This window comes from Ailuropoda melanoleuca, chromosome 9, assembly GCF_002007445.2.
Source record: "Ailuropoda melanoleuca isolate Jingjing chromosome 9, ASM200744v2, whole genome shotgun sequence".
NCBI classification, from domain to species: Eukaryota; Metazoa; Chordata; class Mammalia; order Carnivora; family Ursidae; genus Ailuropoda; species Ailuropoda melanoleuca.
In genome coordinates this window covers 28,128,125-28,270,327 of record NC_048226.1, presented here as the reverse complement: position 1 = coordinate 28,270,327, position 142,203 = coordinate 28,128,125, and the positions used below count along the sequence as shown (strand labels likewise).

Sequence of the window (142,203 nt, the reverse complement as noted above, 5' to 3'; positions counted from 1 at the left end):
TACAGGCTTATAGTAAGTAGAGGTGGACTGCGGACACCACCATCTTTTATTGCGTTTGACTCCAGAGTCTTTCTTTATCTCATTTGGGTGGATGCTGAGAAAGCAAGGCACTAAATGAAAAAGCATTTACAGGAATAACTGATTGGTAAGAGTTTACAACCAGTTCAGACTATCGACACAGGCAATTAATTACTGGCTTAGTAATAAGGAAAAAACTATAGAGGGGAAACCACTTCCACTTTCATAATTCAGTACAAATATGTTCCAATAATGAAACTTCACAGAAAGCCATTGATCAGCAGCCCACTGCACGTAGTCCTAGCCATCGTAGGTCAGGGTCCGTTTCATTTCAGGGCTAAATGCAGACAGACATTCCTGAGAGTGTCAACTGGGAATTGTTTTAGGAAGGAAGGGTTTTGGGTACTCAGTAAATCTGGAATCAAAATGAATAGTCTAGTGGGAAAAGGAAGCCATGGCTCTCATGAATAAGGTGAGCAACCATAGTTGGGAATTATAAATTGGGATTCAAATTAATTGAACTCCTAATCTGTGCCTGAGATGGTTATTGAACTGTGCCGTACCTCAGTTTCTCTAATGTGAACACCCTGGGCATCATTCTGTCAGCCCAAATTATTAGCTCAGAAACGCAAGTGATTTTCTTTTGTTCCACATGCTGAGTGGGAGCATGAGAAGATTTAATGGGTACAAGCTACAAATAAAATAGTAAAATCTTATACAGTTGCCTTTTTGAATTTCTCTCTAGACTCCAAAATGGGTTTCTTGGGCATGTGAACATTCTTGCAGCAATTCAAGCTATGAATTACCTGGCCTACCTGACAGAGCTCATGGAAGATTCCTGTAGCATGGGGTTCTGAGTACCTGGGGCCCAGATGGCATTTATATATTAAATAGTTAATCCATTTTTAATATATTTATAACAGCACTGAGTGTGTGTGGGTCTTGGCTCTGTAGCAGCAAGCAAAGCAATACCTCTTCTAGGTCGATCAAAGAATTGAGATCTAGGAGTAATCAGCCTGTGTTGTTAGAGCAAGGTTGTACCAAATACTGGCTATCTGTCTGTTTCACACTTGCAGGTTTTCATTCTATGCTCTTTCCCGTTTGCAGATGTGTTTTTGTGTAATGTGATAAAATGGCTCAGATGATATGGTGTATGTGATCTTCAGTGTTTCTCATTTTTGCCCCTCTACAATTCATTCCCTACGATATCCATCTCACTTAAGGTTCACTGAGGCACAGTAAAATGTGTAGTGTGAGATGGAAATGAGATTTCCTGCTGATAAAGTGGAAGTCAGCTGAAGACGTACTAGGCTGACTTGGCCCATCAATGGAGAAATAAAAGCCAATGTGGAATATTTTTGAAGGGTCCTGTGTTTTGTAATTATTGTTTTCTTTGGGGAAAAGTAGAAGAAATTGAATGGAATGTTGAAGAACATTGTCATTTTGTATAGGTTTGTGCAGTGCAAAACCACCAGCCTTTAAGGGCAGCCTGGACTCAGCGAACCCCTTCATTGTTCAGATTTTACTTACTTGCGTCGTCAGGTCATGAGTGTTCATTACTCAGATTAGTCTGCCGTTGCCCCCTCCCCATCACCTTGCCAACTTCCACCTGTTTCATAAAAGCTGTTCCTATATTCTAGCTGCTCAGAGTAAATAACCCTGTGGCTACACCAGATCAGATGTCGCCTTTCTCAGTGTTTTGTACAGACCTGTTGAGAGCATGCTCTGTGGTAGGCCCTGCTGATGCCAATATCTGCTCTTAAGACAGACCCAAAAAATGCACTGTCTGTAATAATAGAGACATATGCAGGAAACACAGGAAGGAGTTTAGGGTATTCAGTGCTTTCTCTCTTTGACAGAACTGACACATGCTAATGGTTTTGAAAGAGTAAGTAGGAATCCCTCAGGCAGATGAGGGGTGAAGAGAGGCCCTGATCAGAGAGAACGCCTGGCGGGTGGAAGCCAGGGGGCTGGCTGCTGGTAGTTCAATATGGCAAAAGTGAAAGAGATGTGAGAAATAAGACTGGAAAGGGAGGCCAGGCCAGGCCTTTCTCCTGTGAAGATAGTGGGAACACTAGGTTTAAATATTAGGCAAGCGGTATCCAATTTTTTTGAAAGGTGGCTCTGGTGTTTGAGGGAAGTCACATGAGAGGCAGGGAGACCAGTTGGAAATCTTTTGTAGTACTCCATGCCGGTGATAATGGTAGCAATAGATGATGGAGACGAGGATAATTTGAAAGTTATTTGGGAACAGAATTGATTAAAATTGGTGATTGATTAGATGTAGGGAGTGAAGATGGAGGAGAAATCCAGAGTGAATTTGATATCTTAGACCGATGTTGGGACAGATAACGGCTCCATTCACCAAGAAGAGGGAGTACTAGAAGACCAGGGGTCTCGGTGGGAAGGAGAGTTTGGGTTTGGTTATGTTTAGTTTAAGGGTCTGTGGGATAGGACATACAAGGGAGGGGAGAATCAAGTAGGCCATTGAGGAGATGAGTCTAAAGCTCTGAGGCAAATCTGGGTTACAAATGTGGAAGTCAATAACATATCAAGATGATCGAAGCCATGAACTTGCTGAAGGGAGTGTGTCCATGAGAAAAGAGGACAGAGAACAGACTTCCCCCCCACAAACACTAGCATTTCAAGGAGCCTTTGGGAGAAAGAGTCAAATAAAGGAGAATGGATAATATCACTCTGTTCGACAGCTGATTTATTCCCCAGCCACTTCCCTACCGTGGTGCCAGATGTCCACCTTTTCCCCCTGCCTCCCTACTGTGTTGCCTTCAACTGAATATCTGTTCCACTCCCCAGTGTCGAAAGGACAGCAAGATGTATGGACATCCTCTTAACGGGTTCCAGGCATTGTGCGCATTCCGAAAGGGTCCACAGTATCAGACTCGTAGTCTTCTTCCCAGCTGCTTTTAATGGGAATTTACAGTCAAAGCTCCCCACACTCTGCTTTTTAAAAGTTCGCTGTCTCGGTTGAGATTATTATTATTATTAACATAAATGCTTTATAATGGCAGATTTGACTCAAAGGTATGCAGAGCAGTTGCCATGAGCAACACAGAAAATGAGCCCCTGTATTGAAGGGAATGTTTGGAATTAAACTTTTAAGGCTGTGTGTGAAGAACAATTACCAGGCTGTTTCCCTACTAAGATCAGGTTGTGTAAGTGTTGTGTGGTTTGACCTGGGTCTGAGAAGGCCTCAGGAGAAGGCCTCTGGCTCTGGAAGCATTTTTTCCCCCCATTTTCCAACAGGTGATTGATCGTGGCTAAGGGGTTCCCCAACCCACTATATTTGGGGCTCTGGCTGGATCACTTCAGTATTTTTCACAGGTGGAAAGTGCTAAGGAGCCATCAGATGCTTGTTTGAATGCTCACGTGCTGCGAATGAATAGTTTCCCTTTTTCTTCTCTGTCCTCACTCATCCTTTGGGATGAGACAACTCCGTTTCCTTGCAGGCCCCTGTTTTTGTGGCAGTGTTTTCTGCATGTTGGTGGGTGTGCAACTACCCCTGGCTGGCTGTCCCTTGAGATGGGCTTCTGGCTTCCTCTGGAGAAGTAGCTCAGAAGGGGTGCCGTCTGAGCGGCCAAGCAGGCCGGGGTCACCGTGCCCACATGCGCATCTCTTCCTGTTTGTGCTCTTCACAGAAAGCGCCCCTGTCGCATGAATTCGGTATTGCCACCTTCACAGAACCAGTAACTTGTCCAGAAAGAGGACCTAGGGCATATTGTAGGACATTAACCTTCCCCAGCCTGGTTTTGTTCTTCCGCCGCAGCTGCCGTGGAAAGGACTCCTGGATGGCGATATTATGGCGCCCTCTAGTGTCACCGTGGTTCATGCTCTTGCCGAGCTTTCCTTCCCATTCCGGAAGTGCAGACAGGACGAATCTGCCAAAATTGGTGGCAGGTTAAATCGGTTATTCCACACGTAGTTAAAACAGTATGAGATTATTTTTCTCCCATTACAAAGGAGAATCTTACACGAAGATATGGGACCATTCCAGCTCCTGTTTTGTTCCTATTTCAAAATTTGGGAAGCTTAGAAGTCCTGTGGAAATCATTCTTAGGGAGTGGCATCTCTTTGGAAATTCCTGCAGTCCACGCCAGCTATCCTTTTTGGGAAAAAATGTAAATTCCTTTCAAGAAAGTTAAATGAAAATGGGAAGCCAAGAAGAAGTCACTTTGCTTCCTGGTAGAGAAAATATCGTGTAAGGGAAGGAGGTCAAAACAACAACCAGCAGGAGGAACCATGTCCATTTGTTCTGGAAAGAGCGGCTTGTTTTCTGAAATAACTTTTGGACTAGAAATTCATCATCTGAAGTCAGGTCATTTTGAGTTTCTTTTTTTAAACTGAAGGAGTCAAGTTATTAATATTTGAAAAATTGCTACCGTGTAGTACATAGAATCATATAATACTCCTACCTAAATTAACATCATCACAAGCTCCATAATAAAGATCCATGAGATACTCATCATACAAGAAATCCTATTTTGGAAATCTCCATAGGTCTGTAATTTGATTATAACTATTTTCATGGTTGTGAACCAATTAGAAGCCCTAGTATTTTGTTTCCCTCTTTCCAGACTTTTCTCTTTTCCCTTTACTCTTTAAACTAGAGTGACCCATTATTCTTCAGTCTGTCTCTATATTGTAAGATGAGGAGATAAGGAAGTACCACCCGCTTGGGCTGGCTAGCCAGGCAGCCCATTTTCCTTCAGAGCATCCAGAATGGCTGAACAATTTATCATTTCTCCTTTGTAAATCACTTTGAACCTTTATCTCAAGTTGATCTGTGAAACTAAACATAAATTCTTGTTGTAGTGTCCATGTTCTTGTCTGCTCACACAGCTCTGGGGAGTCTTATGAAAGTGTGTGTGTCTGTGGGCGGATACCACCCGAATAACACGATGCGAGGAGAAGTCACTATTAGAATACCTTCTCTGCTTCTAATGCCACACCACAGAGTGGCAAGTTTTTTTTCATCACAACTTAGCATAGTAGAAACTACAGAGTGGTCAGACACTTCTCTCTCTCTTTCAGCCTTAGATTGGGCCTGTCAGGGACCAGAACATACTGACAGTCTGACTTGTGGCCTGAGAGGGTGTTGGACTTTAGCTCTTCCTCTCCGGCTACCTCCACCAAACCCATGGTCAGAGAGCCTCGCTGCTGGGGCAGGTGGCTCTCAGGACTCAAAAGAAAGATGCATTTTTCTGTTTTGCTTTCTCTGTTTGAAAAAACATGAAGATTCTATAATATTACATCACTTTTAACATTTGCAGGTTGTTAATTGTCCTAGTCATTGGCAATGTTACGTTTGTGTAGCTTTGAGATCGACTTTATAGAGTTGCTCTCATTTAACCCTCACAAGTGCCCTATGGAGTAGTAGGTTTCAGGATTTTTTTTCTATTGTCTCCCTTTTTAGGGAGACTGAGACCCAGAGAAATTAGCTGAGACACCCAGGGTTATACAGTCATTGGCAGGACTGAATCCCAAACCTGCCAAGTCCTTGGTGAGTGTCCTTTCTATAAACTGACTGCCAGAGTTTAACTACAGTCTCATTCAACTCAACTCAGTGGTATTTGATTGACTTTTCAAAGACTGAGGACTTGGGACCTTTGAACTTTCATTCCAGCCAGTGATGTGATATTGAGCAAATTATCAAAATTGGAAATGGGTTTAATGGTGCCATGTCCTAGATCCAACGCCTGTACCGCTGGAAGATGACTAGTGTAGGAGTTTTAAATACCTGCTGACACATAAATACGAGATGTCAGCAGTACAGTATAGAAAGAAAACGTGTTGGGATTGATGAGCGTATAGGAGTATATATTATACCGCGTGTACAGGGACTTTGAGAGCTTTCCAAAGATAGTATTTTCTGAAAGATATATGTTTGAACGTGAACTCAGCCTGGGGTTATCTCTGTTTCAAGACCAGAAGTTGGTTAAAGAAGAAATGCTTAGCGTGCCCTCAAATTGATGAAGTAGGTCATGTAAGATTTGAAGAGAGAAGGAAAGAGAGCGAGATTTCTCTCGTATTGATTTCTGGTGTCGGGACTCTAAGTGTAATAAATATGTGTAAATACAGTAAATGAGAGAAGATGTTCCTCTCCCCCAGATAGTCCTTTACCTTTGGTCTGGTTTGGGGGGGGAGTTTTTTCTTTTTGTTTTTTTCTTTTCTTTTTTCCTTTTTCATTATGAGAGGTGCACTATTGAGTCCCCATCACCTAGTTCATATTTTTCTTAATATCTATTTGAATGAAAATCAGAGGGTGCTCTTTCTCAGAACTGGGAGACTCATCAGCACCCTCCCAAGAAAATGTACATTTTTTAAAAATAAAAGTAGCTAGAAAATCCTTTTTAAAATTTGTTTCTTTTCTGTATTACTGAAGCAAACAGGCAGTGTGAACACTTCCAGGTGCCTGTTGCTGGGAGGCCTGGATCCCTGTGAAGTCCGGCAGCATATCCCAGCTGAGGGTGGAGAACGTGCTTCTCCGTTACAGGCTCGTGCAGGAGCTGCCTGGCCGGGCTGTTGGAAGTCCTCCACGGTCAGCTTCTCCATGTCCTATCATGAGCATAATCCATTTAGGGGTGATTTTATTTACTTTTTGCTTTTTTACTTTTTCTAACCCTGGACGACTAGAAATACAGTAGTTGTTTTGGTATGTAGAACTCTTGGCTAATGTTTGTGATAAAAAAAAAACTCTTGCATGATCCATAACCACTTAATAAAATTCTTTTTGAAAGGCCTTGCTGCCTAAATATTGGCCTTTACAAGAGGCCTCTTAAGAGAAAGCATGAAACTCAGAGTCCTGCCATTGAAATGTTGGTTGTGCTCTGATGAGGTCAGACCAATGATTCTTTCAAATCTTTGTCTCTACCTTGCCAGTCAACCGTGCATGCCTGAGTAGTGACAGTGATATTCATTGAAAATTAGGAAAACCCACACTTTACCTGGCCAATATTATGTTACTCTCCTGACCAGTGATAAAATAAGGTATCCTGGCCCACTTTCTAGAGCTGCTGTGTAAGTCTGGGCTGTGAGCCTCTACAGAAAGTAGGTAAAAAATTATTCTTGGTTCTGTTTTCTAGATGATGTACAAGGTATGGTAGAAAAAGCAAGTTTCGGTGTTAGGCTTGGGTTTGCAAGCTGGTAGCTCTGGGCTTTTTTTTTTTTTTTTTTTTTAATAAATCTTCAGCCTACTTTGAAGGGCTGATGTAAGGACTAGAGATAATACACATAAAGTGCTCAGCAGGTAGATAGCCTTAAGAAACGGCTCCTGCATTATCACTGTCGCTCGGCACAGGACTACCAACCCTTCCTGAAGACTTCACTACAGCACGGTTTGTCCCCCACCACTCACCTTGCAGTTAATCTTCCTTTACACGCCTAAGCCTGGTTACGGAAGTGTGCATTTTGCATTGTGTTATTTGCGTTCTTGTTTCAGATCTGTAAGAGCAAAGCTGAAGAGTCTCAGCAGTACTATCACAGCCTGGCTGTCCGGCAGAGTCTGGCTGTCCATTTTAACATCCAGCAGGACTGTGGTCACTTCCTTGCTGAAGTCCCGAATCGTCTGCTTCCCTGGGAGGATCCCGATGCCCCGGAAGAGGAAGAGGCTGAAGAAGAGGCAAAAGAAGAAGCCAATGGGAGAAGCCCGGAGCCCTGCTCTGAAGCAGAGTCATCCCAGAAAGAAAGCCAGGGGGCCATGAGCAGGAAGCAGAGAAGCCACGTTGTGGTCATCACCAGAGAGGTTCCCTATCTCACCGTGGCTGATTTTGTGCGGGACTCTCTGGCCCAGCATGGGAAGAGCCCCGACTTGTATGAGAGGCAAGTGTGTCTGCTGCTCTTACAGCTGTGCTCCGGCCTGGAGCACCTCAAACCCTACCATGTCACTCACTGCGATCTGCGTCTGGAGAACCTGCTGCTTGTCCACTACCAGCCGGGGGGAGGCAGCCAGGGCCTGGGGCCTGCAGAGTCCAGCCCCACCTCCTCTTGTTCCACGAGGCTCATAGTAAGCAACTTCTCTCAGGCCAAGCAGAAGAGCCATCTGGTGGACCCCGAGATCCTCCGCGACCAGTCCCGCCTTGCTCCAGAGATCATAACAGCCACCCAGTATAAAAAGTGTGATGAGTTCCAGACAGGCATCCTCATCTATGAGATGCTGCACCTTCCCAACCCCTTCGATGAGAACCCAGAGCTGAAGGAGAAAGAATACACTCGAGCAGACCTGCCCCGCATCCCACTCCGCTCCCCCTATTCCCGGGGCCTGCAGCAGCTGGCCAGCTGCCTCCTCAATCCCAACCCTTCTGAGCGGATCCTCATTTCAGACGCCAAAGGCATCCTCCAGTGTCTGCTCTGGGGCCCCCGGGAAGACCTCTTCCAGACTCTCGCCGTCTCTCCCAGCCCAGCGCAGAGGAGCGCCCTGCTCCAGAACTGGCTAGACATCAGGCGAACACTGCTCATGATCAAGTTTGCCGAGAAGTCCCTGGACAGGGAGGGTGGGGTCAGCCTGGAGGACTGGCTGTGTGCCCAGTATTTGGCTTTTGCCACTCCAGACTCCCTCGGCTGTATTGTGAAAACCCTGCAACACCGCTAGTCTGTCCTGGTTGCTGCTGTTCTTCATTTCCACTTCAAGTCATCTGTGCACGCCCCCTTCCCAGCGCTCCCACAGAATTCAAGGAAAGAAGAGAGACCAACCTTCCATCCCTGTCCGGGAAACATGAGGCCCCTCTGAAGGCTTATCCACGGCTCCACACCGAGCACGAAGCTGGGTCTGTCTTCACTGTACGGTCATGCAGTTGCCTTCCATTGGAACGAACACCTTTCACCCTGATTGTCCCCAGATGCAGGTAGAAAATGAAAATGTCCATCCCGGAAGGGACAGCTCTTTTGGTATGAACTCAGTGAGCTGTGTCCAGCTCCTCCATAATTCTGAATATCACCTGTCTTTTTAACACCAAGTATTTATTCTCACTAGCAATAGACAGATTTGACCTGTCCTTACTATCATCCACTAAGCTCTCACAACAGGTTTTTTTTTTTCTTTGAAGTATCAATCACTGACTCTCTTACCAGGCAGAACTGCCATCCTTAGCATCGGGCCAGTTTTGTGTCTGGGGACTCTATCCTTTGTTCCCGCAGATAGTCAAACGACAAGGAGAGGTTGCATCCCCTGGGTCATGGACGCATTTTCACTTGTCCTCGGTAAGTGGGTGCACTGCATGGGGGGTGGACCTACCGGTCTGCCCTCTGCTGCCACTGCCTGATTCTCCTTCACCTTGACTCTGTCCACTTGCCAATGAAGTTTGGGTTTATCAGCCACTTACGGCGCCTTACAGAACTGACCCAAGGTGGTGTCCCAGTGCCTCCGCAGGGTGATCTGATGAAGAGCTGGCAGGACACCAGGAGATGATTTCCCACACATGCAGTTCCCTAGGGCCCCCCCCCCGGGGGGGATCGTTGAAAGTGCTGTCTTTGATTACTGTCAGAGCTGTCAGTGTGGACGGCCAGGGCTGGCGGAACCCGGATCCCAGTGTTCCCCTGAGCGGTAATCGGCCAGCTTCCTCCTCCCAGTAGCAGTGTTAACTAGCTTCCCAAATGCTATAGACATCAGCCGTGCACGACAGCTGTCAGTGGAGTTCTAAGATCTGCTCGGAGGGCACGGCGCGCTGGCTGTGAGGGCGGCCGGAGGCCAGGGAGGGGAGAAGGCCACCGATGAGGCTGCCAGCCTCCTCCTCAGGACGCTGGCCTCTGCGGGAGAGGCTGCCTGCCGGTGGCACGGGCACATCGCACCGCAGGACTCCCTGCAATGGCTCCGGAGGACGGCTGGCAGGGATTTTGATTGCTGAGGTGGGTGCCTGCGAGCCGTGCACCGCACATGGGGTCCGTGCCCCTCTCCTATGAATACATGTGCAATTTTTGTATGTATTTTTTAGCTGTATATTACAGTGTTTGTGTTGCAATTTCACCTGAAGCAAGTTCTACAGAAATCCTCCCCTTCCTCCCTTGGCACATACGGATTTGCGCTAAGACATGAGTGTTCCTTCCAGGTGGTGGGGGTGGGAGGTGACGTGTGTGTGCTTGTTTTATTCAAAACTGTGAGTATCTGTTTACTTCAACCTTGAAATCCCAAGAGTCACTCAGAAGGTGTGAGTGTGCGTGCACGTGGGTGTGTGCATGCGTGCTGGGAGTGGAGGCCGGGCCTCTGAGGGGACCAGCCTGGGGCAGGGCTGAGAGGCGCATTCTCTGCATCTGGCCTGCGAGGGGGCCCCGGGAACCCTCGTCGGCTGGCACAGAGCTTCTGAAAGCCGAGACTGATTGTGCAGTATTACTTAGCACGGTAGTGGCCTTGTGGACATTTCTAAACTTTTAACATTTTTAACAGCCTTTTTGATATGATTCACCTACATCAAAGAGGATCAAGAAAGGAGAAGAATGTATTTTATTGTGATCTTCTTTGTGTTTTTTCGTTGTTTCGTTGTTGTTGTTTGTGTTTAAGAAAATGGGCCATGGGAGGCTCCAAGTGGAGGCTGTCCCTGTCCTCCTGGCCAGCAGTACTGGACTCCCAAGGAAAAGAGCACATTGGCCCACAAAGAACCTCGCCTCCCCTGGCCAGAGTGCAGGGCTCTGCCCCTGGGAATGGCCGCAGAGTGGGCACGCTGCTGCAGGCCAGCAGTCCGCTCCGTCTCCGTGTCCTGTGGCAGGGCCGCGCCTCGCCTAGCGACCTGGTGTTTAGTTCACCTTAGCATAGCCCATGTGCACATAAGCCCTTGCCTCATTATACACTGAAGTAACAGCACACAGACCACTGACCGTGTGAGCTAGCACATTCCCTTAGCAGTCCCCCCGCCCTCCCCCCCGAGGGTTTGCAGATTGAGACACTCTCTCAATGTCATGCTCGTGGTGCCTTGCCCATGTAAATTTGAATGTTGACTATTTAATGAGGTTTCATATTTAATGAAGAATGTTCCCTGGTCCCTCTGTTTGTTCTCTAGGTATCTTTTTTTCTTTTCTTTTCTTTTCTTTTCTGTTTGACTTGGCTTCAGCCTTCTTTGTGTTAACTCTGTAGTATTCTAGGCATGGACACTCGCCACTACCATTATCTTAGAGCACTGGTAAACGGAGCACCTCCTTCGCACCAGATTTGTTTAGTACTGTTTTTATATTCAGATTTTTTAAAGGCAAAAGACGAGTGCCACTAATCAGAGAAGGGCCTCAGGCTTCCCAGAGACAGGTGGCTAGATTAATTTTTCTCTGAGTGATGGCTGAGGAATGTGAGGCAGAGAGGGTTTAAAAGGGTGTTACAGGTTAGAGCAGAACAGACAAAATAACTGTATCTCTAGACAAGAAGTACTACTACATCAGATGGTCCTCGGAATATTTTTCCAGAATAGTGAAATTCAGTCAAGCTAATATTATTGCAAATATTTTTTTTTACAGTCCCATTTTAATTATAGTAGGAACTTTGAATTCATTCATCAACTGGAAAGAAACCCTACCTTCAGACACAGACGGATATATATATATATATTTTTTTTGAGTTTTGCATTATGACTAGGATAGCACTTTAAGTTTTCTCAAGTGACGTCAAGTTACTATCTTCAATATTATCTGGAAATGTTTTCACTTCTGTTGAAGTCTGTACTACAGATTCTTCCATTTATCGAAAGTTTGAACAATTAAGCCACCTTTGGAACTTTACCTTAAACCACACGCACGAGCAGGAACAATCTCTCTGACACATCTCAGTGCTAGAGAAACAGGGAAATGGGTGGAGTAACCAAGACCAAGCCTGAATGTATATATAGCAGAGTGCCTTGTTAGAGCGACAAGCTAGTCTCGGAAGGAAGAGAACCCGATGTCCACAGAGAGCACTGGGATACGAGTCTTCCACCTGCCAGCCTGAGGGAGAGCCCATTTGGTAAACGGACACTGACGTGATGCTCAGAAGCTAATGCATGAAGCATAAGTGCAGGATGGGAGGAAGAGCCGTCGAACCTTTGGAGTCCACAGCAGAACCTTGAGTGAATCATGAATGGGGCCCACCAAGCCCTAGACTACGAGAGAATTGGAGGCCAAGAGGACGGCAGTGGGTTTCAAGGTGCACCCTCTGGGGATGAACTGGGTGAGGTGTAGAGGGGGCACAAGCTCCCACACCACTGACGTTGGGTGGCTAAAAGTGAAACGTGCTGGTGAGGATTTCAAGAGTCTGGGTAGCCTTTCCTCGTCAGATTAAGTGGGGGCCGGTATTACTTCCAGACTCAGAAGAAGTTTGTTAACATGCAAAACTCATAAGCCAGGAGATCTAAACGGTATTTCTGGGAGGAAAACTGTATTTTAAAGTTTCTAGTACTGCAGATGAGAGACCTTTGGGTCCTACTGAATAGTAAGGCATGGAAGGATTGCACTCAGCTTCCCGAATTTGAATTAAAAACACTTCAGTGCTAGGAAGTAACGTGATTTGGTTTTGCTGGTAACCTGCAAATATAATATTTTTCCCTAGATTATACTGGCAGTCATCTGAAAAACACACAGACTAGTCCCAGAAATCAGGATGTACTCAGGATACTGCACTATAATTCCAGGGGATTCTAGCTGTATGAATGAAGTATAGACATACTTGAAGGTGAGGGAGAGAGGGACTTGGCTTCCCCAGGCCAACTCTGACATGTTTTTTACTTCCCTCACTAGTTGATAAGGATCAGAAATTCTGGTCCAGCCTAATGAGTGAACAGGATGGCTGCCCACGAAACCGGCTTATCAATTTTACCTCACTGAAGCTCATATTCGCAAAGGCCGCAAGTGCCATGCCAAAACCAAGCCAAGCACCGCTCTTGCTCAAGTGTGCACTGAAGGCCAGCCGTCCGTGATTCTGGCAGCGCCGAAAGTAGGGATTCCGTGGACCAAAAAAGATGCCATAAGGGAAGCCAGGGGAGCTACAGTGCAAGATCCTAGATAGGGATGATACCAAAGAAATCCAGCCTTTTTGTCCCGCTGCTTCCCAGGTGAGGAGGCTGAGTTACAGCAGATGCCATAGGAGAGCTCACGTACATTCCTTGTCAAGGGATCTGGCTGATAAAATAATCCATCGTCCAAAAAAAAGCACCCTTTTTTTTTTTTTAATAAGTCCATTTTGTCTATTAGGAAAAGAAAAAGAAGATGATGGTGATGATGAAAGGCGTGGGCCCCAGGATCTAAGGAGAAGGAACCAGTCCCTCTCCCCATGACGTGACCGTGGCTGTTGCCCCGACTTTGGCTTGGGAACATCACAGCTGTGTGATTCTGAAAGCTGGGCAGTTTTTTCTAAGAGATGTGGTAGTTCCAGTAGGTTTGTTTAAAGAACTCCTGGGAGATTTCTTAACAAATTCTAATCGTTTTTATAAAGCTTCCTACAGAGGTGGTTACCACTCGTCACCATCATTTAATATCTCTAAGTGCCCCGAATGCACAAGGTGCTAGACAGCTGTTAACCATCCCCTCTCTGCAGCTGTTTGAAATTAGAGTAGATTTTTGCATCAGCCCCTGCTAGAAGCTTCCCCACCTAAGTGGGCTGCGGGGGACTGCATTCCCACCATCCCATCACATACTTCCCACTCCAGAGAGCCTCTGGGCTTATTCCAGCTTCTCACCTTTACCCACCCTCTCATCCCTATGCTTTTTTTTTTTTTTTAATTAAGAAAGTTTCAGGGAATCAAAAGAGGTCGGAAATTTTTTAACCTAGCAGAAGTATAGAGTCATATATTTTGCTACGACTATTATTGTATTATGGAAAATCCACTTTGCCCGTATAGTGTGTGGAAAGTATGTGTGTGTCTGCACTCATGATAATTTGAATGTTGAACAGCCCTATGGCTTCAGGGTAGCATTTTTGAAGGATAAACCACACTGCTTCAGGAAACTTGCTCCAAGTACCACTTGGTTATCCCTTCCCTTACCAGTTTTTTAAAGAGTTACGTGTGAACACACTGGGTTGGGATTTTCTGTTGATCTGCAGGGCGTTTTGGCATGAGATTAGGGTAGAAGCAAGACGTCATCTTTCTCAGTATTTGAATCATGGCAGTCCTCATTCCAGTCTCTCCTTAGTTCCCCATGGCTCTGCCCACACTCTGTATTTGAAAATCTTGTTTCTCTTGCTCTATCCTGGAGCTTCAACCCTTTACATATTTTAGAGTTGTATAAATCTACCGATGTAAGGTCCCCTCTGTCACCAGGTGGTGCCGCCCTTTGGTTTGCTGTGGTACTTTGCTGTGTTCTCCATGGCATCATGTTACTGTGTAAATAAATTTGTTTTAATATACACTGAAAACGAAACGAGCACTTGTTTCTTCAGCGACTCTCCCATGTTGACGTGCTGGGGAGGGTTTGGTTGCAGACGTGGTTGGTTTTGCCCGCCAGGGTTCATGCCCTCTTAGATCTTCATTCCCGTCTGACCTGCATGGTATTTCCCGTTCATTCCCTCCCTGACCTGAGAAAACAGCCCAGAAGACCAAGCGCAGGCCTTCTGCTTTGCCTAGCTGCTCCGAGGGCTGCCGGTCCGCGGTGTGACATTGCCCCCTGGTGGCCAGTCTCCATACAGCCTTCCTGGGCTGGTACTGCACGGTTGAGGGCTTTGGTTCCCCGGCTCTGGTCACCCTCTCAGCGAAGACCTCAGAGCCAGGCAGACAGTATGAGCAGAGGCAGGGCCTCCTGCGGCACTGAGCTTCATCTGCTACAGAATTCACATACCTTCTGCCTGCTCCTTGAAATACACACTCAGGGTTCTCACGAAGGCAGACAAGCTAATACGCTGACACTTAAGCAGAGAGGCCACCTGGCTTAGGCGGGGAGAGGCCGCAGTTGGCAGTGGTAGCGACAGCTGCCGTGTTATTAAGAGTAGAATGGATGGAAATGCAAACATGTAGATTCTAAATTTAGACCAGATCTTAGAGTTCCAAGCCCTGTACGGAAGACACTGTCTCTAGCCTGGTGTTTCTGCTCCTGTCCACTAGCGATCACTCTGGAATTTGCAGATTTAAGGCATATTGCAATACAGTGGTTGCCAGACTCGAGTTTTGTGTTGTCAAAGAGGCAAACCCACACTGGCATGGGCCTCAGAGGTCTCCCCACGTTGTCTGGGCCCAGAAGGAAGGGTTACAATAAACCCAGGAGACAGCCTGCAGGGACGTAGGGCTTTCTGCGGCAGCTCGCAGCCTGCTTGCTGGGGAGGACCCGGAGGAACTGCCTTCCTAACTGTAAGAACAGCACGCTGCTTCTGGGGGCGGGAGGGGGGGGGCGGAGCTGAAGAAGGAGGCAGTGGCCACGGAGCCGGCAAATGCGAGGCTGTCTCACTGGCATGAGTGGCTGACCCGGGCCTCAAAGGATACGGGCCTAGATGGCGGGGCCAGATCAGGGTTGCTCTAGCCAGACTCCAGGGGAGGCAGAGCAAGGCTTGAGAAAACTGGTGGTTCTGTTCTCCCGGTGGGGTCAGTCTACCCAGCATGGGATCCAGTCCTGGGAATTCCACCTGGGTCCTCAGCAAGACCAGCCTTCTCTTTGATTCTGGGCTGTCCAGACATTTGGATAGAGCCTTTGGTTTCCATTATGCCTGCAGACTGCTTTCAACTCAGACCCAGAGAATCTGGATCTTTCCCACCTGGAATTAACTGGTGTAAGTTACTCTCCGGGTGCCTGGGGCTGTGAGTGTGCACCCTCCGCTCCAGGAGCTCTTCGCCTGCTCTCCAGGGCCCACCAAATTACGCTTCCTTATAAGTAAGCCTGTGCTCTGCAAGGGAGGGAACATCATTAGTGCCTTAGGAGCCAAGAACTGCAGTTGGTGGATCACACGTTGCCATTAAGAGCAGCTCTAAGCAATTATAGCTGGAACTTAAAAATTGGATTTTACACGGTGGGGCCGGGAGACAGTCAGATGCCAAAATCCAGTTCACCCAAATTTGCAGACCTCTGAATGGAATCAGGCTGCCTGGGCACAATCCCTGACTTCCTGGAGATCCCAGGTAAGTGTCTTGAAGGTACCTGGAAGCAACCAGAAGGCCGAGTGGTGCTGGTCACCAGTCTCGGCTGGAGAACCAGAGCGGGGCTTGGGAAGAGTGCGGGGCTGCTGGGGAAGCTGCAGGGGTGGGTGGGGGGGACCAGGGGCCCCGGAGCGGAGGAGCCCTGCGTCTCTGTCCAAAGGGCAGAGCTCGCAGCTCTCTGTGGCTCTGTCACCACCACCCTCCACTCACCAGCCCACGCTGGAGCCAGAGTCCCAGAAACAAGGGACTGAACGTCAAGACGGAGTGAAAACCTCCACGCCCACAGCTCATCTTCCACTCTCCCTCACCCCAAGCACCCTGCCTCCCTGCGCTACACTCTTCCAGAGACCCGGGGGCACGTCTGAAGCCACCCCACTGCCACGGCCTTCCCAGCCCGGGCCCCACCGCTGCCCCCTGATGCTGGGAAGAGAACCCCACCTCGAGCGTCAGCCTTTGTGGGCCTCCCTCCCAGGCACCTGGGCTCTGAGCTGCTCAGCTTTCCCCCTCAGCTCTTCTCTCTCCTGAGTCCCCTGCCCCTGGGCTTGCCCCAGCAGAGCTGGGCAGCCGGCCTTCCCCAAGCTGCCCCGTGCAGCCCGCCTGGGCACCGCTCCAGGGAGCCCCCAGCTCCAGGTGGGTGAGACATTAGCACTAACAGCGGGTCAGAGGAGCTGCGGTCCCTCGTCATCCTCACTTCCACCCCGTGAGATGGCTCCATTCTGCCCATTTTCCACTCAGCTCATCAAAGCCAGTATTTCAAACCAGATCTGTGCAACTTACAGCCAGGTGCTAGTTCCTCCACCCCATTCCTGCCACCGAAGTGTGGCCAGGACGCTGGGCCGGTGGGTCGGGAGTGCTCGGGCCAGAGCTTCCTGGGGTGGGTGGAGAGCCTTCCTTCTTTAAGTACCATGTGCTGGGGCCCCAGTGGCGGGCAAAGCCAGCAGGAGCTCTGCCCCAATCCTGACAGACTGAGAGGACAGAGGGGGTGCCAGCTGGAAGGGGAGCAAGGGGCAAAGGCAACTGCTCGCTACTGTGTGCCTGGGGAACAGTTTGGAGGAATGAGGCCAGGTTCTGGAATGAATCATCTTCCTTAGAAACCAGAGGCCCATCTGCTGGGCCAGGTGTTTATCCTACAGACAACGCAAGGACCTCTAGAGGCCTGCTTTGGGCCCCAGGGGTGCCATACAGCCTTCCAGGTGCTAGAGCCCTGACACCAGTCAGGCCAGACAGGCCACCAGTGTCCCTCTCAGTACCGCCCGGGGCTAGCCACAACCACTGCCTGCCTCCGGGAAGCCAGAAGCCTGGCTTGAAGGGATCTTGAGTACGTTTCCTAACCTCTGTGAACTCCGCTCATTTATAGACTGGGGCCCCATCCGCCATCTCCTCCAGAACAGGTAGCTGGGAGGATGGGTCAGTGGGGTAACATTTGTGCAAATGTTTTAGCCTGACTTGTTAAAAAGCAGGGCACAGCTTAGGCATTCAGAAGGAAGCTGGGGAAGGGAGAAAAGTGTTTTGAGGGTTCAGACAAAAACCGGATCATCTCCTGAGAAGGGCCTTGAAGGGATGCTGTTTGAGGGATGAGGCCCTGTTGGCCCCATCTCCAGCGTCTGCACTCCTGATTTTGCCCAATCTCGACCTCCAGCCAAATTCGGGCCAATTCATCCTACCCTGCAGAATGGGTGAGGGCCCCAGCCTAAGCGCCTGGAAGGGGGCCCCTCCTCAGAATGCCTGTGTCCCCATGGGACAGGCTCATCAGGGATCTCTCTGCTGGAGGGCAAGGTCACCAGGCATCAGGGCAAGAGCGAGGCTGAATTCACTAGAAAACTGCAGCAGTGCCTTCCAGGGTGAAGGAGGCTGGCGTCCCCAGAAAGCTGGCCCACGGTGCTTCCCATGAATTAGCTTAATTTTATATTCACAGCAATCCTGTGAGGTAGGTTCTAGAATTATCCCCATTTTACCAATGAGAAAACAAGACTTTTTGTTTGCCCCAATCCCTAGTGAGGGACTGGGATTGTCCTCAGGGAGTCTGCCTCCTCCTCCCAGCTCCCCGGAGCCCGTGGCCTTCCTCCCTCACCCTCCTGCTGCCGCCCGGCCGCCCAACGACAGATCCCAGGTCCCACCACCCAGTGGCTCTCCGTGCTGTCCAGACCCCACCAGGCCTGTCTCCTTGCCGCCCTGTCAGACACGCTTCGGGGTTTTTCCCTGCCCGCATGGCTCCTGTCCTCCTCCCTGTTCTGCAGGGCCCCATCCAGCCAAGAGGCTTTTGGGATGACTCCAATCCGACACGTTCCCTCAGCCTTCTGAAATCTCCAACTTGCTCCTCGGGTTGGGCTCCTCCCTTCCTGGGAGCACCTGGGAGAGGCCCTGACTTCAGCTGCTCCACCTGCTCCCCTCCTTCGGCTCCTCTGACTCTGACTCAGACTAGGAGGGGGGAGGACAGAACTGCTGCTGGGCTTCTCCTGCGCACAGGCCCTGGGCCGGGCGTTCCCACATTTGTTTGTTTGTTTTTAAAAGATTTTATTTATTTATTCGACAGAGATAGAGACAGCCAGCGAGAGAGGGAACACAAGCAGGGGGAGTGGGAGAGGAAGAAGCAGGCTCATAGCGGAGGAGCCTGACGTGGGGCTCGATCCCAAGACCCGGGGATCACGCTCTGAACCGAAGGCAGACGCTTAACGACTGCGTCACCCAGGCGCCCCGGGGCTTCCCCGCATTTAACCCTCAGGACGGCCGAGGAGCCCACGCGGCAGAAGAGGACACCGAGACTCAGCGTAGGTGAGGAACGCGCCGGCCGCACAGCCGGCAAGCGGCAGGGCTGACGCAAGCCTAGCCTGGCCGACCGGGAAGCCGGTCTTCTCCCCAACACCTCGCCGGTCTGTTCTTGTGTCAGCGGTAGCTTTGGGTCGCGCAGACACACCATCCCACCGACCCAGACTGCGGCAGCCCGAGAAGGCTTCCCGACGCAGACAGGGGTGGGGAAGGGGGCGAAGGGAGAGGGGCCCGCCAGGCCGAGAAGCCAGCCCCCCGCTCCTTCTGCGGCCCAGCGGGCCGGGACCGGGCATCGGCTGAGGAGAGGGAGGCACTGGCCACCTTCCGGAGCCTCCTGCTCAAGAGGCCTCCGAGCCGACTTGCCACCCCCCAGCCCCTGCACAGGCAAGCAGGGGTGAGACTGTCAAGCTAGCAAACCCCGGCTACAACCCCCTCCCCCCGCCCCCACCGACGGGCGCAGTGCGGGGGCCCTGGACTGCTCCCGAAACTGAAAACACAGCTTAGGGACCACCCCCTGAAAGCCACTTTGGGGCCTTTCTTTGCCTTTCTGTCCTTGGGGAGGAGGGAGGGCTTCATACTCTGCCTTCCATTCCTCCACAACCCCCGTTTCGACCCCGTCGCGTAATCAAGATTGTGAAACGCCCAGTCCCTGCCCCGTGCTTGCGCAGACACACACACACGCACACACACACAGACCCCCACAACATGCACCGTCCTCTGTCAGCGGCTTCTCTCGCTTAACCCGAGGGCTGACCCCCACGGACACGATGGTCGGAGCGCTTCTTAAAAGGGAGCCTCTGTCACTAAAGATGCCAGTACTGTATAACATACACATATGCAAATGGATTATTCTTATTACTTCGACTTCTCTGGGCGTCCGGTCATACTGGTAGGGATGGCTAAACAATGAAATATGAGAAACTACAAACTCTCCTGAGAGCCACAGAAGGAGATGATAGCGAAATGAGCCATTAGCTTGGTTAGAAAGACCATGTCGTCTCCCAAAATACTTCAATGAAATTTAAATGAAAAATCTCAGTGGTCTACGGTTGTAGTTGTTGTTTTTTCTTTACCTTTACAATATTTCTCAGAATCACTTGGAAGAATGAATAGGTGAAAGAAATCCAGAAACTGTTAAAATCGAGAGGCTGTTTAAGCATACGAGAAAGCTATGATCAATAAAACAGTGTGATATAGGCATAAGAAAAAATAGGTCCACATAACAAAATGGGTACCTAAAAATGAAACTTAGTATGAATAAAAATGTAACAGAGGAGAAGTAAGACATCACTGCATGGAAAGGAAAGAAGGTCTTATCCAATAAAATGTTTTGGTACAATTGGTTAGCTATTTGGAAAATAATTAGTCTGTACTCTATAAACCAAAATAAATCCAAACAGATCAAACAAAGAGCTCTGTACTACAAAGGAAAGAAGAAAGAAAAGGAAAGCCTAAGAACTAGAAAGAATTCTCCGTCCCTGTTTTATCTCTTTTTGATAAAGGACTTTCTGAGTTAAAAAAGCAATGTTAAGAAGGCATTGGAAACAGGGGGCTCAATAGGCTGACCACGTGCAGACGGTAAACAGTCATCCACTGAAAGCACGAGAAACAAGATTGAAAAGTAGATAACCAGCCAGGAAAATTGTCAATAAGTATAACAGACATCGGGTTAAAGTCCTTAGTTATGAAGAGCTTAACACAAATCATTAGGAACAGAAAATGCCAATAGATAGATGAGAGCAGACAAGTCAAAGAAGAATCCAGATGTTTAAATTTTCTAGAAATAAGAGAAATGAAAACCCAAGATGGCATATCTTTTTTTGTTTTTTTTTTAAGAGGTTTATTTATTCATTTAACAGAGAGAGAGACAGCCAGCCAGAGAGGGAACACAAGCAGGGGGAGTGGGAGAGGAAGAAGCAGGCTCCTAGCAGAGAAGCCCGATGCGGGGATCGATCCCAGAACACCGGGATCACGCCCCGAGCTGAAGGCAGACGCTTAATGACTGCGCCACCCANAATGACTGGCGCCCCCCAAGATGGCATATTTAAATACCATTTTAATAGCTTTTTCTGCTTATAAAAGTAATGCATGTTTATGGTAGGAAACCCAGCAACTAAAACTGACCCACTCGGTCACCATCCAGAAATGACCACCATTAACGTTTGTCGTATGTCCTGCAAGTGGTGTCTCCTCTGCCTTCTCTTTTTCAGTTAGGGTCATATTGTTGGCAGCACATTTTCTGCCTATCATATTAACAAAGTTCTTTTTTAAAGCTCATACTCAGTGCTGGTCATGGTGTATAAGGTTCTGACAGTGTAGATGCCACTGAATTGGAAAGGGACTTCAATCATCCTGTCCTTTGTCTGCGGCCACAGCTGAGCGCAGGTGTCAGGCAAGGGGTGACACCAGGAGACACGGTGGGTGCAGGGATTTCAACTGCCAAGGTCACAGCTCTGGAGTCACCAGGGAAATTTTCGACAGGACAGACTCAGGGGCCCCACCCAAGTCCAGCGATTCACAGGACCCCTCTCCCAGGGTCCCCCAATTATTCTGAGCTTGCCAGTGGCCCCCCTGCCCCGAGTCTGGCTGCCCGGGTTGGGGTCCAGGGTCTATCCCCACCTAGCCACGGGGACTCAGGTGCTCCCTGAGCCTTGGTTTCTGTGGACACTCCCACCTCGCAGGGTCATCATGGGGATGAAGTGACAGAGTCCAGCAAATGCGTCTAGCCCACTGCCGTGCCACAGGCCGTGCTCAGGTATTGTTAGCTCAGAAGGACAGACTCCAAATGAGTGTTTGCTTTCTGTTTTTGTAACAAAGGATTCATCAAGGGATTTTTGCTGAACAAAGGCACTGTGAATTCAAATCTCCGCCTCGTGAGAATCAGAAAACTGTTTGCAGCTTTTAAATGGCAGTTTCCCCCGCTTTCCAAATATCTCTTGGCTACATTTCAGAACACCCTGCTAACAGTCCTTTCCCTGAACACCACCTACCTGGCCAAGGTGACACAGCACGTCAGAGGCAGAAATGGTCCCAGGCCCCTGGATCCAAGCCTGCCCCGTACTTCCTCCCCAGCCTTGATCCTTTAATGCACAGGGACAGAGTTGAGCCGATGGGAGGGAAGGGGGGTTCCGGGAGGCAGGGGGATGAGGACGAAGGCAGCTGTAGGCAGCCCCTCGGTTCCGGGCCTGCTGGCTCCTTAGGGAGTCACCGTGCCCAGAAGCGTGGCCTCCCTCTCTGGACAAGGGTCTCGGGCCAGGCGGCGGCCTCCCCGGCCCCTGCCCTTCCTCGGAGCCCGCTGCCCACATCTGGGCTGCCATTTCAGCTCCCCTCACACACCGTGCCTTGGCATCATAAATGCTCCGGTCGAATGCACTTTCTTTTTGGGAAAGTCATTAAATTACTTTTGTGGAAACATTTTAATTGAATTAGATTGTTTTCTGATTATAATAAATGTTAATTAATTGAGTGGGCTGAGTGTCCTTGGATCTAGCTGGCTTCTCTCGGTTTAATTAGGAGGAGAGTGCGGACTTCTTTCTTTTTGCCATGAATCTGTTGTTCAAATTTATCTATTGTGCTAATAAAGTGATCAGGGAGTGCAGGGAGCAGATTATTTCTTCTATCTGAAATTTACTAGCCTGCTTCACTCAGAGCCAAGTAGCAGCCCCTGCTTGGCATCACCGGGGCGTGACCCTGTTCTCTCATCCGGGCTTAATGAGGTTTCTCCATTTCTCTTGGGAAAAGAAAGAAGTTTTAAGTTCTGCAAACATCCCTTTGTTTCCCAAGACCATGAGCCACCTGGTTCCAGGGGGGTGACGTCGCTGATTCCCAAGGGCACAGCTGACCAGAGAGGCAGGTGGTAGGCCGGGTGGTTGAGCCCCCCAAGCTTTTGTTCACACCTGGAGGAGGCAGGCAGGCCCTGGGCAGTGACAGAAACTCAGAACAGCCAAGAGACCCTGGTAGCTTCTTCATTATAGAGATGCGGAGCCTAGAGCCCAGAGAGGGAGGGAGCCTGTCCAAGGCTACACAGCATGGTTCTGGGACAGTGACACTGATAGCCCAAAGAGTCTTACCTCGTAACAAATTCAGTTTGGTTCAACCAAGACTGACATGAGTGAGGTCCTGCGTTAGGTGTGAGGGCAAAGATAGATCCAAGGTCCTCAAGGAGGTTGCACAACAGTGACTGTGTTGGTTGTGTAAACCAGGACAACAGAGAAGGTAATGCGAGGGACCAGCACATCGCCTCATACAGTCTGGAGAGCCTTCCAGAGGAGGTGTGCCTGCACTGGGTTTTGAAGGATAGACAGGAGTTCGCCAGGTGGACAAAGTGTGGAGAAGGGCCTTCTAGACAGAGGTAATAGCACGTGCAAAGCCAGGTTCATTCTGGTGAACATGGGGGGGCTCTCAGAGGCAGGATGTGTCCGTGCACTGCAGGAAGGATCTCAGGCTGCTGCAGAGGAAGAGGGTCCAAGGGAGGATCTGGGAGCAGGAACAGCCAGGCGAGAGACACTAGGAGCTCCCTAGATCAGCTCACTGCCACAGAGATGGAAGAGCAGGGCCAGATTCTAGAAATATTCAGGAGGTAGAGTCAAGAGTTCCAGGAAGTCAGGTCTCCCGAGGAGTCCCCTGGAGGAAACAGGTGAGGAAGAAGGGAGAATTGACACCCTCCCTTTTGGACAAGCTCCTCTGCAATGGAAGAGTTTGTTCCTCCTGCGAGCGGTGCCTTGTGGGGATAAGATGTGCTGACGGCAACCACAGCTCCTGGGGTTCGCCTGACTCAGCCGGACGCCGGGCCTGTGCTTTACCTGCACGCTGCATGGAAGCTTCAGGACAGCCCTGTGACGGGGCTTCTGTTCTCACCCCATTTCACCAGTGACAAAACCTGGGCACAAAGAGGGCCAATGACCTGCTGACGGTCACTGAGCTTAGGAAGTGAGAGAGTGGCAGCTCCCCAGGCTGAGCCAGGGCTCCTGCGACCTCCCCAGAGAAACGTGTGCTCCACATTCACAGAAGGCTTAATTGGCTCTTTATCCAAAATTATCCATTCTAACAGCCAACAAGAGTCTAAGTTTTCCTTTGAGAAATCAAAAGACCCTTCTAGCACCACACCACCTTCCCCAGGACCAGACCGCAGCATCTGGTTCCCTCCCCCACCCGTGCCCAGGCAGGAGAAGGAGAGGAGTACGGGCTGGATTTCCTTCTCGAAGGCCCCACCGTACAGCAAGGAGGGCTTGGGGTCAAATGCACTTACTCTCTGTGTGCCCCTGGGCCAGCCCCTCTCCTCTCCAAGCGGGCAGCCAACTGTGTCTGCATCGGCCCCTCCCAAGGCTGCAGGGGGCCCCGGAACCGGCCCACCGTAGTTGGTGGCTGCTGTGATTATGACTGTCCCAGCCTTGCTCCTGGTTCTCTCCGGGCTGAGGTGGTCCAAGGACATAGGGCCACCCTCAGAAAAGGATCCTCACAGGGGCAGCTGCTGACCCCAGAAACAGGGTCCCAGGCCTGCCACCCAGGAATCAAGCTCAATGTCAGTGCAGCTTCTTTCTTTAGTAGATGCTCACCCCTCAGAGAACACTGGGGTAGCTTCTTTGCCGGGAGCCCCAGAAGCAAGGCCTTCCCCATCCACATGCCAACCCCAACTCTGCCTGTCAGGCTTCTGTTCATCCTTTAAGGCTTCAGTCTGCCCACTTCCTTTCCAACCCCATGGAGCATCTCCCTGACTGCTCCGTCTGCCACTGGGCATTTGTCTGATGCTGGCGAGCTCCCGGGCCAGGCCTCTGCCTCTGAATTGCACCCAAGGCCTGCCAGAGCCATTCTGAGCGGAGGGTTGTGGATGGATGGAGATGGGATGGAATTTACCAGGATGACATTCTCTCTGCTTTCCCCACCTCACACACACACACACACACACACACACACACACAGAGGCATGCCCATACACATGCATGCACACATGCACACATACACACATACTCACTATCTGGCCCCCCTGCTTATTTTGTGGCAATGCTAACCTTCCCTCTAGCTCTGCCCAGGCCGGCTCTGGGGCCTCTCCCCACTCCGCCCTTCTCTTCATTGGGCCCCTGGTAAGCATCCCCACCCCACCCTTCTTTCTAGAACATATCCTGACTGTGAGGCAGGGGCTGGCACGAGGCAAGGTGCCATTACACAACACAGTAGTCCTGTCCCTGGGAAATTGAGAGGAACATGACTTGGGAGCTGGTCATCTATCGGCCGCAGGAAACGCCCACAAAATCCAGGAATAAGCAAACCTAGATCCTTCCCACTGAGGCCAGGAAAGTGGACCGTGAAAAGCAAGATTAAGAAGGTTTTCCTTCTCTCTCTCCAGCTGCTAGAGAGCAAAGCAACAGGGCCAACTGGTTCCCAATTGATGGGTTTCCTGTCAGCCCCACCCCCTCTCCTGCAGGACAGACCAGCTCTTGGTGCCAGATTAATGGCCACAATTAAAAGCAGAATGCCCTTGCCGTGGCCGACTGTCCTCCCACACCTGTGAGTCTGGAGGCTGCGCTCCAAGCCCTGCGAATGGAAGATTTGTAATGAAATCAGACAGGCCTCTTAACCGCTGACGGTATCGGGGCCCAGGGGAGATGCAGATTTATTTCCTAATCTCCCTCGGAGCATCGTCAGCCCCGCCACGCAGCAATGTCACTCCTGTGTGCAGCAAGGACCTTCCAGGGGGCGGACTGTCACCTGCCTGCCCGGCTGCCCACCCGCCCACCTCCTCCCACCCCTCCTCCAGGCCCTTCCCTTGCCGGAGCTGGGGCTGCAGGGACATTCACAAATATCCACGAGCATGCGCGTGCACACACACACACACACACACACACACACACACACACCAATTCATTCATGAATTGCCTGCTCTGCTCCATTTGCATAGATGGAAGAAAGAGAAAAACAAGAATGGCTCTTCAGCAACATTGGAAAACAGCAAAGAATACCATTGACAGAGTAAACATTCTGAAAGATTTCTAGAAGCTGGGAGGCAAATGAGAACAAAATGAGGAACCCACTGATGTCGGAGTCTGTGACCCACCAGACAAACTCTAGGGACTGGTTTCCCCACCAGAACCCAGGAAGGCCCCCAATTCTGGGCAGAAGGGCTGGGCAAAGGGGCTGGAGTAGGCCTCGGGAGTGACATCCAGCCCACCCTTTGTCTTCAGGTTTTGCTGGATTAGGACTGCGTGCTGAGTCAGTGGGGGGTCCAGCAGGCCTTCAGAGCAGAGGCGATAGGACCATACAACCACAGCACAGGGAAAACATCCATGAGAGGGACTTGGCCCAGCCATGGCAGCTCCTGCTATGCCAGAAACTTCTCTACTGCTACAGGCTATTACAGCCTACTCCCCTTGGGAGACCCTGAGGTCCCATTAGTAGGAGGTATAGGAGTGGATGGGTGGGAACAGGTGGCATGGCCTGGATGCTGCCTCTCCCTGGCCCCAGCCTCTCAGTGGGGAGAGCTCCCCATGAGACCTGGGATATGAGACACAAGGAGTCCTGTCACTCCTGACCCTACATGGGCATTTGCTCTCAGTTCATGCTCTCGGAGGAGTGTTTCCTGTCCACACCCCTCCAGCAAGGTTCAGATCAGGTCAGGAAACCCTGTGCGCTACATCCCCCTCTTGACATTCATACTATGCCTTACCTTATTAAAGGCTCTAAAAAGTCCTGCAGTAACTTTATTGTATAAATTACATTCAGTGCAGTTGCAGGTCTAAAGTGTGCAGTTCGATGAATTTTGACAAAAGAGCACACCCATATAAACCTACAGTCATACCAAGATTTAAAGCATTTTTGTTGCACCAGAAAGTTCCCTCAGGCCTCTTTCCCATCATCCCCATCCCTACCCTAGAGGCAACCACTTTATGACTTCCATAACAATAGATTAATTTTGCCTGTCCTAAAGCTTCATATACATCGGTTCTTATACAATCTGGGTTCTTTCGTGTCTGGTTTTTTTCCCTCAGCATGATAATCGCAAAATTCATCCATGTTGCTGCACCTGCCAGTGGTTCATTTCTTTTACTTGTTGATCACTTGTAGTTGTCCACTGTAAAAACGTATTTATTACAGTTTGCTTATCTATTGTTATTCTGGCAAATATGTAGGGTTTTCCAATTTTTGCTTGAACAAAGCTGGTATGAACACTTCTCTACTAGACATTGTGAATGTGCGTTTTGCATTTTTCTTGGTGGTTATATGTAGGCATGGAATTTGCAGGTATATGCAAACTGCCAAACTGTTCTCCAAAGTATCAATTTACACTTCCACCAGAAATTTGTGAGACTTTCTTTTGGTCCTTATCCTCACCATTACTTGTTTCGACAGTAACTTTTTAATTTTTTTGTAACTCTTCACTTCCCACACTTATTAAACCACTGAACATTTTTTTCTATAAATCTTTCTACTATCCCATGGAACTAGTGTGCTGCAGAATTCAGTGTGGGCAGTGAGGATCTGAATCTTCACTTACAAATAGGAGAAATCAAAACGTTAGCAACAACAATCACCAGAATATGAGGAGCAAGAGAAGCTCAAAAGACAGCATTGAGGCAAGAAGTGAGAAGAAAAGGCCTCCAGGGGAAAAAGGTGAGTTCAACAAGTAACTTAGTAAAAATTCTGAGATCCAAGAGGATGTCACGTTGATAAAACTAGAACAGGCTACTATGAAAGAGAGAATTCAGAAATTACAAACACGACTGCCATCTTGAAGGTCACTTTAGAAGCATCTGAAAGGAAAATGCTGAAAATGCAGAGCGACATGGAGAGAGAACCAAGAGCCCAAGAAGTTAGAGGCAACTCTCCCCAGAGCAAGAGGAAGCTTGAATTCACAGATTGAAAAAGCACACTGCATGTCAGGGAAAGCTTGACAAAGGATAAGACCAATGGCGTTTGGTCCTGGTATGTAAATGGACTCATTAAAGGGGCAAAATTAAGGCCTCAGAAATAGAGAGAAATAATAGGAGAATTTAGTTTAGGATAAAGGCGGTATTTTAGATCAGAAGGGAAAAACTATCATTTACTAAAGGGTTTTGGTACAACCAACCAGGTATCTAGAAAAAATGATGGCCTTTCATGTTATTTTTTTATTCTAAAACAAATTCCAGATGGATTTTAGCTGTAAAAATGAAATTATACAAAGAATAGAATAAAACACGTATGTTAGGTAAGGGGTTATACTAGGTAAATTCCAAAAATACCCGGAGCTTAGCACAAGAGTTTGGTTTTTGCTCATGTGGATCCTGATTGGAGGAAACTGGGCAAGCTGAGGGTCTGGCTGCCCCGTCTTCCAGAGCCCCAAGGTGAAGGAATCCCTGTTGTCTTCAACAAGTGGTCTCCAAGGCGGCCCTGAGCATTGACATTCCTCTGTGAGTCAGAGAATGAGAGAAAGGGTCGTGCATGGGACAGTACACATACCCAAAACAGAAAAGACAAGTGGGAATAACCTTTGCAACTAAGGGTTTTAAAAACTGGTAAGAGGTTTCTGTCCATAATTCTATGTAAATAAATTTGAAAAATCTAGTTGAAATGGTGATTTTCTAGGAATAGATTATTTATCAAAACTGACCCCAGAAGAGAAAGTCTAAAGATAAATCTTAATGAAAGAAATAGAGAAATTTGTTCAAGAGCCAATCCCTAAAAGCAATCTCAGAGGGGAATTCTATAAAGCTGAAGAAACAAGACATTCTCAATGTTCATTAAATTATTCCAGGGAATAGAAAAAAAATGAGGGCATGAAGAGACAAAGTGAAATTACCCAGCAAATGACTATGGAAACTCAGGTTGCCTGGTAGTAAGCTGAATGTTCGCTGAGGGCTACCCTTACCTCAGCAGCCAAAGTTCAATTTCCCACCAGGCGCCAGCAGTTAGTGTTCGTCTTAGACAACTCTCTGAAAAGCTGGTGTCTAGATTTAAATTGGACTTCTGGGCTCCTCTAACGACAGATTTATCTTATGCAGTGGATGAATTATTTTCTATTTCATTCTTAATGTAAATAGGAAATTATATGTTCAAATACATTTGTTAATAATTTAAAGATAAGCACTAATAATATGGATATGGGATCTGGAACCTGACCACCACAAGAGGAGCAAGGAACAAATGATAAAATACTTTGTCAACCCCACAAAATTCAGAAAAAGGAAAAAAGAAAATATTGAGAAAGAATAATGAACCCAAAACATGAAATAAAATGGCAGGAAGGCCAAACATTTCATTGTTACATTATGACTGTGAATGTTAAATTTCTTTAATAAAGATAAAGACCCTAATATTAGGCACACACACACACATATTGTTGTATACACTCAAACACATAAATCTGATGATACACCAGTTACAAAATACTCACTTAAAACAGAAATGATGAACATTAACATCAAAGGTCTAACAAAGATACCTCAGGCAAATGCCAACCAAAAGAAAGCATTGTATGGTATGCCCATATCACACGAGGTAGAATTCAAGACACGTTGCATTAGACAACATAAATTTCTCTCCAGTGAAAAACTCAGTCTACCAAGAAAATGTGAAAAAAAAGGGACTTTAACCAAACCATAGTCATAGTGGGAGAATTTATCATAACCCAGAATCAAATTGAGTGGAGGAAAGAGGTTTGAATATCAGATTGAACAAGCTTCATGTGTAGCCCAAAAGCAAACCATCTGCCTTCTTTTCAAATTCTCATGGAATGATAATTGACCACATACCAGGCCGCAAAGATCTCAGTGACCAAAAAGTAGAAATTATGAGGACCATGTTCCCTGATCACAATGTAATCAATCTAGAAAACAAACAACAAAAAGATAATGCCTCACCGCTAGCCTACCCACCTGGGCATTCTTAAACATTCCTCTAAATAGCACGGGTTAAGTTGAAAAATAAAATTTGAATTGCAAACTGTCTGAAATTATTGGCCACGAGAATATTTCATATCAAAACCTAGATAATCTGACTGGAGAGTTCCTCATAGCAGTGGCCAGAGCCTTAAACTCGTTTGGGTAAAGCCAGTGACTGACTCATCCATTCCACAGAAGTTTTCTGAGTGCCTATCGTAGGCCAACACTGCTCCAGGTGCTGGAGATAGAGCAGTGATCAAAAGAGAGAACGTTTCTCTTGGTGGAGGTTATGTTCAAGTGGATAACTGTAAGAATTATTGAAAAAAAAATCCTGAATATTCAATTCAATATGCCCTCAGAAAAGTAAGGGAGAGGAATAAGGAAAATATAAAACTTAATGACTTAGAAAGGAAAATAAAACACTTGATAAAATTAAGATCTGACTGGCTAACATAAACACAAGAAACAACAAGAGTTGACAAAGATGTGGAGAAAAAGGAACTGTTGGTGGGAAAGCAAACTGGTGCGGCCACTGTGGGAGACAGTATGGAGGTTCCTCAAAAGTTAAAAATAGAGCTACCCAGTAATCGCGCTACTGGGTATTTACCCAAAGAATACGAAAACACTAACTTGAGAGTGTTATATGCACCCCTATGTCTATTACATCATTAATTATAATAGCCAAATTATGGAAGCAGCCCAAGTGTCCATCAATAGATGAATGGATAAAGAAGATGTAGCATGTGTATAACGGAATATTACTCAGCCATAAAAAATAAAATCTTGCCATTTGTAACAACATGGATGGATCTAGAGTATAACGTTAAGCAAAATAAGTCAGTCAGAGAAAGACAAACACCGTATGGCTTCACTCATATGTAGAATTTAAGAAACAAAACAAAGGAACAAAGGGGAAAAAAAAGAGACAAACCAAAAAACAGACTCTGAACTCTAGAGAACAAACAAATGGTTAGCAGAGGGGAGGTGGTGGGGATGGGCGCTAAGAGCACACTCATCCCGATGAGCACGATGGCTAAAATTGATGAATGTATAGAATTGGCAAATCACTATGTTATACACCTGACACTAATATAACACTGTATGTTAGCTATACGAGAATTAAAATTTAAAGCTTAATTAAAAAATTAAGATTTGATCAGACTCTGACACACCTGACTGAGAAAAAAGAGAGAAATCATAAATATGTATCCTTAGAAAGGACAAGGGGGATGAAATGGCTGCAGATACAGAGAAGACTATAAAGCTCATAAGCAAATAATGTGTATAACACAATGTCAAACAATGTAAAAACTTAGATAAAAATAGATGGCTACTGTGGACAAGATGAATAAATTGCTAGAAGTATGTGCGTTACCAACACTGACTCATGTGGTGGAAATTTTGCATGGTCCAATAACTACAGAAGGATTTGAGAAGATTATTCAGGATCTACTCACCGAAACACATAAATACCTACACAAATTCAAAGTAAAATTTGACAGACTATTGAGGCAAAGATAATCTTACTTATAAAGATGGAAAGAGACTTTGCAAGGCTGGCATACCAAAATCTGATACACAACCTAAACACTGGAATTATAATGACAAGAACAGAGGCAGGACGAGCAGGAAGGCCGGAGCGCACTCTGCCCTGAGGGAGAGCTGTCACAGTGGGAGCTACTGTGTGTGTTCACTTGGGCACATGAGTGGCCTGTCACCCAGACACAGCTGTGGGGACATCCTAATCTGTGTTCCTGCCCTCCCTTCACTCCCCGCCACAGTCCACACCTATGACTTCACGGAATGCTCCTTACACTATGTGCTACTGTCCCACTTGGGGGTGGCCCCAAAAGATGGTGAGGAAGAGAAATCCTCTCAAGGACAAAGCGTAGAATGATATATCTTCTTGACCACTTTCCCCAAAGGCAAGATGGCCTGAACTACAGATTTACATTGGTCCATGGACAATGGCTAGTGGTCTAGCTGGCCAATTGGGAGCTTAGAAAGAACAAGGTTGGAGGTTGGTGACAAGGTGGTCTGGGGAGGAGAATGTGAATGGATCTCTCAGAACTGGCCCAGAGGCAGAGACTGCTCTCCGAAATGTCCCCACTGTGAAGGAAGTTCTCAATGATCAGGTGGACAAGATGCCCACCCAGCAGATGAGGGGATATCTATCAGCTTCTTTCCTCAGCTCCCCATGGGTCCGCTCAGAAATGAAGTGGTTTTGGAGGCAGGAACAGAGACCACCTATCCAAGTAAGGACTTGACAGCCTCTCCAAAGCTGAAGCAGCCACTGCCACAGACAAGGCTCTAATTTCCAGCAGTGGAGACCAACTCTGTAAATCTGATATATTGCAGTAGAGATGACCTGTCAGCGTTTGATAGCAAGTAGGTTACTCTGGACTCCTTCCATCATGGAGGGTCAGTGATTTGTCCTCATTGGGTTATCCCAATATTTATCTTGGAGCTGAATATACATTTTCTCTCCATGCTTCCATCAGGACCACCATTAGTGGACTTAGTAAATACCACTGGAACAATCCATACAATACTGTTTCTTTCCAAGGAACTAAAAAAAAAAAAAAAGTGAAGCAATGGGCTGATAGTCATGGGATTCACAGATCTTCTCATACGCCAAGAGAGTTGGACAGATAGAAGAACAGAATGGGCCGTTGAAGGGTCAGTTACAGCACCCTGGTACAACAACTTGTGAGTTTGGGTTACTGTCCTCCGAGACGTGGTATGTGAATTCAACCAGCAACCAATGTAAGGTGATTAATTTTGGTGTTTGTCACTATCAAACCAAAGAACCCCTTTCAAACGCTGTGCTTCTCGTTCCTGTGTCTACTCTACATCTGCTGCTTTAGAGGTTTTGATATCCAAGGGAGGAAAGCTGCAATCTGGGGACATATAATGGTTCCACTGGACAGGAAGTTAATAGTGCTAACCCACCATTATGGGCTCTCCATGACCCTGCATAAACAGGCCCAAAGGGAGGTTATGGTGTTGGCTGGAATGATTGATTAAGATTTGTGCTGTCCAATTCTATAGCTACCTGTGGCTATTATAAATTAATTTAAATTAAGAAAATTAGAAATTCAGTTCCTCGGCCCCACTAGCCACATGTCAGGTGGTCAGTATCTGCATATGACTATTGGCTACCGCATTAGGTGATAACATATGGCTATTGTCTACAAAATTAGGCAGAGTGGAACATTTCCATCACCGCAGAAAGTTGCATTAGACAGCGCTGATTTTAACGATCAAAGGTAATAGGGAGGTCATTCTGTGGGGCATTAAGAAATGAGGTTGCCTCTCTGGGACCCCTCTGCTCTACCTGCTAGCTCTGGTATGAGTGGGGGTCAATATGGAAGGAAGACTACAACAAACATATTTAGGCAGACCACCAGGGCTCAGACCCCTCAAGAATAATGGTCCAGGCCACCTCACCATGTAAAGAACCCCTACCAACTGAGGTGTTGGCTGAAGGCAAAGTCAACATGGAATAAATGGTAGAGGAGGGAGGTCATACACCTTCACCAAGGCACAGGGCCCCATATTCCTTCACCATAGTTTCTTCCTTGCTCAGCCATATTTTAACGAATTTCTCTTAGATTTCCCTTTAATCCACTATTGTATATATTGTTTGGGGAAGACCGAGATAGGATTGGGACAGATTCAGAGAAAGAATGGACCTTGCCCCAGAAATCTTGGACTTGGAGTTGTATAGAGTAACTGATAAAAGATTGAAGACATTTTCAGTTTGTTAGGCTGCAACTTTGTGGGGGGAGGGCACTCTAAACATGGAAAGCAGGCAGAACTGTAAGAGGACTTTATTTGTGATTTTGGCCTTCCAGAATTTGATTCTCCCAATAGCCTTCCAATGTTAGTTTAAGTAGAGCTGATTTCTGTTGTTTGCAAACGGAACTTCTGACTGGCACAGAAGTATAAATATTGGCAAGGAATTGACATAGCTATTTATGGATGATATGCTTGTTTTCCTAGAAGTTCCTGGAGAATCAAGAGGGGAAAGCACTAGAAAACACTAAACAATTAACTGTGATAAGCAGGTATAAAATTGCTTTCCTGTTTATCACCTTTATTCTGCAAGAACAAAATCCCATTTTCGATGTAAAATAAAACCAGACCCAGAAGAGCCCTGAATGCCAGACTATTTTGTCTTGATGGTGCCGAGGAGCCAGAGAAGGTGTGAGAGCATCGAGACCTGTCAGGAAGCTGAACACAGTGGCGGGGGGGCTCCCACGGCCAGGCTCATGCCCCGCCCCCACCCCGTCATCCCCGGCAGGTACCTGTGTCTACATCCACCAGGCCCCGGGGTGGGGGCTGCCAGCTCGAGAGCCCGGACAACTCCAGCGCGTGCTGATGGGACCGAGGGGGGTGGGAGAGGGCAGGAGGGACAGGAGCTCTGGTGTGGTTTCTGGGGTGTGAGTCAGTGCGGCTCCTCTGGTGGCAGCAGACCCATGTTCTGTGGGGCCTTACGCTTGTACACCTTGGAGGACTTTTATAAGGAAAATACTGAAAACTGTAAATACAAAATAAAGTACAAATATGAATAATTACTTGGAATGAGAAAAGAAATCAAAACCACCAACAAATAAGAAAAACGGACATAGCCCAAATATCACATAATCCCCCCAAACAGCATAATACTTTTAAGCGCCACACACGTCTTTGTAATACCTCTTTTTCCTTCACGCTTGGCTACATACCTTTTGGTCACTTCTTCATATAATGATACACTAAAGTACAGTACGTGACCTTTCCTGTAAAGAGAATAGAAAAGATAATTTGGTGTTTCCCAAAAGGGAATAGAAAGTAATTCCTGGTGTGGTTAGCCAATTTGTTATTTTGTTTGTAATAGTTTGGGAGAGGGGCGCCTGGGTGGCACAGCGGTTGGGCGTCTGCCTTCAGCTCAGGGCGTGATCCCGGCGTTATGGGATCGAGCCCCACATCGGGCTCCTCTGCTATGAGCCTGCTTCTTCCTCCCCCACTCCCCCTGCCTGTGTGCCCTCTCTCGCTGGCTGTCTCTACCTCTGTCGAATAAATAAATAAAATCTTAAAAAAAAATAGTTTGGGAGAGTTCAGCTTCCCAATTTGTTGATAAAGTTGGAAATGTTCAGGATTTTTGCCTAATTGGTGGAAACCTCTATCAAATATCTTTTATAAGTGAGCTGTAAGATTGCAGAGAGAGGACCAACCTTAAATATTTGGAACGGACGGCTCATTAACCAGAGCAATTCAGATGCATTCTTAAATTGATGCTACATTACTTTTAGCTGCGTAATTGTGGAATAGAATGAGTCTTTTGCTCTGTACACTGTAGTTACTGATGAGTGTGCGTAGGCGTCTTGTCACTGGAACACTTGTTCCTCCAGGCCATCTTGCTCTTTGGTTGGAAATTTCACATGCCATTGCATCTGGAATGACCAGACCTCATCAGGACAAGATGCATCACTTACACTGAGATGCGATCCCATATAATGAGACGCATAAAACATGCAACTTTACACAGAAGTACCTACTGCTGGGGCACCTGAGTGGCTCAGTCGGTTGAGTGGCTGTCTTTGGCTCAGGTCCTCCCAGAGTCCTGGGATCGAGCCCGGTGTAGGGGAGCTCCCTGCTCAGTGGGAGTCTGCTTCTCCCTCTCCGTCTCCCGGCTTGTGCTCTCACTCTCTCTCTATCTCAAGTAAATAAATAAAATCTTAAAAAAAAAAATAAAGAAGTACCTACTGCCTGTGGATCTTCTACGGTACTCGAGCTCTGGAAATGATGGAATCCTGATACATTTTATCTTGCATGAATCCCATTAAAGAGAAACAAAAATGTGTGATGCACTTATAATTGTATGTGCAGCATTACTGAGTATATTCTTTGAGAGGAGAAAATTTCCATTTTAACTGGGTATCCATGAGAAACAAGTCCAATGTTCTGATGGTGGAAGACTTTTTCACCGACCCACCTTGGCCCTTTTCACTCCAAACCTTGTTTCCCCTCTACAACCTGCCAGTACTGGGTGCTGACACATTTGTATTTCAATATGACATCTCGCCTTCAACCTTCGTGTCACCATAACGGGTGAGTTGGCATGGTGGGTATCGGTGGGTAGGAGTAATATTGCCAGAATGGCTAGCAATAATTTAGCCATACACAGGAGTGACTATAAACTACATACCTATACCCCACTAAGCCAAATAAATGTATCTTTGATTTAGCTTCCCCTTAGCCAGATCCCAAAGATGTCCATGGCCATCCAACACCACCCAACATGGTGGAAATATGACAGGGAGGTTATAGTGAAAGAGACAGTGGTCTTAATGGAAACATTTTACCTCTGTCAGTTTTACAGAAATATGACCATGTACACGCATCGCTCGGATCCCTCCCAGGGCTTTGCAGAAGGCAAAGTTTATCTAACATCATCCACCTTTGGCTTTGCCTCTCAGAGTAGGAGTTGGGGAACCAGGGAATATCCCATTAATCATTCTTCTCACTGAAAATCTCAACGCAGTCCACACAGCACCCCTCATGCCCATCCTCTCATCTATTCTCACTACAGCCTGTGAGGCAGGTATTATCATTCCCAGGCCACAGATGAAAAGCGGAAGCCCAGAAAGGAAGGACTTTTGGCCAGGACCACATAGGCAACAAGCACTACAGCCCAGCTCGTGTGTTCCGTCCAAGGCTCAGTGCCTACACAAGGCCTGCACTGTCTCCTTTACTACACAGTCATTCTGACAGAGTGACGGGGAAGGGGTTATGCTCCCATTTTACAGAAGCAGATTTTATAATCATCTTTCATACCCGCATCCACAGGACAGTCAACAAGGCATTTGTACGCCCATGAGTTTTATTTAACTCTCACGGCAATCTGCAAGGAGGGTTATCCCCTCTTCTGGTAGAGGAGAGACTCACTGGAGGTCATATGGCCTGATTGAGGCCCAAGAGCAAGTCATTCCAAAGAGGCACTCCAAATCAGGACTTCCACTCCTGGTTCAATGCTCTTTGCACTGCACTTTGCTCTCTTCCCCTTTAGAGATCAAAGGGACCCCAGAGCATCGTCTAGTCCCATCCCCTCGTGCCACACAGGAGAAGCTAAAGCCCAGAGAGGGGGAAGGACTCCAAACCCAACGGTCCGTTTTGTCTCTCTGCCTCACTTCGGCAGGAGCCTTCACCTGCTCGCCCACGTCTAGAGGACCCCATTGAAAGTTGGATTTTGCCCTGACCTCTGAGTGACCCATCCAGCAACAGCTTGTACCATGTAAGTCTGTCACTGTCTTCCTGCCCACTCTTCTTAGAAATAGTCCCCAACCTCAGGCCCCACTGAGAGGGAAGAGAGTCTGAGGCAGCCTTAGGTCCCGAGTAGCCCCGCCCCCATGGCCACAGCCGATTGGATGACACCAATGCAGGAGGCCAATCCAGACTGAGCGAGGCTAGACTTGGGCGCCGGAGCAGGAGCCCAGACAGAGGCAAATGCAGAGCCCAGCCACGCAAAGGCAGAAGGGCAGAAAAGAAACCAGGGGACCCCAGACAGAGCCTCTGCCGGTGAGTTTACCAATCCCATGATTCCCGGCGGTACCTGGGCCCAGGTTATTTTTCTGTGTGATGCATTAGCATACTCCCCACATTGAATCCCATGAGTGGGTTTGGGTACCGTGCAACTTAGACATTATAGAATTGTTTTTATTTTTTGGGAGTGCCTGGGTGGCTCAGTCGTTAAGCATCTGCCCTCAGCTCAGGTCATGATCCCAGGGGCATGGGATCGAGCCCCGCATCAGGCTCCCCGCTCAGCGGGAAGCCTGCTTCTCCCTCTCCCTCTGCCCCTGCTTGTGTTCCTTCTCTCGCTGTCTCTCTCTCTCTCTCTCTGTCAAATAAATAAATAAAAATATTTTTTAAAAAAAAGAATTATTTTTATTTGTAAACAAGTTTAATGGGTGATACAGTCATATGGTATTAACTTATATGTAGAATTTAAGAAACAAAACAGATGAGCAAAGGGAAAAAAAGAGAGAAAGGGACACACCAAGAAACAGACTCTGAACTACAGAGAACAAACTGATGGTCACCAGAGGGGAGNCACCAGGGGGGGGGGGGGGGGGGGGGGATGGGTGATATGGGCGATGGGGATGAAGGAGTGCACTTGTGACGTATGATGATGTACAGAGCGTTGGGTCACCTTATTGTACATCTGAAACTAATATTACATTTTATGTTAACTAACTGGAATTTAAATAAAGCTTTTTTAAAAAAAGACTTTTTTTTAAAAAAGCACACTATATATGTTGCTCTGTATCTTGCTTTTTTCACAGAACAGTCCTGGAAATCATTCAATGCCATGACGTGATGCATTGTTCTTACAACCAAAGTCCATGCTTGGAGTTCAACTGACCCAGCCAAGGGGTGAGATGGGCCCCGGAGACCTGTCACTTTGTCTAAGACAAAGGAGAGGCAATGTCAGGAGATATTTCTGGTCTCTTAGCTAGTGGGAGTGAGGTTTTGGCCCGTGTCTGCAGGAGACCCAGGCGCCGACCCATGGCGGGGATAAAAGCCCGTCATCCCTATCTTACCGCAAGGCTTGCAGACCTTCGCCCCTCCTCGGCTTCCTCTGGCTCCTCCTGCTAAGTTCAGAAACAGGTTTCTCAGGGATTTCATCATTCTGCCTCTGCTTCTCCTGCACAGCTACTGCTCCGCCCGCCAAGTCAGGGGCCGCGGAAACGTGAAAGCTGCCAAGGCCTCCCTGGCTCTTCCTCCTTCCCCCTTCTTCCCTCTCCACTCCCTGGAGGGGCCTCCTTCACCCATGGCAGTGAGGGCTGTGTGGGCCCAGAACAGGCGGCCGCCCTCGCCCTCTGCCCCGCATCCCCGGCCCTGCAGGCCTATGTTGGGCTCTCCTGCCTGAGCTCTGGCAGTCTTTACCCTCCGCCTCCCTCAGACTTCCTTGGTCCCGGGCCAGTACCCCCCACACCCGTTATTTCTGCCCTCTGCCCAGCACCCCACCCTGGGGGCTGGGGCTCCCCTGGACCTGCCTCTTGGAATCACACATCCCATTTACTCTTTCTCCTTCTCCCACACTTCTTTACTCTCCTGCAAATTGCTTTTGTAATTCTCTTCCTGCTGTAATAGTCACTGGCAAGGAAAGAGATGCCTTCCGTGAGCTTCCAGCCCTCTCCAACACCCCCCCACAGTTGACTGCTGGTCACCTCCTCTTGTAAGGAACTCCAAAGGGTTTGCCTCTCTCTCTTTCTTCTCTCTCCCTGCCCCGCCTCTCCCCCCCACCCATGTATTCTTTAGGTCATGGAGCCATTAATTAGGGCCAGGACGTCTTTTCCACAGAGGAATTTTTGTGTCTGGCTCAGGTAGGGCCATTCCACTGAGTTGGTGTAGATGCGTGTCTCTACCTGAACGGAGTGACTATTTTATCTGAGTGCACATGCACTGTAGCAGGCGGCCAGGATGAGAGCCCCCACTCCAGTCTCCTTCCCTGCAGCCTCCTGTGTGTGGGCTCTGGGCCAGGCGGCAAGACACGCCGAAGAAGGACATCCATGGGGCGCCGGGGTGGCTCAGTGGGTTGCACATCTGCCTTTGGCTCAGGTCATGGTCCCAGGGTCCTAGGGTGGCTCCCAGTGTTGGGCTCCCTGCTCAGCAGGGAGTCTGCTTCTCCTTTTCCCACTCTCCCTGCTTGTGCTCTGTCAAATAAATAAATAATATCTCAAAAAAAAAAAAAAAGAATAGCTCATTCTTGCTGCCCTCACAGATCCCCCAGTGTGTTGTGGAAGATAAGACATGTGCAAGGATAATCGGGGGCTACGGGTTGTATTTGTGCTGAAACTTGATCCCCTTTAGTAATTGTGAAGCATTTTCTGAGCACCTGTTTTGTGCCAGGCATTGTGCTGCTATTTCACTTACGTGGCCTCATGTCGTTTTGACAACCACGTGCAAGTTGGGTGTTGTTAACTTTACTTTACAGATGAGAAAACTGAACCCAGAGAGGTTGAGTCACTTACACAAGGTGACATTGGAGGTGCAGTGTCAGGATTTGATTCCAGGATGTTTGACCCCAAGGCTAGGTTCCTTCCACTGGCTGGAGCAGCCCTCTCTCCGCTCTGATAGCAAAAGGGAGCAGCTTTCACACTGGTTCCTTACCTTGTCTCTTCTCTACCCTCAGTGCAACAGGTGGGGGATGTGGGACAGAGCTGGCTCAGAGGAAAAGAAGGCAATTGGCCTGCACGGGGTGGGGGTGGGAAGCGATGCTTGTCTGTTTGTCTGCACATGCGCAAGGACGCAGCTAGCAGGGACGGTAGTCTTACGGGAGTAAATGAGACTCTCCTTGCCTTCTCACCAGAGCATCTTCATTTGTGAGGAAGCCTTAATACCATGAGAATCGCACCTGATAGGCGCTCACAACCCAAAAGGAGCTACATTGTTCAATCAACAAACAATGACTGAGGTCTTCCCTAAGCGGGGCATGGGATAAAGAGATGTGTAAGAAACGGTCCCTTCTCCTAAGAGCTCATAGCACAGTCCCTTACAAGCCAATGTGGTAAGGGGCTTGAGGGAAGAATTCCTGGGGGGTGGGGGCTGCCAGAGCTCAGGGAAGAGGATTTCACCCAGTTGGAATCCTTCTCAGAGGCCATGACTGAGCTGAATCTTAAAGGATGAGCAGTCCTTCAAGGTCAAGGCAGATGAGAGAGGACATTAAAGCACATGTGTGTGACATGTCCAAAGGCCAGGAGGGGAGAGGGGGCAGGGCAGTTTTGGAGAACAGTAAATAGTTCAGTATGGCCAGAGCCTCTGCCAGGGGCTTTTTTACAAAAGATCATTTAGCCAAGCTGGGAGTTTGGTCCCTATTCAGTAGATAAAGAGAATGATTAAAATGCTTTAAGTGAGGGTAAGGCATGGTCAGATCTACATTTTAGAAAGATTGTTCCAGGAGATTTCTTATTCTAAATGATGCCTGGAGAACAGCCCCTATTGCAGCCTTCTGCACTTCTCACACGTACACACACACAAAACACAAAAATGTGTAACTATTCCGAAAATCAGAACTGACAGAAAATCAATTACGAGAATCTGAAAGACAAAACAATTGCTTGTCCATGCTCCTAGGAAACAAAGCAATCCACTCATGTAAATAAAGATAGAAATACACTTAATTCTCTTTGCCATCCAGAGACCCCAAATATTTAACTAGATAATTACACAACTGCTCTTTTGTTGTACATGGGCTGCTTTTTTGAGGTAGCCAGGGCAGTATTCTCAAATTCCTGTCCCTTTTTAAAGGATTTATTTTTATTTTTTTATTTGAGAGAGAGAGAGAGAGAGCACGAGTGGGAGGGGCAGAAGGAGAGAGAGAATCCCAAGCAGACTTCACGCCAAGCACGGAGTCCATTGCGGGGCTCAGCCTCACAGCCCTGAGATCAGGTCCTGAGCTGAAACCAAGAGTCAGTTGCTTAAACAACTGCACCACCCAAGCACCCTGTCTTTTTTTTTTCCTTTGGTAAAGATTTTATTTTTAAGTAAGTAATCCACTGTGGGGCTCAAACTCACAAATCCAAGATCAAGAGTCACATGTTCCACTCACTGAGCCAGCCAGGCACTCCATCAAATTCCTGTCCTTGCATCCACCCTTTTGAAGGATCTCAAGGCAAAACACGGAGGTGGTAGGAGAGAAGGAAGGGAGACCTGGTAATGATGCGTGATGCTGCTGCACAGGTTTTCATCATCTCCACTGATCCAAAATGGCAGAGGGACCAGACAACACACACAGAAGATGACCCCCACTTATGGAGGAAGAAGTTAGAAAAATAAAACAGAAAACAAAGCCCAAGTAAAGGAGAAGAAAGGAAATAATAACAAAAATGAGTCAAATAGGAAGACAAACAATGAATTTATTAATTAAATCAGGCAGTGCGGCTGGATCCACTCTCTATAAACAAAACTCAGTAGTATTTCTACTAACCACCTACAATTAGTGAAATTCAAAAACGATATTATTTACAATAACATCAAAAAAGCAACAAATATCTAGGAACACATCTAGTGAAAGGTGTGCAAGACCACATACTACATTACTGAGAGAAATTAAAGAGAACTTAAATCAAGGGAGGAAGGGATATACCATGTTCATAGATGGAAGGACTAAGCATAGTCACACTGACGCTCATACCGACGCTCTTCTAAATAGCCTAAACTGGAAACAACCCAAATGTTCCTGAATAATACAATGCACAAATTCATCTTGATATAATTGTACAATTGAATATATTGAGCAGAGAATGAATAAACTTCTGCTGCATGCAACAACCCTGATGAATTCCATAAACACAGTGTGGAAGGGTATGCACTGTGTGATTTTATTTATTAAAAAATTCAAAAACAGGGGTGCCTGGGTGGCTCAGTTGGTCGAGCATACAACTCTTGGTTTTGGCTCGGTCAAGGTCTTGGGGTCATGGAACCATGCTCAATGAAGAGTCTGCTTGAGATTCTCTCCTTCTGCCCCTCCCCCTGCTCATGCACACACACTGTCTCTCTCCCTCTCTCTCTCTCTCTCTCAGATAAATAAATAAATAAATAAAGTCTTTAAAAAAAGTTCAGAAACAGACAAAACTCATCTATGATGTTAGAAGCCTGGAGAGAGGAAGATAATGACCAACAGGGGCTAGGAGAGATTTCAGACTTCAGTCATCTATTTCTTGACCTGGGTGGTAGCTTCACAAGTGTATTCACTTTGGTACAACCAAATTGTGCATTTATAGTTTGTACAATTTTCTGAATATGCTTTAATTCAGTAAATTTTTTAAAAAGATTTTATTTATTTGACAGAGAGAGAGAGCGCACAAGTAGGGGGAGCAGCAGGCAGAGGGAGAGGGGAGAAGCAGGCTTGTTGCTGAGCAGGTAGCCTGATGTGGGGCTCAATCCCAGAACCCTGGGATCATGACCTGAGCTGAAGGCAGATGCTTAACCAACTGAGCCACCCAGACACCCCCAAATTCAGTAAAAATTTTAATAAAAAAAAGAATAATTTAGGAAATGGAAAATTGTGATATGAAGGACTTACAATCTTCTCAACTTCCATGATCCAGATGAATTCCGTGTCATGCGTGGATACTGCAGCTCACCAGGAGAACTGAGCACTTTGTAATTATTCACTTATTTAGCTCTCTCTGATTAAATAGTGTCCCACGAAATAGGTATTATTCTTATCTTCCACCCTCCCACCCTCATTTTGAAGATAGTTGCAAAAATCTGAAAAAAAAATCAGCAAATGTCATTTCTCATTTTACAGGTGAGAAAACTGGCCGAGAGAATTTAAAGTAACTTCCCCAAAGTCACAAAACAACTAATGGGTAAGGACCAAGAGTCAAACCTCAGCAGTTCTGTCCTGGGACTCACGCTCTATGCCACCCCACCAAGCCGGCTTATCAGCTGTTTCTCTTCTGTTCCACTCCTTCCCCAGTGCCTGGAACAGTGTTTCTCAAACTCCATAGTTCATTCCATAGTTCATGCAGTGTCTTTGTCATGTTTGATGGCACTAAAAACAATAATGATTCCTACTGTGTTTCAGGACTTGCCAGTAATGGACACACTTTTTTTTTTTTTAAAGATTTTATTTATTTATTTGACAGAGATAGAGACAGCCAGCGAGAGAGGGAACACAAGCAGGGGGAGTGGGAGAGGAAGAAGCAGGCTCACAGCAGAGGAGCCCGACGTGGGGCTCGATCCCACAACGCCGGGATCACGCCCTGAGCTGAAGGCAGACGCCCAACCGCTGTGCCACCCAGGCGCCCCTGGACACACTTTTTAAGAGCTCGGAACACTGTGCCAGGAAAATCGCTGAACAAAATGTCTTCTGTGTTTTTGTCACTAGAAGCAGAGCTGTGAAGGGAGCATAATATGCATGTTCACTGCCAAGAAACTTGCATAATGATTTTCTGCATCTTTAAAGCCCTGAATCCATTAAGGTTTTTTAATTGGTATTGAGTAATATACCACACGCATGGCAGATATTATCCATAGCCGTCCCTGAGCTCCTCTTCACACCACCTTTTATGCAGAACTGTTAAAATTGCTCAGTTAACTATGCATAAATGTGTGGAATAATCTGTGTATTCTCAGCTATGTAAAAATGCAGAATTTTTTTTTTAGGAAATACACCAAATTATGAATGGTAGTTATCTCTGGTTGTAGCTTTTTGCATCGGTTTTTATTTTTTTTTATTTCTTGGTATCTTCAGATTTTCTACAACAAATATATGTCACCTTTTAAGTCATATAGTTTGTTTTTGTTTTTGTTTTTTTTTTTTTTAGAGACTGGGGGAGAGGCAGAGGGAGACAGAGTCTCTTAAGCAGGCTCCCTGTCCAGCCCAGAGCTGAACCAGGGCTCGATCTTACAACCCTGAGATCATGACCTAAGCCAAAATCAAGAGTCAGACACTTAACCTACTACTGAGCCACCCCGGAGCCCTAAATCATACAATTTTAAAATCAGCTTAGAGTATATAAAGTTTTATATAACTACGTGATTGTAATTATATCAAATATGTTTATACAGTAGAAGACTGGAAGAGGTTAATAGTAATTTTTTTCTGAGTGTAATGAGTTTTTTCCTTTTTTTTTACTTTTTAGAACTTTACAATTTTTCTGTAGCAGTCATTGTATCAGTCAAGATTCTAGATTACAAGGGCCCCTAGGTGGCTCAGTCGGTTAAGCATCTGCTTCTTGGCTTTGACTATGTCATGATCTCAGGGTTGTGAGATCAGAGCCCCACGCTGGGCTCCATGCTCCACATGGAGTCTGCCTGAGATTCTCTGCCTCTCCCTCTGCCCTTTCCCCCCTGCTCGCACTCTCTCTCTCAATAAATAAATAAATACTTAAAAAAAGATTCTAGATTATAAACAACAGAAGTTGACTCCAGTCACCTTAAACAGTAAAGGATTTATTGTAAGAACATTAGGTGCTTCTCAGCATCTTTTGAAAACTAAGGCAGGCTTAGTAGGAGAGAACACAACCAAGGTCAAACCAAGATCAATGGTTTGGTTAGGAGATGGTTGCTGGGGCTGCCACCAGGCACTTCTAGCCATCACTGCTGCTGGACTCCCGATGCCTGCACTGCTATAACAAATATTCTATCTAACTGTCCCTGTGTCTTTGTGTCACTCTCTCATGGTCCGGATTTCTGGGCAGGATCATCTGATTCACTAACAATAATCATGTGCCCATGTTCTAGCTGCCTGAGTGCAGGGAGGACTGTCTGGCTCTTGCCTGGGCTTCCCACAAGGTTCATATGGTAGGGCTTCTTCGAAATAGATAAGGTCTTCAAATGTGGGATAGCACAAAAAAAGACAGATGCCCACTATACTCAGATATTATTATTACTATTATTATTATTATTATTATTATTTGCAATGTCCCAAATCAGAGGGCAGAGCTGGTCTAACAAAGACACTAATAAGTAGGCATTGCTTTTATAATGGAAATAATATTTTTTTTCTTTTTTGCTAAAAGATAGACACTTTGTGTCACACAATGTGGATCAGAGCGCATTTCACCTCACACAGCATGGATTAAAGAACAGGGTTTATTGGGGGAGTTATAAGCCAAGGATCAGTGAGAAAACGCACATTCCCCCGACAGGTGTGTCACAGTTAGGAGCCACAGGACACACAGTGGCTCTGTGTTTCTGGGGATGACCCTCACCCCTCATTTGCTTTTTTCTAGGTACGACTTTACCAGTAAAATCAGACTGCTTGATCACTGGGCAGTAGGAATTTATACAGTGCCAGGAGTTACCTGGGAAGGCTAATTTTCTAGAAAGGGGGAGTCTCCCAGTGGGTGGAAGGGGTCAGCGAGGGATAGTGTGGGTCATGACACATGGGATAAGATGATGGGTGTGCTGTTCATTGAGCGAAACAACACAGGCAGAAGAGGGGTAGGTTTGGGGGAAGCGATGAGTTTGGTTTGGAACATGCTGAGTCTGGAGAACATATGAGTCACCCCCCAGACAATGTCAGGGTTCCCATTATACACCCCCATAACTGCCTGCAACTCTCCTTTGTATTGCTTATCCCAATTGCGCTTTAATCAATAATCACAGAATTAGTATAGAATTTCCATTGCAGATTGTAAGCTCCCAGAGGTCTTGGCCCAGGTCTGACCACTTCACTGCTGTATCCCCAGCACCTGGCATAGGATCAGGCACAGAGTAAGTCAGCAAAACAAACATGTTGAATGAATTAATGAATCTACACAGAGCCCCGCAGTGGGCAGAGATGCGGATAGGAAACTGAGAGACCTGGGACAAAGCTCTAGATTCAGGAGGGTTCCACCCTTAGACAGTAACTAAATCCAAGGCACTGGCTAAGATGGGTTCCCTACCAAGCCCAGGTAGGTTGAGAAAATCAAAGAGCCTAAGGCAGAAGCCCAGGGAGCATCATCCCAGGAAGGCAAGGTAGGCAAAGGTAGGCAGAGAACAAAGGGAGGGTTGTGTTCTGGATGCTAAGGGAGAAGAGAGTGTTAAGCATGGATGAGTCAGTGGAGTCAGATGCTGTTAGGAGGTCTTGTAAAATGAAAGACACCAACACCTGTGTGCCAGCTCGCAGCTTCTAACAGCTCTCAATGTACTAAATCACTTAGTTCTTGAGACCACCACATGAGGCAGGTGTCACCATCATTCCCTCCCTACGATGAGGATACTGAGGCACAGAGAGGCCGCCCAGCTAGTAAGTGGGACCCAGGCGATCTGGTTCCCAAGTCCGTGCTCTTCACCATGATACATGCTACCTCAGAGAACAGGTAGCAGGTGGCTAACGGGTAACATTGGTCGGAACAAATTTCAGTGGTGCTGTGGGGTGAAGCCACATGGCAATCAGTAAAACGGTGAGTCGGAAGCAAGAGCAGACCAGAAGTCCAGCTCTTCCCTACAAAGAGGGGCACAGCTGCACCGACACCACTGGAAGCCCTTTAGACGTACAGAACCTCAAACCCCAGTCCTAACTTCTGACTCAGACTCTGCCGTTTAACAAGCTCCTCACGTGATTTGTGGGCACAATGAATCTGAGAAGCCTTGGACTAGATGATCTTTCAGGAACTTTGGTTGAGGAGAAAGACAGAAAGACACAGCATTAAGTGAAAGGTTTTTGTTTTGGTTTGTTTTGGTTTTTAGGTTGGAGAGCCCCGAGCATATTTATAGACTGAGACCAGTGGTTTGGAACTCCTGCAGCACATTAGAAGCACCTCGGGTGCTTCTAATTTCCTAAGGCTTACCCCTGGGAAAGCTGTGTGGCATGTGGGATGGGGGTAGAGACCTACCCAAATGGAAGGCACAAGTAAGGAAGGACAGGATGGAGATGCACGCACCAGGGAATGAAAAATAGATGAAAGGCTCCCCAGGTAAATTGACAGTGATGGGATGAGGATGAAGAAATGCAAAGGAGATGTTTTGGAGAAGGAGGAAAAGCAGTAAGAGTAAAGCAGAGAGAGAGAAATTTTTAGAGGCTGGGGGCCAGCAAGGAGATAGACACTGAAAGGGAATCATACCTGAGAGCCATGATTGATTGCTTTCTTAAATGCTAAGACATGCGTAGTGGCAAGAATGGTACTTTAAGTCAGACGTTGTTACTGGCTTGCTCAGAGTCTTGCGATGTCTTCCCATCACACATGGCTTACTAGGCACTTGGTGACTTTATTCTCTTCTCTCCACTGACCTCCAGCACATCAGGCTCTTCAGTGTTCCTTTTCCTACTCATCACGTTCCTGCCTCAGGGCCTTTACACTTGCTATCCCCACCTATGGGCTGTTCTTCCTCCAGTAATTCACATGGTCCACTCCCTTACTTCCGTCAGGTCTCCTCCAGTGTACTCTCCTCAGAGAAGACTTCCCTCATCACTCTCTATCCCCATCTTCTGAATTGTTTTTCATTACTGCTCAACCTCAGTGCATAAAGCTACTTGCCTATTTGTTTAGGTCTGCCTTCTTTCCCGAATGCAAGCTCCATTGTCTTGCTTGCTGTGGAAAACCCACTGCCTGGAACAGTGAGGCCCAGAGGTGTGTTTGTAAGAAGTTTGGTAAGTGAATAAATGGCAGCTGCTACCTGGTGCAAATGAATGGGATGCTGAGATGAAAAGGTATTGCTGAGTGTGCCTGGGAAGGTGATGAGTTAGGTAGATGGAGGAAGACCAAGCTGAGTAAACGGGCATCTTAAGGGCCTGATTGAGGAGGAAGCACAGGGTTGTAACAGCAGGAAAGACTGTCGATTCCACATTAGACCACCCACTCTGTGTTGGTCTGGGCAAGTTTGTTGATCTTTCTAAGCCTCAATTCCCCCAACAGTAAAATAAGACTGACAACCATGGTACCGTCCACCTAAGGTTGTGATGGGGGTTCAATGAGCTAGGAGCGGGAAAGAGTCTGATAGGCGGTAAGCTCTCCCTAAGTGCCAATTCCTATGATCAGTCCAAGATTGTGGGAAGTGAGTGAAATGTTGCAATGTAAAAAAAGACGTCTCTGTAACCATTCCAAGTCTTGACCCAAAATGTCCTACCCTGAGACTGACTTGCTACCATGCCACCACCCAACCACTCACGCAAACGTGTCTCTGCCTTGCCAACGCCATCAGCAGCCTTTTCTCCTTTCTGATGACTCTTCTGAGAGCTGGCCTAGCGCCTGGCACAAGTTCTCCACAAATATTTGTTGGTGTTCACTGCCCTTCTCCCGAGCAGCGCTGCTTAGGCGCTACCTTGTCAGGAAAACCTTGACGTGAAGTGGGAGAGAGTCGTGTCTCCGACCTCTTTAGGGGAGAACGGTTTAGGCAGAAAGACAGCGTTCTGAATCATCTATAAGGCTGGCGTAGTAAACGTAGCTCAAGAGGAAGGCAGCGGGTTTGTTTCTCTGAAACTTCCCGGAGGAGCCTTCTGCATCCAAGGACGGCCAGAGGCCAAGAGCCGGCGCTGAATCTTCGACTCCTTTAAGAGGCGTGGCCTCGCTGTAGCTGCCGTGGGAGTGATTGGCTGAAGCTGTCGGGGGCGGGACTCGGTTGCCTAGGAGCGGCGCGGGGAGCCTGGGGATCTGCGGCGGCTGCGCGAAGAAGCGAGGTGCTTGCTGGGGCCGGGGCTGCGCGACGGCACTGGGGGCTGCGGTGAGCGCCGCGCAGGCAGTGCAGTTCCCAGTGGAGAGGCGCCGCCATTGCCGCCTCGCTCGGTGAGCGCCTCCCGCTCGCCGAGCAAGGCCCCAGCGGGCCGCCGGCACGATGGGTCAGTGCGGCATCACCTCCTCCAAGACCGTGCTGGTGTTTCTCAACCTCATCTTCTGGGTGAGCGGGGCCGACGGGCAGGGAAGGGCGAGGGGCCGGCGGCGCGGCCCAGGAGAGGCCTCTAGTGAGGTGCTCGAGGGGCCCGGCGCTGCGGGGGCAGCGGTGACGAGCTCGGCGGCGACGGGTCCCTGCGCCGGAGGCCTCTTCTCGAGGTCCCTCTCGGGCCGGGATGGAGGCGGGTGAAGGGAAGCCCTCGCGGGCTTCCGGCGGCCTCCGCGCTAGGGCTTGAGTCCCCGGACGGCTGGCTCCGCGCCAGGACCTCCGCGGCGAGAGGCTGGGCCGCGCCCCCCCGGCCCTCCCGCTGGAACAGCCTGCTCGGCCGAGAGCTCTCACTGCAGATTCTTTCAGGACCTCAGGCTCGAAATAGGATACTCCCCAAAGGGTCAGGCTCTGCTTTCTTTGTCAGGGCCCGGAGCCCCGGCAGCTCCAGTGGCAGCCCCGAGGCGTGAGAGCCGGTGCCGCTCCACGGGGACGCTAGCGACTCAGGGCTGAGGGATTTTGACTTACAGCTCTTTGTGTACGGAGAACTGGTCAGCTGGTTACCAGCCCAGAAAACTGAAAGGTTTCAACTTGATAAGCCAAATAATTCTTTGCCCAAGAAAATCGGTGTATTTGTTTTGGTCGCTGGGCGTTAGTAACCTGAGATCATAAACCCTGGTTAAATAGGATTCGGATGTCAAAAGATTTTGAAAGCAATGAGTTCACTTTCAACAAAAGGTGGCTTATGAATTTTTTTGGACACGCCCCCAAAGAAAGGGGTGTTTATAACCATTTCATCGCAGTTCAGGTTCTTATCTCACCAGGGATTTTTATAATCGGTGTTCCTATCACTCTCCACCTTCTAGCCCATCTGGACCTTGCACCCTGATAAATCTTACTAAGCATTTCTTCCCTCACATCATTTTATTTAAAAAACATCCCCCCTCCCAAATCTTCAGCAGTACAATAAGGTTCAACCTCCTCTTGGTATTGCAGCTGAAGTCTTCAGTCACCTTTCCTTCCTCATGACTGGCCATGGTCTTAAACACTTGCTGTCTAGTCCCCAGACACTCCTTGAATGTTCCCACTTCCCATACTTTTGTATGTCCCCATTCAACAGCTTCTTCTCACACACATACGTCATTTGGAAAGAATCCTTGCCTTCTTACATCCCTCCATCTCAACAAAGGATGAAACTTTTCATGTTCAGACTGCTGTAGCATAAAAGGATAATTACATATAATAAGGCACTACACACAAATATTGCCATAGAGTCTTTTACAGTATTTATGGTGTGATGGAAAAGGTCCTGATAGTACCTGTTCAAAATCACTCATGTGACGTTGGGGTTTCTATGATCTCTTTCAATTAGAGCAGTGTTTCTCATACTTTAGTTTTAAAAGGTAAAAGAATTTTTTGGGGATCTTCAAATGAGAGACACTTTATTAGATAATAAGGTACTTAGGCAGAGACTTGGCTTTGTAACCTTTACAGTTTTTTGGGGGATTTTTATGGGCATAGCTATTTGATTTTGAAAAATAAACTGTCAGGTGAATTCTAGACTATTCAGTCTCAAGGACTGGAATTGTTAATGTAACAAAATATTTAAAACACAGGAACCATTGTCTTTAAATAATTAAATTTTGGGGGGCCCTGGGTGGCTCATTTGGCTAAGCATCCGACTCTTGATTTGGCTGAGGTCATGATCTCAGGGTCCCGAGACTGAGCTCTGATATTGAGCCCTGAGCCTCTGCTCTTGCTCAGTGGGGAGTCTGCTTGGGATTCTCTCTCTCCCTCCCTCCCACTCATGTGCATTTTCTCTCTCGAACAAATATTTTTTAAAAATGTAAAAATAGTTAAATTTTCATTTACTCTAAAATATCAGTTAATTCTAAGTGATTGCTCATGAATCTTTAGAAATGGTGTAAGTATATGTACTACTGGTATTTCTGTAAAGAAAGGTTAGATTGAACTTGAGTTGTGCTTTTTGTAGTGGGTTATTGCCAAGACTAAAGTCATACTGTGTAGTAAAAATATCCTTTTTCTAGGTTAGTAGGATAGTAAAGCTTTTATGAGCTGTGATAAGTTAAGCAGACATGCAGGGGGGAGAATGTGGCTTAGAGCAGGATTAGTGGAACATAACTAATGAGGAAACAGTATTAGATGTGTCTCCCACTAAACGATTAGTTTAAGGACAGACCGTTGGAATCTAATGATTCTGGTAATGATAACTAACATTTCAGTGCTTATTACACCCAGGCAGTGTGCTGAGCACTTTACAATGAGTGTCCTCACAGCAATCCCATCTGGCAGTAAATATTCTTACGCATATTTTACAGATGAGGGCATTAAGGTTTACTGAGGTGAAGTTGCACACCCAAGGTGTGGCAGAGTCTGCCTTCGAACCCAGGTTGTCTCATACTCTAGAGCCTGTGATGTTAGACCAAAGTGTAATTTTAAAATATTTGGAAGGGGGAAGGAACTCATTAGCCAAGTTAGAGTCACTTTCTCTAAACCATACTAATTTTAAACTTGGTTAGAGCCTGTACAATAATTTAAACTACACTGACTCGTCAGTTTAAAAAATTAGGTCGTTATGAGGAAGTACATACAACAGATGTTAACTGGTTCTGAGAATTTGTAGTGCGTTCTTCAGTTCGGATAAGTGTATTCAAATACAGCGGCCCCTCCCTCCTTTTAATGCCTTAACACACACACACACACACACACACACGCACACGCACACGCACACGGAAGAATAAACATTCCCTCCATAGAGCATATCAAAAGTTTACCTAGGTTCCCTTGGGCAACTTTGTAAAGACTTTGTAGTTCTGTAGCATTGGCTCTTCACTATCAGATGGTAATGGCTGATTGTGGATAATGGCTGACTGTGGATTAATTGCTTTGGCAAGATCTTTAAACTATACTTTTTAATATCTTGATAATCCTGTTTTAGTTGGCAGTTTGTTCAGTGAGCTGTGGAAATAGATATGTACCTGAAATACTTGGGCTTGGCACTAATGACCTGACAGTCAAAATTGTTAATGTTGACTTGGTCTGTATCCTTTTGGACAGTGCAGTCTAAGAAAGTTAACTCTGGAAAGGCACAAACTAAAAGGGGGAACAATCGTTTCTAAAATCCTGAAGGTTGTCTTCCTAGAACTAGAGTTCCTTACCAAATTCCAGAATGTTAGGGCTTGTAGTTTGAAAGATAATTTTGGACAAGTGAAATCAGGTGTACAACTTGAATCTCTATTTTTTAAATGTAAGTGTATTAGTGCTAGACCATGATAATTTATGCAAGACAGGAGTGTTTGAGGTACATGACTAAATATTGAAGACTAATGGAATAGTCTTCAATTTATAAAGAAATATTTCAAGGAAAACTAATGCTTCTTCTATAAACTGCACCTTTGTACCAAGGTCAGAAAGGATTCTTAATTCATTGGGTCATTTGATCTGACCCAGAGGAGGCCTCATCTAAAACAAGTTTAAATCAGTACTTTTTAATTTTCAGGTTTTATTCTTACACATTTGGGTTGGGGATGTGATACTTTTAAAATGGAACTTTCATCAGATGTGCTGGCATTTGCTTCTCTCTTTCCTCTATGTCGATCATCGTGAATGACTCCTCTGACAAAGCTATGTCATCAGAACACACCTTCAGTTAACAGATTTTTTTTCCCATAATTGTTTTTCAGTTCACCACAAGAAAAGCTAACTTTGTCAGTAAGCAAGTCATGGTATATAATAGGAGACCTATTTCTTACCTTGCCTTTGGCAGTTAAAAAATTGAATGTTTCCAGTCTTACTTCATTTGTAGTCATCTGTCCACTCATCAAGTGCCTTGTGGCTCTGAGTAATTGTTGACTGAAAGAACTCAGCATTGGGAACTTGGAATCAGTCAGTGACCAAATGCAGGAATGCTCTCTTTAATTGGAATTTAAGGAATAGGTTGTTTATTAGCTTTTTAGAATATTTATCATGCATTGAAATATTTTCATGGATTTTATTCCATAAGATCCAGTTCAGGTTAGGATTTTCGCAGAAAACATATTCCATAAAATTTATACTTGCACCAGACAAGTATATCCTAAGAATCATTCACTCATAAATGCTTGTTGAATATCTATGCTTTACTTGTTTCTGAGAAATACAAAAAACAAAAAGAGAGTCTCTGTTCTCTAACAGCCCATGGGGTGAGGGAGCAGATAGGCAAAATCATCTAATACTTTATTGAATTTAATTTCTAGATGCACCTTCCTCCTTCTCTCCCCTTCAGATAAAACTCATGGACAGTCTCAAGTCTTCCTTTATCTCTTCTCCTTTCCCTACCTTAATAGTTTGGTTGAATCAATAGATGAGAAAAATTACTTGTTTATATATTTGTTTTTAATTTACTAAAGGTGGTCTGTAGTAAATGCCAGAATATTGTATCTTACATTGTGACTGCTACTGATTAAATACATAACACCAAGGATGGGGCGCCTGGGTGGCACAGCGGTTAAGCGTCTGCCTTCGGCTCAGGGCGTGATCCCGGCATTCTGGGATCGAGCCCCACATCAGGCTCCTCTGCTGAGAGCCTGCTTCTTCCTCTCCCACTCCCCTGCTTGAGTTCCCTCTCTCGCTGGCTGTCTCTATCTCTGTCGAATAAATAAATAAAATCTTTTAAAAAATAATAATAAATAAATACATAACACCAAGGATGGACAAACTCTAAAGTTTATGCATCTCAGGCTCCTATATTAATAACTGATACTTTTTATTGTCAGAGTAGGTTATGGGGACAGAAGGTCTCAGGAAAAAAATGCATGTTTAAATTCCATGCTTCTCAGATGACCCTTGGAACCCTACAATCTGAAAATAGCCAGTTTCCATGCTGTTAAAATAATCTGGCTCTGGCAGTTGGTTCATCTCCAATTTCATTGCCACCTGAACTTTTGGGTCTTTCAAATGGTAGGTATAAATTGGATTAGGTGAACAAATTTATTAAACTAGATAAACAATGGCCAAAAAAACCTGAATACAGAAAAAAGTGAAAATAGGGCAGAATTGAGGAACATGTCTTCTGGAATATCATCAAAATAATAGAGGTATAAAAGTATTAAGATATTTCTTCTTTAAGAATAATGACAATAATTCAGTGATGTAGATAATGATGGCAGAAGTGGCTTATTGTCAAAACTTTGCGACCCTAAGTGGAAATTTCTTCTTTTTTTACTTTGTCTCCTTGAAAGGTGATGTTTATGGGTGGGGCAGAAGGATAATGTGTACTGAAAGAGAATTGTGTTAGGTAATCAGAAAACATCTGAAGAGGAGTCAAAGGCAGGTAGATGGGAGAAAAGTGATAAATGGGAGATTGGCAGAGGTGCCTAAAATATTTGGGGTGATAGAGGTGCCTATTTTATGTTGGTGGTTAAGGACAGATACAGGAATTCACTCGTGAGAGAACAACAAAGTCTCAATTTCAGATATAATTTTTAAATATTTTGGAACGCCTGGGTGGCTCAGTCGGTTAAGCACCTGCCTTCAACTCAGATCATGATCTCAGGGTCCCAGGATCAAGTCCCGCATCGGGCTCCTTGCTCAGCAGGGAGTCTATTCCTCCCTCTGCCTGCTACTTCCCCTGTTTGTGCTCTCTCTGACAAACAAATAAATACAATCTTAAAAAAATATTTTACTTTTCTGATTATGCAACTATTATATTTGCTTTTTTAAGAAGATACTAAAAAGTATTTTAAGAAAACAAACTAATATCACCGTAATTCCACATGCAGAGACAAACAATATTTCAGTGTGTTTTTTAATGTCTGTGTGTGATATATGTTTTTCCCTTAGCACATCACATTATTATTATTATAAATTATGCTTTAACAAAATATTTAAAAGCTATAATGCCAAGTATACCTCTGGATGCCAGGGCTTTTTCTTTTGTTTTTGCTATAATTTTGTTACAGTATTATAACATTTTGATGAACATACCTTCCATACAAATTCTTCATTTCCATCTGACTTATTTTCTTAAGGATAGATTCCTAGAAGTGGAATTAATAGGTGTGAGAAGATAAATACTGAGGTCTGTATGTGTTGCCAGTTGCTTTCCAAAAAGATTATTCTGTATTAATTTCTACTCCAGTCTGAGGGTTCTTTTCTCTGTACCCTCACACATCTTTGAATACAGCTTAGCTCACTTTCTTTCCTTTTAAGATTTTATTTATTTATTTGAAAGAGTAGGAGAAAACATGAGCAGGGGGTGGGGCAGAGGGAGAAGCAGACACGCCACTGACCAGGGAGCCCCAATGTGGGGCTCTGATCCTAGGACCCTGGGATCATGACCTGAGCTGAAGGCAGATGCTTAACTGACTGAGCCACCCAGGAGCCCTGCTTGGCTTTCTTATTGACCAATTTGTTAGGTAGAAAATGATATAATTATTTTCATAGCTTTAGAAAATCTTGATAAGAATAGATTTAATTTCTGAAAGAAGATTTGAAATCTTTGGAATAGTCCCTCTTTTCTTGAAAGTTGATAAGAAAGTGAATGAAATATTCAGCATTGGGCTTGGTAAAGGAGTAATTGTGTTTAATGATATGAGGTATTTTATCAGAGTAAGAGTTGAAACAAAGCATGTTTGGACTAGAGAATATTATGATGTGTAGAATGCTAAAAGAAATTTTAAGGTGATTTTTAAGACACTCAGAATGGCACAAAGGTGATGTTTGGGGAAGCTTTCAGAAATGCGCTGTGTAGAATTACCAGTGGATTCCTTGCAGCAGAGAAGTGTGGTACATAAAAAACTAGGGTGAGTGTACAGTAAACTGAATTAAATGTTAAAAGATGTACATAAGATGGATTTCTGCTGGTATTTTTACCCTCTGCTTTCTTTTTGAAATCTGCTTTCTTACAAACTCTAGAGTACACAGGTTTCTCACCTTGCCTTTTCTTGACAGTTCTTTCTCCCAGCGTTCCAGTCACTTTTACTTTACCAATTGATTCTTTAAGGCAAAAATTAGTCGGAAGGAGCAAGTTAACACAGGTGGATAAGAACTTGTCAAACATTGTGATTTTAGCTGAATGACCTCTCATGGTCCGTCTTTACACTGTCGTGATTCTTGCCAGTTCTGGACATGAATCGATGACAATACCGGTGTAAGAAAATCACTTATATTCTTCTTTGCTTTATCTTCACCTAAATGTTCTATGGGATGCTTTCACCTTCACATTTCTAAACTTCCATATAGGTACACTTTTCACAACAGAGCTATTTTATTCCCTAGCTTGTAACAAGTCTGTTTAGTTTTTGATAGTGCCACATTCCCTTGTTGAGTTTCACTGTGGATGATGTGCCCCCTTTAGTTTCATATTCCTTCTTCCTTAGGAAATTAAAGAATTTAGTATTTCTTTGGATTTCAGCACTTTATCAGCTGTTTCTTTCACAGAAGTTTTGAAAAATAGAAACAAAACAAAAAAACCCAACTAATTTTCTATAGTTTATAGTTTCTAAACTTAGAAAAAGCAATCTTATGTAAGAATGAAATGTTTTACTTTAAAAGAGACTTCACATTTGTGTGTATGTAGTAGAAGGGTAAAAGGATAAAATGAATATCATACTTCTGGAACTCTGCTTCCAAAATTTGATAGCAAGATAGTTTTAGTTTTTAGAGAACAGCTTGGTATGGAAAAGCACTGGCTCTCCTAAAATTTTAAAATTCTGTGGCTTAATTTAGGGCATGAGTTTTTTAAAAGATAAGGAAGAATAGTTTTTAAAAAATTACTCTTTTGATAGGTTCAGCCCTCAGCCTTTCCTTTAAATTTCCCTTCATGTCTTTGTAAAAAGGATGAATATTTTTAGTATGCTGTCCTGGCACAAATCCTCCTTCTAGGCTCAGATTTTTTTCAGCAGTGACTAAAGCAGTGCAGTACAGTTGCTTCCAAGTTCTCCATTTCGTCTCCTCTTCTGTGGCACCTCCGCCCGCTCTGCAGCTGCTTTGTTGGCAAAGCGCAGATCCTTTGATAGGTTGCAATCCCATCATGACCCTTCAAAAGCAGGATTTAACCCACCTCACCTTTTAGCCTTTCTAATAGTTGTAATTCCCATATTAAACATCTGTGTGATGACTCTGCATGCTAGTTAGGAATTACTTATAACTTCCTCTCTGTTTACCATACAGTTCTACCTGTGTTTTTAATACTGGTGGTTAGATGTCATTGAAGAAGTTGCTTATTGTTTTTAGGCCTTCAGCTGTTGTTAGGACACCTACTCCATATTTTCAAAGAAACTGATGTCATTTCAGAAGTTGTTTATTTTGCAACTTAAGATATAAGCACTGTATGCAGATATCAAAAGAAAATTTTGAAGTCGTCTTCAATTTAGGAAATAAGTCTCTGTTTATGAGTAATTTGATTTACATACTTACCAGCAATCAGCGCAGTTTCTGCTTTGGTGTGTGCAACTAGTAAGTTGTTTCCCACTCTGTGTTCAAAATAGAGCTCTGTTATGTTCTCAGCTCTGCTGTGTGAATTGTATGTTGACTGGTTTGCAGCTCAGGAAAAGATACTGCTCTCAAGTCAATTAGAAAAAAATAGGCAGCCTTACAGACGGCATCTCCTGTTAGCCTTCCATTGCATTTGTTACATGTCTGGTCATATCTGCTGTTGGTTGGTTTTTCTGCTTCCTCAGAGTCTCACTTTCAGTTGAGTGCTCCAGTCTGGGTGAAGGGTGGCAGCACTGGAAGTATTTACCTTGGCCTATTCCCAGGCAGTACCAATTGTGAGTCTCTTTAGTTAGGTGGAAAGCTCATCATTTTGTATTTAAAATGCAAGTACTTCAGTGTCTGTGCTTCAGATTAATTGAATACATATCTCTTCCAGTTTTATCTTGTTTTCATTCAAATTTCTGTAGGCTAAAATTTCATTTATTAGAAGCTCAAAAATGGAGTTTATTTTAATTAAGCCTTTTAAGAAATAAAAATTACCATTTTAGAGTAAGAAAAGCTAAGAATCCAAAGGATAAAAAGATGATTAATGAAGACAAACTGGACAAAATTTGATTGATTCATATGTAGGATTTCTTCTAATTCAGTTGAGGACTGAAGGTATTTACTTTAGCAAAATATGTGTGTGTACATACATAGTATTGGGGTGGCTGGGTGGTTCAGTCATATGAGCATGGATTCCACTTTGATTTTGGCTCACCTCATGATCTTGGGGTGTGAGATAGAGCCCTGAGTCCCCGCTCTGTGGGGAGTCTGCTTGAGATTCTCTCCCTCTGCTCTCCCCACCTCGTAAGTGCATGCTTACGCGTGTGCAGGCACTCTCTCTCTCAATAAATAAATCTTTAAAAAAAAAAAGGTAGTATTTGGTAAGAATGTTAAGTAATCCGTGTATTTCTGTAATTAATGCACCCAAACTATTAAGCTGTTTTTCTTCTTTTCCTTTTCCTATGCCTGCCTTCATCCCATAATAGTATTACCCTCTTAGTATGTCAGTGAACTCTGAGAACTTCTGAACAGGCGTGGTTGCTGTAAGTTCACCATTTATAAACTAAAAATCTATTCCAGATGTGATGACCATCAGGAATTTAGTAAACCAGATTAAGTTGCCAAATCATGTTTTTGAATAGTGAACTAAAAACTATAAACATTAGACCGAAGAGAAAAAAAACAAAAACTAAAGCTTATAATAGAAATGGGGGGTGTGTTATTGATTTCAAGGGAAAGGATGAGATGAATTATACTCAATAAATTTTAATTGATTGTGCCAAACGCCATTCTGTGTGCTGGGTGGTGATACAGGGCTAAAAGACAGATGGGCAAAATTTGTGCCCTGAAGGTATGCTGAGACATGTATAGTTACTACAGTTGTGTGTGTGTCTGCTTGTGTGTGCTGAGACATATATAAGTTGCAACAGTTGTAATAAATGCTCTGTTAGAACCAGGTGATGTGGGAGTGGGTAAAGGGCACCTAATCCAGCCTGAAAAGGTCAAGAATCTGCATCTTTATGGACAACAAGGAGTCCTTAGGCTGGTGTGGAGAGGGCATTCAAAGAGCACAGCAGAGAGGTAAAGAAGTGACAATATGTGGTACATTTGGGTATGACAGTTTTCTCCTAGGGTGTATGTAGGGTAGTGGAATCTGAGGTGAGGAGCAGGGAGCAGCAGCATTGTTCATCAGGGGCCTTATTTTGCCTCATTCTGATTTTAACCAAGCCGTTGTCTTGATCGGGTTTCCCCAAACTAAATGTGTCCCCTAGACTTAAGAAATAAACTGAGCATTTAGGTTGAAAGAGTTCACGATATATCTAATATCATTGTAGAGGCTGTTTTCTGGTTTGGAGATTAATGATTTATGTGTTAAATTTTAAAGGATGGTGAAACCATTCTTTTCCTGTGAAAGTCTCAAAGTGCTCTACAAATGATAACTCATTACACCAAATGTTTTAACACGTAGCCTCACGCTGCATTTGATCATTCATATATAAGCAAGTGGCAGTAGGCTGTCAGCATTGAGCAGGTACACAATGACAGCAAAATGACAGTGATAGAGGAGAGGAGAATGCATGTAAAACTCTGCAGCTGGAGAATGGTGTCTGGAGCAGAGCCGAAATAAGGCAGCTCTCTGTTCCATGACTTTCTGCATTCACTTTCCCTTTCGGTGCTCTAAAACCTTGTTATTCAAAGTGTAGTCCAAGAACCAGCAGCAGCAGCATCACCTGGGAATTTGGAAATGCAGAATCTCAGGCCCCAACCCCAGACCTACTGAATCAGAGTCTGCAGTTTACCAAGATCCTCACATGATTCCTGTTCACCTTAGAGTTTGAGAAGTACCATTCTAAAGAATAAGTCTAAGGGTTTGCAAAGTTCTTTAGTTAACTGAGCCTTCTGGCTTTATTATTGCAGTCTTGACTTAGGATAGGAAGTTTTTTGAAAATGGATATCAAGGTTACTAGCTATTATTATATTTTCTTTTTCCAAGTGGGTGGATAAAGTTTAGAAATGCAGATTTTGGAGTTAGATTGCCTGGGTTCAAATCCTGGCTCTGCCACTTGTACATAACTTGTACATAATTTCTTCATTTGTTGAGGGCAACTACAATGAACAAAGGCGTACCCCACCACCCCACCGATCTATGGTGGACCTGTAGTTGAGTTGCAAATAAGCCTTTGTTGTGTGTTTGGGCCTGGGAGAGTTCGTTTTTGTCATTATTTATTGGATTCATTGTTTCTTGATCTTTACTGAACCATCATTTACTGAAAAGAAGGTAGCATTTGGGAAACTTTTCAACTTTAGTAAAGAAATGTGCTTACTAATGAATAATAGACTTTTCAGCTTCACTGTTAAAAAAAGTATGTAAATAGATTTAAGAGTGATGGCAAATCTCATTAAATTATAACATACTAAGAAGTAGTAGGAACATTTTACTTAACAGAACTTAAAGATTTTTACCAGTGCTCTGATCTTGTTTTCTACAGGGGGCAGCTGGGATTTTATGCTATGTGGGAGCCTATGTCTTTATCACTTATGATGACTATGACCACTTCTTCGAAGATGTGTACACTCTCATCCCTGCAGTAGTGATCATAGCTGTAGGAGCCCTGCTTTTCATTATTGGCCTAATTGGCTGCTGCGCCACAATCCGAGAAAGCCGCTGTGGACTTGCCACGGTAAGTTACCACTTTACTGACTGCATGTGTCATCATAATATGTGGGAATATTTTGTTTGTGTTACTGCCTTGAATCAAGCATGAAGCTCCATAGACTCTTTGGCTCTTATGATTGAAGCAGAATTAGCACTTGTCTTCTAGCAGTTAATCTCAGGTAACTGTTTTTATATCAAGACAATATTTAGAGCAGTTTGTATTTAATTTTTGACACTGTTTTTTTCCTTACAGTTTGTCATCATCCTACTCTTGGTTTTTGTCACAGAAGTTGTTGTAGTGGTTTTGGGATACGTTTACAGAGCAAAGGTATGTTACAGTTATTCATATGTTTTAAAAGGCAGTTTAAATGTTTCAAGTGAAATAGAACAAATTCATTTTATCAGAGTAAACATTTTCTTTTGCCTTACTTCAGTTTAGTCACTGCTTTAAAAATCTAAAGTTAATTAGAAATTGCACAGAGAACAGATTGGTGGTTGCCGTTCGTGGAGGGTTGGGTGAAATGGGTAAAGGGAGTCAAAAGGTACAAACTTCCAGTTATAAGGTGAGTAAGCCATGGGGATATAAGGTACAACATGGCAACTAAAGTTAGTAATACTGTAATGCATGTTTGAAAGTTGCTAAGGGAGTAGATCTTAAAAGTTCTCTCATCACAATAAAAAAATTGTGTAATTATATATGGTGAAGGAATTGATTAGGCTCATGGTGATCATTTTGCCATATAAAAAGTTTGAACCGTGCTGAAACTAATATAATGTTAGATGTCAATTTTACTTCAATTTAAGAAAACAAAATGCATTTAGTAAACGCAAGTCCAGTTTCCTGGCTTAATAAAGAGTACATACCAGAGAACTGAGCTTTTGTTTATGTTTAAGAGTACTGCAGCAGGGGCACTTGGGTGGCTAAGTTGGTTAAGTGTCTGCCTTTGGCTCAGGTCATGATCCCGAGGTCCTGGGATTGAGTCCCACATCTGGCTTCCTGCTCAGCGGGGAGCCTGCTTCTCTATGCCTCTGCCCCCCCACCCCCCGCTTGTGCTTGCTCTCTCTCTCTGCCCTCTTTCAAATAAGTAAATAAAAAATCTGAAAAAAAAAAAGAATATTGCAACATTTCAGGCTCTTTCTGAACACTTCTTTCCACTGGAGCTACCTATGTAGACATCTAAGGTTGTGTTTAATGTGGTTTCTGATCTCCGGAAGTCTCCTGAAAGCTTAACTGATTATTTATTTCAGTTTTATGTATTTTTCTGCTATAGTAATTTTTTTCTCCAGTGTATTATGTGCTGTGTCAGTTGGGGTCCCTGAGAAGCACATGCAAAGATGGAATTCAGTGTACATGGATTCTGTTAGAGGAAAAGTCTGTGAGAGAACATGGGGAAGGAACCAGGACTGGCTGAGAGCTATCAGGGCTGATGCAAGTGTAATCCCAAGTACTTGTTAGTGTAATTATGTAGTTAATTAAATATTGACTAAGTCTGTGAAAAAAATGAGTACACACAAAAAAGAAAATTGAATAATTTGAAGAGATTTGGTAAAAAAAAAAAAAAAGTAGTCACTAAAACATTTTCGATCAAATCAGATACAGGTATGATCACTATATAGGTTTAGGGGAAATTTATTAATATTTAGTAGATGCTACACTTTGATTGTGTTGCAATGTCTCCACAGTTTAAAGAAACCAAAACTGGAAGTCACTGTCAATGTATTAAGGATGTGATTTGTGCAGAACAAATGATAAAGAGCTCTAATGAATGGATTTTATGCAAAGACAAGACAGGCTTGCATCTTTTTTTTTTTTTTTAAAGATTTTATTTATTTATTTGGCAAAGAGAGAGAGACAGCCAGCCAGAGAGAGAGGGAACACAAGCAGGGGGAGTGGGAGAGGAAGAAGCAGGCTCCCAGCGGAGGAGCCAAGACAGGCTTGCATCTTAAGATCAGTGTGAAATACACATTTCTGTGCTTTAAGCTAAATGAAAATGTTTACTCTTTAAAAAGTCTGTGATTTTTATGGACTTCCTCAGTTAACCAACCAACTACTCCTGACCATAGGGGGCTTCTCAGTTTGTTAAATACAGTATAACTGCATTTACCACTGATTTTTACATGTGAGGTAATAATGAAAAACACAAGATGTTCTTTGGATGGAGAGAGTATGTGAAAGTCAATTTAGGTCATAGTTAGGTCCTTTCATTCTACAAATATTTGTTAGGGATGGTTTTAGAACTTTGTCAAAGTCATAGATGGCCTACTTGGATTTCAAACTATATTTGACAAACATATATATGGGTACCCATATATATATCCAGCTCACCCACTTGACCTTTGAACAGCACAGGGGTTTTATATGTTTAAGTTAATTAATATATGACATAAAGCTCTGGAACTCAAAGGGTAGAGATCAGCCAAAGGGTTTTCCTACTGTCCCATATATTCTCTACCCAGGACGCGCTAGAACACATTCAACTCTCACCTACGTTACATTTCAGCTGTCCGCTGTCTGCTGAAGGAGGGGTTCGTTTTAAAATTTGATTCATCCAGGCCCACCTCTAACCTCAGGCTATTTCATGTGGTTGATTTGTTCATGCAGAATTTCCAGCTAACCCTTAACTAAACTTTATAGGCACATCCTAGTGACTGTTCCACATGGGGGAGATGTTATAACCCTTTGTAAAATCCTTCTGGAGCTTAAATTAGAGGCTTTTGCAATATCTGATCACATTTCACTTTCCTCATTTGAGGCAGGATAAGAGAAACCTTAAACCAACAAGCAAGTAATTTCTGAACAAGGTAGTTTTCTCTCTTTTCCTCTTGTTGCTTTCTGCTACAGTGTATCTTCTAAAGATCTAGCCCGGGGACTCCGAACTCCTTAAGGGTGAGGCAGTTATCTTTGTCCAGCGGTGGCAAGGTGCCTGGCATAATAAATGTTATGAATTGGTCGCTCGATTGAATGAAAAAAATTACTTGTCAAGACTTATTTAATATAGCAAAGTGTTCTACTGTTCTAATTTATAAGTATTTAACTGTCTTTACCTCAGAATGAGCTGCAGATAAATAGTTGGTCAGCTGAGAAGTTTGTTCAGTTTTCCTCAGCCTATGAATTCCCTGTATGGGAGGGTGGACATAAAAGTTTTCTGATTTCTGTTTTAGAAGAACTAAATTGAGGACTTCATTTTCCTTTGCCTCTTTAAGAAAAATGCCTTGGTTCTGGACATAGAAAAAGGTGATTGTGTGTTGAGATCCTACCTGTCCTGAGTGCCTGTCCTGAGGAACGAGGGGTCCTGCCAACTTGAACACCAAGGCAGCTGTTGCCAGCCACTCCCTTCTTGTCCCTCTTTCCTCTTAGTCACTTCCTCTTCTTTTCTTTCACCTTTCTTTTTGTTTTGCCTGTTTTTGCTTTCTACCTACAGTACCACTTAAGCCTATAAACAATCTGCCTTAAATTAATTAGTTGGAGTATAACCTCAAAGCTATGATGAAGACATAATACAAGTATTCTTACTGAAATTTATAGTTTTAAATCAAAGGCATAATATGCCAATTTAATATTCAAACCATTGATACATAAGGTACCAGGCAACTATGCCCCAAAAAAGAATGCATTGGATAATGCCACTACTGGTTATCAACTTTATAGTTGTATCACATAACTGGTATAATTACTAAGTAGGTCTAACCATCTTAGAAGGGTAAGGAGAATCTGGTACAAGCAAATTTTACTAAATGACACTTCCTTGCCACTTTAGTGATTGACAGCAATAAGTTATGAGGAGTTTATTTCCTGTCTCCTCGATTCACACAACATCGAACTGCACTTTTTTCATAAATGGCCACTTTTGAGGACTGATTTGTTTTACCTGATGATTACTTTTGCATATTTGGCCAAATCTTAACATTGAATAAATAAAATGGAAAACATGTTGGTATTTGTTCCAAAAGTGAGGGATTTTTAAGTTCTCTTATTTTTACCTCCTTTAGGAAAGGAAAATGAGCACGTCCAACCCACTGAAAGTTTATTTGAAAAGGAAGGCAGTTCATTTGTTATTTACGGTATCTGTCTCAGGGTTCAGCTGCTTTCTCCCTCTTGAATAGATTGTTAATCTGCCATCTTGCACACAGTCTTCTCTTGGAATGCTTTTAATCTGTGTGACATAATATATCTGAATTTTCACCTGAATCTCTGTGGAGACAGGAAGGGAGAAAATTTTTTTTCTAACAAATTTACAGAGATATCTGGCAACTTGCCATACATGTTATTTAGATATTTTAACTGGAGCCTTGACAAATGTTCGTTTTACCAGTATTATTAAGGGACTGAATTCTTTGTTTTGATTCAGGTGGAAAATGAGGTTGATCGCAGCATTCAGAAAGTGTATAAGACCTACAATGGAACCAATCCTGATGCTGCTAGCCGGGCTATTGATTATGTACAGAGACAGGTGAGCTCTCGTGAGGTGAATTTCTTTTTGAGGACCAGTCCCTGTTGGGTCAACCTTAAACAAACTCTATTACTGTGTAAATTAGACATGTATTTTCATAGCCATGATTAGCTTCATGATGTATCTAATATTTTACCTTCACCCTTTTGTGAAGTTTTTTCCACTATCACCTAATCAAAGCCAGATAAGAAGCATTTGACTTTTTACCAAAAAAATAAGTAGTAGGAAGGTGATAATGGAAGAGAGGTATGGTTACAGGAAAGGTGGGAGCCTCAAGAGACTTCACAGGAGGTTAGAGGTCTTTCATATACCTTTAGAAAGTAAGGCCAGAAAAGAGAACATGGGGAAAAAAAAAAAGGACAATTTGAAATACACGAAGGCAGAGAGAATAGTATCGTACCCATAAACGTACCCCCAAATTGCCAGTTTTTTGTTAATCTTATTTCATCTTTACCCCACATATCTTTTGCTAGATTATCTTAAAGCAAATCCCAGACGTTTCAGAGAAAATATTTGAAGCACATTGTCATTGGAAATAATACTTACCTCAGAACCAGGTATTTGACATGTAAGATATGAAGATTTTTCTTAGCTATAAATTACCCCTTGTGGGTAATGTCCTTCTTGTGTGGAGGTTCTAAAATTACTAGTCGTATGTGGCTATTTAAATTAGAATTTAAAATTCAGTTCCTTAGTCATCCTAGCCACATTGTGTAAGTGCTCAGTAGCCTCAGGTTGTTAGTGGCTAACATGTTGAACGTGCAGACACAGAACATTTCAATCATTGCAGAAAGTTTTATGGGACCTCACTGGTCTAGAGTAGCTTAAAGCTCTGCAGTGCAGAGAATTCTAAAGTTCAACACAGATGTATGTGTCTTGTGAGGACTAATATTTCTCTTCTCTTCTCCACTAGCTACATTGTTGTGGAATTCACAACTATTCAGACTGGGAAAATACAGACTGGTTCAAAGAAACAAAAAACCAGAGTGTCCCTCTTAGCTGCTGCAGAGAGACGGCCAGCAGCTGTAATGGCAGTCTGGCCCACCCCTCTGACCTCTATGCCGAGGTAAATTTGGTTTCTTGGCCAACACTTGAATCTAGCTTGGTAACCTGTTTTTCTCTGTGAACTGTCTTTACCTAGAACTTCTTTCCTATACTCTTTTGCTTGTCTTTAATGCTGTTTTATGTTACCGTAAATTCCTTTTAAATGCATTGTCTCTCCCTAATTGGGTTTCAGTTATTTCCATTTCTGCCACTGAGTAGTAATATTTGACCTTGCATCTTTCACTTTTAAAAAAAGACTTCTGGGGCGCCTGGGTGGCACAGCGGTTAAGTGTCTGCCTTCGGCTCAGGGCGTGATCCCAGCGTTATGGGATCAAGCCCCACATCAGGCTCCTCCGCTAGGAGCCTGCTTCTTCCTCTCCCACTCCCCCTGCTTGTGTTCCCTCTCTCGCTGTCTGTCTCTGTCTCTGTCAAATAAATAAATAAAATCTTAAAAAAAAATAAAAATAAAAATAAAAAAAGACTTCTAATGAGGATGACTGTGTGTTTCAGGGCTGCGAGGCTCTAGTTGTGAAGAAGCTACAGGAAATCATGATGCATGTTATCTGGGCAGCGCTGGCATTTGCAGCAATTCAGGTAAGCACAGCTAGCCAAGAAGTTGTTATCAGAGTCTGCTGATTCTTTGATGTCAGCTGCGAATGGTTTTCATCATTAAGTTCAGTTAAAACTTCGTGTATATAGATAACTTGGAAGTGATTGAGGAATAGGCCACCAGTTTCCAGCATCTTCCATTTTCTGTCTCTAAACCTAGTCCCAAAGTGGTTCCAAGAAACCAGAGATCTGGATGTGAGGACTGTGTTTGAGGGGACTCTGCTTTATTTTCTTGACTTGATTAGTGAGTGGCCTGTTCAGAATACATACTGTTCCCAGTCCCAGTGTATTCTTGGGAGGTGTTTTAGTAGAACTTCACAGAATTTTTAAAAGCTGTACTGCTTTATTTCACTTTGGAAATGGAAAGCTTTTTTTCAATCTTTTTGTACTATTCTTCCGGTTCTTATTTTTCTGTCCTCGAGGGTTTTATATATCGATAAACGTAAATCAAGAACTGCTACTACAGCACTAATCTCTTAAACTGATAGAAGCAGTTTCATTGCTTTACAGAAAAGACCAGTGAAAACTGAGGTTCTAACCTCTTCTGTATTTGTGGACTTAGGTTTTTCAGACTGACAGCCATCAGGAGTCCGTGTCATCACTTGGCACCTCTGCAAGTGTACCATGCCATCTTTGGTAGCTGAGGGGACTTGTTTTCCCAGCTCCTACCAGTGAAAACAGTCTTTTTCCCACCTAAAAATGGCATGTGTGAAGTAGCTGGTGATTGTTTAATTATCTCTCACTTTATCTACTCCTTCCGCCCTCCCCCACCCACATCCTTATCCCTCACCTGAAAACAAATAAGAAAGACAGCTATTTTTTTACCTACATTGCTAGTTTCTCAGGTGTATACAGTACATCTTAGGGATTATGTTAGAGGAATCTTAAACTGAGAATAGCCAGTTGTTTGAAATCACTGAGAATCCTTTGTGTCAGATTTCGTCTTCAGAGTGTTCTTTTGATAGTTCTTGAAATGTGCTTCAGGCCTAGAGAATCTATTTTAAGAAAGTGTAGGCATCTTTTAATTGTTAGATAAAACCAATGTAATTGCTAGTTTAAGGGTAAGTTGCTTGGATTGCCTGCTGTCTGTATATTTGAACAGAGGCTAGTGTATTTAATGGGAAATGCCTTTTAAAATGGCAAAAAGGTGATTGTTTACTTTGCTGGTATTCAAACAGCCCTGAAATGATTCATTAAAAAGCCTACCTCTTTATTTGCTATGGTCTCTGCCCTTCTAAGCATTTACTTTGTAGCTCAGCATAGCAGTAGTATGTTGATCAGCAGGCATGTATTTCATGTTTTGATTGTCTGTGCAAACACATTCATTTAGCTAAAAATAATGAAACATAAGGGAGGTCTCTTTTCCCAAGTGAAATCCTGGTCTGTGCATTCTTAATGATTTTATTTGTGTTAATAAATCAGCACATACTAGCATGAAGCAAAAAAGCTTTGAAACTAAGGTGCTTATGATCATGAAATATGCAGCATGCATGAAGAAGACTGATGAAAATCGTTACTTTAGCTATGTCCCTCATCTAGTTACACTTATTAACCAGGCAGATATTGCTTCACTAAATATTTTTCAGTGGGGGCTAATAAATATTTTAACTAGTCTCTTAAATTTAAGTATGCCTTCTGATATGCATTTTATACTTAAATCACCCTGATTTAGGTAATAGCTGATAAAGATTTGATGTGTTCAGTTCAACAAAACTCAAGTCAAGGATTCAGAGCTTTCACGGACTCAAAACCTAGTGGTTCTGAAAATTTAAAAACTTTGGTTTTAAGGAAAAACATGTGTAAAATAATGAAAGAATTTTCCCTAATATGTTTTCTTTTTAAAAGAGTACCTGTAAATGTTCTGAACTTTTGATACTCAAAATCTGATTTAGATTGGTGCCCTTGGTGTGGAAAACCTGAGCAAAGGCAAAAACAACTCAAAGATCAGTGCTCTCATGTGCTTGTATGGCCATCCTGATAGAGAAAGTTAGAGCTAAAAGGATGCTTAGGGAGTGTCTAGTCCCTGTTTCCTTTGTTTTAAAGGCCATGAAAATGAGGAGGCAGGGGGACAAAGATAGTATGACTAATGACCATCAGTGAAGCTTGAACCCTGGCCTATTGTACTCTGCCTCCAATTACAAAGTAAAGAATTAAGGTTCTCAAAAGATTAAATTCCTCAATTCTTTTATGAACCTGACAGTTAATTGGCACTTCAGCTTAAAATACACAATGTAATAGCATTGAAATATTGACACTTTCCTTCAGGTTCTAAAGTAGGGAACCTCTAAGAGCTGTCATAGGAAATATGATTTTAAATCATGTTAGGGGCACCTGGCTGACTCAGTCGGAAGAGATGCGACTTGATCTTGGGGTCGTGAGTTTGAGCCCCATGTTCGGTGTAGAGATTTCTTAAATAAAGTAAACTTAAAAAAAATAATGTTAGAGATTGAAAGATGATTTTTGGTAGTGTTGTATGAAAACTGTTTGAAGCATTTTCTTTTTTGAATTTGAGTGTGATTTATGGCACTGTTAAGCTACATTTTGTTGAAGTTCTAAGGTTATCACTAAGGTGAATTTAAGAAGAAAATTTTTAAAGATTTTATTTATGTATTTGATAGAGAACGGGAGAGCACAAGCAGGGGGAGCATAGGCTAGAGGGAGAGAGAGAAGCAGGCTTCCCACTGAGCAGGGAGCCTGATGCTGGCTTGATCCCAGGACCCTGGGATCATGACCTGAGCCAAAGGCAGACGCTTAACCACTTAATCAGTTGAGCCACCCAAGCGCCGTGAAGAATTTTTCTCATAATCTTAATTGGCCAGTAGAAGGCTCTAGTTCACATGTTAGCCATCTGGAGGCCCTACAGGCCAAATCTAGCCCACTCTTTTTATGTTAGCCACACTCAAGTATATATTATCTGTGACTGCTTTTGTGTTACAGTGGCAGAGTTGCATGGTTGTGACAGAGACTGATTTTGTCTCTTGGTTCACAAAGCCTAAAATATTTACCCTTTAAGAAAACACTTGTTGGCCTTTGTTCTAGTCTAGTTAAGTGATCTAGGTTTGAGTAGGACCAAAATGATCAAGGGAAAAAAAAACCCTGAAAAATACTAGTTAATTGTTACAACAGGATTTTTTAAGCAAGAGAAAGATTTTAAAAAGTTTGCTACATTCCCTTTTGTTAGCTTTCGTTTTTTAATGATTTTATTTTTAAGTTATCTCCACACCCAATGAGGGGCTTGAACATACAACCTCGAGACCAAGAGTCGCATGTTCCACCAAATGAGCCAACCAGGCACCCCTTTATTTTGTTAGCTTTTTAAAATCAGCAAGATATTTGACTTCTTTGAGTGTAGCCAGCCTCTTAAATTAACGAATAATCAATTAGGAATTTTATTTCTAAAAGATCTGGTCATAATAATAGACAAAAATGTAGGTTTTGATTTGGCAGTCTCTTAAGTATCTGCTGTGAGTAAGGCTTTCTGCAAAGACAGGATGGGAAAAATGGGAATTATCTGTCTTTGGAGTCTCATGAAGTTGGCATGTCCTCAAGGTAGAGTGACCAAGCGCATACTTTCACGGAGGACTGTTTCCCAAGGCCATGTTGCTTTCTTCTGGTCTATATGCCAAGTGTGAAGGAGGTTGAGCCTGCTATTGCCTTCCTCCTGCTTCTTGATTGCCAGTTATTCATTAAAATGACTTAAAATACATAAGTGAATAACACTTCAGATTGGGCCCCTGATAGTTAAAATCTAGTAGATTGATTCTGACACACTTTTAAAGAAATATTTTAAGTAATTCTTTAAAAATTTAAACCAAGGCTTGGGAATCTAATTCTTGAATGACTAGATTTTTTTTTAATTTTAGAGGAAATTAAATATTAATTGTTAACTTTTTCTAATTTTACCCATTTGATAGAATTTTTTTCAGATGATGTAAGTTTAGTAAAGTATAAGTCTCCCTCTCAGTCTTATGCTAGTTCTGTTACCAGTTTTCTGTCTATCCTTCCAGAAGTAGTTTTGGTTAGATAGCACATAAATATTTTTCATACAAATGGAAGCTTATGGTATGTAATTTTCTACCTTGCTTTTTTAAAAAATTGAGATAATTGTATATTCACATGCTTTTTTTTATTAAGTAAACTCTGCCCCCAGCATGGGGTGCAAACTCATGACCCCGAGATGAAGAGTCGCATACTCCACCAACTGAGCCAGCCAGGAGCCCCTATTCACATGCAGTTTTAGGAAGTAGTACAGACAGAGTCCTTGTATGCTTTGTCCAGTTTCCCTCAGTGATATTTTGCAAAACTATAGTGTATCACAACCAGGGTATTGGCACTGATGTAATCCACCAATTTAATTCAGATTTTTTATTTCTATTTGTGTCTATTCGGTTCTGTATAGTTTTATGACGCGGTAAGTTCCTGTATCCACCACCATGATCAAGATACTGAACAGTTCTAACACCACAAGGATTCCACCCAGTACCCTTTTGTAACTAACCACACCCACCTCCACCCTGTGACTCCTCCCCCCATACCCTGGCAACCACTAATCTGTTCTCCATTTCTAAAATTTTGTCATTTCAATGTATTATATAAATGGAACCATATGGTATGTAACCTTTGGTTCCTTCTTATGTCTTACTGTGGCTGCATAGTATTCAGTTTGGGGGCATACTTTATAATTTATCTCATCTACATTAATGGGCACTTATATAAGTCTTGCTATTACAGACACGCAAGTAGTGAATGTCCTCTGTATGCATGTGGAACGTCTGTAGCAAAACTTTGTAGCTACGAAGTTGAGGAATCAGTGTATAAGTGGCTTTTTGAGGTATTTCCACATTTTCTCAGAAAAGGGTGTTTCCAGTGTGCAGTTCCAAAGCCTTGTATGACAATACCTATTTTCCCATAATGCCCCCTTCATAATATATTCTAGAACATTTTAATCCTTGGCAGTCATTTTTAAATCACCATTTGCCTCTTTATTCAGCATTTTTTGCATTTGCTTGGTGTTATATTTAGACTGAGTGCAGATTAGTTCTCATGACTTGAATATTGCAGGGGAAGTTTTTATTGCAAGAAATAACTCTGGAGCTAAAATATTTCCAAGTCTCTTGTTGGAAAATTTTAATAATCAGTGAAATTTCAGTGTAGCAGAGCTTTGGAAGTGAGCCTGTGCTACTTAGTGATGAGGTTTGGACCGTAAGAAGTTAATGTGTAGAGCTTAATGTTCGTAAACAGGCTCATTCCCAAGCATGAGTAGGGTTTTATCAAGCTTATTTAATTGTTTTAAAATCAGTACAAGTTGACTTAATTGAAATAAAAGTCAGGAAAAGAAATGATGCTTATTTCAGACCCTATTTGAGAATGCTGACTCCTTCAGTAGAAGTTAACCAACTGAAAGGAATGTGAGGGAACTGGGATGGGGAGAGAGATTTTTTTCCCAGAAAATCAGTAATTTCTGAGCTTTGCATTTTTATTGCTCAATTTAACATTGCCCGTGAACATAATTCTGTTTGATTTTAAAGCTTTTCTAAGAATATTTTGATGATGTACAGTGAATGCAAATTATTTCTTTAGGAATTAGATATCAGACATGCCCAGGACTGGCTAAAGATATGTACTGAATTTTAACAATATCCACTTTTAAAATGTCTTCAAGGTGCTTTGTGCTGTTATTGCACTTAGCAAATATTGGTGTAATGAAACTGATGGATTTAAGCAGCAAGTGTATATCCCAAATGGGTAGAGAGAATGTGGGCTAATTGAGGGCAGAAATTGGAGCGTGTGACTTTTATACCATGGAGAAGTCAGATTGAGGACATCCTTATTCTCTGTGTATTGTGTCTCGTTAGTAATCTTCCACTTCAAACTTTGAGAGCTTGTTTATGGATCCAGTACATTTCGTTGAAACTGACTGACCCCATATGTACAGAAAGCCTTGCCTTTTAAAAAAATCAAATAACTGAGACCTTTCACTGCCACTGAAAAGTTAGAACAGCAAATTAACTTACTCTTATTTGGCTCTTTGGTTACTATTTATATTTTGTAAGAAGCCAGGTCAAAAATTCTAGAATCGTTTTCTCTTAATCCAGTTTAATCCTCTTGCTTATTCAAAATAACGTGGCATGACTTTATTACAATTCCAGTTTGCTGCCACAGAAGGATTAGGGTTTATTAAAATAAAATGATGAGGAAGAGTGACCTTTAAAAGGTAATGTGTGTGTAATACCACAGAGCCAAATCTGGATTTCAAAAATAGTAAATAATTATGAAAGAGACGAAAACCTTCAAACCAATTTTTTGGCATTAAGATTAGTTTTCCACCATAGGGGTTTTGGGCTATTCATGTACTGAATTTTGTGGATTGTTCATAAAGCCTGTGACCCCAAATCCAGATGCCTGGAAAGACCACCAGTAAGTTTCCTTAATACACATAGTCTTGGTCATTCCACTCCCTAGATCTTTGGGGTTCAGTATGGTAGCCACTAGCCAGTCACATGTGTCCCAAGTTTAAATTAATTAAAAAAAATAAAAAACATAATTCCTCAGTTGCACTAGCTACATTTCAGGTGCTCAGTAGCTCCATGTAGCTAGTGGCTGCCAAATTTGACAGGTCAGTTATAGAATGTTTCCGTCATTGCAGAAAGTTCTTCTTTAAAGCACTGTTGTCGATTGAGAGTGGGGATGGCAGGAGGAGAGTCTTGTGTTTCTGCTCTTCACATATTGTCCCTAGGTGTGAGACAAGGAAACTAAAAGTTGGTTCCTAAAAAGCCAGTGTGTTCATTCGAAATTGCTTCTGTTCCTGTTGTTATTGCAGAACTTTGAAACAGTTCTGTTACCACCCAAGAAATACACACTGCTATGAGAGGGTCTTCAGCCTTCTTTTTCCCCTGTTGTTTTCTTCCCACAGCTGCTGGGCATGTTGTGTGCGTGTATCGTGTTGTGCAGAAGGAGTCGAGATCCTGCCTATGAGCTCCTCATCACCGGCGGAACCTATGCATAGTCGAAAACGCAAGCCTGAGCTTTGTTAGTCTTGTTGTTCTGATTTGGAAGGTGAATTGAGCAGGTCTACTGCATTGGCGGCCTGAGTTCATTTAGTTAAAGCACACAGGTGTTGGACAAAGCAGCTTGGCTCTTCATGTGCCCACCTACTTCCCTACCCACCTAGGATTTTTTTTTCCTCTAGCTGACTCTCCATGTCCCTAAGTTTTTAAGTATGGCAGTATATGTTCTAATTTCAGAACCATTTGCAGGTTCATAGTGTGGGAGAATCAAAGGAGGGCCTGGGCCTGCTCTGTTACCTCCATGCAGTAACGGGGCTGCTGCCAGAGTATCACTGGGCCCTTTCAGTCTTCATGATGGAGAACTCTGGGCCCAAGGCTTTTGGGGGGGGGGGGAGGAAACCAGCTGCGGTTAAAAGTTAACACCAGATGGTGCCCCTCGTCAGTGTTCTTTTAAAAAACATATACTGTAGTCCAATAAGATAGCAACTGTATAAAACTGCTAAAGTAGATTTTAGAATCATACAGTGTGTCCTTGGTTCATCTTCAAAATCAGACTGATCTTTGAAACTAGCAGTTTTTAATCAAAGCTGGCTTTATAGGAGGAGTATAATGTATGCACTACTGTTTTAAAACAATTAGTGTGAGTGTGTGTGTGTTTTTGTATGATTGAGTCCATTCATTGTAAGTCTAAACTCGTTAGGATTAATGTATCCATGTAGACTAGCAAAATAGTATGTAGATGTGATCTCAGTTGTAAATAGAAAAATCTAATTCAATAAACTCTGTATCACCCCTCAACATGTACTTTTTAATTATTTGGGGATACTTCAGTTCCCAAGCAGAAGTATAATGTTTTAAATGTTGGTGCTGTCTACAGTTCATCATGATTTCCATGTGTTTTAATTATATCAGTTGCCAAATTCTAAAAGCCTTGGGATCCAGAAAACCACAGATGCTTTCTAGTCCAGTATGTGCTTCAAATAGGGAACGCCTGAGCTTGCGCTTGACACTGGCATACGGTGATAATGCTACCCTTGCCTTTAAGGGTAATGTGGAGTCTGTTATAGGAGACATAGACAGAAGCAGATAATTTCCATACAGGGCGATGACTGTAGTAACAAAAGAGTGGGAGTGCAGAGGAGGTACCCAGAGGGGTCAGAGGCGACTTCCTGGAGAAGAGGCCTGAACTCAACAGTTTGGGTAGGCTTTGTGGGAGACGGTACATAGGCGTGTGAGATGGGTGAGATGGGAGCTACAAGTAGCTCATTGTGCCTGGAGCTTAAAATACAGGGCTGGGAAAAGAAGTTGAAGTGGCAAAGCCCAAGTCCTCTAGGGTGTCCCATGACATTCTGTGGAGGTCCAGTGTCACTGGAAAGAGGAGGCAGCCATGTGTGGTGCCAGTGGACCTGTTGTGGATGTCCCTGTGGCTGCGGTAGGGTGGATGATTGGAGGCACGTGGCTGGGCTTCAGTGAGGTGGTAGTGAGTGGTTCAGTGTCGTGGTTTGGAAGAGAACGGGTTGGGAGAGTGCTTCAGTGTAGTGGTTTGGAAGAGAATGGAAGATCGTGGAGTAGGGCACTGTTGGTGGCCTTGGGGAGGGGGATAGTGGCATCCCATCACTGGTTGCATGTGGGACAGAGAGAAGGGAGAGGAAGGAAGTAGTCTAGTATGAGGCCTATGTTTCTGGCTTAGTCAGCTGAGGAAACAGAATTAGGAACAGAGCTAGGGAGCAAGTAAAGAACACATCTAGGGGTATGGGTTCACATTCCATTTTGGATCTATCAATTTGGGGGAAATTATGCAGGTCTGTCCTGCCTGAAAATGGAGGTGTGGAGAGAGAAGTAAAAACTAACTCCTGTTCACAAAGCGGGAGTTAACTAAAACATTCACGGTCTTTGAGAACTACAGCAGGTTTGATATGTCCCCGACCCTTCCCCTCTCTTGTCCCTCCAGGTTGCACAGCAGGAAGGGATGTTTTGCTTGTCCTCATGACCTTGCACTAGTGCCTTCTCCCCCCAGCCCTGTCTCTTTTCCTCCCCCTTCTGGTTTTCTGTATGTACCATTCCGTGACTGCCCCATCACAGGCTGGAGCTGGGGTGAGCAATATCCGGACTGATGTTGGTTGCCCTCAACAGTTTCTGCACGGCAGAACTCAGCCTCGAGGGGAGGAAATTGCTTTGGGAAAAATGTGCCAATTGCTAGCCTACTCTTTGAACTTGCCCAAGATGCTAATTCCACACACCCCTTTACTCATTCCTCTCTGCTTGCCTGGCGAAAGGGCAGCTTCCTCCCTTTACTGGTGGACAGGAGTTTGTGTTACCCTGAGACTCTGTCCCCCAGTGCTTATTCTTCAGAGGGCAAAAGAGCCACTTTTTAGATCTGAATTTAATGGATGATCCCTCAGGCTGTGCCATTTTCCCACCATTACCTGCACATTGGAATCACCTAGAGAACTTTGGGAACTACAGATGCCTGGGTCCCAGACCCTTGGGAGCTTCCAGAGAGCAGTGAAGGCTGAGAACCACTACCATATCCTATTGCATTTTTTTTAAAAGTTAGTTTTATTTGGAAGTAATTTCAAAGTTACAGAAGAATTACAAGAATAAGAATCATACATACAAGGCCCCAAAACCCTTCATTTAGATTCACCTATTCACATTTTGCCCTGCTTGACCTGTATTCGTGTTCTTGCGTGTGCTGTCTCTCTCTGCACCGGTATCATGGCCTTTGATACTTTGGTGGGTATTTCCTAAGGATAAGGATATTCTGATGGAGTACATCGAACACTGATACAATACTTAAACCTACCATTCGTGCTTCAGTTGACCTCACAATGTTCTTTATACCATTTCCCCTCCAGTTCTGGATCCAGTCAAGGACCAGGTGTTATAGTTAGCTATCCTGTCTCTTTGGTCTCCTTCAGTCTGGAACGTTGCCATAGCTTTGTCACTTACGACATTGACATTTTGGAAGAATACAGTCCCTTCTTTTAAATGCTTCTACTCATTTGGGATTATGGATGATCCCTCTTGATTAGCTTAGGTTTTGCACTCCAGGTGGCTGGAGCACTGTCCACGTCATGTGTCCTCTCAGGGTGTAAGGTCAGGAACACACAATGTCATCTGCCCCACGATGGTGATGTTCATTTTGATCACCTGGTGTACCATTCAGGGTCCAGTGAAGGGAAAATGTAAGCCAGAAACTATAGAAACAGTTGCTAACTGTGGTAAAGATTGGTTAACTCCTAATAGCAGTTTTAAAAAAAAAAAGGCCCTGGGGCGCCTGGGTGGCGCAGTCGTTAAGCGTCTGCCTTAGGCTCAGGGCGTGATCCCGGCGTTGGGGGATCGAGTCCCACATCAGGCTACTGCGCTGGGAGCCTGCTTCTTCCTCTCCCACTCTCCTGCTGTGTACCCTCTCTCGCTGGCTGTCTCTCTGTCACATAAATANTTTTAAAAAAAAAAAAAAAAAAAAAAAAAAAAAAAAAAAGGCCCTAAAACAGCTTAGTAGGAAACAGTTCCCACCCTGAAGATCAAGGAAGAGAGGACAAGGAACTAGGAAACTCAGAGCAGGCCCTGCAAGTCTGAGGGTCAGACCTCTGACAGGAGCAGGCGCCTGCCCTGTGCTGCAGGATAAACTCCGCGGAGGTGCCCAGCACCGAGCCAGGAGAGCAGAGCGCTGGCGCCGTGAGAATGCTGCTGGAGCCCACGCCAGACCAAAGCAGGAAGTCTCTAGCCCGGCCCTCCGCTTCGCAGGCCCCTGTTGGCCTGCTGGCGGAAGAGGAATGTCGCAGTATGGCAAGGAAGGGGGAGACAAAGGGCAAGTTTGGCACACTTGGTTAAGGTGGTTTGTACTCTCAAGGGTATAGTTACTGTTTTATCCCTTCCAACTCAGGTGATTTCTGGAGACATACTACTCTAAGACTTAATGTTTAAATATCCTGCTTCTCACCAAACTTCCCCCAAGGTTTGGCAAATATTGCCGCGTCTGGCCTGCTTCAATCTTTCCTCTGATGATTGTTGTTTTAGATTTCATCTTTGCTGTGATGGTTGTAAAACACTGTTCCATTCTAGCACTCCTTCCTTGTTTACCAGTCTGTCCTCCCTCCCTTCTACCCCAGTTATTTTATATATTTATATTCCTTAGGCACTGATGGATTCCCATTTTTTTCAGTCGCCTAGAATTCATTATTTTCCTTTTATGTTTTGTTTTTGGTTCTCAGTTCCGGATTTGGCCAGTGGGAGCCTCTTCAAGTTGTTTTCTATGTCCTGACATTTTTGTTGAACACTTTTGTAATTTCTGACTTAATAAGATGTTCCAGGCTCTTCTTGTACCCCTGGCGCCCAGTCCTGGAAGCAGTTTCTGAGGAGCCTCGGTCCCTGTTACTACCTGGGTGTCTTTGCCTCTCATCCTATCAGAGCTTGTCTTACTCTTTCAAAATTGTTTCCCTTTTTTTTTTTTAAACAAAAGTAACAGTGCTTTAAAAAATGTAAACCATAACAGACATCTATAAAGAAAAAAGTACCCACAGGTAGACAAGTGTAGCAATGGTGTGTGTCCTTCCAGACTATTTATATATATAAAACCAGATTTGGTGGTGGGGTTTAGTTTTGCTTTTTGCTAATAAATGGATTCTGTTCTACAAGGTCTTTTTTTCTTCTTCACAACATAGTGTGTACGCTGTATCAGAATGTAGAATTCTGACATTTTTGTTAGCGGCATGGATATGTTAGTATCATGCTTAACTAGCCGTTCAGTGGGTGGACATTCAGATTGAATCCGGCCTTGCCGCGGTGAACACTTCCATCACATACTGTGAGGCATTTCAATTTTTTTTTCATTTTTAAAATTTTTTTATTGAGGTGAAATTCATATAGCATAAAATTAACCATTTTAAAGTGCACAGTTCAGTGACATTTAGCACATTCATGGTGTTGTGCAACCACCTCCTCTCTCTGGTTCCAGAACATTTTCATCACCCATGTTGTGCATTTTTATATGGACTCAAGGATAGAGTCTTAGTAGTGGATTTACTCTGGACCAAAAGTCACATTAAAAGTTTTTCACAGCTACATCCACTTGCCCTCCAGAAAGGTTATTCCAATTTACATTCCCACTAGTGAAAGAAAATGTGCATTTCCCTATGCACTTTGGGTATTATCAGCCTTTATTTTTCTTCCAATCTGATAGATAAGAATATGTATTTTCTGACAGGTAGTTAGTAGCTAGGCCCAGGATGTTTTCAAAGATGTTTCAGTCATTTGTGTCTGTTGGATTTCCAGTTTCTATCGTCTGCCTAGTTTGATAGGTTGTTGGTGGTGGGTTTTTTTCCCCTACAGGGCTAAGTTTACTTAGGAAACTTTTCTATGAAATTCAGTGCCTGTTGCTACTGTGTGTGTGTGAGCTAATCTTCCTGATACATTTCCTGACTGGTTATTGTTGGTGTATAGGGACGCCTACACTTTGAATACATTGATCTTGGATCCAGCATCCAAGCAGTTCTTGAAAACAGTTTGTATCTTCTGGGTGGCTCTTCATTGCAGTGTCTCTGAGTTCTCCCGAGGGTGTTAGTTACCTTGTAGGAACACCCTAGGTTTACCTACTGAATACCTTTCTGGACCGTGCTGAGTGCATTGCTCTTGGTGGGGAAATGGACTCACACACTGGTCCTTGTCTCCTGAGTTTATTCACTGAAAGGAAAGTAGATACGGAATTACAATAATAGGACAGAAAAGGAATTTGCCTCCCCCACACCTGGTATATAGTGGGCATCGAATGTCTGAAATAAGTCTCTAGGATGCCAGAAGAATATGGTTTTCGTTTTTTCTTTTTTTAAGCTGAGGAACCCATTAGCCAGAAAGGTTCTCATCCCTGGCTGCATATTAGAATCACTAGGAGAATGTTTACACTATTTGTGCTCAAACTCAGCTGGCAGAGAATTGGTTTCAGTCTGTCCAAGGTGGGACCAAAGCATGAGCATCTTAAAAAGACTTGTTAGTGACTCGCCGAGCAGCCAGGGCTGAGAACCGCTGCTCGTCCGGCACGTAAACTACAAGTACAGCTTGAGGTGGGGCGGGGGCGCCCTCTTCCCTTTGGCCCCTAGCAGGGCTTCTCCGGGCGCAGTTGCAAAGCCACGTCCTCCCTGTGGTCCTGAGAAGCCTGTGAGGATGTCGGGGACGGTGTGCCCACTTGCTGGCGGCTGTTTCGTTCTGGGCTTGTGCTGCTGCCTCACATGCCAGGATGGGAAGTAGGCAGACATCCTGGTTCCGCCGGAGGGGCTGGATCCTCTGCGCGGAGGTTGCAGGGCCTGGGAATAGCTATGGGAAGGTGGGGGGGTTAGGTGCTGGGCCTCAGTGCATCTAGTTTGACCAAACAGTGGATTGCTCCTCCTTTACTCCTTGTCACCTTTGGGGGGACTTACTCCCCAGAGGGCATGCTGAGGGAGGGTGATGATGCCACACCCAAAGTTGGGGCTGATTATCGCCAAGATTCAGAGGTGGGGAGTCTTTTTGTTAAAAATGGTCATCTCTGGCTTTTAATTAGCACTTGTGTCTAATTTGAACTTTATGGGGAGAGCAGTGTACACAAGGGGCTTATTGCACCCATATTACTGATGACGCAAATGAGGTCCGGAGGAGTGGTAACTTGCCCGGGAGCACACAGCGAAGCCTGAGCCTGGCTTCGCCCTGCTGTTCTGACCTCAGAGGCCGTTCTTCCGCCCCCGCGCCATCTGTCTGAGCAGCCCTCCGTCAGGAAGAGGGCTGCAGTTACTTGTACGCCCAGTTACACACGCGCCAGCCCCCTCTTTGTCTGGCCCCATGTCTTCTGCACGGAGGGCTGTCCGTCCACACAATCAGGTCACAGCCGCTGAGGGTCTGACCTGCCTGGTGCGAGTGGAGAATGCTGCAGAGGCAAGGAATCCGACTTAGATTCACTTGTGGGTTTTTTCCCTGGGATGAGTTGTGACCCACGAGTTGCTTCCAGTTCCATTGTCTGGCTCCCTGAATGACTGGAGCGCGGGCTCTGTTGTCTAACACTCCTTGCCCAGCGTGCTCTGGGGCCTGTAGACGCGGCAGCACCCGTCCAGGATGGTGATAAATATCCAGGCCAAAGGTTCTTTAAAATCTCTGCAGCCAAATGGAACACTCCGTCAAGGTGACGAGGTATTTTCAGAGAATAAATGAAGCACTGATGCCTCACTTTGTCTTTTTCCTCCCTCCTGGCTGCCCGTCCATGACCTGATCCTGCTGTCAGTCGGCGTGGCTGCCCTGCCTCTCCTGGGCCCTTGCTCAGGCTTTGTCCCTGCTGCTAACCCCTTCTCTGCCTCCTGCTCTGCCTGGGGGGACCTGCCCATCCTCAAGGCCTGGCTCAGCTCAGAAGTCACTCCTTGGGGCGCCTGGGTGGCTCAGTTGTTAAGCGTCTGCCTTTGGCTCAGGGTGTGATCCCAGGTCCCTGGGATGGAGTCCCGGGAGTCCCGGGTCCCTGGGATCAAGCCCCACATCGGGTTCCCTGCTCTGCTGGGAGCCTGCGTCTTCCTCTCCCACTCCCCCTGCTTGTGTTCCCTCTCTGGCTGGCTGTCTCTCTGTCAAAAAAATAAATAAAATATTTAAAAAAAAAAAAGTCACACCTTACCTCCTTCCTTTGCCCTCTCCCCTCTCCTGTCTTGCAGCCTGTAAGTTACCAAGTCCTGTTGATCTGCTTCCCTTGTCCTTCCAGAATTGCTCTCCAGCCCCATTGCACTTCCCTGATAAGCCACCATCACCTCTGTGTTGGGCAGCCTGGGCCTGGCCTCCCGGACCCATCTCACCCGGCTTGCTGTCTGCCTTGTGTCAGAGGGATTATGGCCTCTGTGTACCCCCTCCGGAATGAGTGAGCTCTTTGAAGGCACCCCTTTATCTTAGCACCCTTCTGCTCCCCCATTATCAAATACAGGGTCAGTCACAGAAGTCATCAAAATACCAGTTGAATTCCTTCTGAGGTGCCTGGCAGTTCTCGCACATGGCTGTCCTAGGCAAGAATTGTCATAGGCTTTTATTCACGGACTTCTCTCTCCTTCGGGGAGTATAAGACCAAGCATGAGATTACATGTTTCTTTCCGAACATCCCTATTTATAAACATCAGATGTGTCTGGGCGTTTGGTCAGTTCTCTTGTAGGATATGCCTTACAAGGGAAAAGAACATTGTCAGAAGTATAGAAGTCTCAGTCTGATTTTTCTCAGAAGCCCAAAGCCTTTCTCCACCCCACCTGCTGCACGCCTTGTGGTCGAAGCACTGGTGGGTGACACCCTGTGGAGGGCCAGCTGGAGCCCTGCTTCCAGGGGCCTGCCCTGCCCTGGGCCGCCTTGTGCCTTTCCACCCCTGCCTGGCCCCAGCATGAGTAATACTTGGGTAGAAACACAACCCTTTCACTGCTTGATAGACTTGTGAGGTGCCCACACCGGAGACAGGGAAGAGGCTGCCCTCCAAAGGCATTTTCCCTCCCAAAGAGCAAAGCCTGTCCCCTCTGTCACCGTTTGTGTAGTCACACACACTTGTTTGTTCAGCTGGGGAAGACGAGGCATGGCTGGAAGTCTGCAGTGGCCACGGGAGCAGCCGCCTTTACAATGCCCTCCTTGCCTTCTGCCTAGTGGAGAGCTTGGTCAGAGGCCTCATTTTTGCTACCGTGGCACCTGACACTTGCCTGGGCAGTGGGCTTTCATGGGTGCCATGAGCTGCCTGTCACCGGAGATGTTGACGCCGACGGCGGTACCCAGTGTCCAGTGCCTAGGCCGGCAGGCAGGGCATCATGCAAGAGGTCAGATTAGATTCTCCCAGAGTCTCTTCTAGTTCTGGATCCTGGGGGATTCCAGTGCGGACCCTCACTCCCTTCTCCATCACACACATGAACCCTCTCCTGGCCCATGGTGGGCTACCAGAGGTGGGCAGGAGCAGAAAGGAACCACCAGTCCTCTCTCAGAATAGCCTCCCTGTTCCCTTGGCTTTTCTTGGGTCACCTATTCTCAGAAGTCTCATGACTGCTCTCAACCTCGGGACATTTCCTGTACTGTCATTAACTTTCTGGGCTGTTGTGTCCCTTGACTGTGTCAAGAGCTCCTTGAGTAAAGCAAGGGACTGAGGCTTCACTCTTCCTACTCTCATATGGGGCAGAACACAGAGGCTGGGGAATGAGTGAGCAAAGTAAGTCTAGAGAAAGGTGCTCTTCAGGGGACAGCACCCCCTTCAGCAGGGTCTCTCGAGGCGTGCCCAGTGGAGGGGAAGGCATGTCCCCCTTTCACCCCTTGTGCTGACAATGCTGGGCTCTCACAGGTGAGTGAGGGGGAGTCCAGGGACTAAGGAGCCACCAGTTTGCACTGGCTCTCTCCCTGACACCCACTCCTAATGCCTTTGGCAAGGATGGAGCCTTCTGTGGCCAGAGCAGGGCTTTGGCAGGCCTTGGCCAGCAGTGGAAGTTGTGTTTCTGGAGGCCTGGGTCCAAAAAGAGGAAGGCCTGAGAGCATCGAGAACAGGAGTCTAGCCCCCTCAGGGCACCTGCGTGGGCGGAGGCCCTGCCTGGGTGGAATTTGCCATGTCTGGTAGGGACTGGCATAGGCCGCAGTGGCTTCCCTGTGCCTCAGTTGGGTCTGGGAGACCCCTTGCACCCACAGGGTGCTAAGCCTGTCTTCCTGGACTCTGCACCATGGCCCCTTCACCTCCAGTGGACCCATCGCCTATTTCCTCCCCAGACTGAGCTTGACTCATCCCCAGAATGTTCTAGGTGTTCCCACCTCCTCCCTGTGCTCACCCATTTACCCAACCCTGATGCTCTTCTCTTCTATGCCCTGTCTGCTGCTGCCCTTCCGAGACCCCTTTTCGGTCCCTCTGCTCCTAGGAAGGCTGGTGGCCCCATCGCAGTTCTCCTGAACCTCTTCTCATCGCCCCACCCCACCCTCCCGACCCCTGTGGCCTTCTTCCATTTGCCCATGTGTGCTTGTGTCTCCCTGGCAGTCTGGGAGTTCCCAGACTGGGGCCAGGGCTCTTCTCCCTCCCCAGCAGACCTGGGACAGACCTGGCCTGGGCCTCAGTGAGGACACTGGAGGTAGGCAAGCTCGCCCCCCCCCCCACAGACTTCTCCCCTCACTCCTTTGCCTCATCTTGGTCGGGGCACTTGGACACAGGAGCAGAAGAGTGAAAGGGACCCCTGCAGACCAAGGAATAAAAATGCACTCCTTTATTCCCTGTGGGAGAGACAGCCCAGGGAGCCACCAACATCCATCCTGGGGGGCAGGCTCCATCTTGGCACACCAGCAAGGCTAGGGCAGTGATTGGGGGCACCTCTGGCCCCCCAGGCAGGGCAGGTCCAGGTGGGGGCTGCTGCCCCTTCCTCAGAGCTTTTCCAGGTAGGAGCCAGGGACGAAGCCACGCTGCCCATTCCGTTCTACTGTCCACCAGCCATCCTCCCCTTCCAGGATGACCTCCACGATGTCTCCCGCGGAGATATTCAACTCATCGGAATTCTGGGCAAGAGAATGAAAGTGCATTGGGCTGGAAGGGCCATTTTGGGGGGCTGGGGGTGGGCTCTGGTCGGCACCCCCACCCCAGGCAATAAATGCGAGCTTGTCTCCCAGGTGGCAGAGTCCTCAGAGCTGCATCTGGCCTCCTGGAGCCACAGGACGAGGCTGCTCTCTGGGCTGGGGTGGCCTTCGGAGACAGGTAGGGTGTGGAGTGTCTGTGGGACTCAGCCTCCTGCCCTCCCTGGTTTGTCGTAGGCCTCCTTCACCCTGGGGCGTCTTCCCGCCACTCTCCCCCTGCTGCCCCCTCCCCCAGCTCTGCCCCAGACACAGGGTCAGGTGTGCTCGCCATGCTCCAACATTTGCAGGCCCACTGCATACAGCCTTCCCACCGCTGGTGAGCTAGCCCCTGTCATGCAAGCACACTCTCATTCTCTGGGCCTGTCCCCCTGCCAACCAAGGACCGGACTTGGGGAGTCTGCACAGCCCACTTAGCCCCGAGGGGCTGCTTGTCTTCAATCCAGGTGGACTGACGGGGCTCTGCAACCCTCACCTCAAAGCAGGGTGCAGACCAGACTCTTGAGGGTCTCGGCACAGCTCTCCTGTGACCCCCTGACCCATCCTCTCCCCGTGGACCGCAGAAAACCAACCCGGGCCCAGCTGAGGGGCTCATTCTGGCTGTGGCTTGTTCTTGGCACCCATGGCCCCTGAGGACAGGGAGTCTGACCTTTGGACCCTTTCTGGCAGGTAACACCAGCATCCCTCAGCGCGCCTGCGCATGCCCTTGTACCCATTCACCAACATTTGCTCAGCGGATAGACACAGAGCCACTCCCAAGTGCTCGGTACTGTTCGAAGGGCACATACCCCGCACACTCCCAGGGCACGTGCCTCTGTGTGACCACACTCGGGCACACCTGTGCCCTCCTGAGGAAAGGAGGGTGAGGGCCTCACCTGGGCCGTGTAGTCATAGAGCACCCTGTAGCCCTGGGCTGGCAGGGTTGGGGGTCCCGGCGCCTCCTTCACTGCAATGGTAGAGTAGACAACCTCATTGTGTTCAGGGGTTGGGGTCAGGGTCTCTGTGGAGGTGGAAAGCAGTGTGAGAGGCCTGGAGCCCACCCCTTTCAAAGGCAAAGATCCCTGGAGACGCCCCCTGGCATGGAGCTTCCCCAGACTTGGCTCAGCCTCCACACAAAAGCATTTGGACAACCCATGCTGTGTAGGAGTCCTCTCCTTTCCCCCAGGGAAAAGGCCCCCACGTCACCCCCAGTCACCTGCAGAAGCTGCCAATGATGTAGTCTTGGGACTTCCATGCAGCAGCCCGGAGAACCTGGGGATGAAAAGGAAAGCGGGTAGGCCCTGGAGGGAGGGGGATGAGGCAGGGCGCCCTCAAAGCTCCAGGGCCAGGGCCACCTGGCCTCCAGGCCCGGAGCAGTATGGAGTGCCCCTTAGGTCTGAGGGCTCCCGCAAGGGTGGACCCCGCGGCCTTCCCCTTCCCTGCCATACCCTCCCAGGCCTCCCCGGCACCTGCTCCTCGCAGGCCCTCCACACTCCGGTCCCAGGGCCCTGTGCCCCAGCCCCCTGCTCCATCCTCCCCCACTGGTGAAGCAGCTGCCCCTCAGAGTTCAGCCCACTCGCGTGCCACTGGGGCCTCCCCCTGCCCGGGCCAGGCCAGTCCTCCTCCCTGCGCTCCACCTTGACCCGGCCAGCCCGGCCACTCCCTGACCGTGTGACATAGGGACTCCAGTGCACACACGACGCAGTGCCAGGGTAATTCAGCCCTTCCCCTTGCCTGGCTCAGGCCTGACTGAGCCAGAGTCATGAGGGTTTGTTGAATAAAAGAACGGAACAAGCAAGAGGCGGACACTGGGGGCACGAGTGGGGAAGCAGACGTGGGTACCCCATGAAGCGGGCAGAGCTGAGGGCGGCGTGAGCAGAGGCTGACACTGTTCCCAGCTTCCGGAGAGGCTTCCGGGGGGGTCAGGCCAAGTCCTGGAAGAGCTTTACCAGGCAGAGATGGCCAAGTCCTAGCCGGTGAGCGGCAGAGGCGCAGGGGGAGCTCCGCACGGGCAGAGGAGCTGCGGAGTGCAGTGGGCCCGGCTGGGGGTGTGGGAGACAAGACTGGGATAGGGACTGGGCCAGACCCCAAGGGGCCCTGAGTGTGGCTCGGAGTGCCAGGTGGGGCGCGAGGGGCCTTTCCCACCGGCGGGGAAATTCTGTGACCCCCCCCCCCCCCGCCCCGCACAACCAAGCCCCGGGTCCGGGGGTGGACACACATGCCCAGGTCGGAGACACAGGGACACGCTTGTGTGGACCTCAGGCCGTGCAGCTACAACAGCAATGGCGCGGCCCTGCGCCTGGGGCAACCGAGTCAGGGTGCGAGCCGGCAGGGCTGTGGCTGGGAAGAGCGGAGCTCGTGGAGGCTGCTGTGCGCCCTCCCCACTGCCCGTCTCTCCAGAGTTGTCTATACCTGTGGCCCCAGTTCCTCACGCCCTTCGCAGCCGCCGCCCCACCCCTCCCCAGCCGTGCCCGGCTTCTCGCTGGCACCTGCAGTGGCCCCTGCCCGTCCTGCCAGTGGCCAGGCCGCCTCCACCTGGTGGGGCTCTCTCTCTCGTCCTCACGAAGGCACCCCTGTCTGTCCTCTCTTGACACCGCCCCAGGTGAGCTCTTCTGTCCAGTTGTTTAAATGACCACCTGTGTTGGGCTCCGGGTCCTCCCCAGGCCTGCAGGGAGGCCTGAGTCCCCCCGATTCCGCGCCGTAAGATGGTGAGGGTGTGCCTGGCCTCCTCCTGGGGTTGTTGCTCCCTCACAGTTCCCGGAGGGGCATGCGTGCTTCCTGCTCTGAGCACGGGTGCTTATACGACTGCCTCCAGAGGCATCTCCAGGGGAGGCTCCCGGGGTTCCTGAGCCCTGTCCTCTGAGGGCTGGCAGATCCATCAACCCGTCCTCATCCTTCCCTACCACCCGAAGGCTGGGCCTTCTCTGCATGAGGTTGGAGGGAGAGAGGGTGTCACAGGGGCCTCGGGATGGGAGTGGGGTGCAGGCACCACAGGAAGCCCACAGATGCTCTCAGATCCCCACTGACAGGGCACACAGCCCCCTCAGGAGCCTGGCTGCTGGAGGGCTCCCTGAGCAGGCTGTGGTGCTCTCAGTGGGCTGTCACCGTTGTCACTCAAGGCCTGACCAAGAGAGTCCTTAGGTTCTGAGTCTGATGTAAACAACTCATGGGCTCCGGACCCAGAGAAGGTGAGTGATTTGTGCAGGTGACATAGTGACGCATGCTACAGGGGCCCTCTGCAGCCAGGCCAGAGAAGGGGCCCTGAGAAGCCTGGGAACTCTCCAAGAGTCCTGTCCCCAGGCAGAGAGTGTCACCACTGCAGCGTGACTGTCCAGGGCACCAACCCAGGCTAGCAGCCGGGCCCGAGGGACACCGAAGCCAGCCTGGCGCCTCCCTGGAGCTCTGAACACAGTCACTGGTGAGTAAGTGGGCTGTGATTCTTTGCTTAATGTCTGGGACCCCTTGGGCTGCGGGGGGTCATGAACCACATTGAGTCTGTGTCATGAACCACATTGAGTCTGTCTCGTCCCCAGAGTGCCCAACCCCTAAACACAGCACCAGGCCCACAGTAGGTGCTCAATAAATACATGTGGAAGAGCTACTTGCAGGTGAGAAGGCTGGACCCACTTCCTGGCCCCTCCCCAGCCCCATCAGGCACCTCACCTCTTTATCATGCCACAGGATGGCTGGACGCCAGGGCTGCCAGATGCCGGGGTGACCTCCCGATCGTAGTAGTTCTGGTAGGGCACAGGAGCTGTGGGCAGCAAGCCGGTGAGGCCCAGGGTGGCCGAGGACAAGGCAGGCAGGACCTATGCCACCTGATACCCCAACTTGTCCCACCCAGAGATCCAGACTGGGGCCCCACCTTCCCATTCTGGCCCTTGGCTTCCTCGGTGCTTGGGGAAGGGGTCTCTCTCACGTCAATGAGACGTGGAACCGAACAGGCTCTAGGAGGGCTCCCCACCTCTCCTCCCCCTTCTGAATGTTGTAGCATTCGTAAGTGTGGCACATGCTCTGCCTCAGAGATGGCGGCAGGCCACGACCCAGCCAGGGGACTGCACCGTCCCCAACCCCAGAGGGGAGCCGTGAGCTGCCCTGCCCCGTCCCAGCAGTGGAGGCTCAGAGAGCTGGGGCCAGACCTCCTCGGGACAGATGGGCCTGGCCCCAGCGGCTGTGCTGCCTGTAGGCCAGGCTTCACCTGGGGGCTCAGTGCCTGTGCTCTTGGCCTGGATGAAACCATCGATGTCGGCTTCCACGCTGCAGCCTTCTAGTGTCACACGCACCTCCTCGTAGAGCTGGGGGTGGGAAGGAGCAGAGGCTGACGGACCAGGCCCCACCATCATGCCCACCCTCGTCAACGTCCTGCTCCTCAGTGGGCCTGAACTCTGGCCAGGGGCCCCCATCCCACCAGGCTCCTCATGGGCCTTCTATGCACAGCTCAGTGACTATATTTGGGGGCCGTGGCGTGAGGGGTCAGAGCCCTGGCTGACAGCTTCTTCTGGTTCCTGAATGCTTGCTGTGCACAAGGCCCTATGCGGGGGGCGTGCCTCGCTCCTGTCCTCTGAAGTAGACACCGCTTTCCCCATTTTATAGACAAGGAAACTCAGAAAGGGAAAGTGACTTGCCCAAGGTCACAGAGCAAGAATTCAGTGCAGCCAGACTTTGGATTTCATTTTAGAGGGTCCGAAGCCCACACTCCTTCCTCTGCCCCAAGGAGGCCACCAGGTGGGCTAAAGTCATGTTGGGGGAAAAAGAAACCCCAAACCCCATAGTCCATGGGCAGAAGGGGTCAGGCAAGGAGGAGCAGTGGGCAGCAGGGGGTCTGAGCTACCTCAAAAGAGAGCTCATGGCTCTCAGGCTGCATTCACAGAGGTCAGAGCCCCCGATGTGGAAGTGGCAGCCCCTCTCTCCTGGGGGCACCCATCCCAACACTCCTGGCATGCAGAGTTCAGTAGGGGTCACCAGGATACCCCAGAGAGACTGGGGGCAGAGGAGGGACTGGGCTCCCTGCGAGCACCAGGTGTAGAGTAGAGCCACCCAGCTTCCTCCAGGGTCTCTGCAAACCTCTGAGAGGCGGTGTCCACCTACCTCCCCGACCCCGACAGAGGAGGGTCAGGGGCTCTGTGGCGCTGAGAGCAGAGCCAAAGACCTTGGAGCAGGGGTGAGCAAAGAGGCAGATGCCAGGGCAGCCACAAAAGCAGTCTTCCAGGCAGGGAAGCGAGGGCCCTATACTGAGCCCCTGTCCTTGGGGGTCCGGGGGCAGAGGCTAAGCCCTAACGTATTCGTTGATGGACTCAGAGGGACCCGTCATGCTGTTGCCTGCAGTTTGCCCTCCCCTCGCACCGCCACCCCGGCTCACTCTATGCCCCTCCCTGTCCTTAGCCCCCCACACCTCATCATCCTTGACACACTGCAGGGAGAGCTGGTTGCAGTGCACCCACATGGCGTTGCGAAGAATGGTCAGTCGGTCAAACTCTTGCAGCTGGAAGGCCTGGGAGGTGGAGGTGGGATGACAGTGAGAAATGAGGAAGGGCTTCGGGGCCAGGCCGGACTGGGCCCCCTGGACTCAGCTGGGGCTGATGAGCTACACACCGCTCCGCTGAAAGCCAAGTCCAGTGGGAGCACCCTTCCTGGGGATCCCCATCCCCACCTCTGTACCAGCCCTTGAGGCTTCTGGTTCCTGCCCTTACCCTCCCTCCAGGCTCCACCACACACTGGAAGAAGTCCTGGGGGATGTTGTAAGAGGAGCTCTGGACCTGGAGTCCTGAAGCCTGTCTCCCAGGCCTTGTGCACCAGCAGGACCCAGAGAAGCTATGGGTTTTGTCTGAGCCTCAGTTTTGACTTCAGGAGAAAGGGGTGAAAGCCCCACAACAAAGGGCCCCAGGTCACAAAGCCAGATGGTAAGCTCCCTGAGACAGGGACCCAGCATGGGGCCTGGGGAGAAAGTGGACAGGTGAATGAATGAAGCAATGAGGCCTTCCTCCCACCGCTGCCTTGCCTTCCCCCACGAAGCAGCTGGAGGGGTGGACATCTTTCCCATTTTGCAACTCGGGAAACAGGCTCCATGCCCAAGGTCACTCACCTCGCAAGTGGTCCGGTGCTCCTGTTCCCACTCGCCCCGCACCTTCTCCAACTGCTCGATGTTCTGCCTGTACACTCGCTCTGGAAGCACAGGTGGTCCTCAAGGAGGCCAAGGCCCAGACACTGTCCCCCAACCCCCACCCCTTTGCTCCCACAGTGCCCCTGTGTAGAGCGCCCTCCAGGTCCTTGGAGTGCCCCCTTCCCCCTCAGAGAGACCTGCCCTGGCTTTTGGTGCCTCATTTGAGTGCCTGTTAGGCCACCTACTCTGGTGTTGGTCTTTTTGGGGTGACTCTTAACTCCCCACTGTGCTCTGAGCTGCCCAGGGCTGCAGTAGAGCCCATACGTCAAGATCAAAGTTCAGGCCTCTTGCTATCCCTGGGTCCCACCCTCTCACAGAATGGGATGGGAAACTGAGGCTTGAAGAAGGCAGCACTGAAGGAGGTAGGGGGAGCATGGGAGCTGTGGAGATGGAACCCAGCAGGCTTGGCCATGGCCTCTATTCCCAGAAATCTGAGGGACACCTTTCTGCCAGCCAAGGGAGCAGCTGGGTTCTGGGAGAGGCAGAACAGAAGGGAGACCATTTCCAGGGAGAGTGGGGGTAAGCTCTCTGGACTAGGAGGTGTGCCAACAGAGACAAAGGGTGTTGCAGAGGGCAGGGTTCTGGCATCAGGTGAAGGATAGAAGAGAAAGAGGCCTACAGAAGGCTGTGTATGTGTATGAGAGAGGTGAGTGGGTCTGTCTCCCATGATGGCAAGGCTGTGAAAGTCCTGGGCTCTGGAGCCAGATAGCCTGGGTTGAAATGCAGTCACCACCACTTCTTGGCTGTGTGACTTTAGGTAAATTACTTAACCTCTCTGTGTCTCAATTTCCTCATTTGCTAAAAAGGGGGATACAACAGTGTGGCTGAGCAACTGGGGGCTAACCTCACCCACTAGCACAGCTGCAGCAGCTGCAGCCAACCCTCTCAGCTAGCCATGCTGGTTGGTGGCCAGCCCTCCCCACCAGCAAGCCTGCAGCAGTCATGGCCAGGTCACAACAGGAGGGTATACGTAGCCCACGCAGGTGATACCTCTGGAGTCCTGGTTCTGGTGAACAGGAAAGATTGTGCTACTGGGCCCCACAGGACACCTTCTACATAAGACCACTACTTTCAAGTCCAGGATACATAGCTGACCTACCTAATACATAGAAACAAACACAGACAAAATGGGGAGAAGAGGAATATATTCCAAATGAAAGAACAAGACGAAACCTCAATAAAAGAACAAAACAAAGATAAACAATCTACCTGATAAAGAGCTCAAAGTAGTAGTCATAAAAATGCTCACCAGACTTGAGAGAAGAGTGGATGAACTCAGAACTTCAAAAATAGAAAATATAAAAAAGAACCAAGCAGAGCTGAAGAATTTAATAACTGAGATGAAAAATACACTAGAGGGAATCTACAGCAGATTAGAGGCTGCAGAAGAACAGATCAGTGATCTGGAAGATAGGGTAGTAGAAAATACCCAAGGTAAATAGCAAGAAGAAAAAAGAATTTTAAAAATGAGGATATGTTAAGAGGCATCAGGGGTACTAAAATTTGCATTTTAGGGGTCCCAGAAGTTAAAGAGAGAAGGGGGCAGAAAACTTATTTGAAGAAATAATAGCTGAAAACGTCCCGAACCTGGGGAAGGAAACAGACATGCGAGTCCAGACATCCAGGGTCCAGAAATCACAGAGAGCCCCAAATAAGACAAGACAAACCCAAAGAAGTCCACACCAAAACAAATAATCATTAAGGGTTAAAAATTAAAGCTAGGAAATCTTAAAAGCTACAAGGGAGAAGCAACTAGTTATATATAAGGGACACCATAAAGCTACCAGCTGATTTTCCAGCAGAAACTTTGCAGGCCGGAAGAGAGTGGTGTGATATGAATAAAATGCTGACAGGAAAAAAAAAAAACACCCAAAACCTAAGGGTTGTCTAGCTGGCTCAGTTGGTCGAAGTGTGACTCTTGGTCTTGGGGTTGTGAGTTTGAGCGCCATATTGGGTGTAGAGATTACTTAAAAAAAAAAGTTTAAAAAACCCCTAAAATCAAGAATACTCAGCAAGATTATCATTCAAAGAAAAGTTAAAGGAGTTCATCGTCACTAGACTGACCTTACAAGAAATGTTAAAGGGATATCTAAATAGAAAAGAAAAGGCCATAACTAGAAGCAAGAAAATTGTGAAAGGGAAGAAATGTCACTAGTAAAAGCAAACATATGTAAAAATAGTAGATTAATGACTTATCAAGCTAGTATGAAGGTTTAAAGAAAAAAGTAGTAAAATCAATTATATCTACAAAAAGTAATCAAGGAATAAGTAAAATAAAAAGATGTAAAATATGACATACATAAAATGTAGAGCAGGGAGTAAAAATGCAGTGTTTTTAGAACATGTTGGAACTTAAGTGACCATCAACATAAAATTAACAGCTATATACACAGAACGTTACATATGAACCTCATTATAACCACAAACCCAAAACCTATAATAGATACACAAAAAATAAAGAGAAAGGGACCCAGGCATGACACTAAAGAAAGTTATCAAGTCACAAGGGAAGAGAGCAAAAGAAGAATTACAAAAAAACCAGAAAACAGTTAACAAAAATGCCAATAAATACATACCTATCAATAATAACTTCAAATATAGACGGATCAAATGCCCCAATCAAAAGACATTGGGTGACTGAATGGATAAAGAATAAGACTTATCTAGGGGCGCCTGGTGGCTCAGTCGGTTGAGCATCTGATCCTTGATTTTGACTCAAGTCATGATTCAGGCTCATGGGTTCAAGTCCTGTGTCAGGCTCCACACTCATCATGGAGTCTTCTTGTCCCTCTCCCTCTATTTCTCCCCCTGCTCTTCATCTGTCTCTCTCTCTCAAATAAATAAAATCTTTTTAAAAAAAATAAGACCCTTGGGGCGCCTGGGTGGCACAGCGGTTAAGTGTCTGCCTTCGGCTCAGGGCGTGATCCCAGCGTTCCGGGATCAAGCCCCACATCAGGCTCCTCTGCTAGAAGCCTGCTTCTTCCTCTCCCACTCCCCCTGCTTGTGTTCCCTCTCTCGCTGGCTGTCCCTCTCTGTCTAGTAAATAAAATAAATAAATCTTTAAAAAAAATTAAAATTAAAAATAAAAAAATAAGACCCATCCAAATGCTATGTACAAGAGAGTCACTTCAGACCTAAAAACACATACAGATTGAAAGTGAAGGGATGGAAAAAGACATTCCACACAAATGGAAACAACGACAACAACACAACAAAAAAGCTGGAGTGGAAATACTTGTATCAGACAAAATAGACTTTTCAAAAAGACTGTAACAAGAGACAAAGATGGGCATTACACAATGATAAAGGGATCAGTCCAACAAGTGAATATAACAACTGTAAAAATCCATGCACCCAACATAGGGGCACCTAAATATATAAAGCCAACAATGACAAAAGCAAAGGGAGAAGTTGACAGTAATACAATAGTATTAGGAGACCAACACTCCACTTACATCAATGGATAGATCATCCAGACAGAAAACCAGTAAGGAAATGGTGTCTTTGAATGACACTTTAGACCGCGTGAACTTAGACATGTACAGAAGATTCCATCCCCAAACAGTAGAATACATATTCTTTTCAAGGGCACGTGGAACATTCTCCAGGATAGATCACGTTAGGCCACAAAACAAGTCTCAGTAAATTAAAGAATATTAAAATACTATCAAGTATCTTTTCTGATCACAACATTATGAAACTAGAAATCAATTACAAGGAAAAAACTGAAAGAAAAAAAAAAAAACCCACAAACACATGGAAGCTAAACAACATGCAACTAAACACCCAGGGGGTAAATGAGGAGTTCAAAAGGGAAACCAAACAATGGGAGATTAATAAAAACGGAAACATAACATTGCAGCATCTCTGAGAGGCGGCCAAAGCAAGTCTAAGAAGGAAGTTTATACCAATACAGGCCTACCTCAAGAAACAAGAAAAACCTCAAATGAAAAATCTAATCTGACATCTAAAGGAACTAAAACAAGAACAAAGCCCAAAGTTAGTAGAAGGAAGGAAATAATAAAGATTAGAGTGGAAATAAATGAAAGAGACAGACAGGAAAGAAACAAGCAGAAAAGATCAATAAAACTAAGAGATGGTTCTTTGAAAAGATAAACAAAATTGATAAATCTTTAGCCAGACTCATCAAGAAAAAGAGAAAGAGGACTCAAATAAAATCAGAAATGAAAGAGAAGTCACAACTGACACCACAAAAATATAAAGGATTATAAGAGACTACCAGAAAAAACAGACACAGGAAAACCATTTGACAAAACTCAACATCCATTCATGATAAAAACTCTCAACAAGTGGGTTTAGAGGGAACATACTTCAACATAATGAAGCCCATATATGACAAATCCACAGCTAACACCATATTCAATAGTGAAAAGTTGAAAGCTTTTCCTCTAAATCAGGAACAAGATAAGGATGTCCATTCTCACCATTTTTATTCAGCAATCAGAAAAGAAAAAGAAATATCCAAATTGGTAAAGAAAAAGTAAAACTGTCACTGTTTACAGATTACATGACACTACATACAGAAAACCCAAAAGACTCCATCAAAAAATTATTAGAACTAATAAATGAACTTAGTAAAGTTGCAGGATGCAAAATCAATATACAGAAATCTGTTGTGTTTCTGTACACCAATAATGAACTAGTGGGAAGAGAAACCAAGAAAACAATCTCATTTATAATTGCACCAAAAAGAATAAAATACCTAGGAATAAATTTAATCAAGGAAATGAGAGACCTGTACTCTGAAAACAAAGGCCTTGATGAACGAAATTGAAGACAACACAAATAAATGAAAAGATGTACCATGCTCATGGATTAGAAGAATTAATATTGTTACCATGTCCACACTACTCAAAGAAATTTACAGATTCAATAGAATCCCTATCAAAACACCAACAACATTTTTCACAGAACTTGAATAAATCCTAAAATTTGCATGGAACCACGAAAGACCCTGAACAGCCAAAACAATCTTGAGAAAGAAGAACAAAGCTGGAGGTATCACAATCCCAGATTTCAAACTATACTACAAAGGAATAGTAATCAAAACACACATTGGCACATTAACAGATCCATAGGTCAATGGAACAGAACAGAGAGCTCAGAAATAAATCCATGCTTATATGGTCAATTAATCTATGACAAAAGAGGCAAGAATATACAATGGGGAAAAGACAATCTCTTCAATAAATGGCACTGGGAAAACTGGAGAGCTGCATATGAAAGAATGAAACTGGACCACCTCCTTGCACAATACACAAGAATAAGCTAAAATGGATTAAAGACCTAAAAGTGAGACCGAAACCATAAAAGTCCTAAAAGAAAACCTGGGCGGTAAACTCTTGGATGTCAGCCTAGTGATATTTTTCTGCATCTGTTTCTTCAGTGAAGGGAAACAAAAGCAAAAATAAACAATTGGAACTACATCAAGCTAAAAAGCTTTTGCATAGCAAAGGAAACCACCCACAAAATGAAAAGACAACCAACTGAATGGGAGAAGACAAGGGGGTAATATTCAAAATACATAAAGAACTTGCACAACTCAACATTAAAAAAAAATCTGGGGGCACCTGGGTGGTGCAGTTGGTTAAGTGTCTTACTCTTGTTTTCAGCTCAGGTCATGATCTCAGGGTCATGGGATCAAGCCCCATGTTAGGCTCTGCACTTGGCCTGGAGTCTGCTTGAGTTTCTCTCTCCATCTCCCTCTGCCCCCCGCCATGCATTCTCTCCGTCTCTCTCTAAAACAAATAAATAAATCTTTTTAAAAAGCAATCTGATTAAAAAATGGGCAGAAGACCTGAGTAGGCATTTTTCCAAAAATTATATACAGGTGACCAGAAGACATGTGAAAAGACACGCAACATCACTCATCATCAGGGAAAGGCAAATCAAAACCAGTGGACTATCACCTTATACCAGTCAAAACGGCTAGGATCAAAAAGACGAGAAACAGTGCTGGTGAGGATGTGCAGAAAACAGAACCTCTTGCACTGTGGCTGGGAACGCGAACTGCCACGACTACTATGGAAAACAGTGTGGAGCTTCCTCAGAAAGATTACAAACACAACGATCACACCATCCAGTAAGTCCACTTCTGGCTATTTACCCAAAGAAAATGAAAACACTGAGTGGAAAAGATACGCGCGCCTCTGTGTCTATTGCAGCGTTATGTACAGCAGACGCAGCCGGAGTGCCCACCGACAGGTGCGCGGACAGGGGAGGTGGTGCACAGACACAATGGAACGGTACTCAGCCATCAAAAGGAATGAGATCTTGCCGTTCACGACAACACGGACGGACCTGGAGGGTGTGAGGTCAAGTGAAATAAATCAGACAGAGAAAGAGAAATGCCACATGATTCCACCTTCTATGTGAAATCTAAAAAATAAAACAACAAAAAACAGAAGCAGAATGATAAAGACAGAGAACTGGTGGTTGCCAGAAGGCAAGGGGGAACTTCCATTATGAACTACACGAGTCGCAGGGATGGAAAGTACAGCAGAGGAAACAGAGTCAACCATACGCAGTGGCACCGTATGGTGACAGGTGGCCACACACAGCATGGCAAGCACGGCACAGGGCTTGTAACTGTCGATCACTGTGTCGTACACCTGAAATTAATGTAATATCACCTGTCGACTATACTTCGATTAAACGGGGGATCGTAATAGCAGCCGCCTCATAGGACCGTCACGCAGAGCAGCCGGACGTGCCAAGCACCAGGAACACGTACGCTTGTATTTCCCTCGGATGATTATGTGAGTGGTGAGCATGTGCCCCGGCCCAGTCAGGCGTCCGTGTGTGTCCCCAGGGTGAGGAAGGTGTGCGGGGGGCGGGGGTGGACAGGCCTGTGTGGCCGCCGTCCCAGGTCAGAGGGAGCGGGCGGGGCCGCATACCTGCCTCCACGGCTGAGTCCTTGCACTGCCTGGCCTTGTTCTGGCTCTGAGGAGACAGAGGGAGAGCAGTGCTGAGCTGGCCCTGCCCTTGGGGTCCCAGCCTCCCCGGGGGGCTCTGAAGTGCTCCTGTCCCACCCTTCCTGAGCCACTCAGGAGCCAACTGTGGGCAAGTTCCACCATTTACTCCAGCCTCACCCCACAGAGGGCCACGATCAAAAAGGGTGCAGTAAAAAAATAATAATAAAAACAGAAGCGTGGAGCACATGCCCACACGTGTGACAGCTAGATGTGAAGACCTGAGGGGGAAATGTGGATGGGGCCAGGTCCCGCCGCTCCACCTGGCCACCGCTGACCCCGCTGGCTGGGACTTGGGCTCTGCCCTCGACTTGCTGCCCCTAACTCACCCTCCAGCCCCTGCTCACCCTCACCCCAGAGGCCAGAGCTGTCAAGATCTTGGGGTCTGGATGACCTGGCCATACACCCTTTCTACATTGCTTCTTGGCTCCGGGACCTTGGACAAGTCACTCACCGTCTCTGGGCCTGTTTCCTCTCTGTGACATGGGTCTAGGGAGCCCCTCTCCAAGGCTTATGTGAGAGTTAGCTGGCCCCATCTGTCCATGCCCTGAGATTCTAGGAAACCCATTTCACAGATGGGGAGATGGTGGTTCAGAGAGGAGTGAGCAGACGTCCCAGATGCATAACTTTCTTGGGTGTCTGTGGCACCCCCTCCTCCCCTCCCTGCCCTGTTCCAGCTCTGGGTGACCCCACATGGCCTCAGCAGCCCCACGCACCTTCTCCACCTGCTTCTGGGGGCCATTGGTGCTAATGCGCTCGAAGGCCTGCTCAGCGTCATCGGCGTCCCGGCACTTCTGCTCATACGACTTCTTGGACTGGGGGTGTGGAAAAGCGTGACTGGGGGGCTCCCAGAGTGAGGCTCCCTGAACCCAGCCTCCCTTCTCCCTGTCGGGGGGCTGTGGGTGGCATGGGGGCTCCTCACCAGGGACAGGGCTCTAGGGGTCCAGAAGGGAGATGGAGAAGGCAGTTTTATTCCCTGGCCCTGTCCCTGTGGGGACCATGTGCCCCTGCCCATGGCCGCATCGTCTTTAGAGACACGGTCACAGCAAACCACCAGAAGGTCCCTGAAAATGCCATGCATCCTCATGATGCTGGCCTCCGCAGGTGCTGTCCCTCTTGCAGAACCCCTTTTCTCCTTCTCACCTAGAGTCCCAGGGGACACAGCTCAGGGGTCCCCTCTCCCTCTACCTCCAGTCCCCAGCTGCCACACGGGTCACCCTGTGGGCCAGTGTCTGGGACTGACCGCCTGCTTATCAGTCAGGAGCCCCCTAAGGGCAGGGAGGGCCTATCCATATGGGCTCTTGATTCCCCGGGCAGCCCCGAGCACCCAACTGGCCATGGTGTGTGCTGTTGGACAGGTGGTTCCAGGCTGGCCCTGTCCCGGGGGCCCAGCCCAGGGCCCTGGGGTCCACACCATGAGTCCTCCATGCCTCCACACCTCCACGCCCGAGACCCTCACACTCACATCCATGGCCTTCTTGTAGAGAGACAGCTTGCTCTTCTGAACACGGTCCATGACGGCCTCGTACTGTAGGGGACACGAGGCTCTGAGCGGGGGCGCTGTGGCCTCAGGATGCTCCCCGAGGCCAAGAGGACAGGGTGCCCCGGGACGAGGCACAGCATCCCCTCCTGGCTCTGAAGGGGGCAGTGACAAGATGTCTTCCCTCTCTCACGCCCTGCTCTTCCACAGTCTCTGCTCAGGACAGGAGACCAGAGCCCAGGACAGGACTGGCCCATCATATCTTTTTGCTACAGACTCCAGCCAGGACTTGGTCTCTATCCCTGGACTACCCACCCTGCACACACACACACACTCACATGCATGAACACACACGTGCACGCACACGCACGCACACAGAGCCCCTCACTCATAGCCTCTGTACCCTCTCACACCTGCCACACACACCCTGGCACACACATGCATGCCAGGTTCCACACGACACACACACACAAGTACACACTAACAGGCCCCCATTGTTCCCCCCGCTCAACACTTGCACACTCAGGCCTTTGTGTACACACTCACAGAGCGCCCGCAGACACCATTCCCAAGTAGCCACAAGCGCACGCTCCCACGTCCCCATGCACAGCCACGGGCCTGTTCACACAGGGGAACACACACACACACCTTTCACCACTTGTGGGCACACAGGGCCACTGCACCCCTACCTCACCTCCCAGGCTTCTTGTTCAGGCAGAGAGAACGAAATGCGGCTTGGACAGAGACTGGGGTGTAAGGAGGACCAGAGCTGGCTGTGCTTGGGGTCTCAGTGGGGCCCGTGCCGGCGGGGAGACCTCGGGCAAGCCAGCCGGTCACAGAGGGGCAGGCACACACACTGAGACACACACACCTGCTCACAGGCAGGCACACACGTGTGCCAGGTTCCCCCGCTCCCCCTTGCTCCCTCTCTCTCTCTCGCACACGTGTCCATATGCACACATGCATACACACACAAGGCCAGGCCATGTCCCTGCAAACGACACCACAGTGAGGGCCCTGGCCGCTCTGGGGAGGGCGTCTCTGGCTGAAACAGCTCTTGCAGACATGACAGGCCCTCTGGCTGCAGGAGAACTCAAAATAGCCAGTCTGGGGCCTCGCTGTGTCGGCGGGCGCACTGCACCCTGCAGGCAAGTCCCAGCTCAGAGAGGTCACCTGCTCCAGCACCTCGAGGCGGAGCTGACCTCTGGGGCTGGTTTGGAGACCAGCTGTTGGCTCAGGGACCCAAAATTAGAACCCTGAAAGCCCGCGTCCCCTGGGGTGGCTGGCTGGGCAGACAGGGCGGGTGGCCATGCTAGATTTCTGTGGTCAGAGCCGCTCATCGGAGCCGGAGCCCTGTCTGAGAAGACTGAGGGGGGCCTGGTCCACGGCTAGGTCCCCGAAGCTCGGGAAGTGGCCTGCAAGAGGGAAACTGAGGCACAAGGAGACGAGCTTGCCCAGGTCACCCAGGCCCAGCCTGGCCCCAGCCGTGAGCCAGCAAGCCTTTCCCTCCACAGCTCAGTTGTATGGACTTTTCCACTTTTCACTTCTTTGGGGAGAGTCTGCAATGATCCTTCATCTCCAAGCAAGAAGGGTTTCTGTGTGCTGGCCTCTCCCAACCTGTCTGGGGTGACACCCTCATCACGAAAGCCTTGAGAGGCTGAGCACATGTCCCCAGCAGCCACGTGCTCAGCGAGTTAAAGAGTCTCAGGCCTGGGAGGGGGCCCTGCGACATTGAGGTCACCAAGCCCACCCCTACCCCACCCCTGAAGCTTCCTCGACAAAGAGCCTCCAGACTCTGCTTGCATACCTCCCATGATGGGGACCTTACTTCCTTTCCATGGAGTCCCTCCATCTAGGGACAGCCACGTCCTACCCATGGCTGAGAAGTACCTTTGGATGCCAAGGGAAGCCCAACAGACCCCCACCACGCACAGGCCCTGTGTGTCCCTCTCAGCCTGGGCAGCCCTGCAGAGCAGCTACAATGGCTGGCCACCAAGTGTGCCTTTCTCAGGACAAACAGCCCTGACCCTTGGGCTGAGGACCAGTTTCTGGTGACTCCCCAAATCAGGTTGCCGCCTTTGGATACCCCCAAACTGTCAGTGACCCTCCACAGTTGCTGTAGTAGGATGACCATGAGTGTCCCTCTTGCTAGCATGAGACGGCTCGGGAGAAGACCCCCAGTGGGGCTCTCAGGCCTGCATGCCGGGCCCTGGTTCCAGTGGCCCATCTCTGCCATCAAGTCACTCTCATCCCCAAGCCTGGAGTGCTGTCCCCCACCCTCCACGGGCTCCATCTGAGGGGTCACCCCCCCCACCTTCACAGTGATCGTGGCCACCCCCGCACCCGTCTCACCTTCTTCCTTTGCTCCTTCTGTCTCTCACGGAACTCCTCGAGGCTTCGTAGCTCCTCGCGCAGGGCCAGGGCCAGCTGGATGTGGGAGCTGCCCACACTCTCCATTTCTGGGGGCAGAGCACGGAGGCGGGGAGCCTCAACCACCCACACACCCACCTCTGCCCGGACCAGCCTCACACCTCCCAGATCTTCCACCAGCCTCATAGCCCTATGTGCAGCCTGAGCAACCCCCCACCACCCACCAGAACTTATCTACCTCCATCTGTGGGGACATGACTGTTCCCAGAAGGTCCTGTCACCCTGCAGCCTGGGGTTGGGGACAGTCGGGACTTACGCTGCTTTAAGGAGTCAAAGGAGGCCCTCAGGGAGCTGCAACAGAAAGGCCAGGGTCAGTGGGAGGAGGGCATCGGAAGTCCCCCCACCCCCACTCCAGGAACTTTTCATTTGGTGGGAAAGCTCTAGGTCACTCACACACACTGATCCAGACCCAGACAGTGACCACCTGCTCAGTACCAAGCTGGAATTTCTGGAAGGCAGAGCTCCTCTTCGGAAATGATAAAGCCATCACACCTCCCAGCTGTGACAGAACGCTCCTGCCTTCCGCATGTTTTCAGGGCTCTCCCCTGCTCATTGCGGTCCCTCTCCCACCCAGTCCTCTCCCATCAGGACAGAGCAGAAGCAGGAGAGTGCAAGGTTCAGACCCAGCTTTAGGCAAGTGGCCTGGAGGGTGTTTGGAAGAAGCTGGATGGGAGAGGCAAGCAGGGCAGGGGTACAAGAGCAGAGAAATGTGGGGCCTTAGGGCAGGAAGAACAGGATGTATGAGTGAGGACAGAGGGAGGCTGTTCCTGTCCCTGGCTGGGGTGGCTGGGCAGACCGTGGTGACATTTCCGAGGGGACCCAGGAGAGAGTACATGGTACACTGAGTTTGGGGTGCCTGAGAGAACCTCTAAGGAGGAGTCAGGAGGCAGCAGCATGGCCGTTCTGGGGTAGAGAGGTGGGCGCCACGGCGAGCAAGAAGTGAAGAGGCTGGCACTGGGGGAGGGTGCCAGACAGGGAATAAGAACACAGGGCACCCAGTTACATTTGAATTTCGGATAAACAACAAATACTTTTTGAATGTAATGTAATACACGGAACATACTTACATTTAAAAGTATTTGTTGTTTATCGAAAATTTGAATTACCTGGGCCCCCTATATTTTATCCAGCAGCCCTACTGTGGGGACTGCCCCCCAGAACAACAAACGGATCTGGTGCCTGAGCAAAGGTGTCAGAGCCCACCCAGAACCCAGTCCCATCTCCTGATAGGTAACGGGGCCCCATGAGGCAAACATCTCNGGTTGTGGGAAGTGGGGGGTTGGGGGGTGCTCGGTGGGGTGAGTTCCGTATACTTCAGAAGCAGACCCTGGAGCCAGACAGCCTGTGTGACCTTGGGCAAGTGACTTACTCTCTGTGCCTTTGTTTCCCCTTCTGTAAAATGAGGACAGGATGGTTGTGAGGAATAAATTAATTAATACGCCCAAAGTATCTCTGTCAGGACCTGGTTGTTGTCATGTGACCCTCCCCTGAGTCCACTTCAGCACTGTCCTAGGGCGTCACCCAGGTCCCTGAACCTGACCTGAGCTGTACCTCCAAAGTGCCCCGCCTAAGAGCTTACTGGGTGCCCCCACTGATCAGAAACCCCCCAGGTTTTGCTTTCAGGTAGGGGTTCCCTTGGGGTTCTCTGCGGGGCTCCATGTCCTATGCGGGCATGCGGAGGACAGACTCGTGTCACCAGCAGCTGTGTGAGGGATGCCGGGGCCTGTCGTGGTCCAGCGTGGGCGCGTGCGTGCCAAGTCTCCAAGTGCGCCCAGAGACGGTGCGCAGAGGTTGCAGACTGGCCCTAAGGTGGTATTTGGGGTAAAATTCTCCGCCCACGTTGGTAGCCCCTTAACCAAGGAGGCAAAATCAGCTGTGGCTCCCTCTGCACCAGGATGCCGGAGGAGGCGCAGTCAGTCGAGGCAGAAAGAGAAACTGAGGCCAGAGCGCGGCCAGGCTTGCTGGGATCACACAGAGGCAGCAGGCAGGCACTCCGTCGCTGGCGCGCTCGGCGGCGGCGGCCCTCGGCTGGGGTCCGCGCTCCCCTCGGTTCCCCTCCGCTCCCTCCCTGCCTCTCCAGCGCGCCCGCCCCCTGGTGGCCATATGTCATGACGCCCGCCTGGGACAGCCCTGCCCTCCCGCCGCCGTCTCCCCGCAAGCCTTGCAAACAGGCTTTCCAGCGGCCTCCCTCTTCTCGTTGGACAGTTAGGGAAACTGAGGTCCACCAGGATCAGCAACCTGGTAGGACCCACAGGGATCCAGGCCTATAAGAGAACTGCAGGGATTTGGTCAGCGGCAGACCGCGGCCCTAAACTAAGTAGATGTGGAAGTGTGGTGGGGACACCAGCAGCATGACTGCACCTGGGAGCCTGTTGGAAAGGCAGATGCCGAGGCTCCAGCCCAGGGCTCCGGAGGCCAAAACTCCAGGTTGGGGCCCAGCACCCTGCGTTTTAACAAGCCTCCGGGGGCCACTGATGTCCATAGGAATGTGAGAATGGCTGGCCTACATTATTTAATCCTCGCAGCTCTGCCAGGGAGGGTCCCACCATGATCCCCATTTTACAGATGAGAAAAACAAGCATCAAAGAAGGGAAGAAACTGACCGCAGCCACAGAGCAGGTGAGATGGCAAGGCCAGCCCCCTGCTTCTCACCAGGGGAAGAAGAGGGCTGATTGCCAGGGTGACCCCACCTGCCCTGGGGATGAGAGGTCAGGAGTCTTCTCTGACAGAATTGATGTCTTGCCAGTGGCTATCCCCCCAATCCCTCTGCTTACCCACACTCACGTCCTGCCTCAGTCTCTCTGTGTGGCCCCCTCCCCTGCCGCCAGCCTCACCCACACCCCCTGTCAGGCCCCAAGTTCTTCATGACCACATCCCGCCCCAGAGCTCAGGGCCTGCACATCCACGGCCTGGTCGTCACCTCTTTTTAGATCTCACAGCTCACAAATACCTCAAACACAGTGTCCAAAACTGGACTCAGCTCCCCCGCAAACCCCCCTTCTCAGCCCATTTCCCTTCTCAGCAAAGGCATCAGCCTGCACCTGGCCGTATGCACCAGAAACCCAGAGTTGTCCTTGTCTCAGCCCTCTCCCTCTCCCTGCACTGCCTTCTTTGTCACCTCCTCAGTCTCCTCTCTGTCTGCCTCTCACTGCCACCACCCTAGCCCCTGCCCCACCAACTTCAGCCCCCCAGCGTCACTTCGTACTCGGTAGCCCCGCTTTCTGGGCTACCTAGTCACCTGGTCACCCACCAGTTCCTTCTATCTGCCAAGTTCCCTCTTGCCTCAGGGCATTTGCACATGCTAATTCCCTCTGTGCAACATCTTTGCAGGGCTTCCACTTCTGTCCCTCTGAGCACTTGTTCCTCTTGTCACCTTGGGCTGGTGCCTTGAGTGTCCCCTCACTGAACTGTGAACCCACTGAGCAGGGGCAATGCCTGGTTCTCTTCCCCTTGTCCCCAGGCTTGTAGTCCAGAGTGACAAATTCAACACTTGATAAATACCAAGGCCTTTCTCAATTCCAACCTACCCTGTCTCACCCTCCTTGGCCCATGGACTCAGGCCCTTCCTCCCAGGCCTGGGGTGTCTGTGAGGAACCACAGCCTCCTGGGACAGCTGGTTCTCCTCCCTACCTCACCTCTGGATGCTGGGAGCCCCTGCCTGAGTCCACAGCACTGCCGTGTGACACGCAGTCTCTGTTCCCACCCTGTTCAGTCCTGATGTCAACCAAGCCCACGCTCATCTTGGGCTCCCATTTGTCCCCTGGCTTGCTGCCCGTTGGGGCTGCAGGGATGAAGGTTCTCATTCTGCCTGGGATGGGGGTGGGGGGCAGGATGGCAAGCTGTGACCACTCCAGCTCCCCCACCCACTGCTCACCTCTTGGCTGCAGTCCTTCTTGCCCAGCCCTCCTGTACCCGATGCTGGGGACCTTCAGGCCCCCAGAGCTCCACTCACACAACAGGGCCCAGGACTCCACCTCTCGTTCTTGAACCCAGGCTTTCAAAAAGGCAGCCTGGGTTCTGGGGTGGGGGGGGGGGTCTTTACTTTTCCTGGATCCAGAGGGAGCCCACTGTGGATTAGCCAAGACTCTCCCCTGGAGAATGGCCTTAAACTCTGATCCTGTGGCGGGTTTGCAGAGCATTTGAAGTCTTTCTCTGCTCCAACTGACCCAGAAAAGATGGCGTCTCACAGCTTTTCTCTCTCCCAGTTCCTCCCTCTTGCTGCCTGGACCTGCCCAAGCTTCTCTTCTATTGTGTCTGTGTCGCATGGCAAGGACGGGGCCTCACACAAGCCTCTGTCCTCTGTTTTCTGCCACCAACGTCCTTATGTGTGACTCGTCCCATTGCCCTTTCCAACTTGGGTCTCAGGACACGCAGCCTGAAATGCCCTGCTCAAACACAGTTGAAATTTCGAGTGTAAACACCTCCTTCCATTTACTCCCCACCATCTCATGTTCCTGCCTGGGCCTCACTACCCCTGCCCTCCTGCTGGCCAGGAGGCTCCGGCCTCCCAGCTGACGGGAGCAGGCTCTTCTTGCCTCCGTGCTGGAGGCTAGGCCTGATTGAGCTGCTGTCAGAGGACCCCTGATGGGAGTAGGGCCTGCCTCGCTCCCTCTAACGCCCTTGATAGGTCTTCATTCTCTGAGCTCAGAAGACAGAACATGAAAAAAAAAAATCCCTCTTGACAGGAAAACCACAGCATTTTAGGCTGTGACAAATGCAGGTGAGGCGGGGATTCAAACCCACGCGCCTCGAGGACGTGTCCTGGCTTGCGGTAACCACCCAGGGGCCACGGGAAGTTGGCCCCAGCCCTGCCAGCCTTGGTTTCCTTTCATTTCCAGAACCCCTGCCCTGTGGCACCCCAGCACCGTACCTGAGACAACATGAGCAAGACAGGACGGGTAGGCCTGGGCAGGGGAGAAATGGGAGCACCAACCAGAGCGAAGGCCCAGAGGCTGGAGGCAGAGTCGGGGGGACTCTCGGCAGAGCTGGGTGTGCAGTTTAAACCATATCGATAAGCCCTTCACCCATGTAGTGAGGTCTTTAAAGTGCATTGAAAGGGCTGGTGAGGCTCCCCTAGTTCGGGGACCAGGTCTAATGTCTGCATCAGCCCTGTGGGCATTCGCGGAAGCAGCGTGTGGAGAAGGCGAATGTTAGAAATGATTTGAAGATGGGGGTAACCTCCCTTCAACACATATGGCTGAGCCTCCGGGCCGGAGCGAGGTTTCTGGGCCCCCTGAGGTCAGAGGATCGTGCAGAAACGCTGCATCTTCGGGCAGCAGAGGCCGGGGAGGCCAGCACACTCTGCCCACTCTGCCCTCTCTGCTCTCACTGGGCTTCTTCGGAGGCCACTCAACTCCCAGCTTTTGTCCTCCCCCATTTGCTCCTGTCCCGCCTGTGCACCCCCCAGCCCTCCGCTTGCCCTCAGAGGAGCTAAGAATAAGCATCCCTTGGGACCTAGGAGGGGGTTGGGCATGGGGAGGCTGAGGGCTTCCCACCAGGTGACGGGCCCCGGGGGGATGAGTGGCCGGCCCCACGCTGAATAGCCAGGCCATTTCCAGTGGCCAACCCCACACACCTCCAAGTCTCCATGACAATGAAGAAGTGATCCGTGTTGTCATGGCCACCCTTCACTCTTCCCACAGGGCGCCTTCCAGGTTGGTACTGGGCCAGGGTACCCTGGTCCAATCCAAGACCCTAACAGTCACACAAGGCTGAGTGTTTGAGAGGACTTCCTGGAGGAGATGGGGCATGAGAAGGCCCTAGAGGGAGGGGTTCTGAGGCAAAGGATTGGGGAGGTTCCCCATGGTGTGCTAGAGTCTAGCTTTGGGACGGTGGGGCCATTCAGTTTATGTTATTTTTAAATTTTTGAATCCTCCTGACTCAGCCTAGACATGGCACATAACAGGTGCTCCATAAATGCTTGCTGAATAAATGAATGGATGAGGCTGCTTGCCCACCGTTAAAGAAAGGAGTGACTGCATGGTCTCACGAATCTTAGCCCATGCTCCATGGCTCCACAGCAGCACTGACTGAGCGCCTAGTCTGCCCTCCCTCTCCATCTCCCCCAGGAGGTGCCTCCCCAGGCCACCCTGCCTGACCACTCCAGCCTGATGGTGGGCGCGGGGCCATGCTGGTTCTCACCCACCATTCCCTCTCTGTTCTGGCAACCTACATGCTGGGCTGTGGGGCCCCGTGCTGGGTAGGCTGAGCCATAGGGCCTGGCAGTCCTGGGCTCCAGATCCTCCTTGGTAGGCAGAAAGGCAGACCCTGCCTCCTTGCTCTGGCCCGGGGCTCTGCCACTGATGCTCCCACCTTGTATGAAGCCTGCCCTCCCAGTGACACTGGCCTCCGGCCTTCTGCACCAGGGAGGAGCTGGGCCTTAAAGGAAATGGTCTAGCTTGCCAGGTCACGCTTCTCAGCCCTAAACTAAGTAGGGCTTACACAGGTGCCTGTAAGACCAGCAAGAACCCCACTGTGTATTGAGCATTGTTGCCCTGGCCTGGTGCTCTCTGCTTGACACGGTGATTCCAGAGTACCTCCCGGGGGTGACTTCCCTTTCACAGCCCAGCCCAGGACTCAGAGAGGGGCAGGGACCACCCCATGGTCACACAGCATAGAAGGCAAGGCACACCTTGCCCCACTTGGCCTCTTATAGCCATGCGGGGGATTGGGACTGCCCAGAGCATTGCCCGGCCTCTTCCTAGTCCTGCAGTGGGGCAAGATACTGTGTCCTTCCCCACCTTTCCCGCCACCCACCAGGATCCCCTTCCATGTTGTTCTCTCTGTCAGTGGCTTCTCCTTCCCTATTTAAGTGCCCAGTGACTCACGGGCTTCTGAGTGTGAATGTACTTCACACAGCTTGCCTCCAGCCCGGGCTTCTGTCATGGCCCAGCCTGGAGCACACTCTCCCCCCACTCCCAGGAGGCCACCTCTCTTTCTGGGAAGGTTCTCCTTTTCCATCTGGCTTGGGTGGCCAGGAGGCAGAGAGGGATGCCTCCTGGGTCATACTCCCTCAGTCCCTCTTCCCCAAGGAAGACAGAGAAGGTTTCCATCAGACTTTCGTTCATTCCTTACCACGTCCTGAGCCCTCCTCTGCACCCAGTCAGCATCCACCCCCAGCCCTGCCCTGTTTATCTGCACAACCGCCGGCTGGAGTGGGCAGACGAGAACCCAACTCAACTTGCCCCGAGTCACACAGTTCATAAAGGCCAAGTGGGGACTGGAGCTCATGCATTCTTACTACTGGGGCTGGGTTCATGCTTTCTGGGCCCAGGCACAGACCTTCGGGTATTGAGCATTAATCTTCCCTGGCCCTCACCACTTCTAGACCTTCCTCTAGCTCTTCCCATGTCTTCTCTGGCTCCAGTTTGGAAGCAGGAACCAGCCAGGATCCCCTTTGTCTTTAGAAGACTCAGAGACTGTTGTATATTCAGGGAGCTCAAATGAAGGAACTTGGTGCCAGGGTCCGGAGCTCAGAGGCTTTGGGGCCACTTTCCTTGTGCAGAGCCGGACGCTGACAGGCTTGACCTTCCAGGGGAGCAGGGGTGAGGCTCAGCGGTTGCTATGGCAGCTGCCAGCTCCACAGGTAGCGGCTCCTGGGTAGGAGTTCCTGACCCCAGGGGGAGAGTCCACACCTTCCCAAGGCAGCCCCCCTACTCCACTGTTAGAAAGTTTTTCAGCTGCCCTCAAATCGTCACACTGCCCCTATCTGCTTCCCCACCCCCCCCACCCCCCAGTCTGCACACAAGGGCCCAGGCCTCAGGGCTGGAGAAGACCCTGGCTTCACAGCAGCAATGACCCCCATTGCCTCCCCTCCAAGCCAGGCCTGAGCCGAGACTTTGGACTCGATTAATCCTTTGAGGAAGGTTGTGTTATTGTTCTGCTCACGGTCGAGGAAATGGAGGCAGGGAGAGTGCAGGGAGCAGTTTGACCCAACTGATGACCACACAACTGACGGGTAAGGACCTGGCACTGGACCCTGGACTTGGCCCCTCCCGCCGCTGCTCCTGGTCACACCTCTCTCCCCGAAGCCCAGGCTAAGCCAAGGCTGCACGGGCGCGACCAATCAGGGGAGAGCCTGTCTCCTGGCTCTCAGGTGAGTAGAGGCGGCCCAGGGGCTGCTGGCAGTGCTACAGACCCCTGAGGACACATGGCCTCTGTCCCCAAGACAGTGGTGCTCCAGGCGTCTTCCAGACCTTTCCTGGCCCTCCCCGCTCCACCCCATGCCAGGAAGTCCTAAAGACTGTTGAAAGGCCCAGAAAGCACCTGGCAAAGGAGGAGGGAGCCCAGGGCACGGGACCTCTTACTTGATCTCTGTCTGGCCGCCTGCCTTCCGGGCGATCTGCATCAGCTCCTTGCCATAGCGCTCCTCCGCCTGGGCCCTGCGGGAACAAAGCAGGGGCTCTGCGTCCTCGACTTCTGCCCCCACGTCTGCGTGGGAAACTGAGGGTCCACGCATTCAGCCTCTGGGGCCCGGCTGGCCCTGCAGGCTCCTCCTTGAGAAGGTCAAGCCCCCAGCCCTCCTTTGAAATAAATGTTGGCCAAATACGTGTACATTGGCAGGGACATCAGATTCTTGGCCCCCTGCGGGGAGGCCCAGGCTGGGGAGAGCAGGAGAGTCACACTCCCAACTCTTCAGAGCAGGGGGTGTCCTGACAGCAGCCTGGCTGCGTGGGGGGCCCCGGCTGCTCCCACAGCCCACTCCCCCTCCAGGCCCTCACCCCGTGTCTGGCTCACCTCTGCCTCAGCAGCTCCTCCACGTCCTTGCACATCTTCCTGCCGTCCAGCAGCCTCTGCAGCAGCGCCTCATAGCCGGTGTGGGCCGTGAAGTCCCTGCACTGGAACACGGGACAGACGGGCGTGTGAGGGTGGGGGCGAGGACTGACTGGCGCCTCGGGGAAAGGTCTCTCCAGCGCTGGGGCCTGACCCGCCTGTCTGCCTCCAGGCCCCACTCACAGACAGGCGCTGGGCTTCAGGAGCGGGCGTCGCGCAGACACACGGTGGGGCCCCCGTCTGCGGACGTGCAGGTGTGTGAGCCCCACACGTCATTCGAGCTCCCAGGCCGGGGCGCAGCAGGCCCAACACGAGACCCAGTGACGACAGCCTTGCAGGGTGCCCAGTGCGGCTTGCTCCCGTCGCCTTCCCGATAACCTATCATCTCCACCGTCAAGGGAGCAGACCGAGGCACAGATGGGGGAGGCGCGCCCACGGTGACACGGCTTGACAGCGCAGGCCTGGCCTTGAACTAGGCCGATTGGCTCAAGCGCGTGCTCTCCACCTCAACACCGCGGGGCCTCTGCCACAACGGCACCAAATGCTTCGTGCTCGACGACCGTGTGCCAGCTGCCACCCCAGGCTCTCTGTGCGCTCAGGTAACCTCTTGCACCCAGCGGGAAAGGTGGGCATTGAGAGTGACTTCTGTCCGAAGACGCGCGCATCCTAACACACGCCTAGGATCCCTGGCACGTGCCTAGCACCCCAAGGCCAGCCCTTAAGCATGCCTAGCAGCCCGCAACGGGGGAGGGGGAGCTTTGGAGAATTCTCCTGGACACAGCTGCCGCCCTGCTGCCTGGCGCTTGCTCGGCCCATCCTGGTGCTCCTGACCGACCGGCTTCTCCTTCCTCAGCCCTGGAACGGATCCTGAGCTGCCGGCGCTGGACGCTGGGGGACGGAGGTAGAACTTGAAGGGTCTCCTAGGACATCCCCCAGGTCTACGGAGGGGGTCTTAGGGCCAGGCTGCACACAGGGCTGACGGGTAGGGGAGGGAGATCGAGAAAGTGGTGAAACATTATGCAGAGAGCAGTTGCTTCCTGAGTCTGACCTGAGCCTGGCTCCTGCATCCACGCTTGAGGAAGGACCCCCACCTTCCAACCCCTAGGATGCTGGGCCAGGCAACTGTAAATTGAGGCAAGTCCTGAGATTCAGCACCTAGTCGGTCTTCTCTTCTATCCCCGTGGACTCCCAAAGCCCTGGAGACTGGTGAAAGGGTCCCTGCTTCCCTGAGCACACATATCATAACCCCATCTCAGACCTCAGCCAATCCGTGAGGCCACAGCTTGGGGGAGGGAAGTCTAGCCCATCTTGGAGTCAAGAGCTGGCGGTGCACCTTTCCCTGCCCCATGCCTCCCCTCCAATGCTGTGTGTGGGTATGTAGGGAGAGGCAGGAGAGGAGGCTAAATCTAGGAGAGCTTCCCACAGGAAGAGGCATTTGAGGCAGGTTCTGGGAGAGAAGGTGTTATTCTTCAAGGTCTAGGTGGAATCAAACGTGGCAGGAGGGCAGAGATTCTACGAATTGCCTCAACTGGCTGGGTGCCAGGCCCAGCCCTCCCTCAGCACACTCAAAATAGTGAAATCTCCAGGCCTGTAGGATACCTAGGACTCCAAGCTTATTCCCTCCTCCATAAGCTTCCCTAGAAATTCCTAGAGCCAAGCAGTGTGTGTGGGCCCCAGCAGAAGGAGGTCGTCCCCAGAGCCCCTGCCAGCCTGTCCTGGGGCAGGTGTCAGCGCCCACGTCCAGGCTGGTGCGGTTGGGCCAGGCTCTCACTTCTCTGGCCGTTGGCACACTAACTAGCCAGCGGAGCAGGGCTTTCTGCTTCTCAGCCCCTGCCCTCCCTCCATATGCCCCTGGCAGAAGGCTGTGACTGCTGGGGAGGGAGAGGAATCTGGAGCCTTAGCCTCCTGCCCTCTCCCCACCAGGGAGGCACCCTGACCTGCACACCAGCATTCAGGGCCCAGTTCCACAGACCGCCAAGCTAGGAAGCATCTTGTCCAATGCCCCTCAGTCTTCAGGGAAGCGGAGGCCCAGAGAAGGGAAGGACCTACTTCAGGAAACACAGGCAGAGGCAGGACAAGCATGTGGACTTCAGGGGACCTATCCTGCTCCACGAAGCCTCTGGGAGAGCTGGCAGAGCTGGCAAGATCACAGCAGCCCACCCCTGCGGCAGGATGCTCTGCTCTCCCCTCCTAGCCCCCCGCCCCACCCCAGCTCTCCAGGGGGGCCCTTCCGTCCTTACTGAGATGCCCAGAGCGGAAAGACAAGCAAAACAAAACCTACGTTGGCCATTCTGTAGGAGGCAGAAGGCAGCAAGGGGCCCTGCAGGCTGGGTCCCCAGGAGCTCGAGTCCCCACAGTGCCGCAGGCTCACGAATGGTGTTCAGCCTTTGCTCAGAGCCACCGTGGTGTCAGCAGCCGCTGTGGCCAAGTGAGCCACGGTCACAAGTGATGAGACTGTTCTGAGGAAGTGCCTGGCTCCCTGGGGCTGCTCCCTCCCAGCACTGCACCCCTCCCCCAGCCTGCACCCTCCTCCTTCACCCCTACCCCACCACCTCCTCCAGGGAATGGGTTCTGACTCATTACCCAGAGTTGGGCAGAGTCTGCTCAGGCTGCTGTTGAGGAAATGAATGAACCAATCACTCAATTAAATAATCAGTCGGTTCTGCAAGTTCACAGTCCAAGGCCCAGCTGCACATCGTCCCTGCGGGCCCCCTGGCCTTCCTTCCCAGCACCCACCCAGCTCCACCCTCTAAGTGCCAAGGGCTCACTGCCAGTCCCCCTCCTTTCCTGGCTCACATTTCCACAATGCAGAAGCTACCAGGCAGGGCCTCGCCCCTCCTCTGTCTACCCACAGCCTCTGTTGCCTGAAACCCACCCATGGCCTTGATCTTAGTGAAATTATGGGGTCTACCGGTCACGCACTAGGAACATCACATCGGTTTTTATTTTTTATGGTTTTATTTATTTATTTGAGAGAGAGAGTGAGCTAGTGAACAAGAGAGAGCACAACTGGGGAGTAGGGCAGAGGGAGAGGGAGAAGCAAACTCCCCACCATCTGGGGATCCTGACGCAGAGCTCGATCCCAGGACCCTGAGATCATGACCTGTGCAGAAGGCAGCTGCTTAACCAACTGAGCCACCCAGGCGCCCCTCACAGTGGTTTTCCTATTGAAAATGCCACACACCCACCGAGGTAAGGACAGTGACCGGGAGACCCAAAGAGGGGAGGTGACTACTCAAGATCTCTCAAGTGGTAAAGGTCAGAATCTGGGCTATGAGCTCAGACCCGCCTGTCCCCCAGCCCACATACCTACATCAGTCATTCAAGAGATAACCAGCACTGTTTTTCATTTTGAAACATCGAAAAATAATTTTAAAAAATTACTTTTGAAAATGATTACTCAAATTCTTTCCAGCTTAAATCAAAGCTGTATTTTGGGCTATCGCTCAGTTATCATGGATTCACGGAGACCCGGTCTGTGCCCAGGCGGGGTCAGAGGAACTCTTCCCTGGAGAAGGGCCACGCTGGCTCTGCAGACGTGCACACGAGAAGCAGCAAGCAGCCAGAAGCCAGGCCCCTGCCCCGCGGCTCCCAGGGCAATCCACCCCAGGGCAATCCACCCCAGGGGACGGTGCCAGGTGCTCAGAAGCTACGGTCCCCTTCTTTGGGAGTCCTGCTCAAGCCAGATGTGGGAGCCGGGGCCTTGCCATCACACTGTGCGGCCACTCTGGTGCTCCCTTTCCCCAGAGAGGCCGGATAAGGACAGCAGGATGCGCTCTAGAAGGGACTGCTCAGGAATCTGAGCAGGTGGGAGCATATTCCTGCCTTGGCCTTCAGGCCGTGTGGGGAAGGCCTGGCTGCCCCAGGCGCCCAGGGGCAACCCAGCTGCTTCCTTCTCTAGGCAGGTCTACGTGTCAGCCATTGCCCAGGCCTGTGCGCTGGCCCTGGCCCTGCCATGCCCCCACTGGGCGGAGAGAAGAACAGCCTTTGTACCCACCACTACTTCCCCCTTTTCCTACCCATATCACTGTTGGTGGCTGCAGGGGCTAGACCACAGACACCAGGGCCTGAGCATACCATTTCTCTTCGTGGGACTTGGTCTCCTCATCAAGGAAGTGGGGGCAGAGGCCAACCTGTCCCTGACAACCTGCTCCTCGAGGGCACAGCCCCCTCAGGGCAGACTGTGGCTGCCGAGTCAGGGAAGGTGCCCAGGCCGTGTCTGAGAGACGGTACAGAGTCCGGAAGACTAGCTGTGGGTTCACACCCCTGGTCATTCTCCCTCTTCCAGTAAAATGGGCCCAACAGTTCCCACCACCTGAGGCTGATCTGAGAAGCAATGAAATGACGTGCACCGCTGAGAATGGTGAAAAGAGATCACAGCATGTCTAGAGTGGGGTACGAGGCTAAGGATTATTACCCCGTTTTATAGGTGAGGAAAATGGAATGCAGGAAGGTCACCTAAGGAGCCCAGGGCACAGCCAGCACTTGAACACAGCTCTCCCAGGCCAAGATCTGAGCTCTTCACCTCCCAATCTCTTGCCTTTCTGCAGCTGCTCTGCTAGCAGCATCCCCCCGCCCTGCCCTGTCCCGGCCTGCTCCTGCCCCCACCAGGCAGAGGCGTGAGAGGGGTCGGCATGCCCAGGAATCAGCTGATATTCTTCCTGGGGACCAAGTGAAGGGCTGTGGAAGGTAGCTGGGAAGAACTGCCTTGTGACCTTCTGCTCATGAGAACCACCTGACAGGGAGGGAGGAGCCCCCACAAGGGTCTGCGTGACGTGGATTGCTGGGTGCACGTAGGAGGGGTCAGAAGTGGACAGCTGCAGGGAGCAGACTAGGGGGATCCTGGGGGTGGGCGCAGGGTCACCAGAGAACCTGCCGAAGTACCCAGGAGAGAAAGGGCTACCCCGTGGACCTCTGCCACCTGCTATGCCATCACCAGCTCCCGGAGCTCCAGGGTAAGAAGACCTTTCACCCCTTTAGAGTCACTGACCCCGCACCCACCCCATCTGAGGAGACACCATAAGCAGTGGTTATAGGTAGAACATGGCAAGTGAAGAAGTGGACCCTGTCTTTTCCCCCATCGTCCCCATCATAGGCTTCCCATATGCTGTCAGGAGACCAGGAGCGTTCAACTGAATAAGAGAGTGAAATTCTGATATGACATTGAACCAGAGTGAGTTATACCGAGACTAGAAAAGGACTAGAAAAGCTCTAACACATGCCCAGGTGTGGGGAAGGGAGACCTAACAGTGGCTTTAGAAGGTGAAAGAGAAATTAAGTTGCCAGCTTGCACCCTACCAGGCTCAAAAAACATTTTGTAAAATGTTAACCATTCTTGTTGAAAACCTTTCTAATGACTGACATGCTCTTGGGTTGATGGGCTCTTCATTCTTTTTTAGCCTTAAAAAAAAAAATCACCTCTTATCGGTGGGAGAGGAGACAGAGCAGGAGACTCCTCACCCCAGACGCCCCAGAAGCCTGGGACAGCAGGCTGAGCAGGCATTAGGGGCGGCACGGTCCCAGTTTCACAGAAGGGACCTCTGCAGCCAGCGTGCCTCCTGTGGCCAGCTTCCTGCCAACAGTTTACTGTTGCTTGTCTTTTCTGTGGATTGAGAAACCAAAGGGTGAAGATGGTCAGGAAACCAGAGGTAGTGAGCCCTGAACTCTCCAGAAGGCAGCTCCCTGAAGGCGGGAAGCGGGTCTGTCTCCCTGCTGGGTCCCAGAGCCCAGCATCTGCAATGCAAACACATTGGACAAGCGCCAAATAAATGTCTCAGGGAGGCCCTCGAGAGGATGTGGCTTTACGACTGCTGGCTCCGGAGATGTCCCATGGAGGGGACCAGATCATTGGCTTGCATTGCAATGACTCATGACCCAGCACCTTTACATAAGCCAGACAGATTCATCCCCTCTACTTCTTAAAGTGGTATTATTCTCCCCATTGTACAGATAAGGAAACTGAGGCTCAGGGTAGATCAGTCCCTGAGTAGCAGCCAGGCTCTTTCCACTGCCCTACAGCTACTACCTCACAGTGGGGCTCATCTCCACCATTCTTAGTCGGCAAATTGAGGAAGGCAAAGGACCAGAAACCCAGGTATGGCTTAGAAGGGTGGATGGATAGATGGACGACCAGAGACTTCAGTAAGCAAGCTAGTTGCCTCCCTAGAGTATCCAGGGGCAGGTGGGTGAAGAGAGGGTCCCAAGCCCAGGCCCTTGAGAAATCACTGAGGCCTGCAGGCCTTTGTGGGGCCATCAGGAGCAGAGGGAGTGCCTGTGGCTGGTGTCCCCAGAGACCCATGCCAGGATTGCGGGGGTAGAGAGAAGGAGGCCAACTCCAGATCAGCACAAGGAAGGCCGTCCCAAGAGCCATGTGGTCCCAGAAATGGTTGCACAAGGCCAGCTGCCTCAGCAGGGGGGGGAGTGCCCCTCACAGGTTAGGGATTCCGCAGGGAGGGTGAGATGGGTCGAAGTGTCCCTGACCCAAGGATCAGAGGGATCCATGCATACGCAGATAACTGTGGGGTGATTTACAGCTTTTCTAAGATGGCCCAAGGTAGGTGCCAGAGGGAGAGAGCCAAGAAGGCAGAGACAGACTTTTATTTTTAAAGAAAAAAAGCACATTGAATGCACTTGTTCAGCAACCCTGGGTTCAGCTGGGCTGACAGGAGCTTGAGATTAGAAATGAGTTTCCAGAGGATTCCAGCTCTCCACTGAGCCCCAGCCTCCCCAGGGTCTTCAGGGACCCCCGCCCAAGCAGCTGAGCAGCAGAGCAGTCCAACTGGCTGGGCCCCTGAGATGTCTGCGCCCCTCAGCCGTCAGCCTGCCGTCACCCTGAGCCTGCCAGGGGCCTGTCAAAGCTCTGTGAACTTTCAGAACCTCCCAGGAATCCCACATCACCAGGTGTGGGGGCAACACTGGCACCAGAAGAGGACCTACTGTGTGGGGGGGTGTATGGGGGGGCGCTTATCTCAGTGATACTGACCACGGGGTGCTATAGTTGGAGGAAAGCTAGGATGAGAGAGGTTACGTAACTTGTCCAGGCCCTATCAGCAATTGTGTGGGCAGGCCTGACTTTCAACCAGAATCAGTCCAGTCTGAAAGTTTTGTTCTTTTAAATAAGCATCCTCGGATTAGCAGGAAGGAAAGGTCTCCGCCACCGCTCTCCCCTCCCCCCAGTCTGCGAAGCCCGGCCCACTTCCCCTGCGCTCTCTCAAGTCTTAAAGGCCCAGCTCAACCCTCCACTTCTTCCTCCTGCTTTATGAAACCAAAACATGTAGAAAAAGTAGAACAGGGGAGGGACAGGGATTGAACAGCAGTCTAGGCAGAGGCCTGAAGGTGGGAATGAGCCCCGGTGGTTCAGGACGCACAGAGCTCTGAGGGGTGCTGGAGCAGGTGTCTGAAGAGGTAGCCTGAGGCCAGCTGGAGGTGAGGCTCAGGAGCAGGTGTGGAGCCTTCCCAGGAGGTAAAGGGATCCAGGGTTCCCTTTCAGGTTCCAAGTTCAGGGGAAGGGAGCTGGGTGCGATGCAGTATTTAGAGGCTAGTGCTCTAATCCTCAGAAACCCCTGGAATGTCAGGACTGTGCCGTAATTATTGCCCTATGTTACAGATGAGCACCTGAGACCCAGCAAGGTGAATGACCTGCTAGGGTCACACGGTTCCTCTGTACTGCCCCCACAAGCTGATTTGGCAGCAGGGGCTCCCTCGATCTAGCACTGGGTGGAGTAAGAAGGAGATGCCAGTGGGCAAGGGTGGGTAAGGGAAGAAGTGGGACACAGAGGATGGTTGACGGAAGAAAGGAGGGACCTGAGCCACCCCAGACCCTGAGCCCTGGAGGAGACTACCCCTTTAGCAAGGACAGGCACCGTCCAGCCCCTGCCCATGGCCAGCCACACAGGGCTCCTTGCCACACAGGCTTCAGCTTGTAGGTGGCCAGCCAGAGACTAGAGGCTGGCACCAAAGGTCCACCTACTGTCCCTGCGCATCCCATTCCCCAAGTGTCACCCCTCTCATACTGCCTACACCTGCCAGGGGAGACCCCACGGACCCCCCCCCCCCCAGGAGGAAGTCCAGGCAGTGGGAGGTGGCAAGAACTCAGGCATCGGCTTCTAGTTCTGGCCAGTTCCATGGGCACAATCAGTGCGACCTTGGGCAAGTCACTTAACCTCCCAAGCCCAGAGTCCCTCCTCTGTAAAATGAACGTGAACCTGTGGCCCACCTCTGGGCTCTGAGGACGAAATGAAATAGTACATGGAGGAGCCCAACAATGGGCACTCGACACTGAATGAGTTCCTGGAAAATGGTGCCCACGGGGATGGGTACGTCTCAAGTCAAAGAAAGGAAATAAAAGAAGAGAGCGAGGTTTGAATCTGGGCTGTAATGCTTATTTGGGCTGGTTGCTTCCAACCTCTCAGACTCAAATTTTTTTTCATTTGTAAAATGGGATGAACAATTGGACCACACAGGGCTGACGCGGGATGTCTTTCTTTGTGGCTGTGAATTGCTCTTCCCTTGGGTTTGAGACTTGCTCAAGAGGCAGAGATGGAGCCCTGGAGCAGCACAGATGTTCCATTCCCATCCCCACACCCTTTCCTGAAGGGAGGGACAGACCCCTGCAGCCTCTGGAGAAGGCCCTGTGGCCTCCTCTGCTGGCCTTGGCAGGTTCTGGGTCTCAGAGCTGACCCTGGGCTCTGGCTGCAAAGCTCTCAAGCCTGGGTGCAAGCTGGACTCCTGCACATGCGGGGGGTCTGCATGTGGGGCTCCTTGTCCCTACGAGGCCATTAATGTGCATGTTGCCATGTCTCTGTCTTCTAACCACAAACATCAATTTAATACAGACAAGGGGCCAGAGACTCAGAAAATGGAGGGACTCACCAGGGCCACACTGTGAATGTAATAGAATCGAAGCAGGGCACTGGGTTCTAAAGGCAGAGTGAGAGACAAAGATGGCACCCTCCGAGGAAGGGTTCTGTGTTGAAGACTGGGAAATTGCTTTACCCTGCCCAGCACAGCTGTGTGCATCTGGCATAGAGCCACACTACAGGAAAATACATCCCTAAATAGAGCAAGATGCCTCCCCCTAGACCGTGGAGCACTGGGGCTACCTGAGGGACCCCTGGGTGATCTGTGGCCATGCACTGTTTAACTTTCCCTCTAAGCCAGCTGGGAAGTCTGGGGCCAGAAGTCCCGATTTTCAAAGGCCCCTCAGGTCTTGGCAGGCCAAGGCCAGGGCAGACATCAGTTCCTTGCAGGACCTTCCCATGATCCACTGAGGAAGTCGGCGACCTGGCTTTTGGGCCAATGCTCCTAAAGGGTGAGAGCCCGTGGGACCTCGAGGAAGCCCGGAAAGCCAGAAGTAGGGCAGCTACAGAGAGGGTCCCGCCATCTGTGCGTTGGTGTCTGTGATGACTGTCATTCCAACATGGAAGGGGATAGAAATTGACCCTGGAATCGAAGGAACAAATGTGGCTGATTCCAGAACCCAGGAAGACAAGACTCTCTAAGGAGGGTGTTTCTCCAGTGTGCCCAGGCTGGGAGAATTATGGAAGGTTTGTCAGAGACTTGTGGCCAGTCCAGGCTGGGCAGCCATAGGAAGGCTCAAACCTCAGTTTCCTCACATAAAAAATGGGAACAATAAACACACTTCCATTCAGGACCTTGAATAGCCAATGATGTTGAAAAAAAAACAAAGTTGGAAGACTCACACTTCCCGATTTCAAAACTTACTACAAAGCTACAGTACTTTGAATAGTGTGTACTACCATAAGGTTAGACATAGAAACCAATGGAAGAGAATAGAGAGCCCAGAAATAAACACATATATGACATTCAACAAAGATGTCAAGATCATTCAATGGGGGGAAGGACAGTCTTTTCAGCAAATAGTGCTGGGAACTGGGTATCCACATGCAAGGGAATGAAGATGGACCCTTCCTTACACTAGATACAAAAATTAACTCAAAATGGATCAATGATCTAAATGTAAGAGCTAAAACCATCAAACTCTGAAAAGAAAACATAGGGGAAAAGCCTCAAGATTGACTTTGGTAATGATTTCTTGGATTTGACACCAAAAAGCACAGTTAACAAAAGAAAAATAAATAAATTAGATTTTGTCAAAATGAAAAACTTTCATGCACCAAAAGACATTATCAAAAGAATAACAAGAAAACCCACAGATCGAGAGAAAATATTTGCCAATCATACATATGATAAGGGATTCATATCCAGAATCTATAAAGAAACACAGCACACACAAATAATTTAAAAGTAAACAAAGGACCTGAATAGATGTTTCTCTAAAGAAGATACACAAATGGCTAATACACATACAAAAGATGCCCAACATCGTTAGCCATTAGGGCAAGACAAATCAAAACCACAGTGAAACACCACTTCATGCCTAGTAGGCTGGCTGTAATTAAAATACACATGGGGGGCGCCTGGGTGGCACAGCAGTTAAGCGTTTGCCTTCGGCTCAGGGCGTGATCCCGGCGTTATGGGATGGAGCCCCACCTCAGGCTCCTCCGCTATGAGCCTGCTTCTTCCTCTCCCACTCCCCCTGCTTGTGTTCCCTCTCTCTCTGGCTGTCTCTATCTCTGTCGAATAAATAAATAAAATCTTTAAAAAAAATAAATAAAATAAAATACACATGGGCACGTGCGCGCGCGCACACACACACACACACACACACACACACACACGGGATTGGTGAAGATGTGGAGAAATCAGAACTCTCATGCATTGTTGATGGAATGGGAATGGAGCAGCTGCTGGGGACCACAGGTTAGCATTACTGAACCAGTTAAACGTAGGATTACCGTATGATTCAGCAATTCCACTTCTAGGCAAATACCCTGAAGACCTCAAAGTAGGGATTCAAACAGATATTTGTACACTCATGTTCATAGCAGCATTATTCACAATATTCAAAAGGAGGAAACAACCCAAGAGTCCATCGACAGAGGAAGGGATAAACAAAGTGGGATATATACAGAGAACGGAATACTGTTTAGCCACAAAAAGAAATGAAATTCTGATGTCTGTTGAAACATGGATGAACCATTTCTTTTCAAGGATTTTATTAATTTATTTGAGAGAGAAAGAGAGAGAAAACAAGTGGGGGGGGGCGGGGAAAGAGGGAGAAGCAGGCTCCCCACGGAGCAGGGAGCCTGGTGTGGGGCTTGATCGATCCCAGGACTCTGGGATCATGACCTGAGCTGAAGGCAGATGCTTAACCTACTGAGCCACCCAGATGCCCCGAAATATGGATGAACCTTAAAGACATGCTGAGTGAAAGAAGCCAGACACAAAAGAACAAATTCTGTATGATTCCACTTCTGTGAGGTTCCTAGCATGGGCAGGTTCACGGAAAGTAGAATAGAACTAGGAGGTGAGGGGAGGGAGGTGAAGAGCTATTGTTTAATGGATACAGAGTTTCTGCTTGGGATGATGAACAGCTCTGGAAATAGCGATGGTTGTGCAACATCGTGAACGCACTTAATGCTGCTGAATTGCACTTTTACAAATGGTTAGAGTGGTAAGTTCTAGGTTACGTTAATTTACCACAATAAAAAAAGTAATCATAGAAGATTGTAAGGTTAAAAAAACAAAAACAAACCTCTACCCTCTGCTCATTCACAAGTGAGTCAAATGAGGTCGCCTCGATGGTACAAACCAGGTGTGCTCTCGTTGTCAGCAATGGCAACGCATCTTGCATCACCGCAATGGTCCGCACTAATGCTTCTCAAACCTGGCTGCACTTTGGAAACACTCAAGAGCTTCAGAAAAGACTGATGCCCAGCCTCCCACCCTGAAATTCGGATTTACTTGGTATTTGGCCTTGGGTGTGGCCTGGGCATTGGGACCTTGGAGAAAAACAGTTCTACAAGATTTGGCTTCCTGATACATTTCTGATCTTATCTCCAAGTAGTACCCCCCTCGGTCACTTGGTCCCAGCCACACAAGTCTCCTGTCCCTTGAACATATCAGGCACTCTCCTGCCTCGTCCCATCACCCCCTCTTCTCCCCAGTAGGGCTCAGCTTCCGTTTTCCCATTTCCGATGCTGGGAAGACCTGAGCCCATCTGGCCACCCCATCCTTGCCCCGGCTGTAATCTCGGGAGTGCCAGCTGGTACTTCCTATTGCCCAATAATGGGTGCTGTCGACACCAGCGGAAGGGGCTGTCATTCGCCTACCTTCTCACCCGTGGCTCAGGGCACCAGGTCTCCGCAAACCACACACCTCCCACTAAACCCTAAGGGCTCTCTGACCCAGGCCTGGGAAGGTAGCAGCGAGGCCTAGCCCCGTAACCTCAAAGTCCACCTCGGTGGCATTCCCAGACCCACACCTTCTCTATCAGTTTTCTCTCTGCAAAACGGGAATAAGAATACCATGTTCACAGGGCTACTGTTGGAGTTAAATGCATCTTGTCACTTGAAGCCATGGGAATGACTCTCTAATGGCAGAACATAATATGCAGCGGTGAACAGAGTTGAGGAGGCATTCTGGGAATCGGAGGGTGCATACTTGCGGCTCGCCCTGGAGGTGTGCACACCATCATAAGTCTTAGGTCCCTCAGAACCTGTTTCTGCTCTGCTGACTCCCTATGTTGAGCAGCGGAAGGCGGTCCCCTTGGCGCTGCCCTTAGCCTCCCCATCTTCAAGGCCTTAGTCTTAGGTGAGCCTCACTCTGACGTCCCGCAGATGAGGACACTGAAGTTCAGAGGGGAAACGATTTTCCAAGGCCCAGCGAGGGAAGGCGGAGGCTGGGTGAAGCGTCAAAGCAGCATCTGGCTCCTGAGCCTGGAGAGAGACCCTGCTGGAGCTGGTCCAGGGCAGAGCCCCGGCAGGGGCAGCCTCTGGGCACAGGGGGCCACTCTCTCTTGCTGGAAGCCCAGGCAGTTTCGGTTTCCACACCACGTTTCCCTTCATTCTGTGGTTTGTGGCATCAGCTAGACTCTGGGTGAGGAAGAAGGACATTCCGCCCAGCCTGCAGCCTCCAGGCTCCTTTGCATGAGAGGAACATCCACCGCGGAGAGCAGAAGAAAGCGTCTCTGCCACCACTTCAGGCCAGTCAGGACCTTTCACAATCCAGCTGGGGCCTTACCTCCCTACCGGGTGCCCTGCATACTCCTTTTGGGCCAGAAAACTGCCTTCCAAACCCATTGTGCCACTTCCCACTTGGCACGCCTTGGTCCTTTGCCCTTTCCCTGTGCCCTGCACCACCTGTCCTGCCATCTCCCAAATCCTTGCCTACCCTTTCAAGCCCAGGCAGGGCCCTCTGTCTCCATTCCAGGGGCTCCCTTCACTGTGTGTAGGTGCCAGGAACAGCCAGGAACAGTACACAAGTCCCCGGGGATTGGAGTGCAAAGAGGGCCATTGAGAAGCAGATCTTGTTCTCCACTAAGAATAAAATCGCAGGTGTGGGTGACTTTCTTGGCCGAGGCTGCTGCTGCTGGTAAACCCTCCAGGTCCCCCTCTGCAGGTGTCACAAATGCAGAGCGAGCATAACCAGAAACCCTGCAGTCCCCTCGCTCCAGCACGCAGCTGACTGTGTCCAGCGGAAAGGGCACTAGTGAGCCAGCTTTGCAGCCCCCCGGGGGACCATGTGCCACAAAGTGTGCACAGAGTATGTGGAGGAGGGAAGCCTATCAAACCACAAATTGCACCTAAAAACACCATCTTAGGCTCGAAAACAAGAATTGCTTAGTTTTGTTTTTAAATATTTTCCTTTTAACTGACATAAATAGGGGGCGCTTGGGTGGCTCAGTTGGTTAAACGTCTGACTCTTGATTTCAGCTCAGGTCATGATCTCAGGGTTGTGAGATTGAGCTCCATGTAGGCTCCACACTGGGCAGGGAGCCTGCTTAAGGTTCTCTCTCTCCCTCTGCCCCTGCCCCTGCCCCTACTCCCCCATGCACATGAGCATGCGCTCGTCCACAATTTCTCTCTCTCAAAAAATTAAAAAGAAATGACATACATAATCTGTGTTCACTTACGGAAAATTAAGGGGGAAATAGAAAAATAACCTACTTCCAGAGCCACAGAAATTAATGCTAACATGGAGGGGGGCCCCCCATTTTTCCTACACAAATTATAACTCAAACAAGAAGAGCCTATCTCTGATTTCAGGGACAGAAGTGGAACTCCCCACTCTGCCCTAGACGTATGACCCTGGAGTAGGCCTGCCCATGCCTCCATTCAGGAGATAGGAGGACACTGACAGAGAAGTCTGTCCTCATTCCTGCACACAGCCACGGCCAGGGAGGCACCGAGAAGGCCATTGGTAGCCACAAAGGCAGGACAGTTAGGGCCTCCCTCTCCCACCTCCTGCACTGTCTGCGAGCCCCTGTTGCTCGGGAGGACCCACTCTTCAGCCACTGGCCTCCTTGACCTTCAAGGCCATAGGGGCCTGCCCTGCTGCAAGTTCTCCCCCAGAGTCTGAGCAGCTTCAGTTCCCAGCAGAGCCCCTCCAGGCCTGGCCCTCCCAGCGCCATCCAGGCCACTCTGGTCCCTCCTTCCTGCATCAAAACGCTCCTGCCCAGCTAGAAACACAGCCCCATTCTCTCACCCAGGAATGTCTCCTCTTCCGGGAATCCACCCAAGGAAATAATCATCAAGTGAAAAATTTTGATACACCGAGATCTACCCATTGCATCTCTGTCCAGAATAATGAATAACTGGCAGCAGCAACCTGAATGTCCAACAATGGGGGATTGGATAAATGAATCATATGTCTACCAAACCCACAAGCTGGACTGTTAGCCATTAACAATGGTGTTTTGAAACGAGGAAATCACACCCACACCCACACATGTTCAAAATGGAATTATGTTGAGAAGCGGAGGGGAGGGGTGTCCACAACAACGTGAGTACACTTACCCTACTGACCTGTGCACTTAAACGTTAAGATGGTGAAATTCGTGTTAGGTATACTTTACCACAATTAAAAATCAATTTTAAAATGCAAGAAAAAAGAAAACCGGGGAGACTACAACATGGTGTACACGACACGCTTGCACCCACGTAACATAATCTTAGGGAAGCACAGCAAACTATTACCAGTTGTCTTTGTGTGATGAGACTCAGGGTGCTTTTCCCAGGTTTTCTCTATTTTCCTTCTAGGATCTTACACTTTTGTTTCCTTAGGAGGTATATACATAGTCTCAAGTGCTCAGAACAGAATCGGTACCCAGGGAACATCATCCTCTCCTGATTTTCTGTGAGGCCCCAAGGGCATGGTTGGCAGGTCCTGGGGTGGGGGACAGGCCAAAGTGGGGCCTCTCTCCTAAATGGGGAACCTCAGAGTCTCAGAACCGGGAAGGGGAAGAGGCAACAACAGCTGAGCCGGCACATGAGGGAGAGGTGGGCCCATCCTAAGCCCCCTGTGTGTCCCTGGTGAGTCATCCCCCCACCCGGAACGTGGTGTCTTCCTCTGTCCTCTGTGCCTTGGGGAGCTCAGCTCCTCCCAGTTTCCTGGTTTCTAGATGAGGCTGAAGCTTAGCCTCAAAGAGGGGCGATGTGGCCACAAGTCAGAGGGAAAAGTTCAGGCTTACTCCCTCCATCCCCTTGGTAGCCTCTGCCCAAAGCAGGGGGAGATGTCACTGTAGTATAGGTGGCCCAGCCTCCTCGAGCCCTTACTCTGCCTTTTGACAACCCCAGAAGGGATAGGATGTGGATCTCAATAAAACCTGGTCCAGAACTAGATTTTCCCTCTTAAAACATTACCCAGTGGCTTCTTTGCTCAGGTCTGGGAGGGAGTGGGAGGGTGGGGTGAGAAGGCACAGCTCAGAGCCCTGCCCCTCCCTGTGCCTTGCTCAGTTTTTAGGGAACCTCAGTCTCCAGTGCTGGACAGTGACGTCCTTGAGGGCAAGACAATCTCTTTCACCTGATTGGATGGGGGATGTGCGGGTGAGGCTAGGGGTCCAGCTTAGACCACCTGGCAGAGACTACCACTCAACAAATATTTGTAGAATATAACTAAAGTGAAACAAAGGAGAAAATGGGTTCAGGAAGGCAGTGGGACCGTGGAGACATTCGTTGTTCATACATTTATCCTGCAAACACTGACCACTACTTGCTTGACAGCCCTGTGCTGAGGATGCAGACAGATGTTTTCTGCAATAGAGTTTGGCTGCCTGCTGGGAGCAGACCCGCTGGCAAGGAGAGATCAGGAGGTGGGGGAAGGACCCTGCCTTCTCTGGGCTTCTGTGCCCCTCTGATTCACTGCCGAGGCAGGTTTTAGGAGACCTAAAGCTCTCTCCGCTCAGGTAACCGGTATTCTCACCCTCAACTTTGTCTCGTGGACAGGTCCTGCTCTGAGGTGCAGCCACTAGCTTCCTGCAAAGCTGCGATGTTCTTTATTGTCTGTATGACAGAAATCGAATTATCCGTCCCCCCGTGGCTAGTCCACCCCTGCCTCACTCCACAGTGGCCTGCATCTCAATGTTTTGCCACAGGAAAAAGCAGGCTATAAATAAATACCGGGTGGCCACATTGATGAAATGACAGATACAGGCCTACTGAGGGACAGAACTGGCCTGCTCCCACGCTGCGTGTTCCCACCACCTCTGAGCCATTCTGTCCGCTTTTTAGAGTTTTTTGGTCCCCTCCCTTGCTATCAGGCTTCCCTGTGAAACTGTCTCTATCAGTTAGGCCCGCCGACATTTATCAGTCGCCAACTATGGGTCAGGGTCCATGTAGACCCCTACTAGCTGCTGCATCTCTAGATTAAAGGACCAAATGACCAAGCTTGTTAAAATTGCAAAATTGTAAAATTAGAGTTCATAGGCTTCAGCCAAAAAATGATGGGCCATCTCCTATGAGTAAAGTATATGAGCTCTACTATGTGCTTTTAGCTCCTCAGAAACCACTTCTGTTTGCCTCTCTTACTCTGAACCAGTGCCAGGAACAGGGCTAGCGCTCACCTGTGCTCAGATGGTTGAGGGTATCACGTTACTGCAGGGTGACGCTATTAGACATGACCCTTCTAGCTCACAGGCTCCCGTCCATGACGTAAGACCACTCATTTTCGAACTGTGAGGCCATGGGGTTTGATGCCTTGGGCTGGGGTGGGGGGCAGGATGGGGGAGGGGCAGGATGGGCTCTGTCCCTAGCACCCCCACAGCAGTTAGATTACGATATCTTTTTGTCTGTAAACTGAGCTTCCAAATACTTCTGTCAGCATCATCTGGTCTTCTTACTTCTCTGAGAGGTAGGAAGGACAGAAATTTCCCCTCCATTTTGCTGATGTGGCCCAAAGATCCAGTGTTCTGCCATGTTGATAGAGGGTGTTAAAGCACCCTGGGTGAGAGCCCAGACACTGGAGCTAGCCTGGCAGGGTTTATTTCCTGCTGTGTGACCTTGGGCAAGCTACTCAAGTTCTCTGTGCGTCGACTACCCCTCTGAATAGTAGGGATGAGATCTACCTCACCAGTTGAAATGAATGAATAGCTAAACAGTCCTGAGAACAGTGCCTGACTCATCTTTAGTACTCAGTGTTAGCTGTCCCCACGGGCTAGGCTGGGCTAAGCGTCAGAGAAAGGGGTTTGAATTCAGAGCCCTGGGGGCAGTGATGCTGACAGTGACCTTCTAGGTCATTTGCCAAGGCTCAGGGTGAGAGGCTCCCATCTGTCTCTGGCTTCCCTAAGTTAGATCCTCATGCCAGCCCAGGGAGCCAGCAGGGGAGGGGAGGAGGCGCCTGGAGCTCGTGAGTTCTGCAGTGGCTCAGAGGTGGGACAAGCCCAGAGCGTGGCTGCGCGTCCCTTAGAACACTGCCACAGGTGGGCTCCTTTCCTCCTGCTGCTGCTGTCCCTGTCACACCCTGCCCCCCACATACCATCCCCCGCTGCCCAGATCCTGCCATGGGGGCTGCTCCTTGCCAGAGCTCTACCTTCGAAAAGTGGGGCCAGGGGCCCTGGCCTAACACAGTTGTCCTAGAGGTAGAACGGTCAGGGTCTCCTCGTCTTCCCTGGGCTACAGAGCACCCTGGATTTCCAGTCCCTACCTCTTTCCCCCACTTTGCACTCTCAGTCAGAGCAGAGGTGATGACTCACTGCCCCACCCCCCACTGCAACTACCGCCCCTTTGTGAGGGCCCAGCTGCCAGCCTGGTGCTTGGGTTGGGCTGAGCCAGGTCTGCCTCCACTGGCATGTCTGACCTGAGCCCACCTCTTCTTTGTAGAGATGGGGAAATGGAGGCCCAGAGAGGAACAGGGTACCCTCCCCAGATGGCCCTCTGCCCACTGTGTGGTCACGGCAGGCGGGAAGCAGGCCATTCGCACGCTGGCCACAGGCCCCAAGCAGAGCACGGCCCGGAAGGGAAGGAAGGCTTGGCTCGTTAGCTCTCATCCTCCTGGCCGCAGGCCCCAGGAAAGGGCCCGGGGAGGGCCAGGCTGTTGGCTGAGGCTGAGCTGGCTGAGTGAAGGGCCAGGGAGTCCTCCGTGGGGCTGGAGGGGGGCGCCCTCAGGACAGCCTCATTCCCAGCTCTAACCAGAGAGGTCTCAGTTTTTTCCCACAAGCCACCGGGGACAGCCAGAGCTGGAGAAGCAGAAAAGGTGGAGGCACAGCTGCAAGAAAAGCTGAGGGGATCCAGGGTCCAAAGTGGGCTTGCAGGCTGTGTGTGGCCCACGCCAAGCCATTTCACCTCCCGAGCCTGTCAGGAGCTGTTATTTCACGGGGGAGAAGGACTTGAAGTACGCCTGCACTGACTTGAAGAGAGTAAGCAAGGACTTGCCCAGCCCTGCTGCCTCCTCACAGGACCCCGAGAGTCTGCAAGGAAGAGAGGTTATGTGAGGGGAACAGAATGATCATTTGGCGTGCCGGCAAGGTGCTGGGGACTTGATTATGTTAGATTGCCTCTTTAAATTCTCCCATTCAGTTGAGATGCTTATTAATATTGATCAGGACTGGATAGCTGGGGAAAAGGCTCGGAGAGGTCCAACAGCTTGCCCAGTCTCTAAGTAGCGGAGCCAAGACCCAAATTCAAATTTGTCTGGTCCCCAAACCCTTGACCCCCTCCCTCCTTCACCTCACATGGCCTTCTCAAGTTCTCACCCATATATTAGATTCTCCTACAAAGATCCTGCAGTGGGGGGAGGGTCTCTCGGAGAAGTCAGGCCTGGGAGTAGAGAGGATAGCCCTCACCCACTGTGGTCAAGTTTGCAGAGAAATCAGTACCCCAGACCAAGGACCCCCTTCATCTCCCAGCTCAGAAGGGACAGAAGCACAGGTTATGCCCCATGATAATTAAGACCATTTTTATGAGAAAACCTCCCTCCGGGAGCCTCATCCCCGTGACCAGCGCAGGGAAGTTTCAGCCCAGCTGACCTCCCCAGAGCCCACTCCACTGGTTCATTCCCCCTGCCGTCTTCACTTACCCAAAAGGCATCTTTGAACTGAAGCTGGGGCATCATCCTCAGGCAACTGCCACGGCAAAGCTTGCTCTCCTGCCACAGACAGGGCTGCACGAGGGCCAGAAGCCAGGCGCACCGTCCCAGTCCCGACAGGGCTGGCCCAGGCCCCCCCTCCCCGGCCGGCGCCGTCTGCAGCGCCTCAGAAGGCAGCCGCAAGCCAGAGAGGAGCTGCCGGCGGGAGGAAAAGGGCTCAACCTGTTTTGTTTGGGGCTAGAATCAGCAGCAAAATGAGGAAGGAACAGTGGCCTTCCAGTGATGGGAGGGCGGGCCCTGGTGTCCGGCCGGCCCCTCGCCAGCCCTGTGGTGATGGAGACACAGTCCAGGCTGCAGGACTGAGAGCACGGATGCCAGCCCCGGGTGGGAGGCAGTAGCCAGCGGGAGAGGCAGGCTGGTGCACAAGCCAGGCGGGAAGGCAGCCTGGGGCCTGCGCAGGAAGGTTTGTACAACCTTCCCCGGGGGCAGGCACCAGGGCCCTCGCCCACAGGAAGTGGAGCCGCAGGGCTCCCTTGTACAGCCCCGCCTGCCACCTGCCGCCCTGCTGCCCGTCTCCACTCGCCCCCTTCCAAAGCTCTCGCTGGGCCATGCTCAGAAGCCATGAACTTTGGGAGCCTGAAGCCCACAGATGGTGTGGGCAAGGACAGGGCAGGTGGCAGGTGTTGCCCACCATCCCAGCCCCATGGCGAGCCAGGCGCAGAGCTGCTAGACTCTCCACCCCCCACCAGCAAACCGCACCTGAAGGCCTCACCCAGGCCCAGGACATTACCGTCCCTCACCAAACCCTGGCTGCCTGGTGCCCCAATCCACAGCCCGCCTTCAAGGAGCTCACAGTCTGGGGGCAGACAGCTGTGTGTTGGGGTGCGTGGGAGACAGAGATGGGGTGAGCAGGTAACTGGCCAAGAGAGAAGAGCCTGAGGTCTCATGGGCACTGCCCCCTAAGTCTCCAGATTACATACTCTCTGGGGCAGGAAGCCCCCCCTGGGGAGGAGGAGTCTTCAGGCTGAAGAACTATGGTTGAACTGAGAAACAGGATTATAAAGGCAATGTGGGAGTCTGAAAACCCGGGTTGAGGACTCCGTTTTTGTTTTGTCTGGCCCCTGCCCTTTAGTGGTTGAGGGACCTTAATCCACTCTCCAACTCTCTGAGCTTCAGTTTCCCTATCGGCCACCACCACCCCTCACCCTCCCCCATCTTTAGAAAGCAGACAATGTTGAGAACGTTAGCGGGGATTTCTGGTTTGGTTGGGCAGGTGCTGGGGACACTGTCTGGTACTACCTTGGAAAGAGCCCTGGGATACCGCCCGAAACACAGCCCCAAGGAACCAGGGCCTGACCACTCAGCAGAATATGCCTTCAGGGGGGCCTGCGCCCAGGCTGCGTAGGTAAGAAGGGATGAGTCAGCCTTGTCTACAAATCACCACCCTTACCGATGCCTCCTTTACCACTGACTGGGGGTGATAAGACAGATGAAAGCTTGTGTAGAAGAGAGCTAAGTTCCCAAGTGCCAGTTATGTGTGCCCAGGGTTAGTGATGGGGCACACCCATACTTCTGAAAGAGCCGCCCAAGCGAGAGTACTTCAGGGAGAACTGCAGAGCAGTAGGGCTGCCCCTGGTAGACCCCTACCTCCAGAACCCTTAGCTTTGAGCCAATAAACGTCTTCACCCTTGAATTCACCCAGGTTTTCTGTTGCTTGCAGCTGACGACGTAGCTAATGGCGTACATATCACCTTGAATTCTGAAGGCCAAATGTTGAGGCTGCACCCTATCCTACTGGCTTCTGATAGCACTGACTTGCTCTCCCTGGCCTCAGTTTTTCCATCTATCAGTTGGGGTGATTCTTCTAGTTCTGGAGGCAGACTAGAAACCCTCGGGTAATAGAAACCCTCTCATTGGCAGAAAACTTCGCTGCCAGTCTCCTTCCCCTGCCTCTCCAGGGGTTCCTCCCATCACCCTCCAAAAATTTCTCCTCCAAGCAGAACCTTCCCCTTTCCCCGAAGGTAGCTTTCTCACTGCTACACTTTTCCCCATCTGCTCTCCAGCCTCCCTCCTGGCATGCCTTCCTTGACCTTCCTTACTTGGGCATATCCCTCCAGGGTCTACCTCAAGGACCCCACACAGGAGGCCTTCCTTTCCCAATTGCTCTGGTCTAGCCAGGACAGCCCCAGAAAGGTTTCTGTGCTGGTCACAGGCCAGAGCAATTGTGGAAGGAAGTGATGGGAGGCATCCAAAGAGGCTCCCAAGTTCTCCACTGCAGAGGTCTTCCTCCTCCCCTCACACTGCCCCACCTTTAGCCGCTCCCGAGGCTGGGCTGCCCAAACAGCCAACTCTGCTTTGGAGCCCTTGCTGAGAGCCAGGGGCACCATGAAGCTTTTTTTTTTTTTTCAATTTTATTTATTTGACAGAGAGAGAGAGACAGGCAGCGAGAGAGGGAACACAAGCAGGGGGAGTGGGAGAGGAAGAAGCAGGCTCCCAGCAGAGCAGGGAGCTCAATGTGGGGCTCGATCCCAGAACTCCGGGATCACACCCTGAGCCGAAGGCAGATGCTTAATGACTGAGCCACCCAGGCGCCCCGTCCATGAAGCTTTTTACATGGCCCACCTCACTTAGTCCTCACCCCACCATTGCCTCCGCTTCCCAGGGGAGCAAACTAGGGAGTAGAGTTTACTCTACTGTGAACAGAATACTGGGCTTCAGACTCAGCTCTGCCTGATGCCAAAGCCCGTGCTCTTGACCTCCATGGGTGTCTTACCAACAGCCGTCTCTTAGCAATGGGCTTCAGCCTTCCTTTCTCCAGTTCGGCCTCTAGAACCTCTCACGCCAATCCAAAGTTGGAGAAACTGAGCCTCGGGAGGTTGTCGGGGCTGGTGGTGCTGTTGGGTGAGAGTCCAGCGTTGGCACATGGTCGTCCAAGTTCACTGTGTTATTTGCATCCATTGAGGATGTCTTGGCTGCAAAACACATAAAACCAAACGGTCTGATGTGGAGAAGTGTGTTAACTCCCACATGTGGGGCTGGAGGCGGTGCGGCCTCCAGATGGGGTACATTAGGGCTTCAGCTCAGTGTCTCTGTGGTTCTCCATTTCCATCTGCCCCTCCCCCATCTCCTCTGCTGGGCTGCAGCAGCTCTGCTCTAAGGCTCCAGACAAAGCCTCATCTACAGGAAGAAAAAGGCCACCTCTCCTTGCATCTCATTTTCTTCGAAGTCCTCTGCACCCTCCTCCTCCCAGGAGACCACCCCTGGTGTCTTGTGACCAGAAGCGAGCCACATGTTCGTACTTCACCACTGGGAAGGAGATCCCTTGGGGTGTCATGGATGTTGCGAGCCAACCACCGTGACTACCACAGCCTTCTCTCGAGGCCAAGGCCACAAACACTGCTGGGCACCAAGTCCTGCCAGGCCTTGCTGGAACTGGGACCCAGAGCCCAGGCGACCTGGTTTCTGCCTGGAGGGGCCCCCAGACAGGTTCTAGAAAGATGTCTCCTGATGAGAAGTAGCTTAGGGTGGCGGCTAAGGGGTGCAGTCAGAAGAGAGAATTATAATATCCCTGAAAGAAAGTGAGATGAGGCCTAGACAGGGCACCTGGGTGGGGGGAGATGGATGGCAAGCCATCCAGGAGGGGGAGAAGCAGAACAGAGCCATCTGTGTGCCCTCAGAAAAGGGAACTCTTTTCGGGCCTCCCTCAGTCACCAGCCCCCCAGGGAGGTGAATCCAGTCCTGAAAAATCACAGCTTTTTCAAGACTGTTCCAGTTGCTTCAAAACTCAATTTGCCTTGAGGTGTGGGTGGCTATGTCTCAGGCCAAGCTCTGGCTCCTCTTTTAAGGGGGAGTCCCCTGCGCAGGCAGAGCCCCAACCTGTTTTGCATGGTATTTGAACACATCTGCTTGAAGGAGTTTCCTTCAATCTCCTGCTTGAAGGAGAATAAAATGCAAAATCAGTTGTTACCTCGATCACCACTGCCAGCCCCTGGGTGGAGCTCCGCTCTGGAAGCCACTTCTTTTATTCTTTTGAGCAAATAAACAACAAAATCAGTATTACCAGCCACCAGTGAGGGGATATCAGTACCTGCAGGACCTGAATGCCCTTTACATGCTTTAGCTTGTTGACTGCTTTCTACCAGCACAAGCGCTACCATTTGTGGGGTCAAGGCAAACTGAAAACCTAAGACCTCTTACTAAAACGGCAAGGACAAGAATTGCCATTAAAGGCAGTAAAATGTAAAGTTTTTTCCTTTGCCTTGTTCTCTCACTCTGCCATGGTGCTTTACTTGCTTTTGAATGCGCTTCTGCCCAAACCCCGTTGGCTGCTGGGTTTCCTCTCCGGCCCACCACTGGACTGAGTTCCCTGGCTAGGGATAGGGAAGCCAGCCAGTCCTCTCCCCTTCTCCAGTGGATAGCAATCCCCAAGGGTTTTGCACACTCAAGCCAAGATGCACTTTTCTTTCTTTCTTTCTTTCTTTCTTTCTTTCTTTCTTTCTTTCTTTCTTTCTTTCTTGTTTTAAGGTTTTATTTATTTATTTGACAGAGAGAGAGAACAAGCACGGGGAACAGCAGGCAGAGAGAGAGGGAAAAGCAGGCTCACCACCGAGCAGGGAGCCGGATGTGGGGCTTGATCCCAGGACCCCAGGATCATGACCTGAAGGCAGATGCTTAACTGATGGAGCCACCCAGGCGCCCCAAAAGTACACTTTTCACTTGCATCAAGAATGGGAGAAAGACTCACCACCGCCCCGAGTCACCTGCTGAATGTACCATGGTGCTGTCAGCCTAAGGCAGTGATAGCCACGACATGCCCCATCCGGAGGGGTCACCAGGCAACACTGAGCCTCTCCACACCTGCAGCCAGGTCCCTGCTGGGGGCAGAGAGTGGCAGTGGCAGGCAGAAGTAGGGAGGAGGAAGCTGAGAACCGATGCAGGGAAGGTAGTAGGAGCCAGGACCACGTAGGAGCCAAGGCTCCAAGCCCTTCACTGTCTCATCACACTTCACTTAAAAAACACAGATTCAAAGACAATATTATTAAGAATTTCAAGGGGCTTCCAGGTGGTACAGTTGGTTAAGCATCCAACTCATGGTTTTGGCTCAGGTCATGATCTCAAGGGTCCTGAGATTGAGCCCCACGTCGGGCTCCGCACTCAACACCAAGTCTGCTTGAGACTCTCCCTCTCTCCCTCTGCCCCTCCTCACCCACTCACATGCACTCTCTTTCTCAAATAAATAAATAAATAAACTTAAAAAAAAAAAAAAGAATTTCAAGCCGGCAACGGCAGAGCATTAAGCCCCAAGTGCAGGGTTCTTCTGAGCAACAGTACCCGGTGCAACTGTACCAGCTGCTTGCCCCTGAAACCGAATCTCCTCACTCCCGTGTGCCCCCACACAGCAGAGTCACATTTGCAGACCCAAATTTGATCATGTATCCCCCCATCGTCATCTTGCTATGACTTCCCATTGTTCTTAGGACCATGCTCATTGTTCTCTTTTTTTTTTTTTAAGATTTATTTATTTGTTTATTTATTTATTTTGGCAAGGGGAGCTTGCTGGGGAGGGGCAGAGGGGAGAGAGAGAGAATCCTCAAGCAGACTCCCTGCTGAGCACAGAGCCCAACACAGGGCTCGATCCCAGGACCCTGAGATCATGACCTGAGCTGAAATCAGGAGTCAGCCACTCAACCGACTGAGCCACCCAATGACCCCAGTGGCCATTGTTCTTACACAGCTTACAGACCCTGTGTGATCTGGCCCCCAGCCTACATTTCAACCTCTTCTCATACAGGAAGAATCTGAAGGAAGAGCTTGGAGTGTTCTGGAGAGAGGAAGAGGCTCTAAAGAAGGAGTGTCTCAAAGCTGTTTGGTGACATTAGGAAGCCAGAAGGCCTTTACCATAAATTTCACTTGGAAATGGCATTGCCTGTGGTCCAAAGGGCATTTGTTTTGTTCCTTTCATTGCTAACATGCTGTCTTAACAATATCCATCATTCTCCAGGCAGGCCAGGCAACACATGCATCTCCTTCCTTCCTGGGGGAGCAGAGTGCACGCCCATGACATTGGCCATGGCTGTCAGGTGCCCAGTGGCTGAACTGGAATGTTCCTGTACCTGACCACTGTGGTCCGTTGCTCCTGGGGGATGCTGCAGAGTCCCTCCAGGTGGTCAGAGGCACATGTCCCCCGGGCTGAGGCTCACCTCTCCACCCTGCCCACCTTGCCCTGGAACGGAAGAAACCCCACTGCAGTGCACCCATCAGCATCTACTAAGCCTTCCTTCTGGGGACATGAAAACAAGGCATGGCTCCTGCTAGTGTGGTGGGGGAGGCAGCCCAGGTGGGCAAATGTGCTGAGCGGCAGGACAGCAGTGTACGCAAGGAGGGAGAGGCTCTGCTGGGAATCCTCCCACAGGAGGGGATCTGGGCCTGGGAAACGAGAAGGAACTCACTGGTGAGACCAGGCAGGAAGGGAATTCCAGAAAAACTGCCATAGCCTGTTGGGGTCTCACTGTATCAGGACATGTGCTGAGCACTTCACGTACCATAGGTCTCACTTAATCCAGCAGATAAAGAAACTGAGGCTCAGAGAGGTCGGCTAATTGTCAGACTCCCATCCTAAGTGAAATCTTTCCTTCGTAGAGTGTGGGGCCAGAGGTGAGAGGCTGGGCCAGGGTCTAGGGCAAAAAGCATGATGGGAGGGTAAAGAAGGAAAGTCCCCAGCTGAGAAGTGTGGAGGCCAGGGGCCAGGCTGGCAGGGCTTAGGGCTTCCGGATCATATCTCTGACACTAGGAGATAGCCTTCCCCCAGACTCTTGATGGCTCCCGAGAGGGTGGCCCTCAGCCCCAAGGATGTGATCTAGATTGTTTTTCAGTTTGCACCGGGAAAGCAGCTGCAAATAGTAAGGCTCCTTCTCACTCCAACAGCTCTTCTGAGGTGACAAGAAGCTTTCAGGTTTACTAATTTGCAGCCACAGAGTATGACTCTGAGTTTCCAAGCTCTGTGAGTCTTCAGAAGCTGGGGTGCTGCTCAGGAGCCTTGAAAGACATTAAAGAGGTGCACTGTGGCCAGTGAGCAGCGGGCAGGGTACCTGAATGGAGAACCAGCAGAAGGAGCCAAGAGCCCCTTCAGGGAGGGCCAAGAATCACCACCCCCAGCTCACTGGTCAGAGGACAGAGGCCTGTTGTGATGGAAGAGGTTCTCAAACGACAGGAGGAGCGCCTACAAGAAGTCCTGTGGGATTTTGTGAAAAAGTACAAGGCCAGGCTTCAGCTTAGACCCCCTGACTGGGAGGGCGCTGGGAATCTGCACAGTGTGTAAATGTCACAAGTGAGGAAGACATGCATCCTTGAATCAGAATGCCTGCTATCATCCTACTGCTTCATCATACGGGGAAACTGAGGCCCAGCAGGAGAGAGGGACTCACCTGAGTCTAGCAGGGAAGGCCTGCTGTAACTACCTCCCAGTCACCCTGGCTCCTGGCCCCGCCCTCACCCCCCAGCCCCTTTGTGGTCTCTATTTCACAGTGGTCACCTAAGAGCTTCAGAACAGTTTCTCGGCATCCTCTCTCCAGTTGGGTTGGATTCAATTTTGTCAGAAAATGACTTGTTCACGGTAAGGCCAAGCTTGATTCTAGCCTAGTTGAAGTTGACTTATCGCTGAGATACTGGGATTCAGAGGCAGGAGACCTTGAATTCAGTTGGCAGCAGGAAATTCATGAAGCTGAGACAGGAGGAGGAGACCCCGGATGTAGGCAAAGGGAAGGGCGCGTGCCAAGCCCTGGAGGCAAGAAGGTTGTGCCTGTCCAGGCAGGGGGCGTCCAGCACTAGACTTGGGGTAGAAACTGTGGGGTTTGAAACCTGTCCCAGCCCCACCTCGCCAAGACTCGGCTTCCTTATCTGAAAAAACAGGGATAATGAGCTTCTGTATTTAACAGGGTTGCTCTAAATTAGAGCTTAAATAAGGTGTTTCTAATGTGCCTAGCCCAGAGGTTGAAAGCATGAAAAGGCGCCCAGTCCAAATCACACACGCAGCAGGCTTCCAACCAGGGTGCTGACATGTCCTGAGATGGCGGGGGGGGCTGCCCACAGCCCTGTGCTCTCAGGCTCAGTGGGAAAAGCCTCACTCTCAGCACTTCTAATAGCAGAACCAGGCCGAGGAGTGACCGGCAGTCTGCGCAGCAAGGGGAGCTCATTAGATCATGAGACCCCCTGTTCTGGGGGTGCTGTTGTCCAGCTCCCTGGTTCCCTCCCAAGCCTGGTCCTCAGCAGCACCCTCCTCCGGGTTATCTGCAAGAAGCATGTTTTCCAGTATGGCGTTTCCTCAAAAAGTTGAAAACAGAGCTACCCTATGACCCAGGATTGCACTACTGGGTATTTACCCCCAAAGATGCAAATGTAATGATCTGCACCTGTACCCCAATGCTTACAGCAGCAATGTCCACAATAGCCCAACTATGGAAAGAGCACAGATGTCCATCGAGAGATGAATGGATAAAGAAGATGTGGTATATATACACGATGGAATATCGCTCAGCATTCAGAAAAATGAAATCATGCCATGTGCAAAGACGTGGTTGGAACTAGAGGGTATTATGCTAAGCAAAATAAGTCAATCAGAGAAAGACAATTATCATATGATCTCACTGTTATGTGGAATTTAAGAAACAAGGCAGAGGATTATAGGGGAAAAGAAGGAAAAATTAAACAAGATGAAACCAGAGAGGGAGATAAACCCTAAGAGACTCTTATCTCAGGAAACTGGGTTTCTGGAGGGGAGGGGGGGATGGGGCAACTGGGTGATGGACATTGGGGAGGGAATGTGTTGTAATGAGCACTGGGTATTATATAAGACTGATGAATCACAGACCTGTACCCCTTAAACAAATAATATGTTATATGTTAATTAACTGAATTTAAATTAAAAAATAGTATTGGGGGAAAAGCATGTTTTTCATTTTTAAAAAAACATGTACATTTTTATTTGGGTATGATTTTAAATTTAGAGAAAAGTGTACCAAGAACTCTTGTCTCCTTTACCCAGATTTACCAGATTGTTCGACTTTTAATCCAAGTGCTTTATTATTGTTTCTCTATTTTTATACATGCATATTAATTTCTGATATTATGTTGACACGGTATCCCTTCACTCCTAATTTCTTCAGTGTATATTTCCTAAAAATAAAACATTCTTTTACATAATCACAGTACAATTTTTAAAATCAAGATTTACACTGATACAACTCTATTGTGGGGGTTGCACTCCTCACTCAAATTAGAGTCCAGCAATTGTAACGTACTTTCAGTCTATTTTCTTCTCTCCTGCCCTCCTTCAATCCGTGACAGTTCTTCTGTCTTGCCTTGACTTCCATGACTCTGACACTGTAGAATGTCCTTCCATTTGGGTTTCGGTCTAGTCCTTTCCTCAGGATGAGATTCAGATCGTGCATTTTTGGCTGAAAGACCCCAGAAGTGGTTCTGCGTCCCTCTCAGCGCGCCCTATCAGGAGGCGTGCCATGTCAGCTGGTCCCATCACAGTAATAGTTGACTTTGGCCACTTGACTGAGGGGGTGTCCACCAGTTTTTTTTTCAACATAAAGTTATTGTTTTCCCCTTTGTGATTAATAAGTAGCTCATAGGAAAATTTTTTGAGACTATGTAAATATGTGTATCCTGTCCCTCATTGCAACTTCACCCACTAGTTTCGGCCTCCATTGATGATTTCCTAACTCCATCATTCCAGATGTGTCCGTTAGTTGGCATCCTACTGAAAGGGAGAGAGTCCCCTTACCCTCGTTCGTGTATTTATCCATTTGCTTATATTAATGTGGACTCAGTAACTTCTATTTCATCCAATGTGTTATAATCTGTTAACACTATTTATTTTGATGCTCAATCTGTCCCAGATTTGGCGGGGGGGAGCCCCTCTAGGGTGCTTTCTGTTTCCTTCTGATACAGCTCTATTGCTTTCTGAGCACTTCCTTAATTTCTTGCACAAGATGCACAGGCTTATCTCATAGGTTTCCTCCACCCAGCTCTGCCATCAACCTTTCTCCAAGGATCCCTGGTTCCTTACAGTTGTGAGCCCAAAGCTTCTGCTCTTAACTAATTGCTCTTTCTTTCTTACTCCCCAGAAATGGTTGGAGTAGACTTAGAGGAGAGGGTCCAGGCTTTGTATGAGCGGGTGAGCCAAGGGGTTTTAAGTCATTGCTTAAACCGAACCTGTAGGAGTGCCTGCTCTTTGGTGGAGCCTAGAGAAGCATGAGTTCTTTCATTATTATTATCACCATTAGTAACAATAAACATTTCCATCCATTCAGTGACTCTCACTGAGTCCCCACTCTGTGCCGGCGTAGAAAGAGGCAGGGCCGGCGCATAAAGGTATTACATGGCAGGCTGAGGGTTGGGACTTCAAGCTAAGGACATTAAGGGGCTCCTGAAGGCCTTGAAGGCAGAGGGTCCCATCTCTCCCTTTCCCTTGAAGACTCAAGGCTCAGGTCTTGCCTCTTTCTAGGATTGCCTCCTCTCTCCCTGACATCAAGGTTTCAGGGGCAGATCACACAGAAATGAGAAAAAGAGAGAGATGATGTTTAACTGAAGAATAATCTGACCCCCTCTCCAAGCAGAAAGCATATTACCAGACCCAGGAGCCAGCGCAGGGGGAGGGGAGGGGAGGGAAGTGGTGAGATATGACAAGCCGGACATTTCAAAACTTCCAGGCCAGAAAATCAGGAACCAGTGTGCTCAGAGGATCTGACTCTCCTAACAGGGACTCCCTTGGTACAAATACGATGATTCCTTATTTGATTTTCTTTTCCCTATCCACATTTTTTTTAAGCTTCTGGACAAGGCACAGGTTTGTATCCGAAATTTCTCTTCCACAGGACTGCCATGTACAGTTGAGCAGGTGGTTTGCTGCTCAAGGTGTGACAAACATGAAGATGTGCTGCCCAGACCCCCTTCAAGGACCTGCTGCCCAGCTGCAGGGAGAGTAATCAGCAGGCAGTCTCCCTTATAGACTTTCCCGACTGCAGAGTGAACCAGCACCTGGCCAGGGCAAGTTCTTGTCTAAGGTCACACAGCAAGCTAGACAGAGAGGTGCTGGCCAGCCTGTCAGAGCCCTTTGGTGCCCATTCCTGCCTTTGGGCCAGTCTCCGCTCACCTGGTACTGGATTCACCTTATGTCTTGGTTTTAAACCAGCCCTTCCCTTTGGATATCCCCTTGGTCTTGACTTTTCCTGTGGGCCCCTTCAGCCCTCTTCCTTCTCCTTCCCAGATCCCCTTCTCAGTCAGCCAGGAGATCACTTCTTCCCTCACTTCTGCCCTCAGAACCCTCTGTTCACTTTCTCTGGCCTTGGTCTTCGCCTTCTGTACTGCTGTCTGCAGGGCTCCTGGGGGCCCTGGCTTGGTCAGTGTAATGACACGCATGCCAGGGTTGGTGGAGACTGGAGCTAAGGGATCCCGGTAGCACCAGCTTACAGAGGGCATGAATTCACTCCAGGCCCAATCACAAAGTTTCACACTGAGGCAGTGAACAGTTAGTGTGGTCCTACTGTGTGCCAGGCATGGAGATATATGCTTTATATTCACCATGTCTAGTCCTCACAAAACTGCCCCAGGACAGGATTATCATCCCTGACTTACTGTCCTCAGGAGGGAGAACGGATGTGGCCATGGCCATGAGACCCCAAGTCTGTTTAACTCAAAACCCACCCAAGCCTGTCTTTCTACTATAACCCTGTACCTCCAGACAGACCCAAACACTGACAACGCCACAACTACTATAGGGCACGCTAGGAAAACCATTTCCGAAGGTCATTTGGCAGTTAATATCAAGGGACCGTGGAGGGATTTTTAACATGTTGATATACTGTCAGGAATTCCGTGACAAGAAATCTACCCTGAGGAAATAACAAGAAACGTAGGGAACAATTTATACACAAAGATGTTTGTAACAGCATTCTTTATGATAGGGGGGGGGAAGCTCTGAAAACAACCCAAATGTCCAAGCCTAATGAAATTATGGCATTGCTTTACTGAAAATACACTGCAACCCCTGAAAATATTTACAAAGGGTTTAATAATAACAAAGGGGAAATGTTTATGACATAATGCCAAATAAAAATAGCAGGTTTTAAAGTATGTGTACAGCTTGATCTCAACCATGACAACGTATCTGCAACTAAAACAGGAAAAAAGGAAGCGCGAGTCTCGAGCAGCTCCACTGCTCCGGCGTCCCCTGCCTGGAGGGGACACAGCTCCAACAGGGGAGTCCACTGTGATGCTGTCTCCCTGCCTTGTCTCTCTCCCTCCTAGTCTGGGAGCAGCTCAGGTCCCAGGCCTGTCTGACTGAGCAGCAGCCAGGAGAGAATCCATTTCCGAGGGGATGCACCACCCACACTGTGGAATGAGCGAGCAAATGAAGAAACAGAAGGGGCAGGGAGGTTGGCCCCGGTCCCAGGCCACTCACCTCTTTGGAATCAGACTTCTGAGTGGCAGGATCTCAGATTTGCACCCTCCTGCTCTGAGCCCATGGCCAACCCAAGTCTCTCCTAAAGCCTTTGGCAGCTTTGTCACCTGAGTAACAGGACAGTGTTTCCCCTAAGCGGTCCAGGATGGGGAAGAGAGAGCGTCCCCATCACCCTGGCCAGGGGAATGGAGCCAGAGGCCTAAGCTGCCCCTCGGGAAAGGGCATCTCATAGACATCATTCCTTCCAGTGCTCCCAGCTCTAAAATGTTAGAATTA

At 48.7% G+C, this 142,203-nt stretch overlaps 3 protein-coding genes and 1 long non-coding RNA gene across 6 annotated transcripts in view; 2 read left to right on the top strand and 2 right to left on the bottom strand.

The window, feature by feature from the left end:
• Window positions 1-14,332, top strand: part of PEAK1 (pseudopodium enriched atypical kinase 1) — a 287,490-nt gene extending 273,158 nt beyond the window's left edge. For all 3 annotated transcript variants that reach the window (XM_034668003.1, XM_034668004.1, XM_034668005.1), the window contains one exon: window positions 7,475-14,332. In XM_034668003.1, coding sequence (XP_034523894.1) covers window positions 7,475-8,623 — 1,149 coding nt within the window. In that variant the 3' untranslated portion in view covers window positions 8,624-14,332. The remainder of the gene's footprint in view (window positions 1-7,474) is intronic.
• Window positions 14,333-34,001: 19,669 nt separating this feature from the next.
• On the bottom strand, window positions 34,002-35,029 carry LOC109491158. The gene is made up of 3 exons (XR_002144499.1): window positions 34,876-35,029; window positions 34,387-34,440; window positions 34,002-34,199 (listed from the first exon to the last, which is right to left on the bottom strand). It is a non-coding gene; the product is annotated as an uncharacterized LOC109491158 (long non-coding RNA).
• A 13,730-nt stretch (window positions 35,030-48,759) lies between these two features.
• TSPAN3 (tetraspanin 3) lies at window positions 48,760-74,502 on the top strand. The gene is made up of 7 exons (XM_002928710.4): window positions 48,760-48,976; window positions 60,427-60,618; window positions 60,847-60,921; window positions 64,943-65,044; window positions 65,958-66,110; window positions 66,599-66,682; window positions 73,611-74,502. The coding sequence occupies exons 1-7, from the start codon at window positions 48,914-48,916 to the stop codon at window positions 73,701-73,703; spliced, it is 762 nt and encodes a 253-aa protein (XP_002928756.1). The 5' UTR covers window positions 48,760-48,913; the 3' UTR covers window positions 73,704-74,502.
• A 9,387-nt stretch (window positions 74,503-83,889) lies between these two features.
• On the bottom strand, window positions 83,890-129,761 carry PSTPIP1 (proline-serine-threonine phosphatase interacting protein 1). The gene is made up of 15 exons (XM_011236604.3): window positions 129,453-129,761; window positions 110,043-110,143; window positions 109,613-109,687; window positions 101,563-101,597; window positions 101,229-101,335; window positions 98,862-98,924; window positions 98,113-98,211; window positions 97,322-97,367; window positions 90,327-90,406; window positions 89,637-89,735; window positions 88,443-88,539; window positions 87,908-87,998; window positions 85,461-85,516; window positions 85,141-85,265; window positions 83,890-84,193 (listed from the first exon to the last, which is right to left on the bottom strand). Exons 1-15 carry the CDS (start codon window positions 129,486-129,488, stop codon window positions 84,062-84,064), a joined length of 1,242 nt encoding a protein of 413 aa, XP_011234906.1. The 5' UTR covers window positions 129,489-129,761; the 3' UTR covers window positions 83,890-84,061.
• Window positions 129,762-142,203: the final 12,442 nt, after the last annotated feature.

Coding starts and splice junctions, on each gene's coding strand:
- TSPAN3 (XM_002928710.4), top strand. CDS start 48,914: ATGGGTCAGTGCGGCATCACCTCCTCCAAGACCGTGCTGGTGTTTCTC. Junction 65,045..65,957: donor TTGATTATGTACAGAGACAG/GTGAGCTCTCGT, acceptor CTTCTCCACTAG/CTACATTGTTGTGGAATTCA. Junction 66,111..66,598: donor CCTCTGACCTCTATGCCGAG/GTAAATTTGGTT, acceptor TGTGTGTTTCAG/GGCTGCGAGGCTCTAGTTGT.
- PSTPIP1 (XM_011236604.3), bottom strand. CDS start 129,488: ATGATGCCCCAGCTTCAGTTCAAAGATGCCTTTTGG. Junction 101,598..109,612: donor GGCGGCCAGACAGAGATCAA/GTAAGAGGTCCC, acceptor TTTCTGTTGCAG/CTCCCTGAGGGCCTCCTTTG. Junction 87,999..88,442: donor CACAGGCACTGAGCCCCCAG/GTGAAGCCTGGC, acceptor TGCTGCCCACAG/CTCCTGTGCCCTACCAGAAC.